Raw genomic sequence first — 120,124 nt, forward strand, 5'->3', positions numbered from 1 at the left:
GAAAGAGTGCTAATCTGAATTAGCAATGAGAGTGGACAGAGGGAGAGGCCATGACAGCAATGGTGAAATAACTTTTTTTCCCCCACTACATCATACTATCGTGCAGAATTTTGGAATGTATTTACTTTATCCTTAAAGACAAGATTTCTAGTCCTGGTGACTTGCTTCTTTGATCTAATAACATATAAAGAACTTTCCTGCTGAAGGTTAAAGTCTGCATTGGTAGATAGCAGATTTCACCAAAAGAGGGCTTCAAGAAAGGAAGTAGCATGATGCTCTAGAAAAAGTTCTAGCTCTGTAACCATATAGTCTTGATTCAAGTCTCACCTCAGATATTTACTGACTGTGGGATTTTGCTCAAGTCACTTACTTCTCTTTGAGTTATCAATAAATTGGGGGAGGGAGAGAGGGAGGTAGAAATAATGGTCTTTGAGTTTCCTTTCATCTTTAAACCTATGATGCAATAAGAGGATCTGTTAAACCTTCTATTTAATAAGATATCATTAAAATTCTTGAATAATTCTTGCTAACAGTGAAACTTAATCAAACTAAGACTAGGACATTTTACATGAAATAAACCTAACTGATGGGCAAAATACTAACAAGAGGAAAATATTTTTTCTCTGAGAGGACAGATGTGGTTCTAGATTTTCCAGAATCAATATCATATGTCTAGGGTGAGAGAAAAGGGGGTAGAGGGAGAAAGAGACTTTAGAGGCAAAAAATATATAGAAATGCTTCTTCAACATGTCCTTGATTTCTAATTTGTCTCTATAGAAACTTTGGGGAATTTTTCTTTGTATTACATTAGGGCTTCTCTCTCTTTTGGTTTGAACTGAGATCTCTCTTTTCCAATTAAAGAGCTTATTCACTTTGTATTTTCTGACATATTTCAAACTATATAGCAAACTATGTAATATATAAATATATATACACACACATATACATATAAAACTGTAATATTCTCTTCTCTAAAGTGTAATATTCTCTGGGAGCAGGTTTCTTGGGGGACTTCTGGAGGCAGCCTTCATTTCAGTTCAGAGTAATAATCACCTTAAATGTAGCCAGGTATTAAAGTCCAAATCTTTTATTGTCTCTGTCCAAGTCTTGTCCTTCCTTGGGCCTGGTTAGCTTTCTTAGAGGCCTATCTCTTTCCTTGGTTCTGAGAGCTCCTGCCACTAGTCCTTTGCCTCTGCCAGCTTCAGCCTCTCCTCCTCCGAAAGTCTCCAGCCAGCACAAAGGTAGAAGCTGGAATGAAACTGACTCCACCTCCGAGAGTGGGCTTGTGGGAGCTTCTCCTTATACATGCTCTCTTAAAGGTGTGACTCTTGTGGAACTCTAATAAGTACTAAGTACATCTAGAAAACTGTTAAACACCCTGCTAAACAAGCATTGTCTCTATCAATTCCACTGACTTAGCACCTTGTAAGAATTTTAACATAAAACTATATATATATATATATATATATATATATATATATATATATACTTGATAGATGGGTTTTCATTCACTATCTGATATTTGTGATGCTCTTTTATACTAGTATTTGGTGAAAAGGAATGAAACTAGTGAGTATAAACTAAGAACCAACTACCTCCTTTTAAACGATAATGAAAAGGAAAGCAGTTTTGTTCAGAAACTATTAACTTCTTAATCAGCAATATTTAAAGTGGCACATGAATATAATTCCAGTCCAATACCCCCTCAGAGAGTAGAGTCGAATGCTTAATAGTGCCTGGGGCTTCCCTGTCTCACCCTCTTCCCAATTCCCCAGCTACCATCATTAGATCCAGACCTCCTCACAAGCCACATTTAAACAACTAATGTACAGATCTTTAACAAGTGCAGCATGTATCATGCTTATTAAAACATAACATTGAAAAAATAGTTTTATAGTTATATAATAATGAGAATCTCATCATTGAAACTGGCTTTATAGATAGAAACCATTATTAGTGGTTGGCCTCTTGCTTTCCAAATTTCTTAAACTGTAGTATTTTATTTTAAATTTGTTAATATCCTTTCCTTTACTATCTAATTTTGTATATCCTTTTGTTCTTTTGTATAGCAAAGACTTCTTTGAGAGAAATCTATTCACCTACTTAATGGGAGAAAGAATAAGTGTAGTAGAATATAAATAATGTCTATAGATGTAATATAAATGTAAATCATGGTTAAAGTATATGATTAACATATAAATCTAATCTTCTTTTGAGGATTTTCTTTAAAAAAAAAAAAATAACTCAGATACCATATTCCCAATTTACCAGTCATTTTGCAATTAGAATTCTTTGAATTTTTAGAACTAAGTTTAAACATTTACTGTCATTAACTTTTTTGAAAAATTTTATCCTCTTGAAAAATTTCTTTTCCTAACATTCTCTCACTCTTCTTCTCAGGGTTCTAATATACTCTTAGAAGTTTCCAGTCATTCCACATTCCATTTCCTTGAAATCCTAATTTGTGTATCTGTATGTGTGTGTGTGTGTGTGTGAGAGAGAGAGAGAGAGAGAGAGAGAGAGAGAGAGAGAGAGAGAGAGAGAGAGTTTAGTTGACATTCTCACTGTTTATGCTTACTGAGAGGGGAATGAGAAGTTAAAGCACAAAAACTTTTAGAATCAGATCTATAATCTCATAAATGTGTCTGTCCTTTGCCCCTTCCCATTTATTAAAACAATCAAGAAGTACTTATTAAGTTCCTACAATATGCTAGACATTAGGCTAGAAAGACAAAAACAAAACTGCTACTTTCAGGAAATGACATGCAGATTATAATACATTTTATAAGACTGTTGTCTATTTCCTTCCTTAAGGCTGTTTGATGGGTGTGAGATAAAGGAAATTCACCCAAAGTTTTGGCGTTTTCCTCACTTCACATCATTGTAGACATAGCAAAAGATCACAAAGTTGGTTTAACTTTTATTCTTGCCACAGGACATCTTTTTGCTCATTTAGACATTTCTCTAATGACTTCCTACTCCTTCATAATTTTTTATTTTTAATGGATTGCTGCCTGTTTGTATTTAGTATATGCCTCTCCACTGTTCTTTGAATTATCTTCATTTTCAATTCTTTAGAGATTATAGAAATATCCTCTGACACACAGCTCTACAACAGCAATTAAAAAAAAAACCTATCAAGGGTTCCTTTGTCTTCTGCAATAACAATAATATATTCTGTCCCCTCTTACAAACCAAGTAATTGCTCTGATCTAATAGAACATCAATTTAAATTGTGACCTGGCATTTTGGGAAGACTCCTAAGGTTCAAGGGCAGTGCTAACTTTTTCCAAAATTAAATGTTTCTGGGGTTGTTTTTTTTTTTTTTTCAACTCTTTTTGAAAGTAAGCAAGTTGAATGTGTCATGTAGCATGGCTCCATTTTTTAATCTTAATGTCAACTGATCCCCTAGAAGCAATTATTTATAAAACTCTTTCACTCTGTTGATATGCATTTAAATCCTACCAATTATGCCAGCATACAACTGTTCAGTAGGAACCACTTAAAAATGACAATATAGACAAGTAGAACTTTCTCTTAAGTTCAGTTATCTAGGGAAGTATTTATGGGACTAAGCAAGTGCAGGTGTTGGAGCCATCTTGGTTTTCTTATGCAGACAAATCAAAATTGTGGCTCCATCCTTTCCTTAAGTTTGAATCTCACCTATTTAGTAAATTTAGATTACAAATTCTTTGGGCAAAAACCTTTTTTATGTTCAACAATGTAATTACTAATAACTGCATATGATTTGAGAACAGAAATTCATTATTTAAATTTGCCCTTTTAAAGTTTGAAGAGAGTTATATGACAAATAACTTTGATGACAGTAACCATAGTTGATGTATGAAAGAATTCATTGCAGGAATTTTTTTCCCCACTGAAAGAACTGGTTAGTACAAGAGTACATTCTTAGCCAATGAAGAGATTATTCTACAGAGAAACATAAACTTTTAAAGAATTCATATTTATATTCTTATATTTATATAGAACTGGACTGATTTTGCAGATAAGGAAAAATTGGATTTTTTTAAAATTACAGATGAAATATGGATATAATGTCTAGAAAATACATCTTGGATAAATGTTATAAATATATACAATTCACCAAATTTTACTGTATTCTGTTGTTGGGTAGTTAATATATTTGCTAATTAATGCATTTTCTAGGAGTAAGCAATAGATTTCAACAGACATTTATTAAAATGAACTAAAGAAAATCACTCTCAATATGTAGGTATGATATATTGTCTGGAAAATCTCTTGAATTGGACAGATATATGTAGTTTATACCGAAATTCCTTTTTACTGTACTAAAATTTGGTTGTTTACCAAAACCATTTGAATGTGCTGGACTATAGGAGAAACCTTTAGAGATTAATGAAGAATGATCCAAGGGGCTGAATTTAATGGGTTAAATCTCCACTCTTATTTATCTTTCAGTTTGTAGTATCATGTGGGAATTTAAGTGTCTTTTAGCAAGACACAGAATGGGAATTCCTCTTCTGGAGTACATAAGTTCCAGTCTCATCACAAAAATCACAACAATATGGTTTCATTTATGTGAGACCAACGGTACCTCACATTTTATTTTTACAAATCTCTAAAATTTAAACAAGCCACTGCATTTTCATTTGGAAAATACAATACACCTGAAGTTTGGGGGTTAAATGGACAGAATTCAAATTCTAGAAAATCTTTTTATACATAGGAACTCTATACATAGGAACCTTAAAAGTTGGCTATATCAAAGAAGGGTCTCAGTCATTGTACACATATTCAGATTAACTATAGAAAAGGTTTTATTTAAACCCCTCAAAATTCAAAAGACCCATACACAAACCTATAAACTACCAAAACAACTTTCCTCACTGATAAGAATTAGTCATTTAAATTTGCCTTTTTAAAATTTGAAGAGAGGTATATGACAAATAACTTTGATGACAGTAACCATAGTTGATGTATAAAAGGATTAATTGCAGAGATTTTTCCCCTGTATAATTTTAACAGGTTTGTTTTTCTTTCATGGATTCCTCACTTTTACTCTTCAGAAGAGGATGGGAAAAGGGTTGCCAGGGAGTGAGTCAGTCTTACTCTTTAGTAGTCCTTCTTTCAGCACATATACTTTCAAGCTCACTCACAATATCAGCTAACAGAATGGTTTAGGTTGCTCCTTCACTTTGTGGCTCGTCTTTGCCTTTGGGTCTCTTTTGATGTTGGCTCACAGGTATAGAAGGTTCATTTTATGGGCCACATGTCTGTTCAAGTTTCTCTTCAATTCCATTTCCAGTTTGATGTGTCTCTGTTGTTTCTACATCTATTCTCTCTTTCAAAAAGACCTTTCTTCTATTTGCTTCTATTTGTAATTTACTTGGTGCTGGCTTGTAGATGTACACAGCAGGAAACCAAGTCCCTCCAATATTCTCTCTTCTCTCTATCTGGTTATCTTTGTTTTTCTTTCTCTTCCACTGTCTCTATTTTTGCCTATTAATGATAACTGCTTCTGACCTTGCATTTGAAAGCAAATGAAATAATTGCTCAGCTCTAAGGCATCCTTGGGTATATGATCTAGCCAAGAATTTGAGGCCTTTTTTCTGGTGCTGAATCATCATTTCTGCCATAAGACTCTGAGCAATGGAAATTCTCACCTGATCTAAGGAATTTATAATAGCTGAGGAGACACAAGAAGTAAGCACTCATTGAGCTCCTCCATGGGCATGCTAGGACATAACTACTAGTCGTATAACTATAAATGCAATTATTGCTGTCAGTAGTTTTTGTCACTATCTACAGCATGCAAACTATTCTTGCCCAGAACACACAAACATCTTGCAGGGATGAATATCAAGCATAGAGTGATTAAGGTGAGAATCTTGAACAAACTGAACAAACATTCATCTAGCAGTAGATAGTAGGCTTTGACCTACATTCTTCAAAATTCATAGAATTGTTGGTAATTTGGAGCTCTAGGAAGTTGTAAATCACTTTATATGACTCAGCAAAGTTCCCTTTCTTGGTAGGAGATGCAGAATTCCTTTGCAAGGAAGCTTCAGTTGCAAACTTAATCCATACCAATTACTGCACATGAAACTAAATTGGATAAGTATCTTGGTTCAATTCCAACTTGAGTACTGTTGAAATTAATTTGGTTTAGATCCAGATAAAGTCAAGTAAAAGAACTGGTTCTATTCATTTCCTAGTTCAGATAAAAAGAGCCTGTTCATTCAGCGTATAATGCTTATCTGTGAGAGTGACCTGCATTAATGCAAAGGAAAAAGATAGAAACCAATAAAGGCAGAAACTGTGAAAAATCATAGTCCACACCTAAGAAACGATCACTGAGATAAACAAACTGAATATTGTTCAAGAAAGGAGCAAGGAAAAATATGACTACCTGATGTATTTAGCCATCAATTGTGAAGTAAAATTAAAGTTTATTTTATAATTAATGTCATTCTTTTGCAATAGTTTTTCTACTCAGATTAAATATACATAGGAAATATTAATGCTATTATACACTGAAGCATCTTTATTTTCTGTTTCTATTCTTAAAGATTTGAGTGGGTTTTTTCTATTCAAGGTAGAAATTGTTTTTGTGTTGTTTTTGGACTCAAAAAAATTGCTTGTGGAGCTGGTAGTCATTCCACCCCCACCTCCCTTTACTGCAGTGATTAACATGCTTTTCTGTAAATTCTATCATTGTTTGCTTGATATCTGAAATTCTCAATATTTAACCAACTCCCTTTTGTTTGAAGTCGCCAGCTACCCTTGCAAATTCAGAAGCTCAGTAGACTCAATACATGAACAGATTTACAAAAAGAATTTATAACAGTTCTTGTAGAAAATAAAAATATTTATCAATGAGCAGCCTTCCTCCGAAGATTTTTATAGTTTCACTTATTTACAGTACTGTCTAAGAGTAAGAGATCATCAAAAGATGCTCTTCACCATTAAAGTGCATTAGCATTTTTCCTTGTTATGATCTGCTGCTATGCCTTTATTCCATGTCTCTTGTAACTTTCTTCAGCTCCCAAAAGATACCAGTTAGGTACCAAACAACATCAACAACAACAAAAACCCAAGAGCCTATGAGCCTCTTAAAAATATATAATGTCTTGTAGGAAGCTGCCTCTGGTTTACAGTATCCCCCTCTTCCTATTTTTGGCTAGAAATTTCTGTTCCCCATGCTGGAGGCTTTTTATATTCCTATGTTGTTTTTTTCATTAGACAATACCTAGTAAATCATTGTTTGTGACATCAGAGATAAAAAAACTAAGCAGATGAATCTGAGTATGAATCTACTTTTCCTAATAACATATATGACCTTTGGCACCTTCAGTGATCTACCCTGTTGTAAAAGTGATAGGATAGTGATAGGAACTCATATACAGCTCACATTTAGACTAGCAGTGATGACAAACTTGGGGAAACTAAATGTCCCAAGGAAATCAGGCAGGACTATCACAGTTGTGAGTTCCTCCTAATTTGTCAGAAATCCCAGATCACCCACTATCACCATTTGATCACTATTGTGACTGGAACCAATTGGAGGCATTTTTTTTTTTGCCCCAAATCTTTTTCTTTGTTGTTCTTATTCACTTATTTTCTAGTTGTTACATTCTGTTTGATTCTTTTAAGAAAACCCTCTCAGTTCCATAATTGTTATAAAGGTCATAGTTGCTTATCCTTTTCCTGCAATTTCTCTCACTATAGTCTTCCTAAGTCTCTAGAAAATAGTGCTCATTGAGTGTGGATCACAATAGAGTATTTTCACTATTTTTGTTGTTGTTTGCTTACATTTCATTTTCTTTCTCATTTTTCTCCTTTTTTTTGACCTGATTTTTCTTATGCAGCATAATATTTGTAGAAATATGTATAGAAGAAACGCACATGTTTAGCATACATTGGATTACTTGCCTCTAGTGGAGAGGGTAGAAGGAAGAGAGGAGAAAAACATTTTGGAACACAAGGTTTTGCAAGGATGAATGTTGAAAACTATCTATGCAAGTGTTTTGAAAATATAATATATATTTGAAATATATTTGAATATATATTTTAAAATATATATATGAAAAGAACAGAAAATAGTGGTCATTCTCTGATTACCAAATCCTTTAAGATCCCTGGCAGTCAGCATGACAGCTCAAAACAAAACAAAACACCCCACAGCTGATTGTACCTTGATTTTTAATGATTTCTCTTAAATGAGTCTCAGGCCAGATCAAGTGGTTTGGGAATAATTTGGCAAAATAAAAGTCCTCTGAGAGCTAGCAAGAGTTCTCAACCTGGGGTTCACAAGTTTGTTTTTTTTTAAATATTTAATAAGTATATCCTGATCTAATTAGTTTCTTTTTATTAGGATTTTGCCGATTTAAAAACATTATTCTAAGAAAGGTTTCATGAGACTGCAAAAAGCATCCATGAAAAAAAAAAAAAGGTTAAGAACTCCTGACTAAAGAAACCATTTTCCTTTGTGCATTACAAACTGATCTCCAAACCTAGATAGAGATCTACATTCTGTCTCACATGACTTGTTCCAGTTAGAATCTTCTTTTTTTCTTCACTCAGGCAGGCTAGTCTAGCTAGTGAATCAATAATCCTCCAGGGCATAGATGCTCTAGTGAAACAATCTATTATCTCTCCAATTGTCTCTCAATCCACCAGAATTCCCCTTGGGCAGTTGGGCAGAGTTATTCAAATTTTTCTGGAATGCATCCTGAAACTGGTAAGAGTTTCCTCCTGGCATAACTGGTTACCAGAATAACATTTTACTTTGCCCTACACATACATTTTTTAATTGTAATGATGTAAAATAAAACATTCAAGGGATTTTTTTTTTTGGTCATAGTAATATTTGGTGGTTGCTACTATGGAAACTTCTGTGTCTAAAATTAGAAGAATAGACAAACTAAATTAACCAAGTTGGTCAACAGGTGAAGACTTTTCAGTCAAAGCAATTCATGAAACTAAGTTATGTGCAACATAGTTGCTCTTGACCCACTCACTTAGTGCCAGGACTGTTATTTCCCTGTTATTTCCTCTCCTATCCCCAGGTTTCTCAGGCACTAGGTTGTTTGAGGTGTCTCTTTTCTCTGCTATCAGCTTGAAACTCTACTGGCTTTTCCCTCCCCCATTTTGGGGACTCAGTGACTGTTAATCCCAGTTTTGCTTTACTTCAGATTTGTTGAGTCACTTCAGTTGGGTCCAACTCTTCATGACCCTATTTGGGGTTTTCTTGGCAAAGATACTGGAATGTAGATTTTGTCTTTTTCTTCTCCAGTTCCTTTTATAGACGAGGAAACTGAGGTTTAAGGTTAAGTGACTTGCTCAGGATCATACAGCTAGAAAGTTTTGAGACCCGATTAAACTCAGGAAGATGAGTCTTCCTCATTCCAAGCTCTATCTATTATCTATCTACTAAATCACCTAGTCTCCCATTAACTTCAGATTAACTTCTATAAAAAAAGGATACAGCAAGAACAAAAATGCAAATATTTTCCCCAAAACTTGGAGATATAATCTCCACTACCACCCCCACTCCTACCATACATATACTTATACTCTACTTTAGCCTTTGGGAGTGGGCCAAGGGGATTAGATCAGTTTGTTCATAGAGTCAGTCACACAGTTCAAGTCCAAAACCCACTTTTGGGCTGAAGTCCTGGAATCCTTGCTCCTTGAAGCCTCACTACTGGGCAGGCTATAATCCTTCATCTAGATTCCTGGACTATCAATTCCTATAGTTTGAGCTCCTGAGCCAGATTTGAGATTTCACTCAAAGATAGTGATCCAGGAGTCATTTCTTCCTTCAGATTCAAATGCAGCAAAAGCCACAGTTGGGTGCTGAGTCAAGCCATTTTGAAGGTGATAACAGTTCTGGCTACATTGCCAGTGGAAACAGTCCCCTTCAGACTTCATTGGATTTTCATGAGTATCCCCCACCACCTCCATGTGGAAAGGTGACATTGCAGGTGGTTTTAGAATGCAACAGACCCCCATTACATATGAAGTATTTACACTGGTGAAATTGCAAATATACAAATAAATGAAATAAGTAGGCAAATGTTATACCCCTTCAGATATCTGGAAAATCCCCTCCTTGTCATTGAAGTGAAATTAGGAATCATTTTTTTTCTCAATCACAAATACATCTAAATTATAGTCTAGTATTAAGGTTGCTTGTTGTTTATTCTCCAACTATCAATAAATTCTTCATTAAGGATTGATCAAAAATGGCTTTTTTGGCTTTCTACTTTCCAGATTGAAATGTTCTCTTCTACATAATTTAAAAAGCTCTTTGGCTGAGTCTATAATTTATTTATATATCAGATTGTATGAAATTGTGCCCGTTGTGATTAAATTCATCCCAGGGTACAAGTATAAAAAAAAAAAAAAAAAAAAAAAAAAGAATCCAGGCATTAAATTAAACACAAAGCGTAAATGAAAATAATAATGACTGACAAATATTTAAGATCAGTTATATACTCATTTTAAAAGGCATAATATGGTCCTAAATACTAAAAGCCAACAAACATCTTCTAGCAAGTTAAGTAGGAATTACGCAAGTGAAAACTCAGAAAATCTTCAGCTTTTGTTTCTTGGAAAACAGTTTGCCATGGTGACACAGAGAAAGGTGATCTTTGAGGCATTTATAATACTGAATTACTAATACTGAATTGCTCTCAGAAAGAACTGAAAAAGATTCTACCTCAGTTCTATCAATAACTCATAACCTATCTTGAGCTTAGCAAGCTAATTTATAAAACTGCAAGGGTCTCTAAGGCCTCTTCCAGTGCTAACATGTTATGATTTGGTGAATATAAACCACCTAGCATATTATGTTTGGCTATACTTGATAACTCTTAGAGCTTCTAGGATAGGAATTCTTAAACTCTTTGTGTCATGGACCTCTTTGACATCTGGTGAAGCTGATGATGATCCCTGCTTAGAATAATGTTTTTAAATGCATAAAATAAAGTATTATAAAGGAAAATAAAGGTTAATGAAAATAAAAAATTTTCTTCCTATCCAAATTCATAGACCTCTGGAAATTTACCTATAGATCCTTGAAGGGTTCATGTACCTGGATTTAAAAGGTCTGTTCTAGTGAGATTGTCCAGTTAGACCTATGAAGGATGCATTAAATAAATCTACATTAGAGTTTATGAAATAACTAATGATGCTAAGATTGATATCTTAGAGGGAGAAAAAAGAAAATGATGTTTATATTCTGTGAAGATGGAGAAAGGCTATCATTTCCAAAGAAGTCATTTGAAATTGTGACTTTCAATGACAAAGGAAAGCATGCTCTTAAATAATAGTATTTATAATGACCAAGAGGATGATTTCAGAAAGGCCTGGAGAGACTTACGCGAACTGATGCTGAGTGAAATGAGCAGGACCAGGAGATCATTATATATTTCAACAACAATACTATATGATGTCCAGTTCTGATGGACCTGGCCATCCTCAGCAATGAGATCAACCAAATCATTTCCAATGGAGCAGTAATGAATTGAACCAGCTACGCCCAGCAAAAGAACTCTGGGTGATGACTAAAAACCATTACATTGAATTCCCAATCTCTATATTTATGCCCACATGCATTTTTTATTTCCTTCACAAGCTAATTGTACAATATTTCAGAGTCTGATTCTTTTTGTACAGCAAAATAACATTTTGGTCATGTATATTTATTGTGTATCTAATTTATATTTTAATGTACTGAACATCTACTGGTCATCCTGCCATCTGGGGAAGGGGGTAGGGGGTAAGAGGTGAAAAATTGGAACAAGAGGTTTGGCAATTGTTAATGCTGTAAAGTTACCCATGCATATATCCTGTAAATAAAAGGCTATTAAATAAATTAAAAAATAATAATAGTATTTATATAGCACCTTAGGGTATGTGAATTACTTTTTGTAGAGAGGAAAGAATGCTAGTTATATATTACAAAAAGCTCAAAGTTAGAAATGTCTAACATATACCAAATCATAACAATATAAATGGATATAGGAAAATCAAAACTGCAAGTTATTAAGGACCAAATTTGGCTATGAAGAAGAGATATGAGTATGGATCGCCTTCACTTTAAAGAGGTGAGGAACTATGACTATAGGACACTGCAAATACTCTTGGATTTGATTGATATATTTATTAGTCTTGCTGAACTGATTTTTCTCCATCTTTTGTATTTGTTGTTATAAAGCCTTATGAATAGGGATAGAAATACATTTGGAAATTGAAATGATGAAAAATCAGCAACTGTGCTAAGCACTTTACAAATATTATCTCATTTGATCTTCACAACAGCCCTAGAAGGTAGATGCTATTATTATCTCCTTTTTATAGTTGAAGAAACAGAGGCAGGCAGAGATTAAATAACTCACCTAGAGTCACACAGTTATTAAGTATCTGAGGCTGGATTTGAACTCAGGTCTATCTGTTTCTAAGATTAGTGCTGTATTCACTGAACCTCCTTAGAGACAGAAAGTTGAGTTCAAGCCTTAGCTTATCACATACTAGTTATGTGACCATAAGCAAGTCATTGCTCTTTAAAGTTATAAATTATAGATGGCGTACATATCAAGACATCAGAAGTATAGATATCCTTCATTTTCCTTTCTCAGAAAGCACATAAAAGGTAGGCCATTAGAAGAGAGAGTTTTTGCACACATATATTGTATCTAAGGATCTACTGTAACCTATTTAATATATATAAAACTGCTTGCCATCTGGGGGAGGGGGTGGAGGGAGGGAGAGGAAAAAATCGGAACAGAAGTGAGTGCAAGGGATAATATTGTAAAAAATTACCCTGGCATGAGTTCTGTCAACAAAAAGTTATTAAAAAAAAAAAAAAAGGAGAGAGTTTTGCATCTGGAATCATATCTGGGTTCAAATATTAGCTCCTAAATAAGTTGTGAGACCACATACAATTCATTAATCTCTCTCTGCTTCAGTTTCTTCTACTATAAAATGGAGATAATAATTCTTATACTACCCACTTCACAGCTTTCTTGTGTAAAATGTATTTAAAATACTATATAAATGTGTGTTGTTATTATCAGTATAAGAGCCAAACTGTGTAGGTTTCAAGACACTCTACAATCTGGCCCCCAACCTAATCTCCCCACTCTCAACCCTTATGTTCCTATAAAAAGATCTACTGTTCTAGCCAAATAATAACAATTCATATTTCTTTAGTATTTAAAGATTTGCAAAGCACTTTCAACTTATCCCAAGAATAGCTTATGTACATCCTGACCATAAGACTTGGCTTACACTTCCTAAATCACTCCCCCTACTCCTCGATTTATCTAACTCTGGGCAGTCCCTATCCAGCTAGCTCAAGTCCCTGCACCTCTTGAGAAACTTTCTTTGACCCTTCTAAATCACCCATGATATCTCTAAAATTCTGCTCTCTGTACCACTCATTTAGCATGGAGCTCTATATTGTTTTCTTTTAGATGTATATGTCTCATCTCTCCAACTGATTTATCGATCCTTTGAAGCCTTCTACCCTTTTGTATCTTGTTTCTCCTGGCACACACAGTATCTTGTATAGAGGAGATACTCAATAAACATTTGTTATTTGATTCTATTGAATCTCAGCCAGTTCTGTTGAATCTCAGTTGTCCAAGACCCAGTCTTGGCAAGTCACTGACATTGTTTAGAAAAGATAGCTCTGGGTATCATCATCAAACTGATTGCATTGTAGTGTAAAGCAACTCCCAATTTCTTTCCCACTAGGCAACCACAGTTAATGCTAGACAGACGTACAAACGAAGCATTTATCCAGCACTTACTATGTGCCAATCCCTGTGGTAAGCACTGGCTTTACAAAAACAAGATGGTCTCAAATCTCAAGGAGTTTATATTCTAATGAAGGAAGACAACACACAAAAGGAATACGGAAAAGGAAAAAGTAGGGAGGGAGGAGATTTGGCACAGGGGCTAGCCAGCTGGTGTGGAGGTGGAGTAAGGCAGCCTAGAGAATGAGCTGAATTGAAGAAGTGTTAAAAGTAAGAAAGAGAGATTAGAAGGTAGAGGAGGCAGATTGAACAAACAGAAAGCTACAAAAGAGTCATATATTTTAAATTACCATTCTCTACAAAATACCATAGTCTCAAATGAGGCATTATGGCATAATGCATAGAGTACCAACCACAATCAGGTGGATCTGAGTTCAGATTCTTCTGCCTCTGACACAAACTAAAGATGTTATCCTTGGCAAATTACTTAACTTCTCTGAGAGGCAACTCTAAGAATATAAATAGCAGAACAACTGCCACTGTGTATTGGTAGAGGGAATTTTCCTCAGAGATTTTCTGTACCAATGAAAATACAGGTGCAATCTTGTCGCATTCATTTCTCTAGAATTGTATTTGTGGCCCAATGAAATGATTCTGGGACACAGACCCATTTTTTCTTACTCCAGGCTGATACCTATCAGTCCCAGGGGGAGGGTTAGAATGTCATTTTTCCTTTTGTCATCAGCAATGTAGACATGTTTTCTGTGCTTGCAATATAGGAGATAATAGAGCGGGGCAAGCATAAAATACAGAATAGTCCTTTATTATTTCTTTACTTATTAATAATAATTCTGATAGATTAGCCAGCTGGCACAGCAGATAGAACACTGAGTTAGAACACTACCACTGAGCTTTTTCAGCCTGAATTTGAATGGAGATCCGGCTATCAATGGAGGTGATTTGTCTTGGAAATGGCCCAGTCAGATGCTGGATGACTCCACTTAATTTGTCTGGGGAGATATTCTTCCCAAGAGGGCCTGAGACTCAAATCTCCCTTATTTGCAGATCAAAGGATGCACAATTTTAGAGTGTTAATTTTACAGATCAAAAGGGAACACAGTCTCACACCCCCATCAATAGGGTACCAGGGAAGGAGAGAAATGAATTTTAGAGTATAGTGTCACCATGGATCCATTCCCATACCCCAGTGGAGCAACTCCTACTTGGACACTTCCAAGATGCACAGAGATTTAATAATGAATCATTTCTTTATACTTACTTTCCTTTTTTCCTTTCATTGTCTGTAGCCTTTTTTCTTCTCCAATATCTTTTCCCTTGTCATCCACAACCTATACCTACCTTTTTCTCTTCCCTTCTCAGTATTTCTTCTCCCTTCCTCCATACTTTCACTGCTTCTCTCTGACAGACTCAATTTGCTCAAACCTATGATAAGAAAGCTGAGAAATGAAAAAGCACTTAAATTAAGATAGGGGAGATGCTAAATAAGTAATTGTTTTAATCAACAAATATCCATGTATTATGGACAAGGAACTGTGAAAAGAATTGATGAGGATACTAAGACATACAAATCACAAAATTTGATCATTGAAAAAGACTTCAGCAGTTATCCAACCCAACTCCTACACAAAAGGAATCCTCACTATGACAAGTTCAAAAAGAAGTCATCTAGCCTCTGCTTGAAGATCTCTGGGGAAGAAGAATCTTCTATCTCTCTATGCAGCCCATTCTACTTTTGTACAACACTCATGGTTAGGGTGGCTAGATAGTGTAGTAGATAGAGTGCTAGACTTCAGACACTTACTAGCTGTGTGACCCTATGCAAGTCACTTAATCATGTTTGCCTCAGTTTCCTCATATGTAAAATGAGCTGGGAAGGAAATGGCAAACACTCCATATCTTTTGATAAGAAAATCCCAAATATCAGATCCCTGAAACAACTGAACAATAATAAACAACAATGCTTAGGGAATTTTTTTCTGGCAATTACCATAAATCAGCATCTTTGCAATTGCCACAGACAATTGCTTTTGGTTCTGCCTTCTGGGATCAAAAAGAAACAGCCCAATCTTTCCTCCACACAATAGCACTTCATCCAGTTTAAGATAGCTGTTTTGTCTTCCTGAGGAAACAGATTCCCAGATCCTCCAACTGATTTCCACATGGTATCTGTCCAAGACCTCTGGACATTCTCTAGTTTATCAACATTCTTCTTAAATTGTGAAGCTCAGAAGTGAATCCATTACTCTACATGAGGTCTGATTAGTACAGGACACAGTGGGAAACCATCTCACTGTTTCCAGAATCTAGGTTACTTTTAATGGAGCTTGAGATTGAATTAACTTTTTTTTTTCACTGCCACATTCCACTGCTGACTCATATTGAACTTACAATTCACTTAAGTCTCTAGACAACTGCTGCTTGATCATCCTTCCCCTATTTGTACTTGTGAAGTTGATTTTTTATAACAATGGAAGACTTTATATCTATTCCTTTTGAATTTAATCATACTCAATTCAGCACATTGCTCCAGTCTGTCAGAAGCATTTTAGATCTTTTACTCTGTAATCCAGAATGTCAGTCCTGCCTCCCAGCTTTTTGTGAGTTTGATGAGCATGCCATCTGTACTTTTATTCAAATGTGATAGGAGCAATATTTTTTTAGGCCCTACACAAGTAGACTGGATTAACTTTTCCTGGGGCCCTACCCCCACACAGGTTAGAGTACTTCTCTCCCTGGAAGATTCCTGTACTGTGCTGACCCCTTTCTCTCATTAAAGAGTTCTTTCAAGTTTCTCCATTTTAAGGAGGTGTATAAATCAAAGAACCTTCATTTTTTTCTCCCAGCTATACTCCTGAATTTCCAGATTTTGACAGCATGGCTCAGCTGCAATCTCTGGTAGAAACTTCCTTTAGAGCCTGAGACCTCCTTATCCTGTAATGGCCTGAGGCCTTCTCATCCTGGAAGATACTTTTGTTTTTCTTCCCATTACTGAGTTCCCCCTGATGCTTCCTTGTTAGAGGAGAGTCATAGGCCAAACAACTTTCATTCCCCTCCCAATTATGCTTCTGACTTTATAGATATCATCACCATGTCTTTGTGCACATAATATGCTCCATCATTCTTTTTTCACTTTCTTTTTTGTGTTCTCCTCCCTGCCCAGTAGAAGGTAAATTCGTTGAATTTCAAAACTGTATTGTTTTTACTATTAGAAACCCCAGTTCCTGACACATAGTAAATACCAAATAAATGCTGTTTGCCTTGCCTTGCCTTTTCCACAAAAGGAAACTTTTCTCAGGATTTGATTAGCTCATGTGAGTGAGATGGCTTTTTGGTAATATGAATATAAAAGATCACAGCGAACTCCAGCTCTTTCTGAAACTTCTAATCATGGACAGATGAAAGAGTGTGATATTGGCTTTGAATATCCTTGATGAAGACTACTTTTGTCCAATTTTGCTCCAATATAAGACAAAAACTACTAGGGATCTAATTAATTCTAGCCCATGATACCAAGTTGTTGATAAAAATGTTGAACAACATAGGGCCAAGTACAAATCCATAAAGTGCTCTACTTAAGAAATCCTACTATGATGACTTTGAAGTATCAGTCATTATTCAAATGAGAAAATATTTATAATTTGTGTAACCTGGTGACTGGCACATAACAGGTACTTAACAATGCTTGTTTTGTTATGCCACAGTTCCCTTTTATTGTCCTGACTCAGTTTCCCTAATTATCCTGACCCAGTCCTGACTCAGTTTCTCTAATTGTTCTGCTTCAGTTTATAATTATGAGCTCAAAGCTCAGTCCTGCAAAACCTCCCCTTCCTCTTTATCAGAATATTTGATAAGGATAAAAGATCTTATGTTTTAGAATATCAGGATGCCTCTTCCCATCCCAAGCTATCCAAATGTCAGATACCATCTTATCAAGATGCCTCTCCCCATCTCCAGGGTGCCTCCCACCATTACATCATCCCCATCTCTGATGGCTCAGCCCACCCTGTCAGTCCAGTTCCAATCTTAGCCCCCTGACTCTGCCCCTGCCTCAATCTACCCCCTCAGTCTGAGCTATGTGTATATATGTCATTGAGAACTCACATTTTTTGCTGGATTCTTGGAGATGATAGTCTCATTCAGTCCTGGGACCAAACCATGGAATCATTTGGTCCCAGTAAATCTCTCCCTTTTAAATAAATTATTAAATACTTTCTAATCTCTATCTTGCCTCAGTTTCTCTGGCATTACAGTTTTCTTTTCCGAGTCCTTCCAACTTTCTGAGAATACCTCTGAATTCATTTGAGAGAAACAAGGGGAAGATAGGAAAAGGGAGGAGAGAGAGCCTCACAATGGGTTTCCAGTTAAGTCTAGCACTACTGGACCTTTTAAATTTCATTTTGGCCTTTGTTTGTATCTCCAGTAGCTAGCACAGTGCCTGGAACATGAAAGCTACATAATAAATAATGTTTGAATTTATTTGATTGACGCTATAGGTTCCTATTCATACTTCCTCAATGGGAAATTTACTCTTTTATAGCAAATATTTACACAAAACAGGCAAAAAATTAGTTTATCTTTATTTAGAGGCAAAACCTCCATTATGAAATCATATGTAGTAAATAAACAAGTTTAAAGAAAGGGGGAAACTCTGCAGAGTAAGTGATATCAGTTCATCAGGAAGTCATGATCAAAAGGTGAGAGAGAAAGCAGAGAGGGAATAAATCCACCAGGTCCCACTGATGAGGTTTGAATCCCCTTACTTCCTGGTGGTGGTGATGAGGTTAGTGACAATAAGAGATTTCTTAAAATCCCCTTTTAATCGGCCTCAGGTTTAGAGTGAAAGAATTCACTTATTCCCAAATTATTAATTGCAAAATGAATGTTTATTGTTATGGATAGAAACCAGTTTGCCAAGAGACTGACTTCTATAGTGGCAGAGTCTTATTGGGAAATGGAGTTTTGGTGCTGAGAGAATGCTCAGTGGGCAGGGTCCTAGCAAATTGCTTCAGCCTTCTGCAAGGAACTGATCTGAAGGAAGCCTGCTATATGGATATCTTGGTGGGGGGCTGCAATAGCTGATCATACCAGGATTTCTCAAATTTAATAAGAATTTAGAATTTCAAAAAGATCTATGGGAGCTGATTTGCCCTTAAATAGTATTGCTTCCTGGGAAGATGGGCCTTCTCTAGATTCCTTGGAGCCTGGGAGATCCTGATCTCTGAGATCAGAAAGGGGACACAACACAATTTAGTGACAATCTTAAAGGGAACACAGTTTCAGTAAATGGAATAGTTTTCCTCTCGCTTCACCACCAGCAATGACAATTAGGAAAATTGCAAAGTTCTATCCTGGAAGATCATTCCTTAAGTGGATTACTGTGTTAGTAATGGCTCCAACTGCTCAATTATATTCAGTTTAGTGTGAATCACAACATAGGGTTTTCATTTTTTTGTTATTGTTGTTTGCTTGCATTTTTTTTCTTTCTCATTTTTTCCCTTTTTGAGCTGATTTTCATGTGAAGCATAATTGTGGAAATATGTATAGAGGAATTATATATGTTTAACATATATTGGATTACTTAGCATTTGGGGAGGAGATGGGAGGAAAGGTCAAAGAAAAAAAAATTTGGAAATCAAGGTTTTGCAGGGTGAATGTTGAAAAGTATCTACACAGATGTATTGAAAATAAAAAGCTTTATAAAAAGTTATATTCAGTTCAGGGTGGCAGCTGGCTGCTGGTGTACAAGGTATCTGTCCTTAGAAAGTATACTAATAGGAGTCATCAGATGTGTACACAAATAAATATAACTTAAAATATAAGTGCATAAGAATACTATAAATGCAGTAAGGAAACATTCCTTTCCAGTTGGAAAAATTAAGAGATAGTGGTTAAACTATATCTTTAAAAAGTTGAAAATATAAGAAAAAGGCAAAGAAAAGAGTAAGCAATGATAGTGTCAAAAATGGACAAGGCAGAAAATACCTGACTGAGGTATGGAGTACTCTTTTTTTTTTTTTTTTTTTTTTTTTTGGAGAGGAGAGTATTTTTGATTCTACAAAAATAGTAGGCATGAAACAAACAGTAAATAATTATTGATTTTTGACTTTGTTTTTTAAAGTTTTATTTAATTTTATGAAATTAAAAGAATAAACCAATTATCCTTTAAATCCCACAAACATTAATTACAAATATAAAAGCTGTAAGACACACACACACACACACACACACACACAAATCCAGTTTTTGAACCAGCTACACCCAGAGAAAGAACTCTGGGTGATGACCAAAAACCATTACATTGAATTCCCAATCCCTATATTTATGCCCACCTGCATTTTTGATTTCCTTCACAAGCTAATTGTACAATATTTCAGAGTCTGATTCTTTTTGTACAGCAAAATAACTGCTTGGTCATGTATACTCATTGTGTATCTAATTTATATTTTAATATATTTAACATCTACTGGTCATCCTGCCATCTGGGGGAGGGGGATGGGGGGTAAGAGGTGAAAAATTGGAACAAGAGGTTTGGCAATTGTTAATGCTGTAAAGTTACCCATGCATATAACCTGTAAATAAAAGGCTATTAAATAAAAAAAAAAAAAAAAAATCCAGTTTTAAGTTGAAAAGCCAACAGCCTTTCAAATGGTTTTAGAAAGTAATAGCAGTATAATAAGGATGTCACCGATATGTCCTAGTAAGATGGGTACTATTCTGTTCTGAGTCTATTGTCTCTCAGGTGAGCCTCAGCTGGGATTCCTGAACTGCCATTTCTGGATGCTAGACAGCTAGGTGATACAGTGTGTAGATCAAGATTAGTCTGTGTTAAGCATGACTTTGTGCCAGACATTGTACTCTAGGGATAGGAAGAAAAACAAATAGCACTCCCTGTTCCCAAGGACTTCACAGTGTAATGAGGGAGTCAACATGCAAACTACTATGTAAAAACTAGGTATATACATAAGCTGAGATTTTAACTGACAATTGAAGATAGAAAAGTGAGGAAACTTTGATCATGGTATCAGACTAGGAGTAGCACAGTACTCAGAGATGGTAAGGAGATTAAACAACTGGTCAGAAAGAGATGCCAGGAATGTACACAGCATTGGATATAGAATTGGATGCCATTTGGAAGCCATTTGGGTAATTTGTTCATTACTCAATTCTGGGTTATAGTTACAGAACAGAGAAGTAATCATGGTCAAAGGGAACAGGAGTCCTCTCTGTAAGAAGGAAATAGGCTGAAGGGAGAAGGCGCAGTAAAGAGAACCCTCCAGGGATCAAATGATATTGGAAGCACCAAAAACTCAGAGGCCCCCAGACTGAGATATGAAAGCAACAAGAGGGCATAAAAGACAGAAGCTCATAAATTCCCTTGTTATTACAGTTGCATTTTATGGTCATTATTTTATGTTGTTTGCTCATTTTTCCAGCCTATATCTTGACTTTGGACTTTTTGTTAAACTTGGGCTCTGCTCAGTCCTGAAGGCAGGGTGAGTATGTCATACAACAGTATGTTGTTAACAAGAAACACAATTGAAACAAAAAGATGAATATAATAATAAAATAAGTAGTTGGAGCAAAATCTATTATGCTACAATAGATGTAGAGGACTGCAGATAGTGGAGGAACTCTGGAAAAGGTATACTTGAAGCAAGGATACTTACAGCAGAGTGTTTACTTACTGTGATTGATGAGATAATGGTCCTCTAGTTCTATATCTAGTGTGATATAATGATGTGATCCTTCTAATATGATATAATGATATAATCACTCTAGTTAACATATACTTAGTGTGATGTAATGATCTAATCAGATTGAGGTATTTAAGAGCTGAGAGGACTGGAGGCAAGAGCTCAAGCTCGAGCTCAGACTCAGAGGAGGACTTGGACACAGAGGAGACACAGAAAGGAGAAACTCAGACACAGAGGAGACACAGAAGACAGAAACAGAAACAGAGATCTTCCTGGTGGCTCTCCTGCCTTCATCACTTCTCTAACTAAGACCAAGGCTTGTCCAGAGATCCTCTAGAGAGCTAGTCCGGACATTACATATTGACGCCCAATGTGGGGCACTAAACGTGGGGCCCTGGACATAAGGCTCTGGATGTAAGGACCTATACTCAGCAGTTCGACTGACAGATTGTAAGCTCAATGGAGAAACCCTTGTGACCTGGAAATAGGGTGAGTGCAAAAATAAACAAGTGGGTAACTTTGGTAAGGGCTAAACTAGTCACTTTTGTTTTTCAGCTGAAATGGGGCAAAAACTAAGAAAAGAGTCTCCCCCACCTCAAGGGGAGAATGTAGCATGCATAGTTAGGTTAATAAAGAAGAAAGGTTTGTTGGTATCTTAGAAGCAGATCACTGGACTCTTAAATATATTACAATGCACGTCTCCTTGGCTCTCTAAGGAAGAAAAATTAGAGCCAGATATGTGGAAAATAGTGGGAGATCAACTAAGTGAATATTACAAAGCTATGGGTCCTGATTCGATTCCTGAGGAAATATTTCTTATGTACAATATAATACAATTGGCTTTAAAGAAGTCCACAAGTTCTAAAAAAAAGGAAAAATTTTAATGTGGACAGCCAGACAAGGAAGTGTGAGAAGAAAGAGCAGGAGGGGGATGGTACTGACAAAGCAGCAGAAAGGCATGGAGAGTTGAAGAAAGGAGTTAAGTACCTTAAGGATAGTGTTGATAAGCTTAAAGAGTGTGGTGCTTCTTACTTTCACAGTTCAGTTTCACTTCCTCCTAAACCCAAGCAGGTGCCCTTAGGGCATTCCCCATCTCCTGACCCTGCTCCCTAAATTTCACCTTCATGAGCAGAGGGAGGAGTAGGAATGGGAGGGACAGTGACACCATCAGCACCTCCCATGCAGCAGTTTTGTCCACCCCAGACTGACAAATCATGTCAAAGGCACTACTTAAAGCCACAGAAGAAGGGCAGAATACAGCTGATTTGAGAATAGAACTGTATCCTGTGATTCAACAGTTTAACTCTTCAGGTCAAGAAAGTAGAAGATACATTCCTTTTGATCTAGAAATCCTCAAAGACCTAAAAAAAGCTTGCACTCTTTATGGGGCTACATCATCTTATGTTAAGATGTTATTACAGAATTTGGCTTATGAAGTCTTAACCCCTAGTGACTGGAAATCTATAGCAAAGACATGTTAAGAAGCTAGACAAAACTTGTTGTGGCTTTCTGAATACAGAGAACTCTGTAAAATACAAGTCCAACAAAATAGGCAACCTAGAATTAATATACCAGTCACCTTTGATCAACTAGTAGGTATAGGTCCTTATGCAGACACTTTAGCACAGATTAATTACCCCATCGTAGCATATAAGCAAATTGCTTCTGTTGCTCTCAAAGCATGGGGCACCCTTCCAGGAAGACAAGATGGAGGGGAAGCCTTCATGAAAATAGTGCAAGGTCCAAATTAACCCTTTGCTGATTTTGTGGGATGTCTGCAGACAGCTATGATACAAACAACTGTTGAAAATGCAGCAACAGAAATTATAAGACAACTTGCTAGAGAAAATGCTAATGAGGATTGTAGAAGAATTATACTGGGACTACACAAGGATTCTCCTTTAGATGAGATCATAAGATGCTGTGCCATAGTGGGCACAAAGACCTTTTATACCCAGGCTATGTTGCAGCCATTTCAAGATCTGAACATGGGAACTTGGGGTCCCTTTTGGCAAAGGAATTCCAAAAAGACTCATCAGTGCTTTCAATGGGGTAAAGTAGAGCATTTGTAAGCTCAATGTTGGCATAGAGACAGAATGAGAAAACAAGGTGGGAGAACAAGACCCAAAACCCCATGTCCAAAATGTAACAGAGGCTTCCATTGGGCATCAGAATGTAGATTGACTCAGGAAAATAAGAAGTGGGACCAAGGCCCAGGGCCCCAGGCAAAAAACACTTGGGGCATGATGGCAGTTGATGCTACTTCCAAAGAGTCTTTAGAAGTTCCGTACCCTGACATGACCAATCAGCCAATAAGCAATCTGATGGGAGAAAGGGATTATATAATCAATCAGGAAGCAACCTGATGAGAGAAAGGGATTACAATTGGGGAAAATAGAGTTATATGCAGCTGAGACTACTGAAAGATCCCCTAGAGAGGTAAAATCTGTCCGTGTCTGGCCTATAGATCCCTTGTCCCCACACACAGTAGGGTTGACCATTTCACCTCCTGAGAGTACTTACAGGAATGTGTAGATAATATCTCAGTCATTAATACAGATAGACAATGTGTGACTTATCAACCAGGAGAAATAGTAGCATTAAATTTATTGATACAGACTCCTAATAGAGACATGAGTGTAGATCATACAGTCATTAGAGGTGCCAGCTGGCTCAGTCGTTGGCCAAAGATTAAGGCAGACACCTATATGTCTGGCATAGAAGAATAAAGCAGCTGAAATTAGTGCTACCCCTTTGAGATGAAAATTTGAAGGTAAAACAGGAGTTTTTATTCCTTTTGTAGTTTTTTTAAAAATCAATCTATGGGGAAGAGACATCTTACAATGGTTAGGATTACAACTGAGTAGTTTGACTTTTTAAGCAAGTTTGTATGCTGTTGAAGGTCTGCCTGCACTCTCACTTGTTCCCATTCAATGGAGAACTAATACACCAGTGTGGATAGAACAGTGATCCTTAGCTAGTGATAAAATTCAGGCCTTAGAGTATAGGAGCAACTTGACTAAGGATACTTACAACCTTCTCTAAGTCCTTAGAATATTCCTGTATTTGTTGTAAAAAAGAAATCTGGAAAATGGAGGATGTTGACTGATTTGCGAAAAGTAAATGAACAGATGGAAACTATGGAAACTCTTCAGTCTGGACTTCCATCTCCTACTCAATTCCATTTCCATTCTGAATTGCTAGAGAATGGCTTCTTTGGGTTATAGACAGTAAGGATTGTTTCTATTCTATCCCTATAGATAAGGAGGATATGAAAAGATTTGCCTTTTCAGTGCCCAGTGTTAACTTAGCTAAGCCTTATAAAAGATATGAATGGACAGTTTTGCCACAGGGAATGAAAAATACCCCTACTATGTGTATGTGGCTGCTGCTTTTACTCAAGTAAGAAAAACATTTCCAAAAGTTATTTTATTACATTACACAGATGATATCTTGGGGTGTGTACCTGAGGAGCAAATGTTAGAAGCATGTCTACAAAAGACCATAGAAACACTAAGGAACTACAAATTGCATATAACTCTAGAAAAAATTCAAAGGCATGCTCCTTTTCAATATTTAGGATATGAAGTATATTCTAAGGTGCTTACAGTACAAAAACTTTCTTTAAGAATAGAAAAGTTGAACACCTTAAATGACTTTCAGAAATTGATAGGAGACATCCAATGGATGCATCCAGTGTTAGGCTTAACTATAACCATTATATGGCGTTTTAAGAGGAGATAGTGCTTTAAACTCACCACGCCAGCTTACAAAAGAACCTCAAGAAACTTTGAGAGAGGTTGAATTGGCTTTATCCAATGTGATTGAAAGAGTTGTTCAAAAACCCTTGGAAAATCAGTTTTTCCTATGAAAGAGGCACCCACAGCAGTCCTTCATCAAGGAGGCAATGTGATAGAGTGGGTGAATCTCCCAGTACAATCAGAACAAAGCCTTATTCCTTACCCAGTTCTTGTGACTGGAATTTTATTAAAGGCCATTAAGCAAGTAGTACAATTATCTGGGATAAGACCTGACAAGATATATACCTTATATACCAATGCACAAATTAATGTATGTTGTGAAACCATCCCAGAGTGGCAAATTTTATTGACCACAGCTCCAAATTTTATACATTGCATCTCCATTAAAGATAACCTGGCTATTACATAATTGGCAATGGATTTTTGAAGAAAAGATTTCTAAGGTTCTTCTTAAGGGACCAACTATCTTTACAGATGTATCCAAACATCCAAACACATTTGTGCTGTATACTCTCATGACTTAACTATAGAGTAGTCAGAACTCCTTTTCAGTCTATTCAGCAGAATGAATTGCATGCAATCATATTAGCTCTTACTTATTATCCAGGAGATGTAAATAATATCTTATTCAGCTTATTCAGTAGGTGTGGTACAAAGAATTGCCACAGCCCAAATAAAATTTTTAGTTTCTACTATATATCATCTCTTTAAGGAACTTCTAGAGCAATTAAGAAAGCATCCAGGTAAGATTTATATCTTGCATGTCTACTCTCATAATGGACTTCCAGGTCCTATTTTTTATAGAAATTTAAAGGCAGATAGCCTTCTAACCATGTTAGCCAATCTCCTTTATTTCAGGCAACCCAAGAATCTCATTCTAAATATCATCAGGCTGCTCAAGCTTTATGTTTGCAATTTGGGATAACAAAGGAGGAAGCTAGGAGCATAGTAAAAGCCTATACAGCTTGCCTTCCTTTCCACACTCCTATCCTCCATCCAGGGAAGAACCCTCATGGTTTGAGACCCAATGAAATTTGGCAAATGGATGTGACCCATTATAAATCTTTTGTTCATCTGTCTTTTATCCATGTTTTAGTAGACACCTTTCAGTATTTACTTTTGCAATATCAGCAGCAAAAGAGATTGCCTGAGTACTCACTGAATTCCTTATACAAGCATTTGCAATTATGAATGTGCCACAAACAATAAAAACAGATAATGAACCTGCATATACTTCTAAATATTTTGCACACTTTTGTGCACAGTATCAGATTTCACACACCACTGTCATACCTTTTAATCCTCAAGAACAAGCAATAGTAGAGAGGAGAAACAGACATCAAGATGCTACTCCAAAAATAAAAGAAAGGGGGAGCTAAAGGTAACCCTAAAGAACTTTTAAATTTAGCTCTTTATACTATTAATTTTTTGATTTTTGATAAAGATGCACTGGCTCTGGCAGACAGGTTTTATAACCTGCTGGAAGGGCAGTGTTCAGTGCAAGCAGCTCCACTATCTTTAGATAATTTCCAGGTGTTATGGAGAGATCCAGAAAGTGGTAAATGGAAGGGACCAGACAGGTTAACTGCTTGGGGGAGAGGTCCTTTGCTTGTATCTCTACACATGGAGAAGGAATCAGATGGGTGCCAATGAGCCATATTCATCTTGTTCATCAGAGAGAGATGGAGAAGACTTGAAACGAAGGAGAAGACCCAAGAAACATCTGATGGTTCCATCTTTAACTACTTGTGCCACTGAAAAAGCTGACTGTTAACCCAATGTTTATTGCAATTGACTCATGAACATCAAAAATTGTTAATGAGACTGTTGCAGGACTTCAAAATCTGCAGAAATCATTGGATTCCCATTGCAGGACTTCAAAACCTGCAGGAATCGTTGGATTCCCTGACACATGAAATAATGGATGATAGATTGGTTTTGGACTATCTCTTGGCTGCTGAAGGAGATGTATGTGTGATTGTTATTTATATACCCACCTTCTAGGACTTATGGACATATATAATTTCTCATGTTGATTTATGTTGTTTGTTACATCACTGCTAGCCTATGTTGTGCTTGTGTAATACCTCCCATGCTGATGAATTTATATATACCTGTTTCAATTAAGACCCTTCAGCCCAAAGGAAACCTGCTAATAATATCTGGTTTGGCTCCCCATTTCCCTTTCGTGCCCACCTTCCTTTCTGAGAAGTCAGGGAGGGTGTGATCACTTCCTTTTGGTTTTCTCACTTCTCTTCCTCAGAAGTTAGGAAGGGCATGATCACTTCCCTTTGGTGTTCTCACTTCTCTTCCTGAGAAGTCAGGGAGGGTATGATCACCTCCCTTTGGTGTTCTCACTTCTCTTCCTGAGAAGTCAGGGAGGGTGTGACCACCTGTGTTTTAAAACAAAAGAAAGCTGGAGATGTAGAAGACCCCAGATAGTGGGGAAACTCTGGAAAAAAGTATACTTGAAGCAAGGATACTTCCAACAGGGTGTTTACTTAGTGTGATTGATGACATAATGGTTCTCTAGTTGATATATATTTAGTGTGATATAATGATGTAATCAGACTGAGGTATTTAAGGGCTTAGAGGACTGGAGACCAGAGCTCAAGCTCCAACTCAATCTCAGACTCAGAGGAGAACTTGGACACAGGGGGACACAGAGAAGAGAGACTCAGACAGAGAGGAGACACAGAAAATGGAGACAGGAACAGAGATCCTCCTGGTGGCTCTCCTGCCTTCATCATTTCTCCATCTAAGACCAAGGCTCATCCAGAGATCCTCCAAAGAGCTAGTCTGTACATTACAGATGGAAAATTTTTTTTAAATAGCAACAGTAACAATCATGATATCAAACAAACCAAAATCAAAAACAAACCTAATTAAAGAGATAAGCAGAAAAACTTTTTTTAATTAAAATATACCACAAACAATGAAATAATATCATTATTGAACATATGTACACCAAATAGAATAGCATCCAATTCTCGAAGGAAAAGTTACAAAAAGAAATAAATAATAAACTAGTGGGAAATTTCAGTTTATCCTTCTCAGAACTAGATAAATATAACTATAAAATAAAAGAAAGAAGTTAAGATGATTAATAGAATTTTAGAAAAGTTGGATATAATAGATTTTAGAGAATATTGTATGTCAATAAAAATGAAAATACCTTTTTTCAGCTAGACTGAATAATTATTAAGTGCACAAAAGCCTCACAAGCAAATGCATTAAAAAGCAGAAATATTAAATGTCCTCTTTTTTTGGAATATAAACACATGAAAAAGGTCATTTGACAAAGGCCTTTGAAGCAAATGTTGAAAATTAATTAGAAATTAAATGATCTAATTCTAAAGAATAAATGGATCAAAAAACAAGTCATAAAAAAATCAATAATTTTATTAAAGATAATATTAACAGTAAGACAACATACCAAGTTTTATGAACTAAATCCAAATAGAGTTGTTGATCAGTGGAACAGATTAGATACACAATATTCAGCAATAAATGAATACAATAATCTAATATTTAATAAACCCCAAAATCCTACTTATTGTGGGCAAAAATTCATTTTTTGATCAAAACTACTAGAAAAATCAGAAAATAGTCTCACAGAAACTAGATTTATGCTAACATTTTATATCATATACAAAGATAACCACAAAATGGTCACAAGAATTAGATATGTCATAAATAAATTAGGGGAAAGTGGAAGAAATTACCTGCCAGATCTATAGGGAAAAAACTCATAACTGAAAAAAGAAAGAAAGAAAAAGATGAGAAAGAGAGAGAAAGATTCATAGGAAGAAAATGAATGATTTTGATTATATAAAATTTAAAAGATTTTGAACAAACAAAACAAATGCAGTTAAAATTAGAAGAAAATTAGGAAACGGGCAAGGGAGGGGGTAGGGGGAGGTGGAATTTGTCACAAGTTTCTCTGATAAGGATGTCATTTCTCACAATATAGAAAACTTTGCCAAACTTGTAAGGATAAGAGCCTTTCTCTAATCAATCATTGATCCAGGAATATGAACAAACATTTTTCAGAGGAAGAAATCAAAGTTATCAATAATCATATTTTTTAAACTCTAAAAAACTAGTAATTAAAAACAAATTGAAATAATTCTTATGTACAATCTCACATTCATCATATTGTTTAAAAATGACAGAAAAGGAAGGTGACAAGTGCTAGAAGATATATGGGAGAATAGGTACAATAATGCACCAATTCACCAATAGTTACACTGTGAATTATCCAACCATTCTGAAGAGCAAATCAAAACTGTGCCCAGAAAAGTATTGACCCAACAATATCACTATTAGGTGTATATACCAAAGAGATTGAAGAAAATGGAAAATTATCCATAAGTACAAAAATATTTATAGGAGCTCTTTTTTGTAGCAGTAAAGAATAGTTCATTTAGGAGATATCCATCAATTGGGAATGACTGAGCATAGTATATAGATATAATTGAATTCTATTGTGCTGTAAAAAAACAAATGATGAAGGAAATGGTTTCAGGAAAACCTGGGAGGACTTGTGTAAATTGATACAGAGTGAGGTGATCACAATTAGAAGAATAATTTACATAGTAAAAGTAATATAAAAATAATCAACTGTGAAAACTTAATAATTCTGATCAATCCAATGATCTACCATAATCACAGTTCTACAAGATTCATGATGAAAAGTGCTATCTGACTCTAGATAAAGAACTAATGAACTCAGTACATATTATAACATTTTTTTTCTTTTTCTTGCTTTTTTTTAACTTAACCAATTAAAAAAATGTGTTTTACAAAACTACATGTGTAAAATAAATATTATAATTTTTGTCTTCCCAATGGGTAAAGAAAGAATAGAGGAAGAGAGGGAATTTGCAAGGGAAAATAAAATTGAATAATAAAAAGAAGAAAAAACAAGCATGATCAAAAAATTTCATATACTATCTGTATATGATCAGGACTTTGTTACAATACAGGAAACCCCAGCTGATCAGCTGAGGGAACTTCCAATGGTAGTCATTGATCAAACAAGAGAGAAAATACTTCATTGGGATTCCTCCATTAGAAAAATTTGAATATTTGGTGCTAAAGCAATCATTAGAAGAATGTGTGGGATAAATATGATTATCACAAACAAGTTTGTCAACTGATTACAACTTTATACTCTTTCCCAAATTTTGCAAGCACTTCATTCATCAACACAAATAATAATATTGATAGATTTATGATTTCCCTGGTGTGAGTACTTCCTTCACCATCCCAGACCATAGCCAATCTATACTTCTCACTACATAATTTTTGTTTATGTTTTTCCATTAATCTTCCAGAAAAGATCTATTTAATATACTAGAGTTTTTCTTCTGGGTCTTTGAATATTTCATGGATATTGGTGCTTGTTGCTATCTGATGATAATGGATTAATTTAGCACCTAACTTGCAGTGATAAAAATGCACATAAAATTAAAAATGAACTAAGTACTAAGAACTTTTGTTCCAATTTTAAATTGCAATTGAAACATGTGAAGGTAAAAGATAATGTGATAATCTCATTAAAACTCATGTGCTAACTTCAAGACACAGGGGGAAATATTGGTATAGACACTGGAAAAGGGGAAGCTTTTTGTTGGGGCTCTTTCCATGAGAAGAATATTTCATTCAATCCAAGGAATGAATAAGAAAATATTAGAGAATAAAAGCAGGACAAGTAAAATGCAGAACAGCTGTCTGTGCTATTGCATAAGAAGAAAACACTGTGGGTTGCAGTTAAAATGTTCCCAAAGTAGATGTGTAGAGGAGCATGCATAATAGAAATCACCATAAATTCTATTATGCAATAAATTCTTTTAAAATTTAGATATTAATAATGATAGGAGAAAGAGTGTGTTTTTACGTAAGTTTTGTTTTTGTTTTGTTTTGTTTTTCCAAGTCTAAAATGGGACTAACTACATAAAACAATTTGATGCTATTAGAGATTTCTGACACATTTTCATGATGGATGTTAATCATGTTATGGACAACAGACTAGAGTAACCACTGTTTCCCTATATGTGAATGTCATATTGATGATTCATCCTCAGGGTAATTAAGCATCAGTGACCTGAAAAGGCATAGTACTAATGCTATGAGTTTGAACTTTCATTTTCCTTGATATTTATTCATTTAATTTTTATTTCATTAGAAGGTAGTCTGAAATCTTTTAGGCCTTCTTTCTCAGGACATTGAACTTTAGACTCATGCTAACTGGAGAGGCAATAGGTTACAGGAGATAGAGAATTCAATTGAGGGCCAAACAATGGGATTAAATCTTAGTTTTGTAACTGGCTATGTAGTAGTAGATCACTTAATTTCTTTGGGCCACAGTTTCCTCAACTGTGAAATTAAAAGGTTAAATGACCTCTAAGGTACCTTTCAAGCTATAAATTGATGGTCCTAGTGAGTGGTTCAGAAATGGTGAGGAGTCACCATTTAATAAAAAAAGCTGGCGAGATCTCTAGAAGCAAGGCAAATTTTATTATACATTCTCTAGAGAAGGGTGTCCCACAATTGAAGAGAGGAAGCACTTTCTGGGGCAGGGTTAACATTTTTATTGCCTAACGCAAATACCCCCTCCCACCACTGACCCTCACACTCATTGGCTGAGCATCTTATATTCCAAAAACAGGAAATACCCAAGAAATTGAACTTGACCAATAAGTACATAGTTGCCCATTGTTTGACTGAAATAGAGAGAAAATGATGTCATGGGAGGATAGCAGGAAGGGGACTTAAGTATGCCCTTGACTTAATCTTCAAAGTCCTTCAGGCCTACTCAAACTCTGAAGTAGATGAAACTTTACTCGATTTTCTCAGCTGTCTTGAAAGATCTCACCTTATCTCGTTCACTATAAATAGATTAAAAATGGTTGTATTTATTACAGACTTCTACCAAGAATTAATTTACATGTGTCTTCCTGTCATATTCATTATATCTCAAAGTTTTACTTCTATAAATCCATGAAACACTTTAAAGCACAGGCAATGGTTCCCTCATATAAAATTTCATTTTAAAAGACTATTTATGTTTACAGCTAAAACCTTGTTTAAATGTTTTTCTTCATGGCATCCTTTATTGGAATGGTTCTACTAATTGATTTTCTTGTTTAAAGAATATGTTATTTGCCAAGTCACATGCTCCTTTAACATATTCAGAACCATTTAGATCAACATCACATTAGAATAAGGGCATTCCATGAAAATGTGGCCTTGTTAATTTGACTTTTCCCACTAACTTATAGGTAAAAAGATTGGCCACTCATTGGTCCTAGAAATTCAGAAGATGGTTCTTTGGAGTTTTAATTTAGAAAGGTATATGGTACCTGATACATTGCAACTTGGCAATTAAAAAAATTAAAATGGAATGATCATTTTGATGATTGATCTTGATTCAATGAAGAATATATGTCAATTCACCAGTATGTATTCAATAAGCTTAATTTAATGTAACAACATTATATTTCTTTGATGTGACAAAGTAAAAACTAACCTTCCAAGAAATAAATTTTCACAGAATAACAAAGTAGCATTCATATTGATAATTTTTTTGTTTTTTGTTTTTGTTTTACTAATACAAACAGATATATTAGTTGCTTAGCTTTCTGCTTTTCATTCTCAAGTATATTCTCTGCCAAACTCCCAAGGACAGGGACTATTACATGCTTTGTATCAGCCCACCTTATCTAGCTCAGTGTCTAACAGCAAGATCTGACTTCCACCCAATCCAAATTATTCTATATTTACTTTGTATATAATTTGTGTTCACATATACACTGATTAGCCATTGTTTCATTTTTATTTTTGCATATCCAGCATATGGCAATGTACCTGGTTACCTTTAGGAATTTCTTAGATGATCATTAATCAGTTGATACTTGGTGTTGAATACAAATTTGTTGCATAAATGTTTAGTTACAAAGTAGAGCAAAGTTCTAGAATTCTGGATTCCTCTTTCAAAACAATTGTCAAATGTATTAGTCATCCTGCCACCTAGGGGAGGGAGTGGGGGGAAAGAGGGGAACAATTGGAACAAAAGGTTTGGCAATTGTCAATGCTGTAAAATTACCCATGCATATAACTTGTAAATAAAAAGCTACTGAAATTTAAAATAAAATAAAATAAAAAATTGAACTGACTTAGTGTAAAAAAAAAATTGTCAACTAGTGGTGTGTCTAAGGGGTATCAGACCATGGTATGGTATTGTATAAAAGAGTATCACATAATGAGTCACCATCTGAATGGATATTTTTCAACACTTTATTTGGAATTTATAAGCTTCCTTAAGTGGCTACATCTTTTTCTTGATCTGTTGATAGATGGGTATTAATATCATCCACTGAGAATTGGGTTCAATAGGTAGTGTATAGGCATAATATACGTTGTTATTTGGGCTAAACTTTATTGTGAGAATATACTAAGTTATGGCTAATAATTCAAAGTAAAATTCAGAACAGTACTCCTGGCCAAAACAATTTTGACTCAATTATCCTTGATCATTCAGGCAAAAAAGAAATAACAATTCTAAATGACCTGATTAATTCCCTCAATTCTCCACTTGACTTGTTGCACTGGTCTGTTCAATGGCCTGTTTTTTTTTTTTTTCTTTGTCTCTTTCCTTCTCCCTCTCCATCTCTCTCTCTTCTTCCCTCTCTCTCTTTTTCCTTCCCTCCCTCACTCTCTCCTTATCTCTCTCTTCTTCCTTCCCTCCCCACCTCATCTCTTTCTCTCTGTCTCTATTTATGTTTCTCAAAGATTTTTTCTGGCAATAAACCTTGGCTCTTAATAATGAAATTACATTTTCCACTTAATATTTTATGGATCTTGAATCCACTCTGGACCTCCCCAAAGCATGCTTTTCTATTCCAGATTAAACTTTCTCTTTGTTATAAATTTTATGGCATTGTGGTGTTTGCTACAATTCCATACATTTAGCTAAACTGAGCTGACAGACACTTGTTGGAGTCAATAAAAATTGAGCCCTTTTTTTGTTCTCAAGTAGGGATCTGACTATATTTCCTCCTCATGATTATGTAATTGACTTGGACCTTCCCACCCTAAAAATCCCAAGATAGGACACAATCATCATATTAACGTATTTCACCCTCCACCCAATAATTGAACAGGATCAAATCACCACAGACTGCCTAGTTCTCTGTTCTTTGAAGACATTTAGGTGGGGCTTTGAAGATTTCATGTGCAGGCCCATTAAGCTAGCTCAATGACCAAAGGCCTAACATATGATGTAATCAAAGACTGTGGAAGAGCACCACCCAAGAAACATGGATCATGATTCTCATAATGCCTCTTTGATTTTAATTCAGGACATTTTGACATTCTTGTGATATTGAGGAGTTTTGAGGAGAGGAGATGTTTACATAAAAAAAAAAAAAGAAAAAGAAAAAATGCTTTTTGGCATTTTGCAAAACGTTCCCATTAGAGTACAACACATTTTTTATAGGTCAGCACTGATTAAAGAAATTTTATTAGATATAAATGAGAAGCATGTGCTTCTGGTGGCATTTTACCCAGAGGACTCCAGTTAAGTATAGTCTGAACTTTTAGAGTATGTTAAACACACCCAGTTGAGCACTAAAGGGACTATCTCCAACTTAAAGAAGGGAATTGTTTTAAAAGATCAAATGCCCCAAAAGAACATTTATGGGGGAAGAAGTAGTGAAGGTTTTTTCAGTATTCCCCTTTTGATGATTTTTTAGTAAATGTATCTGAAAAAATGCTGCTCAGGATCATCTTTGAGCCTACTGGGTTGCTCTATAATTTATTTTGAATGTCACAAGGCAACCTTTTACCTTCATTAATAGGACCAAAGAACAAAATCTGGAAATGGAATGTTTCAATCTTAGCAATACTAAAAATTAATTAAGAAGCCAGTCGTGTAATGAAAGGCAAGTGAAAAGTAAATACATTTGGGTTTTTTCCATCTATCAATATCAAATTCAAACATTCCTTCAAATTTTTTCTCTAATTGTTTGTTTCCTAGCAATAAATGGAAAAAAAATCAACCAAATCTTTCTTGATTCTTTGAGAAAATTGCTATACTTCAATTTAGATCTTAAAATCTGTAAACCATTAAATATTTTCATTTACAAGCAAGGAATACGAGAGTCCCTCCCTACTGTAGAGTAACTTCTGTAGAGCCAGCAACTGTTTTCTATTCTCTGTTCTTCACCATATTTAAAATAGTTCTTTGAAGATAGAAGATACATGAATGAATGAATGAATGAATGAATGTACTTTAATTGAGTAAGTATAATTCAGTCCTTGAAAAGTGAGACTTCTAACCCTGAATCCACATGCTATTTTCCCCAAGTATGATATGATATGTTTGGGATAATCTTTTGTGTTTTCTTTTTATTATGGCTAAACTTCTGATAACTCAATGTTTTCAGTTTATTAACAGTTTATACAAAATATAATACTAATTACAAAAAGCAGTTAATTTTTACCATATTTAACCTTTATTGGATTACTTGCCATCTGGGGGGGGGGGTGCGAGGAAGGGGGGAAAATTGGAACACAAGATTTTGCAAAGGTTAATGTTGGAAAATTATTCATGCATATGTTTTGAAAATAAAAAGATTTAATTTAAAAAAGCATTTAGCTAAGGTATAATAATATCAATGTTAATAGAGAAAAGCAAATGGCAATCATTCTCTAATTCCATACACAAGTGGACTATTCTTCAGAGGCTTTAGGAACATTTGAATTTCATCCTAGCATATAAGGTGGTCAATATATTCACTTCAGAATTTACAGCCTGGACATAAAGTTTAGGATTCAACACCATATGCATCATGGTGTTCTATGGAAGTCTCAAAGTAGGCTGGAATTTAAATAAAGCTTCTCAACTTTGGGGAAATGGCTGAAATTAGAATTCTGTTGGGATTCCTGAATTCAGAGGTGACACAACTCTCCTACTTTCTTCTGCTTTTCAACTCCAACCCAAGAATAGATGTTGAATTTCTGATTGTGCTTTTTACTATTCTTTTGAGAATCCATTAAAATGTTGCTTTTCTGTGATGTTTTCTTTCTTTTTTTGTTCTTGTGTGTACCTCCTGAAACAATTGTTTACTCAAACATATCTGCCAAGATTCTAATGCCTTGAAGCTTCACCGAATAGATAGCAGGTCCCTTCACAATTATGAATAAAGATACAATATGCCAAGATATTCAGAGCATCACTTTTTGTAGTATCAATGAACTGAAAACAAAGTGAGTGCCCATTGATTGAGGAATGGCTGAAAAAGTCATAGTATATAAATGTGATAAAATGTTTTCATATATTAAGATGTGAGAAATATGAAGAATTTAGAGAATCAGGGAGATTTGTAAGAACTGATGCAGCATAAAAGAAGCAGACCCTAAAAAAAAACAACCCAACATTCAATGACTACAGAAATGTGAATGAAAAGTTCACTAAAAAGAAGTGAAAATCTGAGTGATTTCTAATGTGAGTGAATTCTAATGATAGACCCAGATGACATTTAATTAGACACACCTCCCCTTCTTGGTAATGAAGTGAGAGTCTAAAAGGCAGTATATGTGTTTTTCATCAGATATAGTAAGTGTGGTAAGTGTTTTGGTTTGTTACAAAGGAAGTTCAATACTGGAAAAGCTACTGCCAGAAATGACATGATGTAAAATAAAAGGCATCAATAATATATATATATTTTTAAATAAATGATAAGCCATTTATAAAAAGAAAAGATAAATTTCCCTTTCTAAAGTTATAGTTTAGTTGCTTTTTATACTTGAAGAAACCTCACTGTATAATTAATACAGGAATGCCAATCTAAGAGAATGTAAATTATAACATTTAAATGTTCCTAATTTTTGCTATAACAATTAAAAACACACAGAAATATCCTATTGATTTTTAAGTGTGGTACCAGAAAAGTTATTTGGGAAGTGGAATTCTCAATTTATAGTGCCTTATCCTTGAAGAACAATGTTATTTGGCTTGGGCCTCCAGACACATCAGTATTGAGCTGAAGTAAATTGAATTGAAATAGGATTAAGTTTTCTTAGTCGGAATTATCCAGAGAATTCCATTGATTCTCTTCTTTTCTTTGTATGTGGAGAGTTCAATTTTCACATGAAAATATCCTTATTATCTGCTTCACAGGATTATTGTGAGGATCAAATGAAAAAAATTATGCAGTTACTTTGTAAATTGTAAAGGACTATTTTTAATGTTTACACATAATTGTACATAAGAGAAAATGAATACATATGACTAATTATATTATGCATTATTAGACTGAATATGTTTGAGGTCAAGATATCATAGGAGCATAAATCTAGAATTTTAAGGGATCTTACATGTCACCTAGTGTTTTATTTCCTCCACAATAGAAAATGCATGGTACATACAGAATGCACAGAAGCCCACAGGGGAAGGCCGGGGGGGGGGGGGGGGGGGGGGGGGGGGGGGGGGGGGGGGGGGGGGGGAATTCCTTAAATATAAAACAACCTATGACAATTCTCCTAAAGGAAAGAGAAAAAATAAAAACAACAATTCTTTGGAGAGGTGCTGGACAAATAATCCCCATTCTTCTGGACTTGCATCTTCAGAGCAGCTTCTTACAATCATAGAGTTGACAAAGTTCAATTTTCTTGTCCCCTCTTGAAAATAGAGCAAGACTTCAGTTTTAAAGGGGAGTTAAATAGTTTAGTGGATAGTGTCAGGCTTGGAGTCAGGAAAACTAGTCTTCCTGAGTTCAAATCCGTTCTCAGATACTCACTACTTATGTGACTCTAGGCAAGTCACTTAATCCTATTTACTTCAATTTCCACATCTATAAAATCAGCTGGAGAAGACAATGGCAATCCCCTCCAGTATATTTGCTAAAAAAACTCCAGAGAGACTGTCAGAACTGAAAACAACTCAACAATACAAAATCAGTTCTGAAGCTTTAGGGCCAATCATATGTTGTATCTTCCTTTTCCACAATAAAGATCTGACTCTAACTCAGGAATTCTCTAGCATTCCTGGATAGAACTTTGGATGTGAGCTTGTGAATTGCATTCGATACTTAATTAGCAGTTAAATTATGCAGCTATAACTTCTAATGGTTTTTCCAGATCTAAATCTATGACTCTACAATTTCAAAAACTTGCATGGAAAGATCATTTTCAGAAATTTTAGTCTCTGACCTATGCTCAGAAAAAGCAAACAATAGGATAAAAAAAGGCAGTCAGGATCTCCTTCTCAGGCTCCCACAGGTAAACATACTTTACTCATCTTGTTCTACAGTCACCATTTACTACTGATTCACAGGTGGAGGGGAAGAGAGAAAGAAAGGAAAAGAGAAAATCTCTCACACAGGTATATGTGTATATATATATATATATATATATATATATATATATACATTTATGTATGTATTTGCTCAGTTGTTTTCAGTCCTGTCTGACTTCATGATCCCAGTTAGAATATGTATAATGTGTGTATGTAATATATACATACATATATAATTATATATTATATTAATCAACTAGGTGGCATATGTGTATATGTTATAAACGTTTACATATATATACATATTATATATGTATGTATATCACACAATTGATCAAGTGCTGCCCAATCAATCCTTTGTTACATTAGATAAAGAAACTGAGGTCCAAAGAGGTTATGAGAAGTAATAAGTAACAGAAACATGCAGATCTAATGACTCTAAGATTATTACTCCTTTCCAGTGCACCACATTTCAGAATGAGGAGTTTGTTTTAGAGGGATGGTTTACAAGTGAAATAAAAGTAATTCAGAAATGATTAAGTGTAAAATTTGGAAACAGTGTGCAGAGAGTGACTGAATGTGTGAGAGAAGATGTGTGAATGATCCAGAAACGATAGTTATATCTTCTACCCTAGCCCCATTGTACCAGCATAAAGAGGAATGTTAGAGGCTTCTAATCAAATTTGGTCTCATATAAGACATATCTAAATCTGGCTGTGATCATAGGCTGTTAGCAGAAGATGCCTAGAGAAATATAAGATTGAATGAATGACAAGTTTGTGACACTAATACCAGAATTACTGTTTTCCTGTAATAAATACCATTTAGTTTTCATAAAGATAATATAAGTTAGGGTTTTATGGGGATTGGGGATGAGTTGTTTATTTTTCTCAGAATAAGAGACAATTACTGAAGGACACGTTGCTTTGTGTCACACTTCCCTAGGCAGCTCTCTAAAAGCATAAGTTGCAGGATGAATATTGATCATTTTTTGTAGAGGGAGTTTCCATCAGAAGTTCCCTGTACTGATGAAATCATAGGTCCTGTTTTAAAAAAATGAAAGGGGAAAATATTCAGGTTCTAAAATGAATGTGCCCTCGTGTAATGTTCTCTGTTTGGGTTTCCTTGGGGGTCTCTGGAGGTCTTGGGAGCAGCCTTCGTTTCAATTCCATTTAGTACCTTGTTTCAAGTTCCATGTGGATGTACCCTTCTCTGTTGCAGATTTTAACCATCCATACAATGCCTATCTTGTGATATTCTTTTCCAAGTCACAGGAGGTGCATCCAATGTACTGAGAGTCTCCTCACTTTCTCTTGATCTCACCAGGATACAATTGACTACTACAACTGTCCCCCTGTTACCTTTACCCTGTTATCAATTCTGATAACAGGCAATACTCTGTCTCTTTAATTTTTTTACATCTTAGTCACACCAGGCATGGCCCTTTCTCCATTGCCTTTTAAGTAATACTCATTTTTAATCCAATGGAGTCATGCTTACAGTCATACAAAATAAGAAGAATAATGTTAGAGCCAAACCTGATACCTGGACACTCACTCAGTTCAGGTTCAATTCAGGGATGAATTGAGGCACACAAAAATCATCGAAGGAAATTTACTTTGGTCTAACACAGCAAGAACAAGCAATACAGATAAAGTGGCACTCATCCTCACTCCCCCCCTCACTTCCTTATAGAAACTACTCTAGAGAGCAAGTCATCAGGGCAAGGCATGGTGACTCACATGGTCTCAGAGACACACCAAGTGTGAGAGGCACAGACTCCATGTGGCTGAAATTTAGGAAATCAAAAAGCTAAATCAGGAAAATTGGGCCAATCAGGTTCTGGGGACAGCTTTATTTTGGTCTATGAAAATTTATCTTAGCAGGAAAGAAGGCAAAGTGGGCTGGGCCTATCTCAAACTGGGAGTAGGAAGCATAAACATGCCTCAAGGAAATCGGGGCCAGTCAGGGCATAGGGGAACTTTGTTTCCTTTTAGGTAAAACCAGTCCTGTTGCAGAAGAGAAAAAGGAGAGGGCTCAATCAATGATATAAGGAAATTCTGGCAGATATTAATCTTATTATAATTGGCATTAAAAAGTTGGAGGGTTATTAAAGTAGTTTTATAATTTCCCCATTAGGGTCCTTATCACTTCCTCCTGTTTGATTCTAGACCCAATTCCATGTTCATTTCACCATCTATCCATATACTGATGGTGAGTTATAAATTTTATCATAATTATCATAAATTGGTTATCATAAATTGGACAGCAGGCATAATTCATCCTATATAGATGATTAGGCTGTGCTTCTGATTTTCTGGATTTCAACACCATGCCTCAGCCCCAAATTACTTTGGAACCTATCTCAGATCCTGGGACCAATCTGGAACATCAAATGATCCTGGTAGCCTTCTTACCCTGGAAGAATCTTTCTACCATTCTGACCCTCTTCTTCCACTGGTAAATTTATCCTGGTGCTCCCATTTAGAGAAGGGGTTTAAGCAAGATAACCATTCCCCAACTGTTTCTGACTTTCTGAAGTTCAACTGCATACCTTTGCATGGCTACCTTCTCCCCACTCAACCCCTTTCAGCTCCTTTTGTGAGTAATCTAGTTCATTTAGAATATTAACTTCTTGGAAGGTAGGGATTATGCTTCTTTTCTCTTGCATTTAAATATTCAGTGATTAACAAAGGGCCTGATTACATAGTAAATATTTACTACTTGTTTGTTGGACAATTACATGGTTCAGTAGATAGAGCACAGTCTGAAGTCAGAAAGACCTGCCTTCAAATTCAGTCTCAGACACTAGCTGTATGACCCTAGACAAGTCACTTAACTCAAAGATTTTCAGGTTAATGGTTAGCCTCCATTTCCTCATCTCTAAAATGAGCTGGAGAAGGAAATGGCAAAGCACTCCAGTCAGAAATGACTAAACTAAAACAATCTGCTTGTTCCCTTGTTTTGAGTAGATATATTTTCTAAGAAGTCATGTAATGTTCTGGGGCTTGTTGCTACCATAGTAAAATGTCCACTACAAGCAAGAATATATGGAGGACTTCATCATCCATGGAAAATCCCTCTTCAACTTGGGTTCTGCTGTATTTCTTTCAAAATAGTAATGAACAGGGGCAGCGAGGTGGTGCAGTGGATAGAGCACCAGCCCTTAAGTCAGGAGGAGCTGAGTTCAAATCTGATCTCAGACACTTAACACTTCCTAGCTGTGTGACCCTGGGCAAGTCACCTAACCCCAACTGCCTCAACAACAACAAAAAATTTAGTAATGAACACCTTTGGTAAATATATATCTTCTCCCTGTTTTATGCTTAGCTTGATATTTATGATCTGGAGGTTTTTGAGCAAGGTTATTTCCACTGTAAAATCTTTTAAAACCTTGAATATTTTTGATATGTAAAGTAGGGACATCTTGTTGGAAGACAGCTTTAAAACAGCATTCTGCTATACCAAATCAAAACTTTTTTTTTTTTTTTTTAATAATGAAATAGACTTTGTATTTTGTTTTCATCCTTCGGACAATTGTGTCATGGTAAAATGTGGGCTACTGTGGAATATCTCTTACAAAAGGATGCTTCTTCCTTGCTCAAGCCCACATCAAAGATATCTCTAACTGGGTATATAGATAACTCTCATAAGAAAAAATCATGTAGAAAGAAGGCATATAAGTTGGTAGTTGCTGGTGTTTTGTCACCAGCATGGTGACCATTATTTTTACCAAATTTTACCAAAATTTTTTTTACCAAAAATTACCAAAAATTTTTTTCAGTATTAATAAAATCTGAGATCTTTATAATAATAATTATTATTATATTAATTTATCTTCTATAATAATTTATCTTTTTTCAGATACCTTATGAATTCATGCCTCAATGCCTCCACAGTTGTGGTCCTTCTAAACACAGATCTATTCCAATTTAGCCATTTTACCATTTTCGTTCTCTTTAAGGTCACTTCTATATGGTCAATAGAAATATCTAGGCCCATGATGTTAAAGTTCAATATAAAGTTCAAAAAATTTCATTAAAAAAATATTTCAAATCTTTTACATTTTTTTCTATTGTCCTTTCATTTTTATATGCCTTCAGGATGACTTTTGCTTCTTTTTATTCTGTAAGATGATATTGCTCATATTCTTTCACCACCCTTTTCCATTAAATTATACATATAAATTTAGCTTTTTTAATTGGCTGAAATATCTAATTGGCAAGCAAGTCAAGTGTTTTCTTATTAAAATATTTTATAGGCATTTTTGGCCTACTTGCTGCAATTAATTTACATAAGTTAATTATCAGTAAGAAATAACTGTAGTCTATGTCCTTATCTTTCTTACTTTTTCATATCCTATTTTTCATCACTAGTGATCTATTTAAATAGACAGTAAAACTTTGTTTTTAATTAGTAACAACATTTTCTTTTTATTCCTTCCAACTTTGTACTATTCTTTTCTCTTACACGCCACTAATTTGTTTATAGACAGTTGATCTCACATAAGTCACAAATTATCTTCTGTTACAATATTTAATAAATGTCATTTTTCTGATGTTAATATTCATCATGTTCAATACCTTTGTTTTTTTCTCCAAAAAAGTTTTCAAGATTTAGAGGCATGAAACTTCTGTCTTGTCTGGCCTTTCTCATTCCTTATTTATGGTCCTTGTTTTCTAATATATATCTCACCATTGTCATCTAATTCAATCTATTCACTAAAGTCATCAAATATAAAAGTATATGTTAATTTACTTTAGAAGATCTCATCAGTTTCTTCATAGAACCCTTTCACCCTTTGCTGGTAGTGTATAAACTACAGCTATTTTTATGGTTCTGTTGATCTTATGCTGTAATTTTTTTTTTGTTTGACTTTTTAAAATGATTTTTACCATGAACAATGGAATATAAAATGATTGAAATATCCCAGAAATGCTTCTGGTTGCCTTTAAATGCACCATTTTACTGACTACTTGCTTCTTCAAAGAGAAACTCTGGACCATTCTTCTATTTAGCTTAAAAATTCCTTCTGCTTTAAATATCATGAAAATACCTAGATTGATATGATTCAGTCCCTCAGTAGTAGACCTATTGAAATCTACTATTCATTGAAAAGTCATTCATACAGTCATTGAAAAATAATCTCACATAGAGTACCAAAGAGCTAAGTTAATAAGATATTCTAACAACTGTGCAAATTTGAGCATTTTGCCAATTAATTGAGGGTCATTTCAATTTTTAAAAATAGTTTGAAAAAGCAAAGAATTACTCATTAAGAAACTCAAGTAGTGGTGAAGTGTCTTTCCACTCTTAGCTAGGTTGGTTTTTGGAAACAGACACAGGTTCCTGCTGGAGCCAAATTTAAGTCTTTCTAGAATGGTAGAACCTGTTAGAATATGTACTTCACTGGGCTGGTCTTGAAATCCCAAGGTCATCTAAAAACCATAATGCAATATCAAAATAGCACTTCATAGAGAAGAGAGAAAACAATGAGGGCCTAAAAATAAATTGAAATTTTAAAGACTGAGGAAGGAGAAAGGAAGTAACAATTCTTGCTGATCTTTAATCTTACTACAACATTCAACTACCAACAGCTCTCAGTCCTAGTATTTTTATCTAAGCAACATTCCTTGCCCTCATCTCTTTATCCCACAATCTGCTCTCCAATCCTGAACCCCTATCCTTCATATTTCCTGTGACACAATTTTTAAGGTAGCTTGAGTGAAGTTTTCTTCTAAACCCTTGATAATTTCTTTAGTCTGATATTTACTGTGTAACCCAGAACAAGTCTCTTTACTATTTTGTACAATTACAAATTTAAAGTAGATGACTTCCAAGGTCCTTTCCAACTCTAGAATCCCATGATTCTATGATCCTTTGTGTACAAATTACTATCAAGAGAGAATTTCCTTATGACTTTGAGTAGCCTAATTTTTTAAAGGTTGGCCTAAGATACTTAAATGAATGAACAACAAAAAATCTTTGGAAAATCCCAACATTGTTGGAATAGGCTAATTTCAGCTCTATAGTAAACCAGGGGTGGTATAAAGGGAAGCCCTCAAAAGGGAGAAAAAAAAAAAAAAAACTTGGATAGAATAGGGGAAACTACAGAGACCAAGAGGATAGTGGGCATATACTGGAAGGAGGTTTTGGCAACTTGACTTTATTTTTCATCTGCTCTCCCCAAGTCTCCATTATCCTGGAGTTTCTTCTTCTAGTGATGGCAGAAATTTGGATCTAGTGGAATCTGTTTAAATGCAGGTGGAGAGACTCTTGTGGCAAGGTGCAGGAGCTGGGAAAGGTTTTCAACAAAGAAGCCTTACTCTTTGGTCTTAAGCAAAATACAGGAAGTTTTAGAGTGAGAAGAGACATTAGGGACCATCAAGTGCAATACCCTCATTTTGCAGACAAGAAAGCCAAGCCCCAAAGAGGTAAAGTGATTTGCCCAAGATTACAGACCAATAGCAGAGCTGGGATTTGACTACAAAAGTCAATTCTGCCAGAAATTCAAAATTTATTATTCTATCCTTAGTAGTATCTATATTTCTGTCAGCACAATATTTGACACATTAAAGGTTAAGCAAACTTTTATGGGTTAGTCCATGAACTATCCACCATTTATAAAATAATTTATGTTGACTAAGTATTTTTTATTTCTAAATAACTAATTTGTGAATTTTTAAAACACAACTCATTTCTAATATAGGTGTTGCTATGTTTGTACTCTATGATCAAAGCAGAATTTTGGTGGCTCAAAAGAAACATGAAATGTATAAATTTGTAGATATTTCCTTCCCTAAGGTTCAGACTATTTGTGCTTGACCTGTAGGCAAGTCTTCCTTCTTGGCATGATCACCATAACTAGATTGACTTTAACATTGTGATGTCATTTTGGTCCTCTTCAAGCACAAAGGGCAAACGACAACTGCTGCATTTTTTACTGGATCCTTCATGATTTATGAATATTTTAAGTATACTAAGATGCCTTAATTCCTGAGCTGTTATTTGTTTTTAAGAGAACCAACAATACCAAAGGGGGATGATTTGACTTGGATTTAAATGAGGCAAAGTTGCACAAAATCATCAGCCTCACTTCCTCATTCAGTCATCAAAGTAATGTTCTGGGATACAGTAGATGACCTCTTTGATGTCTGACTAAGTTTTAAGCGTTCCACAGTGCCTGCTTCAGCTGTCTTCATGGCCTTGGAATAAATTGTTCTCATCTACTCATTCTGCTGGAGGAAGTCTTCCCATGCTTGAGGTAGACATCCGCCAACTCATCAACAAATTTCAGGCCTATGAGTTCCTCTCCACCTGGTTTAGGTCATCTACTGAGACCGTTTTACCTGGGTATCATGGTCAATATTCATGCTACAGCTTCTTGGAGCTACAGGTTAGAGTTGGGTGAAAGTGGACACCAAAAGTGGAGAAGCAACTCTGAAAAAGGACTCAGCAAGCCCTCACACCAGAGGTGCTAGCTCTCTCTGAACAGCCCATGTATCCTATATACCAGGATCACAGAGCAAAGTGTCTGAGGCCAGACACCTGGGAAGACATATATACTGAGGCAGAGTGAGGTGAACAGAACCAGGTGAACAATTTATTTTATGACAACAATAAGGTCTTTTTGATTCCAGGTCCAGGTGGCACAATGAGTAGCTATGATTCAGGAAGACTCACATTCCTAAGTTCAAATCCAGCCTCAGACACTTATATGATCATAGGCAAGTCACATAACCTTGTTTGCCTCAGTTTCCTCATCTGTAAAATGAGCTGGAAAAGGAAATGGCAAACTCCCGTGTCTTTGTTAAGGCAACCCCAAAAGGAATCACAAAGAGTTAGACATGACTAAACAACAACAAAAAGATCTGGATTGTAGCTATGTACCACTATAAGCAGTCAGCAAAATTGTTTTAATTCTTAGATAACAAATAAATTGTAGACTACTAAAAACAAGGAATGTTTAGATTTCTCCTCTAGTCTCTGTAGTAAACATAATAGAAAATCACTACTGCATTTTCAGGAAAATGTTCTCAGTTGCCACTTGTGTTGCTGCAGGAGCCATATAAGACTTTTTTTTTCTTTTTATTATGTTAATCTTTTTTTAAATGAAACTGACTCTTCAGTGAATTTTTCTGTTTCTTCCTGATATTCTTCTCATTAAAAAAAAAAAAAATTCTTATAAATGCATCTTGTGTGTAAAAAGTTTCTACCCACTCCCCCATCCCATCCTACTCCTTCCCCCACTTCCCCCACCAAGTGGTTTGTATATCAGATAGTCATTGCTGTCAGGATTGCTACAAAGGTTGTAATGTTTTAAAATATTATCATGGCACACTGAATAGTTATAAAAAGTACTCATATTTCTAGCTTTTTGGTGTGACACTAGCCTTTTTTCTCTTCTGAGTCAATCTCCATTATAGTCTCATTTCTTTTGGTAGAAATTGCTTCAATCTGTTTCATTTTTGAGCCAAATCTTTCAGCTTGTCTTTTGATATCCATTGTATTTGTGGGAACTAAAGTAGAAATTTCCACAAATACAATGTAGGAACTAAAGTAGACATCACACTGTTTTGTATTTAGTCATAAAAGTTTTGCAAAATGGAATTCTGCACTAGAGTTTCTTAAATGTACATAATCACTATCCAGAGAAAGATAGAAAGATTTGAAATTAGGCAGTGGTTTTGAACAATTACATGCATCTCATTATATATTAGAATGAGCTATTGTTGAGTTTTTTAATTGGATATCATTGGTGGATCATTTGTAATTTTTTTCCCCTTTCATTTCCCCTTTTATCTCTTCTGAAGGGAAATTCATTAATATAACCAGTTTCTTTTTCATTAAATCTTTCATATGCCTATAAAGACTATTAGGAATATTTTCAAATTTTCTTAAGATTGTAATAGTTTCATGGCTAAACCAGTCATTAGGCCTATAATCTACAGATGCAACCAAACTATGGATTCTTTCTAAATAGTATTTTATCTAAACATTTTCTGAAATAAAGGATTGTCTTAAATCTGTGCAATACTTTTCTGTTATATTTGTATTTCGGAAACTAAAATTGTTGCTTTCAGGATTTCTTTATTTGGTTTTAATTATTTTCATAATGTTCTCTTACGAGAGAAGATAAAAAAATTACACATGAGTACAGACACGAGTAAGTTATACTCTGCATCTTTGAAACAAATCTACAAATATCCAAATAAATGACATCAGTGATTTATGCGTACTTCTGTTCTTACAACAGCACAAAGGAGTATTATTTTTATGCATGGGAAATAAGCCTCAGCACTCTGCTCCTCTAAATCTGTGAATGTTTGCTTCTCATTTTGCAAGTCTAAAATTTGTTAGAATCTGTGTGTTTATAAACTAAATATAAGCTACCAAAATGTTACTATTTTGTTAAGAATAATTAAAGATAGGCTTCATTTTTATGATTAAATACAAATAAAGCAACATTGTGTCCTAAGTTTTAACAGCATGACATATAAAAATAATTCTAGTTGATTAAATTCAGTACGCTGAAAAATTCTAATATATGAATATTCTCTGGGGTTATATTCTTGAATCATATAAAATTTTATTTTTTAAACTTTCTCTTTCTGAATTTGGTACTAAATCCAGCAACACAACTATCTCCCTTACTTAAAATAATCTATTTAAATTTTATTTTTGCCAATTAATTTTCAATGACTATTAGGAAAACAAATGTTCATATTTCCTATAATCTTTTGTTTTCTACACACAATCAGCCAGGCCCTCTTTATCCACTTCTTATTCCTTACCAGTTTTGTTTTGCTTTGTTTTTTTAGGCTGGAGAGGTTAGCTGCCACCTTCTATTTCATTAAATCCTTGAAAAACAACTACTTGAATCCAAAAATTTATGAGAATTTTTTTTAAGAAATCTTTTAAAACCCAATTTTATAGATGGTACAGTACTCTGGAAACTTAAAAACTGCTTTAAGTTAAGACTGGTCTAATTTAGAGTTTCTGACTCAATGGTTCAAAGAGAAATTTATATTATGGATGAGAACACCTGCCAAGCAAGAAATAGGAAAAATAAATTACTTTTTAATGGATTACTCTACCAAAAGCAAGAAATGGTTGCCAGTCTTTATTTTATGTCACTTCTCTTTTACCCTCGTTTTTTTTTTTATTTTCTTTCTTTTTTGCTGAGGCTATTGGGGTTAAGTGACTTGCCCTTGATCATACAGCCAGAAAGTGTTAAATGTCTGAGGAACAAATTTGAACTCAGGTCCTCCTGACTTCAGGGCTGGTGCTCTATCCCCTGCGCCACCTAGCTGCTCCTTGTCCATTTACTTTTAACATAGAACCACATATCTAAGAAGTAGGAGATTTAACAGGAAGCTATAAAAGTCATTTTAAGATCTACTTTTAAGGTGTGGCAATGTTTATTATACCAGCACTAGGGGAAAATGACAAAGAACAACGTTATGTGTCATTGTAAAATAGGGATGAAAAAAATTAAATGTCTTTAAATAACATCATCCCAGAGCGTGAGTTAACTTCCACCTCCTAAATTAGATTTTAAGCTTCTACCCAAATCTAGATGAGACTTGTTTCACAAAATAAAGAGGAAACCACAGGTTCCTTTTCATCAAGAGGGTAATCTCTTCCTAACTGCGTTCTCTGAATTTGGCACTTTTTTCTCTTTGGGATTGTAACCCGGGACTAGGAAGTCTGGACTACACTGGTAAGGAACTCCTCCCCACCTCCCAACTTTCAGTGGTCCTTCCTCCCACATGTTCCTTTTGGAGAGACTTTTGGGGGAGGTAAGCATCCCTACCGCAGGGTGCTGAGACAGCCGGCAGCAGCGGAAACCACTAGCTGCACTGCGTTTGAGTCAAGTGATCAAGGGGAAAAAAAAACAACAAAAAAAAAAACAACTAAACTGGCAGCTCTTCTCAATAGACGATGAACCGAATTTGCAGCAGTAGCCACTCAATTTACTCAAATAAGCCTCAAATTTGTTGCTGAAGTTAAAAGGCTCCTTAACCACAGAACTCCTCCCACCCCTCCAACTGCTCTACTCGGCGAGAAGCCACAGAGTAAAGGGGGGAGTCAGAATTTCGACGGACCCCCGACACTCTGTTTCGGTTCCCAGAGTGCCACAAGGTCTGGACAAGTTTCTCGGTGGTGACTGGGGTGGAAGTGGAGAGTCGCCCCCGGGAGTAGCCTAAGGCGGGGGTGGAGAAAGAAAAGGGCGGAGGCGGCAACGGCGGAGGAGGCACGAAACCGCTGCCGGAGGTTACCAGCAAAGCTCTCCCTTCTCTCCCAAGGCCCCCTCCTCATTTCTCACCTGGGCTGCTCAGGTAAGGGCTAGGGCGGGGCAGGTTGCTGGTGCGCAGGCGCAGCACGGGAGAGCGAGGGGGCGGGGGTGCTCGCCCCTGCCGACGTTGCAGGCTGGAGCTCACCTGGGAGCCGCCCGGAAGAAGCGAAGCCCCGGCCCGGCCTCTCCTGGCAACGCGGCCGGCCGGGAGGGAAGGGAGAAGGAAGAGGAGGAGGAGCCGGAGCTCGGTCTGGAGTCGTAACAGTAGCAACCGAAGCCGCGGCGGCCGCCGCCGCCACCTGCACCTGGCGTCTGAACCACGTCCAGCGCACCTCACTGCTGCCTTTTCCAGTTGTCCGCCCAGGTGAGCTGGCTGGGACAGCGCGGCGGGAGAAGGGAAGGAAGGCGAGCGAACGGGGGCTGGGATGGAAACTCAGCGGGCAGAAGCCCCCAGAGTCCCCAGAAATGCTGAGAAGAGAGGTGGGATAGTGGGCTGGAGATCGTGCCCTGAGGCCCGTTGTGGTTGGCAACTATTCTCGCTCGGGCCCTTTTTTCTTCTATTTTTCCCTCTTTTCATTTCCCTCACCCCCGGATGAGAAGGGGAAAGTGGTTGAAGGATGATTGAGGCACTCCGCACCTCCCCACCCCCGCTCCTTCCCTCTCAATGTCTGCTTCGAAGAGACTCCTCATCAGACTGTCCTCCTCCGAAGAGTGTCAGGATCAGGCTCCACTTCAGAAGTTTAGAACTGTGCGGCTGAACCCCTGGAGCCTTAAGGAGAACCCCTTTCTCCTCCAATACACAGGGTAGTAGTCAGGGTTTGGGGTCAAGCTTTTTCTTGATGGGAGGGAGTTCAACAGTAAGGTGTTGCCTTCCACCTAGGGGGGACGACAGGTGGATCGTTTCCCACCCCAGTTTCTCCTATGTTTGGGTTCCCAAATGCTTGGTAAGATATAGCTTGGCGGCGCAGCTTACCAAACTGGACCCCAGACAGCTCGTGGGCATGAAATTTTGGCTGCTCTGAGCGTTTAAGTGGTTTCTTGAATGATTTGGAAAGACCTTTGCGGTCTGGATGCTGACAGTCCACTTCTCATCCCCACACTACTCTTCTGGGTGGGCTCCCCAAACTAAAATTGCACCCACTCTCCGTTTTTATCGGGAAGTTATTTTCTTCTTGGCAGGAGGAAGGAAATCCAACTGCCACGCACTAACCACACACCATCTCATTAAAGAACCTGTTGACTTAAGGGCTGTGCGTATTGTTGCTCTTGTTTGCATGTGGTATTCTCATGACTCAAAAGTTCAGAAAAACTTTTTCAGGATACTGCCACGTCTGATGTTGGGTGTGCCGTGCCCAAATACCACCCCCACCCTAACACTCGGAGTTCTGATATCTAAGATTTCAGGGTGAAACTATGGTACTTCATTTAATTAACGATGTCTGTGCCTGTTATTAATTTCATTGATTTCTACAGAAAATTCGTTTCCATTTTCAGCATCTCATTCACTTGCTAAATTTTATGGTCTTTAGATGACCTTTTCAAAAAAACATGTTTATAAAAATTGTAAAATGTAACAGAAGAAGTACACTTACCTTAAGGCCCAAATACATTTAAAAAAAATTTTTTTAATTACTGCCATTGAAATTGAAAAGAAAAATGCCTGTTTCTGAGAGCCCTGACTGTTAATTCAGTATGTTGGGTTTTGATATGAGGTTTATTAAAAGGCATTTAGCATTTGGACTTCTGGGGTTTTTTGGGCCATAGTGGTAGCACCATGATATACATCTTATTTACCAGGACTGTCCATTTTACAATGGATATCCTTAGACGCTTCAGTTTTTTATGGAAATCTTTAATTGTTTTTTTTCAGTACTTTGTACTGAATTTATTGCATTTTATTAGCATTTTACTTCAAATTACATTCAAATGTAAAGTGCCTTGGGGTACAAATATAGTTTTAAAAGTGCAATTAAAAAATTTTTAAAACTAACCACAGCATTATACCATGATATAATTATGTAGAATACTCTCATCATGGTTTCCCATGCTCCCTTGAATTTCTCTCATTAGCTGCTCAGAAAGGAATTTTTTAAAGAGTTAAAAGTTTCATTAGGTTAAAATCAAAATCTTATTGACCCTGGGAACTGAGCCAGATGTTGTCCTGCTGTCTTTACTCATATATAGGAGAAATGTAACAAGTCTTTATTAGCTAGGGTATGAGTGAGTAAGTGAGCAATAACACCTGTGCTTCCTTTTATCCATATGAAAGATGGCACTCATGCTGCTTACTTTCCATTGATTACAATAATTGGGCCTTAAAAAACTGACATGTATTTATAGAATTTGGAACTAGATGAAGACTTCAAAGACCATCTAGTCCTGTTCATTTTTCAAATGAAAATACTGTAAGTCAGAAAATTCATTGACTTGCACAAAGGTACAGAGGTTAGAAAGAGGTAAAATAGGACTAAAACTATGTTCTAATTCTTGTGCTCCCAGTACTCTTTTCATTATACTTTACTGAGGTCTTGCTATATATAAAATATGAATACATATGAAATACCCATCTTGTGTCCTACCTATCTCTATTTTTACTTCTTTCAAAGTATTAACTCATATTTAATACCTTGGTTTTATTATTTTGCAATCTAGCCTTCTCTTCACACATTTGCATTTTTTTTTTTTTTTTTTTTTGTTCAGTTATTTCAATTGTTTCCAACTATGACTTGGAGTTTCCTTGGCAAAGATGCTGAAGTGGTGTGCTATTCCCTTTTTCAGCTCATTTTACAGATGAGGAAACTGACGCAAACAGGATTAAGTAACTTGCCCAGAGCCACATAGAGCCACATAACTAGTAAATGTGTAAAGTAAAGCAATTTTGAAATCAGGAAGATAATTCTTCCTGACTCTAGGTTCAAGCAAGCACTCTACCTACCATCCCAACTAGCATTTTTTACTGTGAACTTTTCTCCCCCACTGGTTATAGGAAATTCCCAATTAGGAAATTTATGAATGTAAGTCTATAACTATTCTACAAATCATAGTTTTTGAGTTGTCTGGGATGCCAGAGAAGATAAATGTCTTAAGAAAGCCCCATAGCTAGTATGTGTTGCAGGAGAGACTTGGAAAAAAGTCTTGTTGACTTGAAAGTCAGCTCTCCTGCTTTCTGTTTACCTATGTGCAATGTGGAAAGATAAGTATTCAACAAATATTTGTTGAAAGAATGAATGAAATAGCATGCTTGTGTAGGTTTAGAAATAATCACTTAACATGAAGTATGTGTAGTTTATCTTTTTATATATATTTCATAGAGTCTAGGTTACAATTATTTCCCTTTAATTTTATTTTCCACATCTCTGTGCCAGTGGTCCCAGAGAAACTCAATGATGGAGACATAATCTTTACCCTCCAACTATGAACCAGAATTCTGCTTTGGATTTATTTTGATGAATGAGATTATATTTTTTTCCTTTTGAGGTTTCCCATTTCATGCCTGATTTCATGAATCGGCATTCAAGACTTAGTTTTCTCATCTTCTACCATAGTAGCTTTAATCATGCTCACCAAAACAAAACTTTCTGATTATCCATCCATTTGAAACATTTAGATAATTGGTACAGTCAGCTAGCCACTTCTGCCTTTTTTTAAATGATAACCCCATTGAATTACCAGGACTTTTTTATTTGAAGTCAGGTAGATAAGACTTCAGTTAAAATCTGTCCTCATATACTTAATTGGCTCTATAATGTTGGTTACCATTTATCTTCAAGCTACCTTAATTTCTTCCTCTTTAAAATGAGGATAGTATCCATTACTTAGGATTGTTTTGAAGGTAAATGAGATAATGGCTAATATTTGTAAAATGTTTTGCAAACCTTAAGGTGCTATATAAAGTCAACTTTTATATTATTTTTATTTTAACATTAGGAGGTAGGTGCTATCATTATCCCCATTTTAGAGATAAACTGAGATAGACAGAGGCTAAGAGATTTGCCCAGAATTACACTACTAATAAGTACCTGAGGCTTGATTTGAACTTGAGTTGTCTTTACTTCAGGATCAAATATCCTCCTTGTCCTTACTATCAAAAAGACAAATGAGATAGTCTTTACCTTCAAGGAGAGGCATTATGGAGTAATTGGGGAAACTCATAAACTTTGGAGCCACAAAATGTGGGTTTGAGGCTTAATATCCACTTATTGACTATGTGACTATATAATGTTTGTTTTTTAAATGTTATTTTGAGTTTCACTTGCTTACTTGGTTGGTCAGGAAGATCACACTAAAGTTGTGGGGACCATATGCGCAAAGAGCTTAACTAAATGCTGTGTAAATGAGCTTCTGTGGAGGAATTCATAGTGCTAGAAAATAGAGGTCTTGCTAATCTATAAAATATAAAAAATTCATAAGAGAAGAAAAAATGTTTTCTTCAGTAGAGGGAGGTTTTCAAGGTAAGGGAACCTTGGACAAATTGGCATGTGAGTTGGGTATTGACGGAATGGTGAATCTACCAGGAAAACAAAGAAAGAGGACTTCAAAATGTGGCATATTTTGTCAGAATTCTTTTGTGGTGGGCAGAAAAATATAATGTAACCATGAATAGTTGTAATTTATTATTCCTTCTTAGGCATCAGTTAATATGTTCCATTTACTTTTTGACTATGAAATAAATGAAAAAGAAATGAGAGGTAAGATTCCATAAGTCAGAGTGGAGATGAAGTATACTATAATTGGGAAGCATTGTGTGGAGTGCCTTTTATTGAAAATGCACATTGGGAAATAGACTAGTACTTCTTTTATACTCTGAATCATCATGATGTGGTGTATAGAGTACTAGAAAACTGGCATTTAGTCTCAGGCACTTAATAACTGTGTGCCCATTAATAAATCCCTTAACCTCTAAGAAATTCAATTTCCTCATCCACAAAGTAGGGACACTAATACTTTTATATTTAGCAGGATTGTGGAAAAAGTGTTCTATACATGCGAGTAGTTGTTTATATTCAACTTTTACTAAATATTAAAGTAAATTGTTTGTGTGACTAGGGTTTAGGAAACTTGAAATGAGCCATAATTTTCTTGAAAAAAAAAATAACAAGTCATATTGTTTTGAAATTTTATTACATTTAATTTTCCCAAATAGGCTTATTAGCAGCAGTGAAAATTTTTTCCCTTAATTTTACTTGTCCAAAATTGTCTTGACAGGAAAGATAGGTCAAGGTTTATGAGCCCTTTGCCCTTGAAAATCATACTACTTGGGGCAGCTAGGTGGCATAGTGGATAGAGCACCAGCCCTGAAGTCAGGAGTACCTGAATTCAAATCTGCCCTCAGACATTTAACACTTTCTAGCTGTGTGACCCTGGGTGAGTCACTTAACCCCAATTGCCTCAGCAAAAAAAAAAAAAAAAAATTATACTACTGTATAAAGGTTTCCCTTTGTAGCTGTAGGCACTGGTTTAAGTTTAATTTTTATATTCTGTTTTTAGTATGTAGGTATATTAGAAATGCCATTTATTTTATAGAAATATCTGTGTGTCTTGAAAATAGTTATTTGCCCCAGATATGTAAAAGAGTAACTATCTGGAGAATAGAAATGATGTGAATATATTTTGCATCATTGCCATATAACTCTTTAGAGGAAGATCAGCAGGTTTATTACTTCACCCCAAAGAAATTTTTTGTTTTTAAACACACACACACACACCATACACATATTCAACAACAGAAATATATTTTATATTATATCCTTTGGCAAGTTTATCACTTTTCCCCATCTTCCACTATCACTATCCACGTAATAACTTCTAAATTTTTAACTCTAGAGCCAAACTTTACCAAATTTCCAATATTTCATTATTTGACAGATATAATTAGTAGTTATAGACATAGTTGACATACCTAATTGCTTTAAGGCTTGCAAAGAAACTATATATTAGAGCTTATTTGTTCATCATAACAATCCTAAAATAGGATTATATGTATTATCATTCCCATCTCATAGATAAAGAAACTGAGGCACAGAAGGAAAATGAGGTTAAATGATTTGCTTCTGGTCAGAAAATAACAGGCAGTGAGCATGGGATTTTAACTCAGTTCTTTCCCATTTCCATATCCATAGCTTTTTTTGTTATGTCATGCAGCTTCATTTCCATTTGAAAATCATATTGCAACCATAAGTTCAATATTTTGTAAATAGAATTTAACCTCTTCCCCTCAGAAAACTTCTCATCCTTCTAACTTTTCTCTTTCTGTTAATGGTACCACCCTTCTCCAAATTACCAAGGACTAGAAAGCAAGGAATTTAAGAATACCTTCAAGAACCAACCTGTGTCAGTCAAGGCATTAATTTTTTAATTCATAAGGCAAAAACAATAGAGATAGGATAAAAACTTTTATTTCTTTTTTTTTTACATTTTAAAATAAAACATTTAATTGGAACTTAAAAAGCAAAAGAACAAGGAAAACACTCTCAGGACATATACTCTAAGATCTCATCTTAAAAAGAACAGTGGGGAAAAAAGTATCTCCTTACAAGATTGGAGCACAACAATATCTTTAGCATAACTGGACCAAAACTTGGGAAGATCTACTCCTAAAACATTAGGATGTACTCTTGGAACATTTGCCACTCTTCACCATCTCAGCTTTGCTACCTATTCTCCCCAAAGTCACTGTCTCCCCAGAAATCTTTAATGGCTTCCTGATGCAATCAGCCTGCCACACAAATACACAGTCTTACAATATTTCAAGTCCTAGGAATTTCTTTATTATTATTATTATAGCTTTTTATGGACAAAACATATGCATGAGTAATTTTTCAACACTGATCCTTGCAAACACTTCTGTTCCAACTCTTTCCCTCCTTCCTTCCACCCCCTCCTCTAGATGGCAGGCAGTCCCATACATGTTAAACATGTTAAAGTATATGTTGAATATAATATATATACATATTTATACAGTTATCTTGTTGCACAAGAAAAATCGGATGTAGAAAGAAGGTAAAAATAACCTGGGAAGAAAAACAAAAATGTAAGCAAACAACAACAGAAAGAGTACAAATGTTATGTTGTGGTCCACACTCATTTCCCAGTGTTCTTTCTCTGGGTGTAGCTGGTTCTGTTCATCACTGATCAATTGGAACTGGATTTGGATCCTCTCATTGCTGACTATAGCCACTTCCATCACAATTGATCCTCATATAGTATTGTTGTTGAAGTATATAATGATCTCCTGGTTCTGCTCATTTCACTCAGCATCAGTTCATGTAAGTCTCTCCAAGCCTCTCTGTATTTATCCTGCTGGTCATTTCTTACAGAACAATAATATTCCATAACATTCATATACCACAATTTACTCAGTCATTCTCTAATTGATGGACATCCATTCAATTTCCAGTAAAAGCGTTTATTTCAAGGTAAAATTACAATAAATTGTTTTATTTCAATACTTAGTTCTTTTAGTGTTAGATGAGAAATCTCAGCATCTTTGAAAATCCATTTCTCATCCCACATCCTGTCAGTCATCTAGTAGCAGTTATGTCCTTTCCATTCCCCCCTCTACTTTATTTAAGGATCTCATCTCTTAATTAGGCTATTACTTTTAAATTTTCCTTGCTTATCTACTCAATGTCCATTCCATTCCATGTGTTCTACTAGATTATTTTCCTAATGCACAACTGTGATCATACCACAACTCTCCTTGGAAGTCTTGAATGGTTTTATTGTCTGAAGAATAAAATATAAATTCCTTTAGTTAATATTTATGTTCCTTTATAATCTGGTTCCATTTTTGTGGCCTTATTTCATAGTACTGGCCCACATCCCCCTAACGTTGAACTTCTCTTACTTGCATTTATCCCAAGTTTCCCTGCATTTAGTAATTCTTTGTGACTTTGGGATTTTCTTTGTAAAGTTACTAGAGTGGTTTGCCATTTCCTTCTTCATCTCATTTGACATATGAGGAACTGAAGCAAATGGAGTTAAATGACTTGCCCAGGGTCACACAATAAGTATCTGAGGCCAGATTTGAACTGAGGAAGGAGAGTCTTGATTCCAAGTCTTTGGAACTCTATCCACTGTGCCACCCAGTTGCCCCTTTCCCATTTTAATGCCTTTGCTTATCTATAAATTCCCATGCTTAAAATGATTCTTCATATTAATACCTGTTCATTCTATCCATCTTTAATTTTGGACTCAGTGATTTGACTGCTTTTTCCTCAGTTTCCTCACCTATAAAATGAGGGTAATAACAGCACCTACTTCACAGAGTTGTTGTGATGATCAAATGAAATATTTATAAAGTACTTAGTAATAATGACTAATAGCTAATGTTTATATAGCACTTCCTATGTGGCTGGCACTGGGCTAAGCACTTTTCAAATATCTCATTTAATCTCACAACAACTCTGGGAGATAAGTTCTATGATTGTCCCCATTCTACAAGTGAGGAAACTGAGGCAAATAACTTAAATGACTTGGCCAGGTTCACTCAATTAATAAATGTCTAAAGTTGGATTTAAACTCAGTTCTCCCTGACTCCAGGCCCAGTGCTCTATACACTGAAATACTTATCTTCCCCACATGATAGACACTTAAAAAAAATGCATGTTTCCTTCTTTTCTCCCTGCCTCCTTCAAAGCCAAGCTCTAATGCTTTTTCTAAATTCATAACAGCTCTCTCCTCTTTAGAACTCTTTTTTTTTTTTTTAATAATTATAACTTTTTATTGCCAGAACCCATGCCTGGGTAATTTTTTACAACATTATCCCTTGCACTCACTTCTGTTCTGACTTTTCCCCTCCCTCCCTCCACCCCCTCCCCTAGATGGCAAGCAGTCCTATACATGTTAAATATATCACAGTATATCCTAGGTAGAATATATGTGCAGAACCGAACAGTTCTCTTGTTGAACAGGAAGAATTGGATTCAGAAGGTGGAAATAACCCGGGAAGAAAAACAAAAATGCAAGCAGTTTACATTCATTTTCCAGTATTCTTTCTTTGGGTGTAGCTGCTTCTGCCCATCATTGATCAATTGAAACTGAGTTAGATCTTCTCTTTGTCAAAGAAATCCACTTCCATCAGAATACATCTTCATACAGTATCGTTATTGAAGTATATGATGATCTTCTGGTTCTGCTCATTTCACTTAGCATCAGTTCATGTAAGTCTCTCCAAGCCTCTCTGTAGTCATCCTGCTGGTCATTTCTTACAAAACAATAATATTCCACAACATTCATATACCACAGTTTACCCAACCATTCTCCAATTGATGGGCATCCATCATTTTCCAGTTTCTAGCCACTACAAACAGGGCTGCCGCAAACATTTTGGCACATACAGGTCCCTTTCCCTTCTTTATAATCTCTTTGGGGTATAAGCCCAGTAGTAACACTGCTGGATCAAAGGGTATGCACAGTTTGATAACTTTGGGGGCATAATTCCTGATTGCTCTCCAGAATGGTTGGATTCGTTCACAACTCCACCAACAATGCATCAGTGTCCCAGTTTTCCCACATCCCCTCCAACAGTCGTCATTATTTTTTCCTGTCATCTTAGCCAATCTAACAGGTGTGTAGTGGTATCTCAGAGTTGTCTTAATTTGCGTTTCTCTGATTAATAATGACTTGGAGCATCTTTTCATATGGCTAGAAATAGTTTCAATTTCATCATCTGAAAATTGTCTATTCATATCCTTTGACTCTTTAGAACTCTTAAAGCATATTGTACTCATTGCTTTGTAATGTAATTTTTTAAAATGTATTTTGTATTCTCAACAAATTTTTAAGATCTTTGATGTCAGGGACTCTTGTCTTCTTTGGCATTTATCTCCCTTAATATCTAGCACAGTGCCTTGTGTATGGTAGACACTCAAAATATCATTAAATTTGAAAAAAAAAAAAAAGATAACTATAATATAGTTTCTGAATAAAGTTCATTGGGTAAATATTTTTAAAAGCAGTAACTTTGATTCCGGGCAGGTGTTACTTCTGGAGGATGATGTGATAGTTCCAAAACCTGTTTCCTTCTCTAAATGAAGAGCAGTTTGGATTTCAATAGTTCCTAAATTTCCTAGACATCTGATTATGGACATTGCCAAAAGGAAGTGATGTCTATTGAAACACCCTAAGAGGACACCTTTAGAAAACATAAGAAATTTATGTGACTCAAGATAAAAAATAGGAGAATTGTGCAATGAATGAATGAATAACAGTTATACTACCTCATACTGTGTCTTTTCTCCCCATCACAGTCTCCCAGTCAGAATCCTGGGGTTGTTATTACTGCTGTCCTTTTGGTTGTTGATGTCCTAATGCAACTCCCATGCTGAGAAGTTATTTCATAAGTGAGCTCTAGCTTATTGCTATCTTCAGTTAAAAATGTCTTTTAGTCTTAAATTTGAAACTTGAAAGGAAAGTAACTCCAAATAAAATAAGTATATATAATTTTTTTCTCCTTAACCTCTTGTAGAGTGAAAATCTCAGGAAAGCAAGATGTCTAGTAATATTTTTTTATTATATCTGGTAAATATAATGTGTCTAGTTATATGTCTGATAAATATAATGTATCTAGAAAACATACATTTCTTGAATATTTCTCTATAAAAGTAGGCAGCAGGAAACAAATTCTGTGATATTTACTTTCTTTGTTATGATTGTTGCTTTTGTTATTTAATTAATGAACTGGAATAAATGTTTGACATTTGATATTTGGATATTTTCGTTTTAGCATCCTGCCCAAGAAAAACAACTTTTTCCTGGGGGTGGGGAAGGAAGTGAAATTTGTGAAATTGTGTCTTTGATCTCTATTAAGGATCTGATAGTGACAAACTACTCCATCAATCTTTCAAACCTTTATTTGTGTTCAATTTTTTTTTTTTTTTTGCTTTTCTTCCTTTTTATTGAAACAAAATTGCCATTTTTATTCTTTATTAATTACTTGTTACTTGCCTTTTCTCTGAGTTTCCTTCTAAACACAAATCTGTTACCCTTTCCTTTACTAGACTTTTCTGGGTCCCAAGTTATTTGTGCTTTTCTCTTTGTGCAATTACATGGTATCTCTTTGAAAAAAAGGGGAATAAACCATATACTTTATTTCTCTGTGTAGAGTAGCCTCTTGTAGAATATGAAATCCTTGAGGAAAATCTATGCCTGCATCTGAGTGATTTGCAGAGAATAGGCATTTAAACATCTGTTGTTGAATTGAGTTACATCTCTTGACTCTTAGTATATGCCAGGTCATTCTGACATGATAAAGATGAATAAAAGTTTTACAATTGCTGATGTAAGTTGCCAAATTGTAAAAAATATTAAGAACTGTATAAATACTTAAAAATCATCTTGTATCTCATCTAGCTGAAACCTATGGAAAAATTGATAAGACTATTTCTACTATGCATTAAGAATAAATAATAAATCTACTTTACCTCCATCTGCCCAAATTGTAAAGATTTTTAGTTTGCAGCAGCTGCATAAAAATTTGGGTGAGCTTATTATTCAAGCTGATTTCCTTAAGTACCCATTATAATTTAATTCAGTCAGGTGATGACCCCAGATGCTTTCTCCCCTCCCCCCCCCCCCAAAAAAAAAAGTGCTAAAGGAACACTACAAATTGGTAAGATTAAATGGGATCTTTTTCTAACTGGTTGAAAACTCAACAACTGAAAATTTCTTTGAGACCAACAACTAAATCACTGGCCCCTATCCTTCTCCCCCCATTCAACCCCAATTGTGGGACAAAAAATGGACAGTTAGGCGAGTTCTTTCCTTGATTTCATATAAGCATTTTGTGACAAATAGTGAAGTAAGCAAGTTTTTCTCCTGTTTTCCCATTCCTATTTTAGAACCTTCTTCAAGAGACCCAGTGTTCTCACACTTTCTTGGCTGCTTGATGCTTCCCACTTCAGAGAACAGAGGGAACCCAAATGCTCAGCCCCTCAGAATATCAAATTTTTTAAAAATTTTGCCAGGCATGCTGTTTTTTTGGGTCTCTATTAAAGTTAGTTGAGGATGAAAATAGTTTGCATAATTCCTCCAAGATAACATCTGCTTTTTTAAAAAGGGTTTAAAGTTCTAAAGTAAAGGAATGAACAGTGTAGTTAGGACCTATATCTGTTCAAATCACTGATGTAGAGAGCCTATGTTGTTGGGGAGCTGTTTTCAATTGTGTCCAATTTGTGACCCCATCTGTTACTATCATGTACTGTCATGTTTTTTCCATTTCCTTCTCCAGACTATTTTACAGATGAGGAATTTAAGCAAATAGGGTTAAGTGACTAATAGTGTTACAAATTTAGAATTGACTTTTTTTTTGGTGATCTACTCCAAATCCATCTTATATTAAAAACAAAACAAAACTTGAGATCTAAAAAAGATAATAAATATTATAAAAAAGTAAAAATGACTTAAGGTCACATTGGTATTGAGAAGACCTGGGTTTAATATTACCAAATCCAATATTCTTTCCACTGGACCAAATTGCTTTATTTGTGGTAATACTTTACCTTTAAAAACAATCTTGTTTTTCATATGATGATCCTTTTGCATGTATTTCTTTATATGAAATATGTTCTATATTCACTAGTGGTGGTAATGGTACCCATAGCCATAGTTGAAAATTGTGTGACACATAATAAAATAGTTAAACTGGCAGGAATACATTTTAATTCTATTCAAGATTGACTTATCCTTGGGGTTTATCCTGGTTTAAATCTATATCTTGATCTTTTCATATTCAAAGATAATAGTTGTATCCCTGAAATATTACAAGTTCGGCTGTCCATCTTCTCTTGATCAGTATACTGAATGGTCTTGTCTTTATAGTAAATGAGTTTTGGATGACTTTGCAAATTACTGCCAAAGAAACCATCCTATTATACATCTGTTTTGTAAATAGAAGGCCTTTAAACAAAAAGCCATCCTCTTTCTGAGAGCTAAATGCCTGCAAAATTAGTTTGCTTCTGTTGATCTTGTTGCTGTGGTCCATAGAAATACTGGATTGTTGAAAAGTGGGCTAAGAATGTCCTTCCCATTCTCCTTACTTCTAACTACAGCTTGTAGTGCAACTATGGTTTTATTTCTTCTACAGAATGTGACCTCCTTGAACCATTTTCTTCTTGGGGTTGAAGGTGGTGATCCAAGTGCAGAGCCAGATGTAATCAAAACTAACAAATCACATGGCTAAGTCACCATGAAATTTGACCCCAATGCAAGGAGAAATTACTTCCTGTCACTCCCCCAAACACTTTCAGAGGGAGATTTGGGACACTTAATAAAATTTCTGCCCACATACTTAAGAGTTTATTAGTAGGTCAAGGATTTTAAAATAAATTAAGAAATCCAGCTGATAATGCTATGAGAGTCTGGCAAAGTTCCAATGAAATATTATCCACAATACTTTGTTTTTCTTAATCTGTACTCTGATTTTCATCTGTACTTGACCACCTCTTGCCTAGTACAGTTATTCACATGATTTGTAAGCCATTCTTTAACTAGGTAGCCAATGCAAACTAAACTAGTGTGCTTATCCCTTGTGCCAATTAAATTTAAACTGAAACCATGTTTAAATCCATTTAACTTTGAATTTTTGGTTTAATATTCCAGTCATTTCTGGGTTATCCTCCACTCCAGGTCATTTGAATAATACCTTCTAGTAAGAAATTAGCTAAGCAAAAACAATCCAGGTAATAATTGGGTTTGACGGTATTATTTATACTACACCCTCCTTCTGACCCCTTTGCTTGAAAGAAAGATAAGTATGCCTCATTCATTATCTGTTCTTTAGGATCATTACTGCCTTTTCAATTGACTCTCGAATGCTCAGAGGAAATATATTTGAAAATAAATAAAGACAACAATTTATTTTTGCTGCAAACAAAAGCAGCAGCAATAGCAGTCTCCTAAATTTGAAAAACAGCATTTCAGAAAGGAGGCATTGAATTTGGAGTAAGTAGACCTGAGTTTAAATCCCAGTTCTTTTACCTATGAGCTGTGAGATTTAAGAGGAGGAAACATCATTTCCTTTGGTCTCATTCAAAGGAGGGAGTGGGAATCAACAGTTCTTAACCTTTTCTTTATATATCATGGACCACTTTGGTCATTTCAAAACGTTTTTAAATGCATAAAATAAAATACATAGAATTGCAAAGGAAACCAAATATATTGAAATATTAGTTAACAAAACATAAAAATAAAAGTTCAGTAACCATTAAGAACCCTTTATGTTCTAGAGCTAGAGGGTTCCTTTCTACTTTATCATTTAATGATAAAAGTGGGGATGCAAGATGCTGCTTTTAAATAATTTTTACAAAATTGCCATAGTAATGCAATGGAACTGGCCAGGTTCTTTATATTTTACTCATAGTTTGTTATTCTTGCTAACATTGATAAGCTCAGGCTTAGAACTTTCATGGTCCTTTTCCCTTCCCTAAGGGCTATAAAGGACTTTTCTGCTGGGATACCCTATTAGGGAGTAAATACTATATGTATGTTCCCACTCATCTGATCTTTCTCTTTGGCTCAGGCTCATAACTCATTCTGTTATTCCCCATTTCAAAGTGAATACAGACTCATCTGATATGCCTTCTTTTTTAATGTGTTAGTGGAAGGAAGCCACAGAAAGTTCTCTGGGCCTCTTAGTTTCTAAGTCATATTATAGCAAAACAAGGGTTTTAGACAGAAGATTTGGACTCTGTCTTATTGTATTAACATATAAAGTAAATGAAAATCAACCAAGCACTTATTAAAAGCTTACTTATTAAGAGCCAGACAGTATGCTAGGTACTAGAAATACAAAGACAAATGAATTTGTCCCTCTTGTGAAACATTTTCTTTCAGGAGAAATAATATATACATGTACACATACGCATATATGTTTTATATATGTGTGTATATATTCCAAAGTAATTTTGGGGAGGAAGTCAACAGCAGATGGAATTTTTATTGTTCATTCCTTTTTCAGTCATGTCTAATTCTTTGAGAGACCCCATTTGGGATTTTGTTGGCACAGATTCTGGGGTGATTTTCTATTTCTTTCTCCATATCATTTTACATATGAGAAAACTGAGGAAAACAGGACTAAGTGATTTGTCCAGGGTCACAGGTAGTAATTGTTTTAGGCCTGATTTGAACTCATGAAGATGAATCTTCCTAACTTCAGTCCAGACATTCTCTATTTACCATGCCACAGCAGCTGGAGGAGAGCTGTTAGTTTTTATTGGTGGAGAGAGTTTCTGCACTCATGAAATTATAGGTTCAGGAATAATTTAATATACAAGGTAACATTTAAGCTGGGTTTTGAATAAGAATAGGTAGTCTAAGAAGTGAGAGAAAGGAGGAGTGCATTCCAGGCATGGGAGAGAGAGTTGGTGCTTTTGAATGGAAATGGAGTGTCATGTATGAAAAACAGCAAAGAGGCCAATGTGGCTAGAAACCAGTATTTGGGAAGGGGAATAATATATAATAATAGTTTGAAAGGCAAGTTGGAGCCAGATCATGAATGAAGGAATTATCAAACAGGAATTTGTATTTGTATTATAGATAGATTTAGGAAGAATCATATTCAAATCCAGCCTGAGATACTTACTGTGCGACCTAAACAAGTCACTTGACCTCTGTTTGCCTCAGTTTCCTTCTCTATAAAATAAAGGTAATAATAATATCTATTGTTTGGAGTTATGAGGATAAATTGAGAAAATACTTGTAAAGTGCTTTGAAAATCTTTAATCTCCATATAAATGCTAGCTACTGTGCCTAAGAGACAATGGATCTTGATATATTGATTTGGGAGCCAAGTGAAAAGAAATGATAATTAAGTAAAGATAAATGATATAATATAACAGATTAAACATATACAAACCAATATAAAAAAGGTGATACAATTGAAGAAAAGAATGCTATAATGGACTAAACATATACAAACCAATATAAATAAGGTGATACAAAACTTTTTTTGTATAATTGAAGAAAAGAATGTTCATTTATATGAGAGGAAATGTGGGATGATATATAGAGTCAGCCTTACAATGAGGAAAATCCTAGTTCACTGCTTTTTTTCTGAAGTGCATTAGATGGGTCACTAATGGTAAGCTGCTTATCTTTTCAGTGCTCCTGGCAAATCTTTGAAACTATAAGTTGCAAGAAAGTTGCTAATGTGCATTGGTGAAAAGAGTATCTGCACTGATGAAATTATAGGTTCAGAGGAGTAAATTGCCTTTCTTATTACTCTTGCTCTCTCAAATCTTCAATCTCTCCATTTAGTGTCCTGAATCATCTCATTGTTGAGAAGAGCTATGTTCATCAGAATTGATCATTGTATAATCTTGTTGTGTACGATGATCTCCTGGTTCTGTTCACTTCACTTAGCATCTGTTCATGTAAGTCTCTTCAGGCCTCTCTGAAATCATCCTGTTGATTGTTTTTTATAGAATGATAATATTCCCAAACTTATTCAGCCATTCTCCAACTGATGGGCACTCACTCAGTTTCCAATTCCTTGTCACTACTAAAAGGACTGCCACAAACTTTTTTTGCACATTCTCTCCTTTATGATCTCTTTGGGATATAAGCTCAGTGGAAACACTGCTGGATCGAAAGCTTTACACAGTTTGATAGCCCTTTGGGCATAGTTACAAATTGCTCTCCAAAATGGTCGAATCAATTCACAGCTCCACCAGTAATGTATTAGTGTCCTGGTTTTTTCCCCTGCATTACCTCCAACATTCATCCTTATCTTTTCCTGTCATCTTAGCCAATCTGAGAGATGTGTAGTGATACCTCAAAGTTGTCTTAATTTGCATTTTTTATAGTGATTTAGAGCACCTTTTGATATGACTAGAAATAGTTTCAATTTCTTCATCTGAAAATTGTCTGTTCATTTCCTTGGACCATTTATCAACTCGAGAATGATTAAGCTGAATCTTAAAGGATGCCAGGGAAGCTGGCAGGTAGAGATGAGGAAAAGCCTTCCATATATGGAGGATAGCCAACAAAAACATTCAGTTGGGAGACAGTCTGTTGTGGCCAAAGAACAGCAAAAGAGATCAATAGTGTCACTGAAGTGCAAAGTATATGGAGAGAGAGAGGAAAGTAAGGGATACGATTAGAAAGTTAGGAAAGACCTAAATCAAGAATTTTAAAAGCCAAACTGAGGATTTTTGAGTTGATCTGGGAGGTGATAGGGAACCACGTGGATGACTGGTTTTGGAAGATCACATTGAGAGATGAGAAGATACGATAGACTGTAGTGGGGAAGGTTTTATGGAAGGAAAAGCAACCAGTAGATTATTGCAATGTCCAGCTGTGAGGTAACAAGTACCTAAGATAGTCCAGGCATGAAGCCTTGAGGATTTAACAATATTTTTATTTTCCCTCCCTCCCTCATTGAGCAGCCAAGAAATATGATACTCATTATACATATGAAGTCATGCAAAACACTTCTACCTTAACCATGTTTTAAAAATGGGGGAGGTAGATAAGAGTGAGGAGTTAAAGATGACAGCTAGATTGCATACATTATTAACTGGGAGGATGGTGGTACCCTTGAGATAGAGATGGTAAGATAGCAGTGATGGACAGGTCAGGTAGGGTATTCTTCCTCCCTCCCTCCCTTCCCTCCCCTCCCTCCCTTCCCTCCCCTCCCTCCTCTCCCTCTCCTCTCTCCCCTCCCCTCCCTCCCATTTCTTGGACATAGAAAAACAGCCATTATTAGGCCAAGGGTAAAGATTAGAGAAAGAATGATAGAAAGGGAACAATCTATTGATGAAGATGAGATAGAATGAGATTTCTTATGTAAGTAAAGAGGTTTGTCTTGGGGTAGGTAGGTGGCTCAGTGGATAGAGCACCAGCCCTGAAGTGAGGAGCACCCAAGTTCAAATCTAGTCTCAGACACTTCCTAGCTGTGTGACCCTGGACAAGTCACTTAATCCCAATTGCCTCAGCAAAAAAAGAAAAAAGAAAGAAAAAAATCATATATATATATGTGGTGCCTGTTTTCCTTTCCTCTCATTTATTTCTAAACCTTCTCTGGCTTCTGACTTCATCATTGACCTGAAACTACTGTCTAAAGTAATTGATAAATCAGATGGTCTTTTTTCATTCTTTAACCTTCTTGTTCTATTTATAGGTTTTGAAATTTTTGATGAATCTTCTTCTGAATATCATCTCCATTCTAGGTTTTCATGACATAACTCTCTCCTGTTATTCTTCTACCAACAAATCCTAGTTTTTTGCTGAATCTTCATCCAGATAATGCTCCACTAATTCTGAGTGTTCCTCAAGGCTCTTTTCCTAGATCTTCTTCTCTTCTCCTTCTATACTATTTTTCTTGGTGATTTCACCAGCTCCAGTGAATTCATTATTGTCTCAGTAGAGATGATTCCCAGATCTTTATATCCAAATCTAGTCACTTCCAAGCTCTTGTCCTACAACAGCTGGATATCCTACAGGAATTTAAAAGTCAAAATGTCTAAAACAGAACTTATTTTCTATCCGCCAAACCCTCCTCACCCCCTTCCTGACTTTCCTATTACTATTGAAGACACTACCAGTCACTCTGTTTGGTAAACATGTTATTTTCAATTCCTCATATTCCTCTTCAGTACACTAAGAGCCATTATCATGTTGCAAATCCTCATCACCTTCCTCCTAGAATATTGAAATCGTTTTCTGATTGATTTCCCTTGCTTCAATTCTCTCTCCATTCAAATCTATCTTCCATTCAGCTGCAATAGTGATTTTTATTTTATTGTTATTTTCAGTTCAATTTCTCTCCCTCCATCCCTTACTCATTGAGAAGCCAAGAAATATGATACTCATTATACATATGAAGTCAAGCAAAACATTTCAACCTTAACCATGTTTTTTAAAAAAAAGGCAAGGAAAATAAAAAATATATATACTTCAACTTGTATTCAAAGAGCATCTGGCAGTAAATAATATTTTACTTCATGTGTTTTGGAGTTATGGTAGATTACTGTATGATCAGTTACCAAACCTTTTAAGACATGTTTTACCAAGTTGATTATCTTTACAATATGCAGTAGTGATTTTACTAAAGTACTGATCTGACCATATCTCTCACACACATAAACACACACCTAGATCCCCATCTTCAACTCCAATGCCTTTCAAAAACCTGGACCTTCCCTACCTTTGTATTCTTCTTACTCAGTGATCCAGTTACACTGACCTCCCTACACTACTTATGCACTGTTTCTGGTTCCTTACCTGTCTGTGCCTTCCCTCCTCATTTCAGCCTCTTGGCTTCTTCTGTCTCTTTTAAGACTAATTCCACAACCTTTAATAGTATCCTGTCCTTCTCCTCCCTACCCTAGAGCATGTCTTCAGAGATTATTTTCCTTTTACTTGCTTTGTCTGTTTATCTGCTGTCTTGTATGTTCATAATTACTTGCTGATTGCTCTCCCTCCACTGTATTAAAATGTGAATTCCTTGAAAGAGATCAAAGAAAAGAAACTGGCCCGTATATAAATAGAATTTATAACAGTTCTTTTAATGCTGACCAAGAACTAGAAAATAGGTAGTCATCCACTGGGGAAGTTGCTCAACAAATTGATATATGGGTTATAATGGTATACTATTATACCATAAGAAATAATAAATTTGGGTGGTTTCAGAAAAACTTGGGATGACTCGTTTGAACTGATGCATAATGAAATGAGCAATAACAGAAATATACTTTTTACAGTAATAGACACATCATAAAGACCAGCAATTTTGAAAGAACTGAGAACTCTGATCACGTAATGATCAACCATAATAATAGAGAATTGAAGCTGAAACACCTCTTGACAAAGGTAATGGACTCCAGATGCAGAATGAGACATATATTTTTAGACATGACCTATATAAGAACTTATTTGACTTCATTATGTATATTTGTCAAAAAATATTTTTTTCTTTTCTTTTTCTCCCATAGAGGTGGGGCAGTGGAAGAAGAAAGGAGATGAGAGGGAGAGAAAATAAATACTTCTTAATCGAAAAACATGGAATAAAATTAATTAAAACAATGTGTTTCTTAGGAGTAGAGGACCATGTTTTTGCCTTTCTTTGTAATTGTGGAACTTGGCATAGAGCCTGGCACATAGTAGGCATTTATTTACATGCTTGACTGATATGATGTGCATATGTATAAGTGTGTGTATCTATTTAGAGAAAGGTAAAGCACAGTGCAGTTCCTTTAAAAAACACTATTCTAAAAATATTACAAATTGACTACATTGGACCTAGATATAGGAGTGAAAGAACATAGGATTTTGAGCAGAAGGGTACCATAGAGGACAAGTGGACTAATCATCTCAATTTGCAGATAAGAAAGCTGAGAATTAGCAAGATTGATGCTGATCCAAATTCACACAGGTAATGAAATAGAACCAAAATTTGAATCTGGGTCCTTTTGTCATCCACTGTGTGATCTTGGCTCAGTTGCTGGATTGCTCATAGACTTGATTTCACCATCTGTAAAATATGAATGAAACAAATAAAGTTGGCTACAGAACATTTTTCATTTTTTTTAAATAGCATTAAAGAATTATAATAGCCTAATGCTTCGTTCGCATTACTTTTAGTCTTTGGCCCTTCTCTGTAAGTAAGTTAAATCCTTTTAGGTCATTATTCTTATGCCAACTCCATCTGGCTTTCATTTTCAGCTAACCTGGGTTTTCACTGGTGGATAGTTTTTTTAATGTCCAAACTCAAATGGGCCTCCTTTTTTATAAGTCTATTGGGTGTTAAGAAATCGGCAGATTTGGACACTTGCCAAAAACCAGGAACTGTCAACTTTTTCCTAAGGAGAAATGCCAAACCTTTTGATTTATCCTAAGTTTTATAATATACCAGTAGTAAAACGTGTGTGTGTGTGTGTATGTATATATATATATATTTAATATCCTTAGTTGAAGTATAAATTACTGTGTTGTTCCCTGATGTCGCATGCTGTTTGTATTTGGGGAAACAGTTACTTTTCTCTGTACCAGATTGAGTATCTTATTGAAATCTTTAAGAGGTCAGTATCTGTTATGACATTTAGGATGTTATTCAGAAAATAATCTGTGGAGAACCAAATACTATGCTTTCTTAGTTCTAGAATCTTTGCTAATGGGGTGTCAGTCTTAGCAATGCCCCTATATTATAAGGATTTATATATACATATTTACATATTTATATTATTTGTAGCTTAGGCAAATAGGGTTAGGTGACTTGCCCAGGATCACACAACTAGAAAGTTTTGTTTAAGGTCCCATTTGAATTCAGGCCCTCCTGACTTCATAGCTGATACTCTATCCACTGTGCCATCTAGCTGCCACCTACTGTTATATTTTCTATAAAATACTTTATCCTCTTCCTCAACAACCAAGATTTCAACTTTTTCTTCATGTGAAACTCACAGTCTCTGTCTCTTTGATTCTCTCTGTGTCTCTCTGTGTGTGTCTGTCTTTTTCTATCTTGGCTCTTTTTCCTCTCTTTGCCTTCTCCCTTCGACTCCTCCCCTACCACATGGACAGGACAGGATAATGTCCCTCTTCCATTCATAAACCTTCACTGGCTTTTTATTTCTTACATGATAAAATATAAACTTATTAGCATAATTTAGGTCCTATAGAATCTAGCTAGAGTTTTGCCTGGGATGAAGTAACTAGTTTATCATGTAAAGAGGCAGCTAGATTGCACAATGGAAAAAGTTCTGGGTCTGGAGTAAGGAAGAATTAAATTCAAATCAGACCCCAGACACTTTAGCTATATGATCCTGTCTGCCTCAGTTTCTTCAACTGTAAAATGGGTCATATTCGTCTACCTTTTGAGAATCAAATGAGGTAATATTTATAAAGCACTTAACAGTATCTGACACATAGTAGGCATGTAATAGATACTTGTTCCCTTTCCCAAAGAGAGCCCATTGTATCATTAATGAAAAGTAGTAGATAATTACTTCCTTTGGAAAAACCTTTTCAACAAAATATAAAATTGCCCTGCCAGTGGTCACAATGTGACATACAACTTGTTTTTTCTATCTGAACTGCACTAAGTTATAATTCTCCATAAATGTTCAGATTCTCACAGTCAGAAGAAATGCTTCCCTCAGGCCTCTCTTAGAGCTATATTTGTTTCTTATATAAATTTATTTTTAATAATGCTTCTTTGTATGCTTGTATTATCTTTTCTACTAAACTGAACTTCTTGATGTTAGAGATAATACTTTATTGATATTTTCATCACCTTATGCCTATCATTGTTTCTGGCACATCCGTGTGTGTGTGTGTGTGTGTGTGTGTGTGTGTGTGTGTGTGTATGTATGTATGTATTGGAGGTAAATCCCCAAAAAACCCAATTCTAGCTCACAAGGAGGTCACAGTCTTATGAAGAAAGCAATTTGAAAACAACAATGTATAAACTAGAAACCTACTGGGGGCAGGGAAGAGGAATGGAAATAATTAACAAAGGGAAAATATAAAAATTAAGAGGATTGAATCTTACTGAAGATGGAACTTGAGCATATGAGCAAGCCCAGAGGCATAAATGAGAAAAGAATTCCAGGTGTGAGAAAAATCCAGTGAAAATGCCTAGAATTAGGAATTGGGGTGTCTTATGAAAGGTTCTTAATTAATGTTTATTGAATTGAATTTTTAAACTATTTCTCTAAAAGTTAATATAGGGCATGAGCAAAAGGAAGTACTGATGGTCTTTATGCAGAGGTGTGCTGTATATTTATCTCTGGGAGGAAGTAGACATGACACTTTTAAGATTAAACTGCATTATTATTACTTTGTCAATTTTTTTAAAAGTCTATACAATCAAAAATAAATTGAGGCTGTATTTGTAATCTTACAATTTCCAATCTATAAATTTATTCACAGTAAAAAATTTTAAATCAGAGCTTATTAAGACTCTCCTGGCAGTAACTCTCGTTTCTCATGAGCTATCTCTAGCAACTTTAAGAGAATCTGTCTCTAGTTTTCCTTTCTGGATAGTCCAGGACAAGCTTGTCACTAGCTTTTTTTCCTTTCCACTTCCTGGTGGATAGTGATCATTGGATGTACTCTGTAAACATCTGCTATTGAATCAGGAGTTCATAATAATCATCTTGACAAGTGGTAATAGACCTGTTTGACCCAAGCCTACTTTCTGGTAATATTCAGAAAAGCTCAAATCTACATTAAAAATATGCTTCTCTAGATATGTTTGTATCTGCCAAAAACAGCAATTCTAAAATAAATTTTAAAGTCCCTTATGTATTTATTCATTGCCTACTTACTATGTGCCAGGTACTGTGAAGGCCACAAGTACAAAGATTGCAACAATTCCTATTCCCAAGGAGCTTACCATCTAATAGAAGAAATAAATACATATAAAACCTAAATATAATGTGAATAAATACAAAAGTAGACACAGCAGTTAAATACAAGATAGTGTGGGAGACAGGTACTGGCAGTTGGGAATGTGAAGAAAGATGTCCCAAACAAAATGGTGTTTGAGCTGGTTTTCATGCAGAGAGGGGAAGAAAGGAATGCTTTCTGGACATGTGAGACAGTACAAAGGCATGGGAGATGGAGTGTTGAACAGAGAAAAGTCTAGTTTGGCTGGATTACAGTTTAGAAGAGAAAGTAATGGCTGGTGAGATTGGAATGATTGGTCAGAGACAACTTATTCTTATTGTTGTCATTTCATTTGGGTCTGATTCTTCATAATACTGGTGTTTTATTGGCAAAGATACTGGATTGATTTGTCATTTCCTTCTCTAACCCATTTTACAGATGAGGAAACTGAGGCAAACAAAGTTAAATGACTTGTCTAGGGTCACATAGCTAGTCAGTGTCTGGGGCCAGATTTGAACTCAGAAAGATGAATCTTTTCTGATCATGCCTGGATGGCATTGAAGGCTTTAAAAGCTATAGAGAATAATCTACTTTTTTTTTTCCCCAGAGTAATATAAAGCCAAAGGAGTGTATTCAGTGTAGAGAAGTCCTATGATCAATAGATTTTTTTTTCTTTTTTTCATTTTTCTATATTGTGTCAAGGTCTGAAAGTATTACCAACATAAACCTGTCTTTTATTACTGCTTCAAAGAATAGACACGTTTATTTACCTTGTTTAATTATAGTTAGAAGATAGCACTTAATGTATGAAGTATAGGACAGTTCTGATCATGGTGAAGTGGAGTTGGGAATTCAGACTTATTTTTATTATATAGAAATTATTACTACTTTTCTCTCCAGTTCTGGTAATCTATGAACAAGTTAGACCTAGAATTTTGTCTCTTATTTTCTAGGCTTTATGTCCCTAACTTTTTCCAAAAGCCTATGAGTGAATGACCTGGGGTTAGGAAAATCTGGGTTTTAATGCATCCTTATGAGACACTAGTTTTGTGATCCTGGAGAGTCACTTAGCCTCTGGCTGCCTCAGTTTCCTCATCTATAAAAAGGAATTAATAATAGCTTTTCCCAGGGTTAGGAATATATGTGGACTTTTTATCTATTTTTTCACATATTTAGTTGGTACCCATAAATGCATATTTCCTTTTAGAGCCCAGTTGGATTCTCTGCTGGTAATGTTAAAATGAATTTATTTATTCTTTTATATATTAAAAAAGAAAAAAAATGTTTCAAAAACATTTATTACTTAGTGAGAAATAACAAAACATAATTTGCAATTTTATATATCTCATTCTTTAAAATACTTGTTATTGGTGATGGGGGGGGTATGTATGTATGTGTGTGTGCACATGTGCGTGTGTGTCCTCACTTGTTTTTAGATTGCTTATATACTAATGTTGCCTATTGTTCTTTCTAGGTGTTACTATTTCAAGAAATCTTTTGGCAAGCAAATATATGATAAAGAACACAAGTAATAGAGGAAGTTATAACTGTTGTTATTCAAGTGACAAACTGTTAATGTCAGAATGGCTCACATAAGACTACTGATAAAACTATTCTGTAAAAAACTTTTTCACCACAAAAAGCTCTGGAAGTTTGGTGCAGTGATTTTTTTTTTTATGGTGTTTTTGATTTTAATGCAAAGAGAAGTAAGCGTTCAAGATTCCAAAGATGTATCAGGGATGGAGAAAAACAAAAACAAGATGTTTGATCTAATGATAGAAGCTGTGAACAATATTAAAGATGTTATGCCCAAATTGCAGATAAAAGCCCCTGTTAGACAAAATAATAATGCTGGAGATAGACCATGCTTGCAAGGCTATTACACAGCGGCAGAATTGAAGCCTTTTCTAGATCGCCCACCTCAGGACTCCAATGCCCCTGGTGCTTCTGGGAAATCATTCAAGCCAGAAAATTTAAGCCCTGAAGAACAAAAGGAAAAAGAGAATGGGGAAGCCAAACACTGTTTTAATGCTTTTGTTAGTGACCGGATTTCTTTGCACCGAGACCTTGGACCAGACACTCGACCTCCTGAGTATGTTGAAAACAATCTACCTACCCATGGTTTTACAATTTACGATGGTGTTAATGTGTTTAAATCAGTACCTGAGTATCTGAATCTGAAGGCAACCTTTTGAAAAATAATTTTAAGCTCGATATATAAATAACTTTTTTGTTTGTTTATTTTGTTACTGTTATTACAAATAGTGATGTATCATAGTAGATTTAGAGAATATTAGAGAACAATCTAGAATTGTCTAGAGGCTGTTTGGTCCAAACCTCTTCTTCCCCTTTTCATTTTACTCATGAAGAGATTGAGGTCCAGAAACAACAAACCATTTGTTCAGGATCACATAGTTAAGCAAGTGTCTTAGATGAAATTCGAAGCTAGGTTTTTTTTTTGCTTCAAAACTATAACAACAACAACAATAATAATAGCTAGCATTTATATGGTGCTTCAAAGTTTTCAGAACACTTTAAAAATGCTATCTCATTTTATCTTGACAAGTCTAGGAGGTAGGGACTATTATCCCTCTTTTGTAGTTGAGGAAACTGAGGTGGAAACTGAGGCAGACAGAGCTTAAGTGGCTTGCCCAACATTATACAACTAGCAAATATCTGAAAAAAGATGAATTTGAACGTAGGTTTTCCTAACTCCAGGCCACCTCACTATGGGCTTTTGGAGAAAATCCAAGTACATATAGCCTAGAAATTAAGACTGAATTCTAGGTCTGACTTGTTATAGATTATAAGAACTGGGAGGAATAACAATAAATACTTATGTCTTGAGTGTGAATTAATGTGCATAAAATACTTCACAAAGCTGAATAACTACATATACATACATAGTACACAAACTGATATTAGAGTTAGAAGGATCTTCACTTTTTGTTAAGTATAAAGTATATGCACATGTGTTCCTTTTAGTACTAATTAAATATGCATGAATTGTGTGTATACTTTGTGAAGCATTTCAAGCTGGTTATTTCACTCTTGTGCAATATGTAAAGGGGAGGCAGTCCAACACTAACCTTCCTACCTCAGAGGAATATTGATAATAAAGATGTTAAGTATAATTGAACTATTAAAAAGACATTTTTTAAAAATTCCACAGGAATAATACTAACTTTATAGTTTAATAAAATGCCCAATGTTTTGCTATAATGTATGTGTGTGTGAAAGAAAATGACTGAGAAGAGAGCACTTAAGAGTATTTTGAGAGCATATTTCAATTGCTTTATTATTAGGAAAATCAGTTTTACTTACATAGCCCTTTGTATCAAAACTAAAACATTCTACAGATGTTCTTTCATCTCATGTTACTGTAAGAATTATATTAACTTACCTAAGGTCACATAGAAAAGACTACCAGAGTCAGAAAGGAAAAGAAACCCATCCTGCCAACTTCAGTTTCAGTGTAATCTGGTTTAATTGGGGTGTAATTAGGCTCTCCCCCCACCAATGCAAACTGTTTAACTGCCAAAATTGAATGCTGTTAGAACAGAAAAGGCAAGGGTGTGTCAATTGTTTGCTTAAATTTTATACTTACCTTGTGCCTTTATACTTAAACAGGTATACTGATAACAATGGCATTTATTCTAACAATTTTTTAGTTTGCCTAACAGCTTTGAAAATCACCTCTCCAATGTGAAAAATCATAATTAACTTGCAGCTAGAAAGAATGACAAAGGTTATACGTACCTATTAAACTATCGCATATAAAAATAAACTGTATAAAATTATTTTTAAACAAATCTTGTTCAGAGCCTGTAAAAGACTAGAGTTAAAAGATCCTATTCCAGTTTGGGGGTAAAATTTTAAAAATATATGGGTATTTTAGTTTTATCACCTTCAAGGATTTATGTAGTTTCTCCTTCCCCCCCACCCCCCCCCCCAAAAAAGAAAAGACTTAAAAAGAAGCACCTTGTGCTAATTATTGAATAGAAATGTTTTAAGTTGAAAGGAGATTCTTCAATGAAACTTCATGAAAATATTAGCTTTGCTTGCATATTCACTTTTTTCTACCTTAATTTTAGAAACTGAAGGCTTTACATAAAATTGTAGCTAAAACTTAATAAAAATTAAACGTCATAAGATATTTCTAGAAAAATAGGTTTATGTTTATATTTATTAATTCTCAAGAATTGCTCCATATTTTCATTTAGAGTTTTATGAATGAAATATATACAAAAGGTTAGAAGCATTAAAAAAAAACTACCTTCCATTTTTTCTAAATACTAATTTGAACAGACAATACTTCTAAGACAATAAAAATGCCAAACTTAAAAAAAAAATTGTGAAAATATGAATTCTGGAACTTTAGATAATTTTCACACATTTTATTATGTTTTTATTTGTGTTTTCCATGTGCCATGCTTAAAAGTCAGTTTTGCATTTGTTAATCTTGTTTTTCATGATTATAGTTATGTATCTTACACTTAAATAGGATGGGGCTTTGATTCAGGAAGGACCATTACTTTTAAATTATAGTTAGACATATATTAAATTACTTGCTGTCTAGGGGAGAGGAAGTGGAGGGAAGGGAGTGAGAAAAAAATTGGAAGACAAAGTATTGCCAGGGTGAATCTTGAAAATTATCTTTCCACGTATTTTGAAAATAAAAAGCTAAAATTTGTTTTCAAAATTATAGTTAGAATAAGAGAGAAGTGTTCCTTTTGTGACAGAAAAAAACTTAAAGGAGCCTCAGAAGCCAGCTGGTGCAACCCATATCTGAATTAGAATACCCCATCCAACATACCCACAATTCAGTTTTTTTTTTTTTTTTTTTTAATTTTAAGACTTAAGAGTAAGGAAGTGACACATTAACTTCTGAGGCATCTCCTAACACTTAAACATACCTTTAATTACTGGGAAATATTTTTCCTATGCAAAATCTAAGTTCCCTCATTTCTGGTTTCCAAGTATTGTTCCTGATTCTGCCATCTGGGTCCAAGAAAAAGAAATTTGATCCTCTTTCATACATCAACCTTTCAGATAATTCAAAAGTTGCTACCATGTTCCTCCTGAATATGTTGTTCTTTAGACTAAAGGTCCCAAATTTCTTCAATTCTTATTAAGTATGAATTCAAGGACTTTAACCATTTTGGTTGCTTCCCTTAGGACACACAAACATTCTTCCACAATGTTCTCCATTTGGAGTCCTCACTACTCTAGATATGGTCCAACTGGATTTCTTACTGAGGAGATTAAACAAAACAAGGATCCTGCTAGACTTTGATATAACTCAGGGGTCAGATGGTTCTGATTACAAAAATAATGGCAGGATTTATATAATCTTATAAATGCCAAAAGTAGTGTGGAAACACCCATTGAAGGCAGAAACGATATGCAAAAAGATATAGAATAAAAAAGTGACTGAGAGAGGTAAAAACAGAAAAGCCAGTAAAGGTTTATCTTTGGTATTATGATTTTGATGTTACTGATGTTTGTAATGCTGGTTTTAAGAAAAAGAAAGTTTCTTTGAGTAATCATGATACTGAGTCTTATTTGCTGTTTTTCTATTCCTCTACCCAGCAATTTAACTTCCAATTTCTTTTATAGAAATTATAAACTTTTAGTATACTTAATTTATAATAGATGTTTAACTATTGAACATTAGGTTAAATTAAGAGTGGGAAGGAACATGAAAGGAACATAGAGACAATCCAACCAAAGGGAGTAAGTGGATGATACGTGTTCCTGATGATGATCTGGAAGAGTCAAAATTTAGTTAGATTGAGTTTAAGCTTTTCAAACTCTGCTCGAGTTGCGTCTGTTAAAGGCAGAGAATTTAGTAAAAGCCCATGTACATTGTTGACAAATCCATCCTTTAGATAGTTGACAAAACAGTTTGGGGAGAGCTGTTCTGGACCTGATTCAACCAAAAGAAACTGACTTTTAAAATGGAAAGAGTTGAGCAGCTAGATAATTGGATAGAATACCAGTCCTGAAGTCAGGAGGACCTGAGCTCAAATCTGGATTCAGATATTTAACCCTTGTTAGATGTTTGACCCTGGGCAAGTCACTTAACCCCTTTTCTTCACCAAAAGAAAAAAATAAAATAGAAACAATAGAAATCTTGGGAATAAGGCACCACATTATTTTAGAAATTATGTTAGCTCAGCCATAGATAACACCTTATGTTTCAAAGATTCCAGAAAGACAAAATATGTAGGATTCCATGGTCTGAGAATCTTAAAGCAGAGTAGGCTCAAAAAAGGAATGAAAGATTCTCAAGAACTAAATTTTGATGATGCAATTATGAGTGATTCCTATAAGAAGAAAATAGGAAGTATTTTAAAAGATAGGTATGGACAAAGATCAAGACCACATTTAAAAAATAAAGTGTTTTATTGATTTGTCTTCATACAGTGATTTTAGCCCCAGTCCTCACTTGATTGAATGCCTTAGAACAAAGAGGGAAATTTAAGCAAAGAATTCTTGTGTAATGACCACATCTGTTTAATATTTCTTTGGTTCAAGAGTAAAGATATTTTATTTTCTTTTGTCTAGGACTTTAATTGACTTTCATGTGCTTCAACTTCCTTTCAGTTATCTTTTCATTTATACTTTTTATAATCATGTATTTACATCTTGGTTCTATTTAATTTTGCTCTATGTCCATTCATACAAATCATCCATTTGTTTGAATTCCTCATTTTTGTAATATCTTCCTACATAGTAATATTCCCTTACTATCACATAATAGAGGTTACTTTTTATATGTTCCTCAGTTAATGGGCACCACTTTATTTCCAGGTTTGTTTGATTTTTTTTTTTTTTTTTTTTACTTTGCTTTCCTGAATATTGCACTGGTTACTTTGGGATGCCTTTATAACTATTTTGGAATTCCTGGTTTCCTTCAAAATTCAGTTAAAGTCCTTGCTTGGTATCCATAGCCTCCAAAAGTGCTTCTTTCCTTCTTCCACCTCCCACCTACTTTGATTTTTTTTATTTGTATATTTTATTTTTCCCAATTACACATTAAAAATTTTTAACATTTGTTTTTTAAAATTTTGGGTACAGATTTTCTCCGTACCTGCTTTTTCTTCCTCTTCAACTGAGAAAGGCAGGTGATTTGATATAGGTTATACATATGCAGTTCATTCATGTAAAATTTTCATATTAGTCATGTTGTAAAAGAGAACACAGATTTAAAAAAAAAATTTTCCAAAAAAGTAAAAAGAAATCAGTATTCTTCAATCTACATTCAGACTTCATTAGTTCTCTCTCTGGAGGTGGCTAACATTTTTTTGTAATAAGTTCTTTGAAATTGTCTGCATTATGATATTGCTGAAAATAGCTAAGTCTTTCATAGTTGATATCCTACAATACTGCTGTTATTGTATACAATATTCTGGTTCTTTTTACTTCACTTTGTATCATTTATATCAGAAAGATATAAATCTTTCTAGGTTTTTTCTGAAACTATTCTCACCATTTCATATAGCACAATAGTATTCAATCACAATCATATACCACAATTTGTTCAGCCATTAAATGCCAATTGACGGGTATCTCCTCAATTTCTACTTCTTTGCCACTATAAAAAGGGCTGCTATAAATATTTTTCTACATGCAGATTCTTTTTTTAAAAAAATCTTTGAGATATTGTACTAGTAGTGGTATTATTGCATCAAAGGATTCCTCATTTTTATTTCAAATCATTGAAGCTTTCTGAGCAGGGAGTATGATGGTCAGACTTGGATTTTAGAAATAAATTTGTCAGTAGCATGTAATATGGGAGTGGTTAGTATGTGGAAAGCAATCGGGTTCTTCCTGGGCAAAAAGAAAAGAGGGTGTGTGTCTGTCTATATTTTGGTGGAGGGATCCAGGTTGTGAGAGATTGACGATGGAGTACTTGACAAGTTTGGTATTTGATTGGAAATGGAAAGTGAGGATTAATGAAAACATGAGAATGGCTCCTAGATTACATGGGTGGTTAAAAGAAACGATGTCACCAAAAGAAGGAAATTAGGAAGAAAGTAGGATAGGGAAGAAGAGATATGAGTTTTGTTTTGGATATGTTGAACTTGATATGCCTATGAAACATCCAGGTGGAAATGTCTCATAGATGAGGATGAAGAATTAGAATTTGGGAGAGTAATTGAAGGCTGGATATGCACATTTGAGACCCATATATATATGGATAAAATTTATTGTGGACCATTTATCAGATATATTGTAAAGGGGATTCATATTTTAAGTCAGTAGTTAGATAATTTCTTTCTGAGGTCCTTTCAAACTTTGAAATATACTATGGTGTTCTCATTTGTTGAGTATTTTGTTTTAGATTAGTATTTTTTGATATAATACTTTTGAGAAAATCATTTTTCCTTCTTTTAGTGGAGTATAAGATAAGTAACTTTATTAGTGTTAACTTAGCTTGTAAAATAAAATTTTAACAACTAGGTTTTTGTATGAATATTGTATTCTGAGAATTTAAGTAAAGTATATAATAATATATTAAATATTTAGAGATTAAATGGGGAGAGAAAATCAGGTTGTTTTGAGGGGAAGAATTATTAATAGTATTTAGATTTTATCAATTGTTTCTTCCATAAGAAATATTTATATGAGATGTGTAATTGTTATGCTAACTGAAGTTACAGTACTACGCTATGTTACTTTATACATACCTACTACACTGTTAACAATTGCCTTTTCATGGATTTGGTAGCCTTGGACAAAAAGTCCTTTCTAAAAGAATTTTTTATTGATCTGTTGGCATTATAGCAAATATAATAAATACCCATCACCTTCAACTGCAGTCCTCAGAAATGTTTATAAAAGGAAAAAAAAAACATTTAATGTTGATGAAAGTAATATTAGATCTGAGGTAAAATGTGAAATATGTAACTTCGATTATTTTTTTAACTTCCAGATGTATTGAGCAAAAATTTAAGCGCTGTCCTTCCTTGCCCACCACAAGTGTCATAATAATTTTTCACAATGAAGCATGGTCTACTCTGCTTAGAACAGTCCACAGTGTACTCTATTCTTCACCAGCCATACTGCTGAAAGAAATCATTTTGGTAGATGATGCTAGTGAGGACGGTAAGAAAAAAAATGCTATTAGATTATCTTTTATAAGATTGTTGGGGTTGGCTAAAATCTAATTAGAAACAGTTATCCATCTATCAATCTCTTTTTAGAGATTTGCCATCTTCCTTTGGATCCTCTGTATTAAAGGAAAGTTGAGATAAATAGGAGTGAACATTTGAGTATTTTAGAAGCTGGAAAAAAATTATAAAGTGTATTTTTCATAACTTCAGGGCTATTTAAATAGAATAAATTAAATATTTTGAAACAATCAATTTGGGGAGTATTACCTTCTCTTCAGATTTCTAAATAGTTATAGAGGGTAGCCTAACTTTTTGTCTTAACTATAGGCAAGTGTATCTTTATGCAATCAGTTTCCTTTTGTGACCTTAAGCTCTTTAGGTCTCCTTTCACAGCTTCTTCAAATGTTAATTTTTTTTTTAAAACCAGATTAAATGATCATTGCCTTTTTAACTATAAAAATCTTACAGTTCTATAATTATTTGTTGAAGATATGTTCAATAAAGTAACTGTTGGATGTTGGGGGGGGGGAGGGCAGAAAGTATAAAATACTACCCTCCTCTCTGCTTAATTACATAATCTAGATGGGAAGATGAGATACAAGTGTGTTAAAATGAAAGAACAATACAAGAGTTTAACGGCATTTGTGTGACAAAGAAGACATAAGTAACCAAATGAATAGTATTGATTGTATTTAGAGGAGATTGAGATTACCATGATCTGAAGCATTGAAATCTAACTTTTTAATTATGTTTGTATGTGTGTGGGGTATGTGTGTGTGTGTGTGTGTGTGTGTGTGTGTTTAAACATTGGAGTGGGTTGGCTGCTTTTGTGAAAGGAAACCTACTGTAGTTCCTTTAAAAAAAATCAGCTAAAAAGTTATGGCAGATACTTGTTATTACTGATTGCAAGCTCCTAAAGTCGGGGAAGACTGGGGATAAAATTGCCTGAGGGAGAAACCAACCAGGGTCAGAAACATAGCAAGCCAAAGCTCCTGGTGCCATATGATAATGGATCAGATCTGTGAGTAGTTATTGCACTTCCAACATGAGTGAGATAAGGAATCCCAGCTTCCCCAAAAGTAAAGGAATAAATAAAAGAATTGTATACCTTGAAATACCTGTAATATATCTGTTTGAAATTTCTTTGCTAAAGTAGAACACACCTATTATGTTTTCTTAACAATTTTTTCCACTTATATTTCTAGGAATTAGTATTTAGGGAACTGTTTTCTACTCAGTTAATTACAGAATCCCACTTCCTTCATGTTTTAAGCTATAAACTCTATTGTCCTTTCTAATGAGTAATAGAATAAACAATTAATTTGATGCACCTATACATATCTGATTATGCCTTTGCCTTCTCCATGTTCCCATATCTAATGAGGCAATTGTAAAAACTAAGAACCAGTATAGGAAGGCTACATGTAGCATTTATAAGTAACCAAGAGTTACTTATAGAGTTGGTTTATATGTGAGTAGATGGGCAAATGTTTATAAATAGTGACCCTATTTGATTGATTTGTTGGCTTTTTGCATTACTTGTCCCAGTTTTTAGCCAATAGAAAATTCTCTTAGTTTGGAATTACAAGTTTCTATAATAGGCATATTGCTACATATTTCCTTAATTTTAATTAGCATATGCTTTTGTGCTAATTATATCTTGGAAACTTAGCATTTTAAAGGCTCTAAGACTTACTAGGCTATAAGGCTAGTTGGCGTTAATAATAAGCCTTCTGACAACACATCTAGGTAGTTATTTTCCCCAGAGAGTTGCATCTCTGATTCCTTTGTCAGGTTGGGAAAGTCACAAGTTTATTCCAGATTATATATTCTTTATTTAAAATTTTGTTTTCATTCTAATTTTTTAAAATTTATATTACAATTTTCTTTAAATCCAAATGTGTTTCATTTGTCACTTAGTAAAATCTCTTGACTTCTAAGTACTTTCTTCTGATCCCACTTGACAGTTATTCATACTATTTCTAGTCTTCATTTTTTTCCCTAAATCTTTAAGTCATTAATCTATATGGAAGGTAGAAGATACGTATTTTGTGTATTGGTGGTGCAAGTCATAACTTAGAATATTTGAGAAAATTGATTTTCATTCAGCTACATGGAGCTAAATTGGAGATTAAAACATTAGTTTTTTTCTGTTTTTTTAAAATTCATTTTGCATTGTTATTGTTTTTGTTTTTATTTGGTATATTGTAGTTTTAAAATTATATTTGTATTTTGTATATTTTACTTCTAGGTGTTAAGTATGAAAATAAATTCTTAAAATTAAACTAGAATGCTTTTCTTACAGAATATTTGCATGATAAACTAGATGAATATGTTAAGCAATTTCAAATAGTAAAAATTGTCCGACAAAAAGAAAGACAAGGTCTGATCAATGCTCGGTTACTAGGAGCATCAGTAGCAACTGCTGAAACGCTCACCTTTTTAGATTCCCACTGTAAGTATATGTAATTTAGCCTTCTAATATTATGAATGTAAAAGAGAATCTACTTTTCTTTCTATCCTTATCCCCAAAATTGCTTAATTTTTGGTCTTTCAGAGACGCTGGTTTTGTTGACTCTTCTTCGGTACAGTTTTTCCATTGTGAAGGTGACAACCTTCACAACTTATACCTGTGACTAAGAGGGTGAGCTTCCATCTGTCGTATGGAGCTCTGTTCCTTATATAGCATTTGATCCTGCTGCTTTCTAGCAATCATTAATCTTGACCTTTTTTTATAATGAACTTTTATTTTTAAAAGCATGTTCTTCAGAAGATAATAAATTATAGGTCTGTATTATTTTTAAGATCTTGAAAGCTTTCCAAGAAACTTTTCTATCAAATTCCTTGTAGATTGATGTTATTAATCTCTATTCTTATTTTATCAGGATTTTAGAAAATGTAAACTACTTACTAGTTTTTGGTTTTGCTTTTTATAATAGTCACTATGAACAATCTTTGGGCCAAATTGTTTTTGTCCTGATCCATCTTTATTATCTATTATCTCTTGTAGGAGCATGTGTTTTTTGCATTCTTTACTATTTTACTATTATCAATCATTATTATGAATATTTGAGTGCACTTCTTCCTCCCTGTCCAGCTCCTTTTTTAGATACTTATTTTATCTCTTGGACTTATGAATTCAGTGCATTTTAAATGTCAATAATAATAACTCAGAGCATTTTCATTAAGGCTTTTTGTCTTTGAAAGTGCTTATTAGGCAAAAAGGGGGGGGGGGAAGGTTGGCAGCCAGTTTTAAATTTAAGTAACATCCAAAATGTAAATAATTTTATAGTATACTTATTTTTTTCTGTTAAAAAATACCCAGATTGTTTTTGAGCTAATTAAAATTTTGTTCTCTCCAGGTGAGTGCTTTTATGGCTGGTTAGAACCTTTGTTGGCAAGAATAGCTGAGAACTACACAGCAGTTGTAAGTCCAGATATTGCATCAATAGATCTTAATACTTTTGAATTCAACAAACCTTCTCCTTATGGATATAATCATAACCGTGGAAATTTTGACTGGAGCTTATCATTTGGCTGGGAATCTCTTCCTGAACATGAAAGGCAAAGAAGAAAGGATGAAACCTATCCAATTAGGTGATTAACCAAATCTTATATCAATAGATGAATATCAGCATAATTATTTACTCCACAAATATTTCTTTGCACTTGCTATTCTCGGTTTAGTCCTGATATTCATGATCATAGGCTCATGAATTTAGAAAGAGAATGGAGTTATATATAATATATATTTATTTATTTATTCATGTAGTCATTTACAAATGAAGAAACCCAAAGGTGAAGGTCACATCTCTGGCTAATGGTATACTTGAGTCTCAAACCCAGGTTTTCTGGGCATAGAATTACTGATCCAACTCATACTACCAGCAATTAATTAAAGTTTTCCTTCAAAACTTGGGTAAATAGGAAAATCATGTTTCATGACTCTGAGAATGATGTGAGCGTATTTTTATCTTTTGATCTTTCAATATTTCTGATGTGTATTATATAATTTTTTTTTTTTACAAATAATTGCAGAAGTTATACATAATGTTTTATGATTTATAAAGTTGTTTTCTTACAATGCTATGAGCTAGGTAACATTAGTCATTAGTGCCATTTTACTCTGATAAGGAGACTGAGGTCCAAGAAGGAAAATGATTTGCCTGGGAGACATTGCTCATAGATGGAGTTAGAACTTGAACCTTGAACCTTGCTCTCTCACTAAGTTGCTGAGTAGCCACTGCAACATAGATGACTAGTGAAAGGTGAGTGGATGTAGCATCTTTGACTGTTTCCTTCAAAAGTTACTTTTGAAGTGACATTTACAAAATGCTATGTTTAATCTGTATTTGGTTCCATTAGTTCTTTAAAAAAAAAACTTTTGTTTGAGATTTTTATTTTGTTTTTAAATTTTATCATGAATTTTGTTTTGCAGAACACCTACTTTTGCAGGAGGTCTTTTTTCTATATCAAAAGAATATTTTGAATATATTGGAACTTATGATGAAGAAATGAAAATCTGGGGAGGAGAAAATATAGAAATGTCTTTCAGAGTAAGTACTGGAGATTAATTATTGTAAGCATTTGGGTGTACTTTGTGCAAATCAGTTGATATGGATTATAAATTATGTTGTATGTACATTAAATCTTGAGTGCTAGAAAACTTGAAAGAAGAACCTTCCCTTTAAAGATATAATTTGAAATATTTATTTAATGCTGCAGAACTACAAGAGAATATTGAGTTAAGCCCCCCTGTTTGAGTAATAATACCGATTGGTGCACTTGTAGCTAAGATAAATATAATCAAATCATTGTGCTTCCAGAAATAATTTGATTTCCAAAAGGAATCAGAATGGTAAAATGATTATATAAGATTTAAAGGTCATAGCACTTTGTTGTTTGAACAAAGTGAGCAGTTTTCTGTGTAGATCCTAGAGTATTAACTCTAATATAAGAAGCAAAGAAGCAGCTTTGGATACTCGCCTACATATAATTCATATTTATTTGATCCACTGCCTATGCACATTGCCTGGCACATAGGAAGCACTTAATGCTTTTGAGTGAACAATTTCTTTTTATTGAGTTTATTTTCAATCTTTGTCCTGATCTGTTTTTACCCCTTAGGCTGGTATGTTTTAGATCAGTAGAAGACCAGGGCTCAAGTCTTCATTATACTATTTTGTAGCCAGAAACCTTGGGCAGATATTTTACAGATCAGGAAGTCTTGGTTTCCTGTAAAGGCAGAATAATGATATTTGCTGCACTTAACTCACAAGCTTCTTATAGGTCCCTTATTTCTGATAATAGTTGTAAAAATTGAAGGCATATGAGTAACATTGAGTCAATATTTCATCTGGATTTAACTATCAGATTGTAATCTAATTTAACAGTAATCAAGTAAATATTCATAACAAGAAGGAAAGGGAAGGGAATCAACATTGATATAATGTCTACTGTGCAAGGCACTGTGCTTTAAAAAGTACTATCATTAGATCCTCATAAAAAACTTGTGAAATAGGTGCTATCATCATCTCCATTTTATAGTTGAGGTAACTGGGGAAAATAGTGACTTACCAAGAGACAAAGAGCTAGTTAAGTGTCTGCTGGATTTGAATCCAAGAGTTCAGACTCCTGGTCCAATGTTCCATCCATTGTACTATCAGCTGCCTCAGATATAACATCAGATTTGAAAGTTACAGTTGAAAGGCTTAAAAACTACTGCAACAATGTTTTGCTCATACTATGACATTTTATTTTTGCCTTTTACATTATAGAGCTATAATTCACATTTACACTGAATGAACCAACATAAATGTGAATATCTAACAACCTACAAAACTGTATTCCAATAACCATTATTACAATATGATTCTGTGATTAAAATTCATAACTAACCAGATTTCAGGATGCTTATTATCTAGGGCCTTTGATCAAAAGCAACAAAATAAAAAAAGAGAAAAATGTTAATACAATCACACTGGGATCATTTGTAATGCAGAATTATCATGGAAAAAGGACATAGTGAGAATTTTCACCTTAAAAACTAGATATTTGTTTTTACAACTTATGCCTGCCTTTTTTCTCTTCATGATAATAAAAATCACAATTTGTTTTATGATGAGACTTTAAAATATATAAAACTGACGTCTTGCTAGGGCTGAGTAGAACCTGGATTGTCTTCTACTTAGACTAGGGGTTTATGCTTCCATTTGTCCATACATCATACATAAATGTATAATGGCCAGTGAGAGTTATGTCAATGACTGGATGTTGTCCTTTTTTTGGTATATTGCTTGCTGTTAGACATTAATTGTGGCATGTTTTGGATGGACTAGTTACTAACTAGCTATGTGATCATGGAGAAATCAATTAATCTAAAGAACTTTCCAGACTTTAAAACACTATGCAAATGCCATGGGTTGACCGAGGAAAATGCATAAATGAATGTGTAATAGAATAATGTAGAAGTTAAATTTTGTGAAGTTTTATATAAAACATTTAAAATAGTCAGAATTTTCAATTCAGCATACTGCAATGTTTAGTTACTGGCATATGGCTTTGTAGGTTGTTAGATGTTCATATGGATGTTAGTTCATTCAGTGTAAATATATGAATTGTAGTTCTGTGAGTTAAACATGGACTATATATAATGTACTAAGCTAGGTCTGGGAAAACAAAAGGAAAAAAAAATATTCTTGCCCTTTAAAAGGTTGCTTATAGTCTACTGATGGCACTCAAAACATATATTGGCAAAATATTATACAAGTCAGGTCCTGAAGGAGGCAAAAGAGAAATCTGAAAAAGGATTTGGGAAATTTGAAGTGGGAGAATGCACTAACTTTATGGGCAGGCAACCTTAGAAGACTTATGGAGAAGATTGCACCTGAATTGTCTTTATAAGGAAGATCTTTGAAAGGTGAAAATGAAGAATAAATTGTAGTCATAGGAAATCTTCCATGTGAATGCACAGACAGATGATAGGATGTTGAGTTCAGGAAATAGCTGCAAGGTTAGTTTGACAGGAATATGGATTTCATGAATGGGAGAGTAATGTGAAATTAGGTTGTGTATGTAAGTAGCAGCCAGATATAGAGGGCCTTAAATGCTCATCTGGACAATAGCAAACAGTTTTTGATCAAATAAAGTGACACTTTCAAACCTGTGATTTAGGACAATTCAGTTTAACAATTATGTGAAATGGTAACTGAAGGGGGAGAGATTGAGAGCATATTATATTAGACAACAGATGATGAGAGATTAGGATGAGCAGCTTCTAGATAGGGAGTTAGGAAGAAGTGAAAATCAGGAGCAGTAACTTGGGAGAAAAAGGGAATTTGAAGAAGAGATAAGTTTAAGAAGAACCAGGAACATCAATTGACACAAAAACAATTATAATTTTATTTTAAAATAATAATGTTCATCTTACTATCTCTATTTTCTTTGCTTTGTGGGTTTAAGAATACAAGAAGTACTGTCAATTGATGCTTTTTGGTCTTTAAGATATTCTTAAATCCTGGTCTTTTATTTGTGAGAATATAATGTGTTCTCTTTTAGATAGTTTGAGTTGTGAGGTTTTGAAGTTCCAGGCAATCATTATCTGATATGCTGGGGTTTAGGGGAGAGATTAAACCTAGATGTAAAGATTTGGTAGATATCTGTGAACCCTAGAAACTGAATGAGAGCACCAAATAAGAAAATGTGGAGAGAAGAATAATATATATGTTATATAATTACAACATATAATAAATATATAATAACACATTTATTATGATTATGTTATATGATTATATTGTATACACACACACACACACACACACACACACACACACACACACTTGTTTGTTTGTTTAATATGGAAAATACCAGAGTATGTTTGTAGGTGGAAATTGAGGAATGAACCAGCTAGTAGAAAGAGATTGTAGATAAGAGAGAAGGAATGATTGAGGAGGCCATACTCTTTATGGGATTGTGAAAGGGTAGAATTTGAAGGCACCAGAAAGCCCTTAAACCTTTGCAAAGGGAAGGAAAGTTTCACCCTCTGAAACTGGAACAAAGGAAGAGAAGAGAGGTGATGAATATATAGAGAAGTTTTGAGGTCTGGAACTGGGAAAATATTTGAGCCTAAGATGGATGGCCTTCCAAAACAAAAGGTATAATTAGTTGTCACTAGAGAATGAATTATTTTGTAAAAGGAGATATAGGAGCAGCTAGGTGGCGCAATGGATAGAGCACCAGCCCTGAAGTCAGGAGGACCTAACTTCAAATCTGGTCTCAGACACTTACCACTTCCTAACTGTGTGATTCTGGCCAAGTCATTTAACCCCAATTGCCTCAGCCAAAAAAAAAAAAAAAAAGATATAAGTGAATTTAAGAAAGTGATATATATATGTGTGTGTGTGTATATATATATATATATATATATATATATATATATATTTATATTTCAGGAGAAATAGGTGAAGTTGGAATGTCTCTCCCCTTTTTTTTTTTCATAAGATGCTTAAAGATGAAAACCATTTTGGTTGTATTTTATGTTTAAAATCTTCCATATACTGTGAATTTATACAAAAATATCATTAATTATCAGGTTTGGCAATGTGGTGGGCAGTTGGAGATTATGCCTTGCTCTGTTGTTGGACATGTTTTTCGCAGCAAAAGCCCTCATTCGTTTCCAAAAGGCACGCAGGTGATTGCTCGTAACCAAGTTCGTCTTGCAGAAGTCTGGATGGATGAATTTAAGGAAATATTTTATCGAAGAAATACTGAAGCAGCAAAAATTGTTAAACAGGTAGGTTATAAAAGAAAAATTGAAGTTGCCCACATCAGATTCCTTATTGAAATCTTTCTTACCAGAAACCATAAAGTAAAAAGGTTATGGGATAGCTAGGTAGTGCAGTGGATACAGCACAGCCCTGAAATTGGGAGGACCTGAGTTCAAATTTGGCTTCAAGTGCTTAATACTCCTCTGTGTGACCCTGAGCAAGTCACTTAACCCCAATTGCAAAAAAAAAAAAAAAAAAAAGGTTATAAACAAACAAATCCCAAATAACCCATTCAACATGCATTGTTGTTTGAATTGTAGAAACATAATTTTATGTTTTGCATGACTTCATTTCTGTAATGGAGATTGCATTTCTTTCTTTCTTGATGGGTAAGGGAAGGATGGAAGGAGAAAAAGAGTTTGAAACTGAAAAAATAAAGCTGAATAATTTTTTTTCAAAAAAGAAAGTTAATTGTAATAGAAACTTTTTGTTCAGTTTTTTAGTGTTAGAGTAATATGCCACAGGTATAATAGCACATTTGCAGCATTATTATACTAGGTTACTGTGTTTTCTCTTACAACAGAATCACATTCACCCTATACTCAAACTGCAAAGAACACATACACATTCTGATAGACATATACATTGAATTGCACTTATCCTAATTTTCATTATTTGGTGAGAAGTTCAAAAACAACATTTTTTACTTCAGAGGTCCCTGAATTTTGTGGCAAGGCTTTCATATATTGAATTTGACACCACAGTTTCAATTTAACTCATCAAAGAACTATGCATTAATTATGCACAGCACTAAAAATGGGCTTTTGCCCAGTTTGTGGAGTTTATGGTTTACTAAATGGATATCAACAAAATATCCTTAGTTATATTGCTACACCTATACATTTCACTCTTAATGCTTAGTGAAATAAATTATTGTTCTTGGCTTTATTTGGTGATAACTTTGTAATATAATATTTTTTAGTTTTGATTTTTTTTTTTGGTCGGGAGAGAAGAGTCATAACTGTCAGACTAATACTTTGAGTAATGAGTTTTAATCTGATCTAATTTTTTTTTCTCTATTATCAGTTGAAATAAGTAAATGGAGCCATCTAAATATGATTATCCTCTGACCCTACTGTTTTGGCACTCCCAATTATAGGTGATAGAGAGTCACAGTTTATAAATGGTGGTTTTATTTATATTTAATGATGTGTGTTTCAATGATTTTACTAAAAATGATTTTATAGATAAAACTGGTGAATTATAGTTATTCCTAGTTTCATTCATTTAAGCTCAAAACATGTCCAACATTTTCACTTATCCATCTTTTGACTTTAGGCAGTTCACTTCTACAAACTGTTAAGGGAAAAAGATTGGAACAGTTGATCAAGAAAGATCCTTTCCATGTCATATTCTAAAAGGTTTAATGAATGCCTTTGAGTGGGAGAAATTCTGCCACTTATAAGGATATCAGAGGTTGGACAGTAAGTACTGTCATAGCTTCTAATCACTGCAGTAGCATTGATGATACCTTCTGTAAAGATAGAATTTTGACACTAATTGGTGCAATTAAGCTGAAACTCATTGGTGGCTCAGAGGTTTTGAGAGCCCTGAATATGAGCACACCCCCCACCACCTTCCACTAAAAAAAAAAAAAAAAAAAAAAAATTTAAAATTAGTTCTGAATTTATAGAATTATATCCTATAGCTTCTGATTCTTTCATCTTCTTTCAGAAAACCTTTGGTGATATTTCAAAAAGACTTGAAATAAAACACCGTCTCCAATGTAAAAATTTTACTTGGTATTTAAACAATGTTTATCCAGAAATATATGTGCCAGATCTTAACCCTGTAATATCTGGATATGTAAGTACCTTCTTTTTTCTTTATTCATTACTCATAGTACTAAGACACCCTTTCAATTTTGAGATTCTGTGATTTTTTTTTTTTGACTGATTCTATTATTCAAATAAAATCAGTATTTGTAAACCAGATGATAGATAGATACCCAAGAATGTTGAGCTTGTTGATAGGTTACTTATGAGGTTTTTAAAAAAACTAATAATCCTATGTTTTATTCATTCACATTGGTTTTCTTATCTTAATTGAACTTGTATATAAATAATCTTGAATTTTAAATATAACTAATTTGAAAAAAATGTTATTCAGATACAAAACAAAGGCCGTCATTTATGCTTGGATGTTGGAGAAAACAACCTAGGAGGCAAACCACTAATTATGTATACATGTCATGGTCTTGGGGGAAACCAGGTAAAGTATATATTAAAAGATGTATTTTCCATATTAGCATGTATAGATTAATGTAAATTAAATATCACTGCTTTTCCTATAATATAATATTTTATGCTCAGTATCACATTTTGTTTTAAGCACTATCTGCTTTGTGGACATGTGAATTAGGTAATTTGTATTTAGAGGACAAGGAGTATACTGTTTTACACATTGGTTCTTTGACCGTGGCAGCAACTTGTACATATCTAACTTATGATTAATAGCTTATTAAATTTATTCTAGTTGGTATAAAACTAGTAGAAAATTACACACAAAGGCCATGTGTTAAAGTAGATGACTCCATGTTATAATATAATATTTATGATTAATCCCAAAGTGGTACAATTATAAATTATTCCTGTGGGGGAAAAGTTATTATTATGTGAAAGCTTATTCCAGCAGAAAACATCTAATTCACATTTTCATTGTGAATCATCTATAAAGCTTCAATTAGTGAAAAGCCCACTCAAATTCATTATCCTTGATGTTCTTTGATTAGCATCAGCATTGTTACTAACTCCTCCTTTTCTACTGTCCTGCCAATTAGAACTAAAATGTCAAATCTAGAAATTTTGGTCAACTTCTATTTATTGAGAGAAATGAAAACAGAAAAACCATATCAAAATGGATTTCTCTCTTTGACCTTTACAAAGCAGTTGTTGGCAGGACTGTGTCATCTCTTTGGGAACAAAAGGAAAATGTTTGAAATATCTGGTGTTAAAAGCATGAAACCTTGAAAATATGAGACTTAAGAAAATAATTATTCTTTCTTTCCCCTAAAGCACCACCCAGTTTTTCCTCTCCAACTTTCTTTAATCTAGGGGATCTTAAGCCCCATTTGTAACTGGGGGTCATTTAGTTAGAGCCAATGATTAGTTGGGCCCCAAAATGGAAAAAAACAAGATCTGATTTGTCTGTCTTACCATTGCCTTTTCTCTTTATATTTCCCACCTCACTTTGTTGTTGTTCAGTCATTTCATTTGGGAGTTTGCCTTTTCCTTCTCCAGCTCATTTTAAAGGTGAAGAGACTGAGGCAAGTGACTTTGCCCTGAGTCCAGATTTGAAATCAGGAAGACTCATCTTCCTGAGGTCAGGTTTAGTAGTCTCATTTTAGAAGGTGTAAAGAGCAAGCAAATTTTAACACCAGGTTTTGTGTGAAGTAAAATGAGCTGCACTACTAAAAATCATCCTTTTCAGAACATTTTGATTCTCTCTTTATTACTTAATGTCCATCTTTTTTTCATTTGTGTTTGAGCTTTAATTTTCAGGATAAGTCATCCTGGGGTGCATCCTAAGTTCCTTTATTCTTCAAAATACTGTTCTATTAATTCCTGTGGATGGGTGTAGAATAATTTTGTTATTCAGATTTCCTTTCTTTTGTATTTCAAAATCTATTCCTTGATTGCTTGTAGAATTTGTTATTTCATAATGGAAATGTTATGTCTTGAATTTGAAGCCTCGTGTGTGTTTTTTTTGTTTTTTGTTTTTATCTCTGGAAAGTATCTATGGACTCTTTTAATTGGCATTTTGACTTCTATTTTCAGAATTCTGGACAGTTTTCTTATTATTTTTTGCATTAAGGTATTCAGATTTTTTGACTTGCATTCTTTTGGGCAACCTGTATTTACATACTGTCTATAATATCTATATGAATTGCTTGAAGAGAGAGCATGTTTTCTTTTAATGTTTTTGCTCATTATTTTTTACTTCTGTGCACTTGCTTTCCTGATCAGTCATCATCTTTTTTGAGACTTAATATCCCAGATTCAAGTTTTCTATTCTGCCCACAATTTTTGCTGTGCAGATCATAAATTCTGCTCTCAAAAGTCTTATTTCTCTTTTAAATCCATGTTCTCAAAATCTACAAGATCCTTTATCTCATCAAGTGTTAAATAATTTTTTTTTGTTTTGTTTTGCAGTATTTATTGATTCCTGAACTCATTTACTAGATTTGGAGGTCATATATCTTTCTGTTGTTAAAGGTTTTCCTTTTGGCTTATTTCCTAATTCTCAAGTCTTTGAATTTTCTTACTTAGGAAATCTTTGAGAATTTCAGGGTTTTCCTCCTATTTTTTGTCTTGATTCCCCTCTCTTAATAGTAATTTCCTTGGTGACTGGGTCTCAAACATGTCTCCCATTTCCTATTACACTGTGCAATTTTTGGTTCACCAGCCTATATTTCTGTGCTCAAGTGATTTTTTGGGGGATGGGGAGAATTGACCCAGCTTGATTTTAGACCCTTTTCTTTCAAGATTAGGAGAGTGTCAACAGCCCCCAACATGATGTCCTTTTCACTTCTTCAGTTCTCTGACTTGACAATACAGAGCCTGGCTATACTGATAATACTGCAGCTTTTGACATTTTCTGTCTTTTGGAGTTTGTCTCTTTAGGGCTAGAGGTTGTGGGAAATAGGGGAAATTTGGAAAGTAATTTTAGGCTCTATTTCAAGTCCAAATGTGTTCTGTCCCTTTCTTTCTGTTCTTCCATTCTCCTGTAGGAGATCTTTGTTATATGGAATACTGCCAGGGAAGTCTTCAGGTCTCAGAAAATACCTAGAATTTGGAGTTTGGAGTTTCCTAGCATTATAAAGAGGGAAAGTGGGAAGAGATTGAAGTATAAGGTTGTGTTTTGTTGTAAGCACATGGATCTGGCTGGCTTAAGGCAGCCTTCCCCCCATAGAAGGTTACAGAAGGAATACAAGTTATTCATTGTTTTTTTTTTTTTAAAACCTCCTTTTGGGCTGTTGATGCCCCAAACCATGGAAATATCTGATGCTGCTTTGTCTTTGGTGCACAGTTTCCGTTTTCTAGAATTTTGAAAGATTGAGGTTTAGAAAAAATGTCTAGTTTTCCATCTTATTGGTCATGTATCAGAAATTCTCTAAAAATGATTAATTTCTTTAAAATAAAATAGCATGCATACACTTTTGACTCTTGCAGTACTTTCTACTTAGGATACTCATTGCCTCATCTTACCTTCTCTCCTAAACTATTTAAAATGCAACACACCTTCCCTTCACCTTCTTCCTTTTGTTTCTCATCCAGAAGAAATTTTTTTTTCCTCTGAACTCTCAAACGAGAGGCATTTTATTTATATCCATAAGACATGAAGGATAGACTCTTATATCTTCTTTCCTTTAAAGCAGTAATGATGGTCCAGACCTGTGACTTTTATTTGTGTAGTGAATTTGGGGTAAAACACCCCTCTATCAATGCAACTCAAAAATTCAACTGTAAGTTATGATATTAGAACAGGTTTTCTTTTTCTTTATTTTTTAATTTATTTTTTTACAATAACTTTTTATTGACAGAAACCCATGCCAGGGTAATTTTTTACAACATTATCCCTTGCACTCACTTCTGTTCCGATTTTTCCCCTTCCTCCCTCCACCCCCTCCCCAGATGGCAAGCAGTCCTATACATGTTAAATAGGTTACAGTAGATCTTAGATATACTATATGTGTGCAGAACTCAACAGTTCTCTTGTTGCTCAGGGAGAATTGGATTTAGAAGGTATAAATAACCCGGAAAGAAAAACAGAAATGCAAGTAGTTTACATTCATTTCCTAGTGTAGAACAGGTTTTCTTAACTTTTTTTATATCATGGACCTCTCTGTCAATCTTGTGAAACCTATAGACTCCTCTTTAGTGCTTTTAAATGCAAAAAATAAAACATAGGCTTACAAAGGAAGTCAATTATAGTGAAGTACAGTTCCTAAAGTATTAAAAAAGTTCTCATAAACCCTTGGTTAAAAAACCCTTTAGGGAGTTGCTTAAGTCATTGAAATCGCTTGTCCATGGTCACAGCTAATATTTGTAAGAGTCAAGACTTGAGACCACATCTTTCTGACTTTAGGTTTGATTCTTCATCTACCTATATAATGCTACCTCTCATTATATATGCCTCTCCCCCCAAAAAATAGCTCTTTCAAAACCAAAACAAAGTATTTTAAGCCTTTCAGAAGCAGTATGATATACTAGATTGTGGACTGAGATTCAGTCAAGAAAGGATTAAATGTTAACTCGGAGGCTTACTAACTTTGTGAACCTGGCCAAGCCACCTAATCTTTATCTTTTTTATCTTTGAAATAAAGTGTTTGAATATATTGGATTACTTGCTGTTTAGGGAAGAGGGTAGAGAGAAAGGAGAGAGGAAAATTTGGAACACAAGGTTTTACAACAGTGAATGTTAAAAACTATCTTTGCATATAGTTTCAAAATAAAAAGCTATTACTTATTTTTAAAAAGCAGGGGATTGGATTCAGTGGTCACTAATGCCCCTTCCAGCTGAAGATTTTATATTCTAGTTTTGCCTTAGTAGAAAAAAAAAAAACTTTGCTGATAAAAAGTTAGTATGAGCAAAATAACGTTTTGGTCAGGTATACTTATTGTGTATCTAATTTATATTTTAATATATTTAACATCTACTGGTCATCCTGCCATCTAGGGGAGGGGGTGGGGGTGGGGTAAGAGGTGAAAAATTAGAACAAGAGGTTTGGCAATTGTTAATGCTGTAAAGTTACCCATGTATATATCCTGTAAATAAAAGGCTATTAAAAAAAAAAAAAAGTTAGTATGATAGATATATAAAAGTTCTTCACCAAATAAATGGAAGCTGAGGTGAAAGATCAGAAGTACTTGATAAAACAGAATTTTAAAAATATAGAGTTATTGATTTTTTTGTTTCTATAGCACCTGAATTCTCCTCTCTTTCTCTCCCCCTCCAAAAATGTATCTTTTATATCATATAATGATATAAATCTAAGAATGATAAAGAGGAAGAAAAAAATTAGCAAAACTGATTATTACATCAGAAACCTGCATCTAAAAGGTGGAATTTTCTATGGCCATAGAATATCTTTTCTCACCCCTATAGCTCCCCAAATTCTGCAAAGGAGTAGTAGAAAAATGTTTATTCCTTTTTGTTATTGGGAAGCCAAGCTTGTTCTTTGTCATTTTACAATATATATATTTTTGAAGTTTCATGATTCTATTTACATTTTTGTAGACAATGTGTATGTGTATATATATATATATATATGTATATATATATATATATATATATATAGCTTTTTTGACTATTTACTTTCCATATTTCTTTAGATTCATCATTGTTACAATATAGTACTATTCCAGTATAGTCTCATATCATTTTAAAACCATTTCCTAAATGGTAGGTATCAAGTTTTGCAAGTTCTTTGCTACCACAAAAAGTGTAGTCAGCATGTTTTTAACATACAACTTGTGTACTACTTACAAAGTATCCAGTAGTTTTGTAGGTATTAGTGTTACACTGAGGATCCTTATGTTTTCAGGGTTTTGATAGTCTTCCCATATCTTAGTATTGAAAAAAATATGAATAGATATTGAATCCCTTATTGGGGGAGTCATAGATGAGATAGATCATATCCTCTTTTCTTATACAATTACTTCAGATATCATGTAAATATTCTTGCAAATTGTGTATGTTTTCAATTACATATTTTACTGAAGTATTTGTGTAGTTGAGGAAAAAGTAATAAGAACATAAAATCTTAGAAATGGAAGGGATATCAGAAGTCATATAACTCCCTTGTTTTATAAATAAAGAAATTTAATTTAGCTAGTTAGTGAGGTAACTAAACTAGGACCCACATCACCTGCCATTTTATTTGCTCATAAGATAAGCTAATGATTTGAAATAGACTTATATCAATGTATTTTTATATTAAGTACTTTATTTTACAATTGAACCATCATTCTTTGTGTCTGCTTGATATCTAATAGGATTCTTTTCTCCATAGTATTTTGAATATTCTGCGCAACATGAAATTAGGCATAGCATCCAGCAGGAGTTATGTCTTCATGCTGTTCAAGGCCCGGTTCAGTTGAATACATGTAGCTACAAAGGTCAGAAAACACTTACCATTGATGTACAGAAATGGGAAATTCAAAAGGTATTTGTTAATTTACATCTTTCTTGAATTATTTTTGTTAGGATGCAAATATTTGCACACCTAATAAGGGAATATGTAAAATATCAGTTCATTTTTAGCACCCATCAGAAATTTTCTGCCATGTTAACTATGCTATTGTATAACTCTACTCAAAATATTTTATACACATTGTGTTGACGAGCTTACAAAATTTTTCTATCCCATCTATTTCTCCATACTTCCTATAAATATCTCCACAAGTTGTTTATTCATGAGATTTCACAATTTCATGGCTTATTCTAGTTAATTCTTTGTATTATTAATCTCTTTAACCTTATTACCCCTTAAAACAATATTTTAATACTTGTGATATATTATGTATCCTTTTTGTTTCTCTCTTGGAGAAAAAAAACTTTTTATTCTTGCCTTCATTATTCAAATTACTTGACACTTTTTCAATTTTGCGGGGCAAGGCTCAACTCAGACCTTTTAAATTAAGATTCTAGGTTAGAATTCAGTGAGACACTTTTGTGGATCATAAAATGAAATAAAATTTTGCAACTTAGAATGATTAGAAAGATTCAGTTCTTAAAGTTAGGGTACTAATAAAATGCTGTCCTTTTGCACTTCTTCATTCACAACGGCAGCCAGCTGCTTTGGTCAGAAAGGCATTCATTTTTAAGGACAAATTATGCTAAGTGTTCATATGCCAAATCCCTGGACTTTTTAGGGTCCTACATTGGATCTGTTAGACCTCAAAATACAAGAAAGCTAGACCAGTAATGGTCCTGAGAGTGACTCTTCTTGTATCTAAAAAGAGAAATAAGCCCACCTGACATAAAACAAGTGCCATTCCTACTATACTCAGGAACCTGGTGATAAATGCCATTTCTCCTTTATAGCTAAATGCGCCTTTTAAAGGTTGTCTATAAAAGTTAAAATCTACCTTTAAAATCTAGATCATATATAATCTTACATAAAACAAATTCATTATTTCAAGGATAGTGTAAGATGACTTTTTTAAAGTTAAGCCTTAAGAATTATATAATTGATGTTATTTTTCTGCTTCAGGTACATTTCCTTGATTATTTGGTTCTTGAGTAGCTAGGATTTTTAAAAAGTCCTTAAACTAGTACCTTCGTGTAAGTTTTCAAATACTGTTGTGATCAAAGTGGTATAACTGTAAAGTATCTGAGAAGCTATGAAACTATTTGTAAAAGTTTTTTGTCATCATAAAGAGAAAATTATTTAACATACCTAGAAGTGATGTGAGGTTCAATGTTCTGCTATAACAAGAATTTGAAATTTGTTTGCTATTGATCAGTATGAAACTGAGTGTCTCTCTCTCTCTCTCTCTCTCTCTCTCTCTCTCTCTCTCCTTTTTTTTTTATCTTCACTCCAGGATCAACTACTATACAATCCATCATTAAACCTGTGTCTTACAGGAAATGGAGAACATCCAAGCTTGGTGCCATGCAATCCATCAGATGTATTCCAGCAATGGGATTTTGTCAGTCAGGCTTAAGTGTTACTTAGAATTAGGAAATTTTAAAAAAGAGATATACTTTCTTATAAAACTGTGACTAGGCATACACTGTAGTTTTGGAAAATTATGCAAAAGCAGCTAATTGTAACTTATTCCAAGTGCATTTTTCCTTATTTATATCTTTAAATGTGCAAGTGGCATCACTGCTACAGAAATCCCTTAAGGTTCTGTTCTAAAGCACAATAATAACTAGAAATACCAAAGACTATATTTTTTTTTTTTTTTTTGAGATATCCAGGTTTAGGGAAAAGATGTTTACAGTATGCTGAAAGTTAATTTGCAGAATAAGGTGGTGTTTGTGTGTCATGTCTTTAAACAAAGATACATACAGATATATACACACACACACGACTTAAAGATATTATATTTCCCCAAGTTTCTGGGGAGTTAGTATAGATTTGATACTGTATTTTTTTAATGACTTAGAAATTGATCAATGAAGGTCAGGTATTGACCTTTATATGTGGTGTGCAAACCAGAAAATTTTATAGGTCTAGGATTTATATTTTTATTTAAATATACAAGTAATTGATTTTTGCCTTTGGTACACTTGTCTGGCAAGTGTTTCTTAAACATGATAATAAATGAATAAGTTGGTAGAGGAATATTTTTAGCATTTCAGTCTTGGCAGATTTTTAACACTACTGTTTGCAAGTCCAGTACCCGTTCTTCTTGAAGCACTTATGTCTTCCTTTAATGAGCTTTCTTAAATAACCTTATTGTATGTTTTCCTTAAGCAACATTTTAAAAAAACTTTTCATAAGTGACTTTATATGGAAACGGTGCTTTCTAATATTGGCCTCTTCTTTTTCTACTGTAATTCATTAATCTTGTATGTTTGTGAAATTTAAATTCAAATGCAAAATTCAAGTCTTTTGAACACTAAATTTTATTTGCTACTGGTTCAATTACAAAAAAGTCCTTTTTATGACCTCTCTTTTTCTTATCAGAAAAGCTTTATTTCTTTTTGTCTAGTGAAAAACATAATAAAGAAATCTTCAATACAGTTTCTTTTATTTTGTGATTTTTCTTATCTGGATTAAACATTTAAAATGATAGAGAAAAGGGGCAAAAAAATAAAGTTAAAAATTTGCTAAGCTTTTGTAGTTTAATTTTTTTTTTTTTTATTCAGAATTTTTTTTGTGGGTTGGTGGGGATGGGTAGTATCTTACATCTCATCCACATAGGGGAAGATAGGTATAGCAAAAATTTAAAAAAAGATATAGATTAATAGAATCAAAAATTCAGATTCTGAAACTTAATTTCGCTCTTGCTTAATTTCTTTATTGGTTTAAAGTGGAGAGAGAACTATAAAAATGCTGATGACTATTGTTGCCCAAAGCTTTCTGAGGAATAGTATATCCCTAGATATGTGTACATTTATTTGTTTGAAAAAAATTAGTTGCTCACTTTACCTAAAGCACTTATTTTCCAAAAATGGCTTTTTTTTTTTTTTTAACAAAATTACTGTTTAATTACTTAAGTAACATTTTAAAATATTTCAAAATGTTAGTGGATATGTGATCTCATTGGTGTACTCTTTCTCACACTGGATAGCAACTCATCACCTCATTTTTTTTATTATAACTTTTTATTTACAAGCTATATGCATGGGTAATTTTTCAGCATTGACAATTGCAAAACCTTTTGTTCCAATTTTCCCCCTCCTTCCCCCCCACCCCTTCCCCCAGATGGCAGGTTGACCAATACATGTTAAATATGTTAAAGTATATATTAAATACAATATATGTATACATATCCATACAGATATTTTGCTGTACAAAAAGAATCAAGCTTTGAAATAGTGTACAATTAACCTGTGAAGGAAATCAAAAATGCAGGTGGGCAAAAATAGAGGGATTGGGAATTCTATGTAGTGGTTCATACTCATCTCCCAGAGTTTTTTCACTGGGTGTAGCTGGTTCATTTCATTACTGCTCTATTGGAATTGATTTGGTTCATCACATTGTTGAAGAGGGCCACATCCATCAGAATTGATCATTATATAGTATTGTTGTTGAAGTATATAATGATATTCTGATCCTGCTCATTTCACTCAGCATCAGTTTATGTAAGTCTCTCCAGGCCTTTCTGAAATCATTCTGCTGGTTATTTCTTATAGAACAATAATATTCATATACCACAATTTATTCAGCCATTCTTCAATTGATGGGCATCCCTTCAATTTCCAGTTTCTGACCTCTACAAAGAGGGCTGCCACAAACATTCGTGCACATACAGGTCCCTTTCCCTGCTTTATGATCTCTTTGGGGTATAAGCCCAGTAGAAACACTACTGGATCAAAGGGTATGCACAGTTTGTTAACTTTTTGAGCATAGTTCCAAATTGCTCTCCAGAATGGCTGGATGTATTCACAATTCCACCAACAGTGTATCAGTGTCCCCGTTTTCCCACATCCCCTCCAACATTCCACATTATCTTTCCCTGTCATTCTAGCCAGTCTGACAGGTGTGTAGTGGTATCTCAGAGTTGTCTTAATTTGCATTTCTCTGATTAATAATGACTTGGAGCATCTTTTCATATGGCTAGAAACAGTTCCAATTTCTTCATCTGAGAATTATCTGTTCATATCCTTTGACCATTTATCAATTGGAGAATGGCTTGATTTCTTATAAATTAGATGACTCCCATAGTTTAAAAAAAGTGGTAAGTGTCAAATCTCAGGCCATTCTTTTTATTCTAGCACAGGAGAGCTTTTAAAACAACATTTTAAGCCTATCACCTCATTTTTGTGACTTTTGTCCATATCCTATAAATCCTTCATGCATATCCTCTTAATATGCTGCCAGTACCTAATTCAGTTCCTGGCACATAGTAGGTAATTTATTCATGTTTATCTGCTGACTGACAGAAAATGTTCCTTGAGGTTTTTTGAAAACATTAAAAAAAAGATTTTAACATAACTCTTATCCTTGATTTGTCCATTGAAAATGTGGCTACTTATGGCTTTTGATACCTTGACTATAACTCTACGGTAACTTATCAATGACAAATAACATTTAGCATTCAAAAGATTTTTTTATTTTACACCTTAAAAATTATATGTTAATAGTAATCAAAAGCCATAAGTAGCCACATTTTCAAGTCATCTTTGATAAATACTTAAAATAGGCTGAAAATGTAGCAAGAATAATGTATAACAAATGGACAAATCAAGGATAAGAGTTATGTTAAAATCTTTTTTAATGTTTTCAAAAAACCTCAAGGAACATTTTCTGTCAGTCAGCAGATAAACATGAATGGCTTTTGATTACTATTAACATAATTTTTAAGGTGTAAAATAAAAACAAAATCTTTTGAATGCTAAATGTTATTTGTCATTGGTAAGTTACTGTAGAGTTATAGTCAAGGTATTATTTTAATATAAATTATTAGAACTCACTAATTTTTTTAATATTATCCATATAATTTGTTTTTATATTTTCTTCTTTTCCAAATATATCCCTCACTCTTTCCTATCCAAAAAGCCATCCCTTTCAACAAAGATTTATTTTTTAAGACTGAAAATCATTTTTTCCTCCCTTGAGCTAGCATGCATCTTGTGAAATACAAAGATAATTTCCAATTAATTTAGTTCATCAATAGAAACCCCTGGATTTTATTTCAGCATGAACAAGGAAAATTGTTTTGGCAATTTCTCTCTCTCTTTTTTAAAGCTTTTTATTTTCAAAACATATGCATAGATAGTTTTCAACATTCATCCTTGCAAAACTTTGTGTTCCAAATATTTTTCTCTTTTCCTTCCTCCCACCTCTTCCCCTAGATGGCAAGTATTCCAATATATGTTAAGCATGTGCAATTATTCTATATATATTTCCACAATTGTGCTGCAAAGAAAAAAATCAAAAAGGAAAAAAATGAGGAAAAAAAATGCAAGCAAACAACAAAAAAGTGAAAATACTATGCTGTTATCCACACTCAGTCCCCATAGTCCTCTCTCGGGGTGGCACTCATCTGCACCTCCTCTGCAGATGTCACTCTCCATCACAAGACCACTGAAACATCAATTGCCTCACTTTTGAAAAGAACTATGTCCATTGGAATTGCTCATTACATAATTTTTTTGTTGCTGTATGCAGTGTTCTCTTGATTCTATTTACTTCACTCAGTATCTGTTCATGTCTTTCCAGGTCTTTCTAAAATCATACTGTTGATCTTTTCTTTTAGAACAATAATATTCCATTACATTCAAATACCATAATTTATCCAGTCATTCTCCAGCTGACGGGCATCCACTCAGTTTCCAGTTCCATGCCACTACAAAAATGGCTGTTATAAACATGTGTCTTTTCCCTTTTTTATAATCTTTTCGGGATATAGACCCAGTAGAGCCCTTTGAGCATAGTTTCATATTGCTCTCTAGAATGGTTGCATCAAATAGAATGATTTCAGAAAGTCCTGGACTCGCTTGAACTGATGCTATGTGAAATGAGTAGAACCAGAGAACATTGTATATAGTAACAGCAAGATTATACAATGATCAGCTCTGATGGATGTAGCTCTTTTCAACAGTGAGGTGATTCAAGACAGTTTCAATGGTTTTGTGATGAAGAGAGCCATTTGCACTCAGAGAATGGACAGTGGGAACTGAGTGTGGATCACAACATAGTATTTTCACTTTTTTGTTCTTTGCATTTTGTTTTCTTATTTTTTTCTTTTTGATTTGATTTTTCTTGTGCATCATGAAAGTTGTGGAAATGTGTATAAAAGAATTACACATATTTAACATATTGGATTACTTGCCATCTAGGGAAGGTGTGTGGGAAAGGAGGGAGAAAAAAATTGGAACACGTGTTTGCAAAGGTGATTCTTGAAAATTATGCATGTTTTGAAAATAAAAAGCTTTAAAAAAGAAAATTGTTAATCAGTTCACAGCTCCACCAACAATGTATTAGTGGCCCAATTTTCTCATATCCCCTCCAACATTCATCATTATCTTTTCTTGTCATCTGACAATCTTTTATAATGATTAGAAATGTTATGCGTGGTTGGGGGTGAGGTAATTTATCTAGTTTAGGAGTCTTGTCATTTTCCCATTTTTCATGCAAATTTGGAATGGGAAGAATTTCCTTAATTTCTAGTCTTGGTACAAAGGTTAATAGAAAGTTATTCATTGGAACCAGACAACATTCATCTGAGAATTTTAAAAGTATTCAAGTAAAATTGTAGTATTATTCAGGAAAATGAAATTCATTACAAATGCTTATCATAGCAGTAAACTGGCAGACTGCTGATGTGATCATCATTCATAAGAAGGCTTTCAGAGATTAGTGAGCCACACTTCTATAATGGGCAAGTTGGTAGATCAGTAAAGAATTGAACATGATAAGAAATATAATTCTTATAATGGACAATTCAATTTACAAATACTGATTTCTATTCATAGATTCAGAGATGTAGATTTAAAGATGATCTAGTCCACAGCTTCTTAAACTGATTCATGACCCCATATGGGGTCTTATAACTCAATGTGGGGGTTCACAAAATTATGAATCACCATCAGCCCATATTTGATTTATTTATTTTATATATCTATATATCCAGGATCACATAAAAATTCCTTAGGTAAACAGGGGTCATGAATAGAAAAAGTTTAAGAAGTCCTGATAGTCTATCCTGCTTAGTTGACAGATAAGAAATCTGAGGTCGAAATAATTTAATGTTCGGTGTCAGGAAGTTGCAGGTCCAGAATTTATCACAACTGCCTTTTATTCCTCACCATTCAAAGACTATTCTTCTGTCCTTGAGAAAATGCAAGATGCTTCCTTCTAAACAAATATGATTATTACAGAATTCTTTCCCGTAAGCCATTAGTCATGACCTCAGCTATCAAAATCTCTCTCTCTCCATCTCCTTGCTAAACCTCATCTCCAGTAGCCAAATCCCCTACCTCTACCCAGAACACCTGCTACAGTTAGAGTGTCCTCATACTCAAAAATGTGTTTTTGAAAAGAGTATTGTGTACCACATGTAGAATAGTAAATTCCTTCTGTAGTGGGGGTGGGGAAGAATTAGGAAAAATGTCCTTGATCTTCTATTTGGAACTTGGAACATATCTTTCCAAAGAAATATTGTTATAAATGGTGGTTAAGGTTTCTAGTAATAAGGTTTAATGATATTAAATAGATTTTTTGGTAGTCTGACTTAAAACCTAAGTACTTAGAAAATTATTTCTTTTTCACATTCTTATTTGAGACAGTATATTCATAAACTTTTGGAATGCAAGCCACAGTATAAATTGGAGACTGCCTGTTTGAGGATAGAGTAAATATTCACTTGAATAGAAGGGAACCAGTATATGCAATATGATTTGACTTTCAAAAAGTCTTTGATGGTTTCACATATCTTCCCTTCTATCCCAACCTGACCCACAGATAAAGTGTTTATTTTTTTTTGTTTTTCACAAATAAAAGAAATGCCTAATATATTTGATTAGTCCCAACTAAATCTAAATTTTTTTTAGAAATTTCCATTTTCCATGATCAGACAAGGCACTTTGACTTGTTCAACTACATCATCCCAGAGCAGATTTAGAATGTTGAATGTCTGGATCACTAGACTTGCTGCTTATTGTCTTTCATGATGATCATGACAGCAAGTATTTGCATAATATTTTAAAGCTTAGAAATTCTTCACTCACAACAAACTCAGAAAATACAAGCTTCCCCATTGGTTGGAGGTTTTTCAAGTAAATTCTGATTGACCACTTGAAATCGAGGTAAAGAGGTTCTTAGTTTAGGTACAGTTTAGATTACAGGATCTCTGGGGTCCCTTTCAACTTAGATTCTGATTTGAGGGAGGGGCATGCCCAGTGAAATCCCAACAAATAATAGATATAAAAATGACCTAGACATATAAAAAGTCACAGAATTAGGCATATGAGAGAATCCAGAGGCTCTTTGATCCCACCCAAGAAGATGAGAAACTACAACATATTTGACAGAAGTTCAGCTTTTTCTTAAATATCTTGACAAAAAACCCACTAATGCCCTGAGATAGTTCATTCCCTTTTGGAATAGCTGTAGTTAAGAAATTTGTTCTTTCAAGCCTAAATTTACCTCATCGCAGCTTCAACCCATCATTTCCATTTTATCTTCTGGGAACAATATCAGAACAATTCCTCTTCTCAGGGTGGTCTTTAACATGAAAACTATTATGCATATCCCACTCAAACCCATGTCTTCTCCATACTAAATACCCCAGTTCCTTCTGTCAGTCCCATATAGCATGACTTAGAGATCTTTCACCATGTTAGTCACCTTTTCACATGATTAGTCACCATGGTAGTCAGCTTTTCCACATTCTAAAATGTGATAACCACAACCAAGCACAATACTCCACTTGTCTTAGCTAAGGACAGAATACAATAGCACTATTATCCCTCTAGTCTTAGACTACACTTTTAGCATTTGTTTTTTGGCTTATATCATATTGTTGAATCATTGTACTTTTTAAGCTTTTTATTTTCAAAATAGATGCATTAGTTTTCAACATTCACCTCTGTAAAACTGTGTTCCAATTTTTTTTTTCTCTCTCCCTTCCCCTCCTTAGAAAACACATGCAATTAATTCCTCCTTACATATTTCCACACATCATAAATCATTGTACTTTCAGGCCTCTAAAATCCCCTATCATTTTTTTTTTCAGACAGAGAGCCATTAGGTACATGTTTTGCATCTTTCCCTTTGGAAAAAATAATCATCTTTAACCCAGGTGTAAGATTTTATATTTACCCCTATCCAGTTTTATCTTCTTAGATAACTTTTTAGCCATGGTGCTTCGGGAGCCTGATCTCAGGAAGAAGAAGACTATCTTCTCTTTTCTACTTCTCTTCTACTTCTTTTCTGCAATGAAACCACTTCTCTTATGCCAGTAAGCAAGCAATCAGTTCAGTTGGCAGTCTCTATTTGGCTTTTGCTTCTGTTTTTTGGGGCTCTCTCCCTATTTCTATGCTTGCTAGCAATTACATAGTTCTTAGATGCTTTAAAAGGTAATGTATTAATTTTAAACTGTATTCATATAACTTTCTATGTGTGTCTATGTGTGTGCCAAGTATTTTCTAAAGTCTGATTTTAAATGTAGTTTCTCTATCTCATCTGGCTGGTTTGATTTGTAACATACAGAAATGCTGATAATTTATATCATTTTTTATATTGCAAATTTACTGTTTCAAATACTTTTTAGTTAACTGGAATTTCCTGAGCAGATTATCATATCGTCTTCAAAAAAGTGATGGATTTGTTTCTTCTTTGATTATACTTATTCAATTAACTGTTCTTGTCATTGCTAGAGCTGGCATTTCTAGTATAATACTGAGTGGTGGTGATGATAGTGGACCATCCTTGCTTTACTTGTGACCTTGCTGGAATATCATCTAGCTTGTTCCCATTACAGATGGTGTTTTTACTCTGGGTTTTAAATGGATGCTGCTTATTATTTCGAGGAAAGATGTTTATTCCTGTATTGGAATATTTGAACCTGACTGACTTAATTCTAATGCTGTAGACAAGAAAAAAAAATTGGAATCAATCAATAAACATTTAATTAGTACCTACTAAAAAAAAAGTAATGTATTATAGAGCATTACAGGAAAAATAGGAAACAAAATAAAAACCCAATTCTGACAAATTCAGAATCACTGTTTCAGTTGACTGTTTTTCTCTTCTAGACCCTGGAAGACAGGCTGGATTATTGAAAAGATAAAAATATATTTATATTGCTATATGCCCCTTCCCTTTTAAAATTATATCAACATGGAGTCTTTAGGATCTATATTCAAGAGGAGAAACCTCAGATTAAAACAAAGATTTAAGAATCTAATTAGGGAGTGAATCACTAAGAACAATGTAGTACAACCCATAGAATTGTGAAGATCAATTGTAAAGGATCATGAAGATGTTTGTTGTTATTATTGAACATCAATAATATTCAAATGATGAGTGGGGGTGCTAGTAGAAGAAAGGGTAAATGCATGATATATGGGTAATGCTGAGAAAATGCCTGGAGAATAAGTAGGTGAGGTGAGATAGGGATCAGAAATGGGGGGGGGGGGCAGAGCAGATGTTCAGGAGATTAAAGGGTTAAATTCTTCAGGTCCCTGGTTTGCCCCTTAACACCACCCTTCCTATCTCCCACATCCCACTGTAATTCCTGGATTTAACAAGAAAATACTTCTCTTATGGCCTCCTTAGAACCTTTTATAGGATTCCTTATCCTACCTAGCTTCTGACTCAGAGAACCAGAAAAGTAGGTCTTACTCAGTGAAAAGGACCCCTTACCCAGACTATAAAGCTATTTTGGTCTTCTAGGCTTTTTCTTGCTATTTTTATCTTTACCTAGGATTCTCCATTTTAGCACTGGTTCTATGGAGCTCTTAAGACATAGAAAAATTTTTTTTAGGAGAGAGGTCACCTTATCCAGGGCTTCTTAAACTTTATTCTACTAGCAACTCCTTTTTGCCCAGGAAATTTTTACATGACCCTGAGGTATATACCTCTATAAAATAGGTATACAAATAAATCAAACATTTGCTGATAATAAATTATAATTTCATGACCCCCCCCCCCACATTGTTATGCAACCCCCTTATGAGGTCAAGAACTACAGTTTAAGAAACTGGGATCTAATTCAACACCTTATTTGAAAGATGTGGAAGTCCAGCAGTTAGTGGCGCAGTGGATAGAGCACCAGCCCTGAAGTCAGGAGGACCTGAGTTCAAATCTAATCTCAGACACTTAACACTTCCTAGCTGTGTGACCCAGGGCAAGTCATTGAAGCCCAATTGCCTCAGGGAAAAAGAAAAAAAAGATGTGAAAGTCAACATCTACAGCTGCTGCTTCCTACACCAAAGAGGGAATGACCCTTTTCTTGCTGTCTTAGGGAGGACAGTTGCAGATGTTAGATGTATCTATAGGGCACCTTCCAGGATCAAATTCCATTTTTCCTTTTTCTGTCTTATGGTATCCTCCTCTAATCTTCCTCTGTCCTGTCATTCTTGAAAGTTCCTTGGCAGATGCACTGCTAAGATTTCTCTCCTGCCAGATCAGTGGTAGGATTATTAATCTGTTATAGTTTTTAACAGACTTATGAAAAGGTTGTATGTTTTAAGTACTGTTCCTCTTTCTAAAGGGGTCTACTGACCCCTATAGAAGGGTCAGAGCAGCACAGTTAAAACAATCAGGGAAGTAGTTGTATGGAGATCAACCAAAAATATTAGAATTAGAATACAAGATCTATCAATGGAATAGGATCTAAGCCCACATAGCTATGAGTGGAAATAGTAAACAAAGACTCATTAGCCAAGTTTCGGGGCATTAAATTGAGGAGGTAATCTTGAAGTTTTAAAAGGCATATTTAGGACAAAAGAAACTTCTCTTATACAGAGCAAGTAATGTATATGTGGGATTTATTACCTGCAAAGACTGAATATGTGAATAGATTAAAATATGCTTAGCTGAATCCATAATGAATTGCTAAAGGAAGGAAGAATATTTTAGCTCCTATTTTTTAAATTTAATTCAACATTTTTATTATTTGTCTACTTTTATTAGGTATTTTTTCACATTATTCTCCTTCCATTCTATGTTCTACTTAAACTGAATTATTTGTTGTTCCTACTAGTTGTGCATGTGTATAAACCATCCTCCACACCAGGAATATATTCTCTCATCTCTGCCTTTCATTATCCTTCTTTAAGGTTTAGTTCAAGTACCATAATCTCCACAAAATAGTTTCTGCTACCAACTAGAAGTATTCCTTCTTTCTTCCAATTTTCCTACACTTATTTTTGTAAGACTTTGTGTTCCAAATCTTTCTCCCTACTTCCTTTACTTCCCCCAAGACAGCAAGCAATCTAATATAGGTTAAATATGTGCAATTCTAGCTCTTCCAATTTTCCCAAAGCACTATGTCTATATCTTTTATCTCCAGACCCTCCCTTATATTATGTTTATCCATATCTATCAAATCAAATGAGATAATACATGGAAAGCATTTTGCAAATGTTAAATGTTAATGTTTCCAAATGTTCAAAGCATCATATAAATGTTAGCTATTCATATAATATCCACACCAGTAAGCAGGGATTGCCATTTTTTATCCTTGTATATCAGGGTATAGATATTAGGCACATAAGTAAATCATTCTAAGCAGAGAACTATGTTAGGCTCTGGAGAGAAAGAAAATTTATGATATGGTCTCTACCTTCATGGAACTTAGTAATAACTATAATACAAAATAATGCACTAGTGTTTAAGAGGAATACAAACTGCTTAGTAAAGTCTGAACCTAGGAATGATTTCATGGAAGAAGTGGCCTTTCAGTTTGACTTTTTGAAAATAAAAATATTTGAAAATAATAAGTCAGGGCAGCTGGATAGGTGCAGTGGATAGAGCACCATCCCTGAAGTCAGGAAACCCTGAGTTCAAATCTGGTCTCAGACACTTAACATTTCCTAGATGTGTGATCCTGGGCAAGTCCCTTAACCCCCCATTGCCTCAGTAAAATAATAATAATAATAATAAGTCAAAAGAGGCATATAGGCCATGTCAAGTATAAGGAATCTAGAACAAAGGCACAAAAGTGGCAAATTGAAAGTTCTATGGTTGGAGTGAAGAACAAGAGGATAATAGTATAAGATAGAACAGAGTGTTGTCAGATCCTGGAGAGCTTTAAATAATAAACAAGGAAGTTTTATTTGGTAAGTAATGAAGGCTTTGAAGGGGGAAAATGGCACAACCAGATTTATGTCAAAAGTAGAACAGTCTGGAAAAATTCAGAAGGATGTATCAGAGGGAAAAAAGAAAGATTACATGTTAGGTGTAATGGCAATATACAATATTGATGACAGAATAGAAAAGAAAGGACAGACCTGAGAAATACTGTGGTTATGAAATCAATAGGAAGTGATAACTGAAAAGATGAAGAATATATCAAATATATCAAAGATAACCCCCAATATTTCAATTATTGGAGACTTTATGAATTGTGGTACCACTCTCAGGAATGGTGAAGTCAGAAGGAGAGAGGAATAAGTTTTGCAGGAAAATATTGTATCTCTAATGACCTTTGAGATTAATAAAGTTGTTATAATTACCTGGATGGAATCATGAGTTTGGCTTACTGAAGCAATGCTTGTTTTTGTTGTTATTGTCATTATTTAATCATTTAATTCAAAATGTACATTCATTTTAATCTCATTTTCATACATTAGAATTAGCAACGAATTAGCAACATAAAGTATTATAGGAGTGGAGTTTTCATTTTTCTGTATTTTTAAATTTTCCTCATTGGTAGGAAAGATGATCAATAACTTTAAAAAGCATAGATAAAATTTAAATTAGATTAGAAATGCCAACTATAATAAAAACCTAGAAAAGGAAGTCTTCATGATGGAAAATGCTGTGCACAACTAGGGAAAGAACTGTGGAGTCTGAATGAAGATCGAAGCATATTATTTTCAGGCTTTTATTGCTCTATTTTTTTCTTTCTTTCTTGTAGTTTTCCCCCTTTGTTCTGATTCTTCTTTTACACTATGACTAAAGTGGAAATATGTTTAATATTATTGTACATATATAATCTATATCAAACTACTTGCTATATTGGGGAGGGGAAAAAGAAAGGAAGGGACAAAAAAATCAAAATTCAAAATCTCATAAAAGTGAATGTTGAAAAATATCTTTATATGTAATTAGACAAGATAAAGTACTATTAAGTGGGAAAAAAGGAAAGGAAGTCCGAAAATTTATCTTTTTCATTGATCTTTTTAAAAGTAAATGACTTCTTTGCAAATGCAAACAAAATTCATTTTGGAAAGTTTTATTGATGCCATTTTTTTTTTTTTAGCATCAGCAATTTCCTCAATACATAATCACTATGCTCAAACTTCCCCTATTCATCCAACTCCCACCTTTGCTTCCCTTATAATGAAGAAAACTGACTTAGAAAAGGAACATATCTGATAATATATATAGCATTCTGTTACTGAAAAGCAGGGAAGTATACCTATCCCCTTTTTATTTGTTTAGATTGGTCACGGTAATTAATCTGGGTCAGCTGCTTTTGGTATTATTTTCACTCAGTCATTGTAGCCTATACCAATAAAATCACAGGTTCTGTCGCTATCTAAAGGAGGAACTTTTGTATACCAGCTATGAATAAATAGTAGGATAACTTTTATTTCATTTTTTAAATTTTATTCTGGACTTAAGAAATAAAACAAGAGGTATAAAACTATTCCCCTAGTAGAATAGGGGGAAAATATGAATCTGAAACTACAAATCTACTATGTATAATTTGCTATTCTTTTAAAATGTATAATACAGTTATCTGTAAAAAAACCAAACAAACAAAAAACCCAAAATCATTTAATGGGTATTGTTGTCCTGGTTCTATTTCCTTGGCTGCCATTAGTTCACACAAATCTGAATATCTTTGAATTCCTTCTATTTTTTTATTTCTTATAGTGCCATCATATTGCACTACGTAGATTAACTATAGTATTTTCAGTTATTCCTCTATCAATGGAATATTTTTATTTGCCATTATAAAAAAGTAATTATGAATATTTTAGTATATTTCTATTATCTATATTTATATACAAGAGATTTATTTCCATTTTTCACTTTCTTGGATGGAGTCAATGGATATGAACAATTTAGTAACTTTTCTTTGTTGTTGTGTTCAATCATGTCTGAGTTTTCATGACTCCGTGGACCGCGTCAAGCCCTTCTATCCTCCACTATTTTCCAAAGTCTGTCCAAGTTTATATTGTTTCAATGACATTATCTTTTCCTTCAATATCTCCTTTTCCTTTTATCTCCAATCTTTCCCAACATCAGGGTCTTGTCTGACAAGTATTGTCTTCTCATTATGTGAGCAAAGTATTTAAGTTTCACCTTCAGTATTTAACTTTCTAAAGAATAGTCTGAACTAATTTCTTTAAATATTTACTGGTTTTTATCTCTTCGCTGTCTAAGGGGCTCCAAAAATCTTCTCCAGGACATAATTTGAAAATGTCAATTTTTCAGCCCTCAGATTTTTTTATAGTTCAATTTTCACAGTCATACATTGCCACAGGAAAAATCATAGCTTTGATGGCAAAGTGATATCTTTGCTTTTCAATATGCGGTCCAGATTTGCCATCGTTTCCTTCCAAGAAGCAAGCATCTTTAAATTTCATGGCTGCAGTCATAGTCTGCAGTGATCTTTGAAACCAAGAATATAAAATTTGATCCTGCTTCCATGTATTCTTCCTCTATTTGCCAGGAAGTGATGAGACCTTGTGCCAAGATCTTAGTTTTTTTTTTTTTTTTTATTTATGTTAAACTTTGAACCAGTTTTTACACTCTGTTTTTTCATCTTTATCAAGAGATTTCTTAATTCCTCTTCTCTTTCTGCCCTCAGAGTGGTGCCATCTGCATATTTGAGATTATTGATATTTCTGTTGACAACCTTAATTCTAGCTTTTGATTCATGCAGTTTGGTGTTTCACATATGTACTCTGCATAACTTATATAAGACAATATAAAGCCTTATCATATTCCTTTTCCAATATTAAATTAATCATTTGTTCAATGTTTGATTCTAATTATTGCTTCTTGGTGGGCATATAATATAGGTTTTTTAGGAGACAAGTAAGATGATCTGGTATTCCCATAACTTTGAGGACTTGCCACATTTTGTTGTGATCCACACAGTCAAAGACTTTATTCAGAAATTGATCTTTTTTTTCCCCGGAATTCCTTTGTTTTCTCCCATTATCTAGGAAATGTTGGCAATTTGGTCTCTAGTTCCTCTGCCTCTTGGAAAATCAGTCTACTTTTCTGCTGATTCTCAGTTCATATAATGCTGAAGCCCATCTAGGAGAATCTTAAGCATAATCTTGATGGTGTATGAAATGAGGTCAATTGTTTGGCAATTTCAATATTCTTTGGCATTGCCTTTCTTTAGGACTGGGACACAAACTGTTCCTTTTCAATCTACTGGCCACTGTTGAGATTTCTTACATGATTCTAAATTAATTTTAAAAATGGTTGGATCAATTCTCTATTTCCATCTTATGTCATTTCTGCCAATTTGGTGTTATGACATAAAAACCTCCAAATTATTTCTCTTATTATAAGTGATTTAGATATGTAAGAAAGTTCATGTATTGATCTTTTAGATTTCTCTTAAATACTGTTCCTCAACAATATTCATTTAATTTAGGATCATATTAACATTTGAAAAAGCACCTTAGCGGTCATTGAGTTCAACCTCCTCATTTAACGGATGGAGAAATTGAGGCACAGCAAGGTAAGTAATTTGACCAGGGTCACAGAACCATTAAGGGTCTAAGGTAGGCTTTACACTGTTTCTCCAATTTCTAAGTCTTAGATTCCCTACAATGCACAATGCTGCCCATTTATGGGATAAATGGTTCATGTTTTTACTCTTATTTGTTAATTCCCTACATATTGAGGTATCACACTTTTACCAGAAATATTTGATGTAAATATTTTCTTCCACTCATTGGTTTTTCTTCTTATTCAAGATTTTTCTTTTCATGCAGAATCTTTTTGTTATGATTTAAATGATCTATTTTATATTTAACAATCCTCTTTCACCTTTGGTTAAGAATCCTCCCTTTTCACAATAGGTTCGAAAATCTTCTATGCACAAGTTTTTGAAGTGACCTTTTACACTTAGGTCTGGTATCTATTTGGAGATTATTGTGGTATATGGTCCTAATTTTTTTAAAGGCTATCTTTGGACAGGTGGGGTATTGTTTAGTTTGAATAATAATGTTCATTCACTCAAATATTCATGAAGCATTTACTATGCAATGAAGTGCATTGAGTTCTGCAGGAAAGGCAATTTCCTGACCTGGAGGAATTTATAATAATCTGTATTATATCATTTCACAGTCTTAAAGATTGGGTGAATTTTTTTTAATCCTAATCTAGTTTTTATCTATTTTTTTCTGATTGTTGAGTTAACTCTGAAAATATACTTAAGGGTCTGTAAAATTAATGATGACTGGCTTTTTCCCTCCTGTAATTTTTAAATCCAGGTGGTATGGCAAACATATTTAACCCAGGTGTGCCTATGAAAGAATATCCTGGTACCCTTCCATATAATTGATAGTTGTAATACAAAGACTTGTTGGCCCCTTTACACCTCTTTCTTTGGATATGGGAGGAAATAGAGAATATTAGGCATAGTCTACTCTTTATCTTTCCCTGCTTAACTCCTTTGGTGCATATTGCATCCTCATGTTTCCCTTCCACCTAACTGTAACTGTTAGAAGATCTGAGACACTGTTTGTGTTTCAGCATAGGAGGACTATTTAGAACTTCAAACACTTTACTCTCAGACTATATCAAAGGCTTTCTTTTCGCCATTTCTTGAAGCAAAGGGCAGAACTCCTGCTTGGATGAAAGCACGGATATTTACTGTCATCCCAGCAACAGAGTTAATGTTTCTACATTTGTGACAGGTACTAGGCAGCCTCTCAACAATCTCTTTTAAATCATGTCTTTAAGTGATAGCTGAAGCTGAGATCGAGGAATTTTTTACATTTGCAATTAAATGTGCAACTGCCAATCTCTCTCCCTGTGTGCCAGATGCCTCAAGGTGACACTAAGAAAATTTGCCCTTAACACTTGTTTATGTTCTACTTTTCTTTTCATGCATACATTAGTTTCAAAAAATAGAGAGTGAGCCATAGGAATCTGTCACAGTGTTCTCCTTGTTTATCATAATTTGTGTTTTCTTCTCATTTATTTAATGCCTCTTAACACTGACAAAACACTCTTTGGCAATTCTCCTTCATAGAATCATAGTGGTCTTCACATTATAAATGAGGAAACTGAGGTCTATAGAGATTAATTCATGGAGCCAGAATTTGAATATAGGTCTTCCGGTTCCATCCAGGGATTTTTCCATTCTACTCATTCAGTCCTGTCTGACTCTTTGTGACCCCATTTGAGATTGTCTTGGCAAAGATATTGGAATGGTTAGATATTTCCTGCTTTTGCTCATTTTCCACATGAGGTAACTGAAGCAGAGTTAAGTGATTTGTCCAAAATCACACAGCTAATAAGTGTCAGTCATCAAAGAAGATAAGTCTTCCTGATTCTTGGCCCAGGTTTTATTCATTGTGTTACCTACCTGTCTTTTTTTTTTTTTTAAACTTTTATACTTGAGTATTTGCTATTATTTTATTGTTATTATTCAGATTGTATCATGGTAAAAAGTTTGGGTTGAGTTTTTTTGTTTGTTTTTTATTTTATTTACAAGATGCAAAAAAAAAATCATCCCCATTTTTCAGATTCTTATAGATATCTTACAGATAAAATGGTTTGCCCATGATTACATAGTTGGTAAAGGTCTGAAGCTGGATTTGAACTCAGGTTTTCTCTCCTAGTTGAACACTCTATCCACTGTATGTCTTAGCTTCTCCTCTAATCTATTAGGTTCTCTTTTTGCTTAAATTTAACCTCTTCTATAATGATTGGATAAAAACATTAGCAACAGTGAATATATTCCTCTTTAATAGAAGAGATCTATAAGTAATTAAGATTATTCAAATAGAGTATTCTTAACACTATCTTTAGCAGATGTCAGACCCCCTCATTATAAAAGCAATAACCTCATTTGTAGATGTATCATAAAAAGATAAGGAATTCAAGATCTAAAGATCTTTGTGCCTCACTCAGGGTCATATGTACCTCTTTGGTTTTAGACACAAATCAAGGAGAAGAAACTTTTGTGATTCTATTACATCTCTGCATAGAACATTTATTTAATAAGTAAACTAGCAATGCTATGTCAAACGTTTCCCTCTGCCTGTGTTAGTGTGACATAATTACTGAAATGTCTATGTGAGATGGGAGATTTCTGAAATAAATCACCAGAAAATGAGATTTTATAGGAGGTGCCTAACATATTTTTACAAAATAGTGATTTTCCTCCAAATTCATTATTGTTATTATTATTTTCATTTTTTTTTTTTTTTTTTGCTGAGACAATTGGGGTTAAGTGACTTGCCCAGGGTTTCACAGCTAGGAAGTGTCCAAATTCCTTATTATTGAGACTAAGAATAGTAAGGTAATATTTATCTTTTAATATAGTTTTTGATAATATTAGTAGAGATGAATAACTAAAAGATTTGTTTTCTTTGCAATCAATTTGCAGGTAACACAAAGCAATGAAAATGATGAGGATTTTTTGTAAATTATAAGCTCAATATGAGACACTTTGCATACCAAGTCACAATATTGTGGCCATCAAAAAATTCATATGAACTCAGGTTCCACTAAAAGAGGCAGTGTCCAGAAGATGGGAGATAATAGTCCTATTCTTCTCTACCTTTTATAGACCACAATTCAGAGGATTGTTTTTGTTCTGGGTACCACCGTTAGGAAGGACATTAATCTGGAGAATTTACAGAGATGGGTGACTCCAATGGTTTGATATTGTGAGAGACTACATAAAGATTATTTGATCTTGGCAGAGAGGTGGTGGATGAGGGGTGCAAAACATCAATTTTCAGACTCAGTCAACACATGGATTTGTTTTGCAAGTAAATTCAAGTTAGGGATTTTCATTTTTCTTTGCTTTTTTTTTTTTTTTTTTTTGGTGAGGAGGAATGAGTTGGAAAGGTAAAAAGAATGGATAATAATAGTAAACAAAAAAGAAAAGAGCATCAATGAATCACTAAAAAATTAAAAGTGAGCAGAAGGAAATTTAGGAGAGTACACAAACAAGTAGGGCAGGGTTGTTAATACTGTGTGAAATTGAAATTATAGCTTCCCCAGAAGTAGTGGGGGGGGGGGAACATTCTGCATGGAAGCTCACAGTTTCACATAAAATTTCCCTATTTTCCCCTTGCACGTTGATAATTTGATATTTATTTTATGTTTATGTTTAAAAAAAAAACCAAACACTTTTCCCCTAAACAGAATCAGTTGAAGAAATGAAAGCTATTTATATTAGATCAAAGAAGCTTTGTGGGGGTTGGGGTGAAGGTGGAGAAGACATGATGGCTGCCTTCAAATATTTAAATTCTATTATATCTTATATGTCTATTATAAAACTAGATTTATTCTACTTTGATTCCACATGCAAAGCTAGGAACAATAAGGAGATGATGCAGAGAAGTAAATTTGTATGCAATGTATGGAAAAGATGGATTGGGATACCTCAGCAGTATAACTGCATCTCTCTACTTTTCCCCTTTCCCCCATTCTTCTACCCCCACTGACCAACACCTGTCCAAAAATTAAAAGATAAATTTGTCTAAAAACTTCAGTCAGAAACTGGATGGACAT

The 120,124-nt window shown here is 34.4% G+C and overlaps 1 protein-coding gene across 2 annotated transcripts; it reads left to right on the plus strand.

Annotated features, from left to right (window-relative positions):
• Nucleotides 1-49,006: 49,006 nt before the first annotated feature.
• On the plus strand, nt 49,007-101,796 carry GALNT3 (polypeptide N-acetylgalactosaminyltransferase 3). 2 transcript variants are annotated; one of them, XM_012544772.3, is made up of 12 exons: nt 49,007-50,190; nt 69,527-69,635; nt 74,626-75,243; nt 82,093-82,265; nt 84,579-84,728; nt 85,636-85,870; nt 86,712-86,829; nt 90,864-91,064; nt 92,773-92,904; nt 93,208-93,309; nt 99,113-99,265; nt 100,647-101,796. In XM_012544772.3, the coding sequence occupies exons 3-12, from the start codon at nt 74,735-74,737 to the stop codon at nt 100,767-100,769; spliced, it is 1,896 nt and encodes a 631-aa protein (XP_012400226.1). In that variant the 5' UTR covers nt 49,007-50,190; nt 69,527-69,635; nt 74,626-74,734; the 3' UTR covers nt 100,770-101,796. The 2 variants fall into 2 exon arrangements, with proteins under 2 accessions (XP_012400226.1, XP_003763961.1); XM_003763913.4 differs by lacking the exon at nt 69,527-69,635.
• The last annotated feature ends 18,328 nt before the right edge of the window (nt 101,797-120,124 follow it).

This window comes from Sarcophilus harrisii, chromosome 3, assembly GCF_902635505.1.
Source record: "Sarcophilus harrisii chromosome 3, mSarHar1.11, whole genome shotgun sequence".
Classification (NCBI taxonomy): domain Eukaryota; kingdom Metazoa; phylum Chordata; class Mammalia; order Dasyuromorphia; family Dasyuridae; genus Sarcophilus; species Sarcophilus harrisii.

What these genes read in the sequence shown, in the direction of transcription:
- GALNT3 (XM_012544772.3), top strand. Translation starts at nt 74,735, where the DNA reads ATGGCTCACATAAGACTACTGATAAAACTATTCTGTAAAAAACTTTTT. An exon ending in AGATGATGCTAGTGAGGACG is followed by an intron (nt 82,266 to 84,578) that starts GTAAGAAAAAAA and finishes CTTTTCTTACAG; the next exon opens with AATATTTGCATGATAAACTA. An exon ending in ATGGTCTTGGGGGAAACCAG is followed by an intron (nt 93,310 to 99,112) that starts GTAAAGTATATA and finishes TTTTCTCCATAG; the next exon opens with TATTTTGAATATTCTGCGCA.